A 144,179-nucleotide genomic window follows, 5' to 3' on the forward strand; every position below is an offset into this window, starting at 1 on the left:
TAATTTAGCCTTTAGGGGTAGTCTGTCGCTCTCCATGCTTTCTAGGTGTTCGTTGCATTTCATTCTATAATCTGGAATTTTATCATTTAGATTAAAAAATTTTAGTGTTTCTCTAATATATTGATTCCTTAGTCTTCTATTGGGATGCCTTTAACTCGTCTCATAAATTTCAATTCTTGTGTCTGAATATGGCTTTCCTCATTTTTGCTTCTCTAATGACCGAGGTCTCGCTTCCATGGGCCATGTGTGGACAGCAACTGCTTGTTAGAGTTTAACGTATCTTCCCTGGTTTTGTTTTTAAGGTTTTAGCCAATTGTTCTACATACCCCGATGAATTTACTAAGCTTCATTTCTATATCTTTGCTATAGCCGTAAGTCTCCTCATATTCTAGTTAACTTAAGTGGTTTACTTGCCCTAAAATGTTTTTATATACCACTATTTTTGTCCTACTGTGTTCTTTCCCCATGAAGACCATTATCTTATTTTTTTCGGTTGAGATCTGAATTTCAAATATCAGAATAAAGACTCTGAGGAACGTCCACTGCAAATAGGCGAATGAACCAGACCTCGAAGAATTCAAGGTAGCCCTGCCAATAAACTCCACCCCCATTCCAAGAAGACATGAGCCGTGTGACCTCTGCTCAGTGCAAGGCATTCGGTGGCTGTACGTTATGTAGTCAACGAGAGAGTATGAAATGCGAGATATCCAGAGTCTGTAAATAACAACAACATATCGGCTAAGGGAGATAACCCCGAAAGAAAGTTCTGGTCCTCCTACAAAGGAGGTTCAGCAGATGGCTTCTACCCAGCTGTCGGAAAGCACGCACTACTCCCATTACTCCAAGGAGCCTCGGAAACAGGTAAACGACAATTCTATGAAAAATGCGAAACTAAAATGGGTCATCGGGTATATCAAAGTACAGGTTGCAGCACCTAAAACGCAACGTTAAAGTTCCAGTGCGTGCGCGATCGTCAGTAATAATGGAAAACGAGAAACGCTGTCCAAACAGTCACGCACGAACTAAGCATTTCCTCTGATGTACCGGCACTGCACGGAACTTCAACAACAGCCAGTGAACTTGTCGAAATCAGTTGAGAAAGAGGCCTCGTTGTGTGAATCCGGATTAGTGTGAATGTGTGCTAATGCCATATTCGTTATAGGAGCATGTTGCTATTGTTGGTGCGTTCATTCGCACTGGATCTTTTGTGAAAACAAAGAAGTTGTTTCAGGAGAAACTTCTAGGACGTTCCGTGCCAACAAAAAGCACCATACAGGAATTGACTGAAAAATGGCGGCGTACAGGATCAGTTCATAATGCTCCCAGGAACAGACCGCCATCAGTCTGGACACCTGAAATAAAGAGGCAGATGCAGGAGTTAATGACAAGAAGTCGTCGTAAGTCTACCAGAAGACTGAATCAATAGGTTCATGCGAGTGAGAGAATTTGCAGACGTGTTTTAAGGGTGCTGAAGTTAAACCGCACCGGATAACTGTTGTGCAAGAACTGAAGGAGCCTGACATGCAGAAGTGAATGCATTTCTATTCATGACTGTTGAGAAAGGTTTCCCGTGGTGTCTTGGACCCACTAAGGATCATCATGAGTGACGAGGCGTGGTTCCACCTGTATAGGTGCATAAATTCCCAAAACAGTCGGTAATGGTAGACAGAAAATCCACACGCGGTCCATCCGGCACCATTGCATCGCGGAAAGGTTGGTGTGTGGTGTGCCATTTCCGCCCATATTCTTCGAGACGGCAGTGAACAGTGACATGTATCTAGGAAGCCTGGAGGAGATTTATTTAAACTTTACCGACTTTACGGACCGGTTTTACGTGCTGCAGTCGTAGCAAACTGGAATATCAGAAGAATTTCCCAAAAAAGGACGTAACTAGAAAATATACTAAAAGACATGAGTGTTGACACTGTAGCAGTCACGAAACTAGTAGAAATGAAAGGTAATAAATATGTAGGCGTTCTATAGAGGATTCGAACTAACCGAAAGAACAAGCAAAGATGTGGCATTACTCCACGTAAGACATGCGAAGTAAGCACAGTCACAGTAAGAATGAAACTGAAAAGATATTTGTAGGTTCAGCACTTCCCCCCGACTTTTGGAACTTCGATTGTAAATCATCGTGGAAAATTACTCTCCGACTTCTGAGTCTGCCGATTTAAATTTGCAGCAGTTCCTTGACGGTCAGCGCTGTGAGAATACGCTGCGCCCCTCTTAGTATAATTCAGTTTCTCCAATTAATCCTGTTTGGTAAACGTCCTTCAGGCTTAAGGCAATATTCTGAGATGAGATGCTCAAGTGATTTGCAAGAATGCCTAAATTTCCCCACTATTCTCCCTAGTAGCCGAAATTTGCCACTTGCCTTACCTATATTTGTGCGTATGGGATCATTCCATTTCATATTCATACAAATTGTTTGGTATTTGTATGTGCTGGCTGATTCTTAATGTGAAGAGCGGGTGAAGTATTACAGATATGAAATATAATATATAACGTGACAAGATTTCACCTCTGTATTTAACCTCAACATTTCACAGCAACTATTGCGGCATAGGCCTATTAAAATATGAGTGTGTCACCTCTCCAAAATATTAAATTCTTTGATAGACACTTTTCTCACGGAAGAGTAAAATGACTTTAGACCATGATGATTATGTATGAATCGCGTTTTCTCTGCGAATCAGATAATAGGAAAGTATAGAGAATTTGATCTCCCAACGTACATAACTATCGTGGCTTATGAAAACGCCTTCGACGGCGTAGTGACATCTAGGTTACGAGAAATTTTTGGGGAGTATGGTATACCTTGGAATTAATAAGGTCAGTTGAGAGATTGTGTGCTAATGACAATAACAATAACCATCGACTCAACCATTAGCACAGGAAAGATAAGGATCACACAGTGGTGCCCTTTATGGCCCACACTATTTAATATATACATAGCAATTCCTAGCTACCAAGATACTCAATATTTAACTCACTTTTTTCATTTATTTGTTTATTTATTTATTTGCTGATGACCAAGTTATCCTGTCGGTTATGTAAGACAACACACGAAGTGCTGTTGTCTTACATAACCGACAGGATAACTTGGTGCTGTTCGGTCCTCACATGTCGGTGCAAAACAATACAATTCAGCTATAACCTCAAAGAATCTTTTGTAGAAAAGAATATCTTCGAACTAAGCTCATAATCGAAAGTAGCGTTTTAGAACAAGTCCATATACACTCCTGGAAATGGAAAAAAGAACACATTGACACCGGTGTGTCAGACCCACCATACTTGCTCCGGACACTGCGAGAGGGCTGTACAAGCAATGATCACACGCACGGCACAGCGGACACACCAGGAACCGCGGTGTTGGCCGTCGAATGGCGCTAGCTGCGCAGCATTTGTGCACCGCCGCCGTCAGTGTCAGCCAGTTTGCCGTGGTATAGGAGCTCCATCGCAGTCTTTAACACTGGTAGCATGCCGCGACAGCGTGGACGTGAACCGTATGTGCAGTTGACGGACTTTGAGCGAGGGCGTATAGTGGGCATGCGGGAGGCCGGGTGGACGTACCGCCGAATTGCTCAACACGTGGGGCGTGAGGTCTCCACAGTACATCGATGTTGTCGCCAGTGGTCGGCGGAAGGTGCACGTGCCCGTCGACCTGGGACCGGACCGCAGCGACGCACGGATGCACGCCAAGACCGTAGGATCCTACGCAGTGCCGTAGGGGACCGCACCGCCACTTCCCAGCAAATTAGGGACACTGTTGCTCCTGGGGTATCGGCGAGGACCATTCGCAACCGTCTCCATGAAGCTGGGCTACGGTCCCGCACACCGTTAGGCCATCTTCCGCTCACGCCCCAACATCGTGCAGCCCGCCTCCAGTGGTGTCGCGACAGGCGTGAATGGTGGGACGAATGGAGACGTGTCGTCTTCAGCGATGAGAGTCGCTTCTGCCTTGGTGCCAATGATGGTCGTATGCGTGTTTGGCGCCGTGCAGGTGAGCGCCACAATCAGGACTGCATACGACCGAGGCACACAGGGCCAACACCCGGCATCATGGTGTGGGGAGCGATCTCCTACACTGACGGTACACCACTGGTGATCGTCGAGGGGACACTGAATAGTGCACGGTACATCCAAACCGTCATCGAACCCATCGTTCTACCATTCCTAGACCGGCAAGGGAACTTGCTGTTCAAACAGGACAATGCACGTCCGCATGTATCCCGTGCCACCCAACGTGCTCTAGAAGGTGTAAGTCAACTACCCTGGCCAGCAAGATCTCCGGATCTGTCCCCCATTGAGCATGTATGGGGCTGGATGAAGCGTCGTCTCACGCGGTCTGCACGTCCAGCACGAACACTGGTCCAACTGAGACGCCAGGTGGAAATGGCATGGCAAGCCGTTCCACAGGACTACATCTAGCATCTCTACGATCGTCTCCATGGGAGAATAGCAGCCTGCATTGCTGCGAAAGGTGGATATACACTGTACTAGTGCCGACATTGTGCATGCTCTGTTGCCTGTGTCTATGTGCCTGTGGTTCTGTCAGTGTGATCATGTGATGTATCTGACCCAAGGAATGTGTCAATAAAGTTTCTCCTTCCTGGGACAATGAACTCACGGTGTTCTTATTTCAATTTCCAGGAGTGTATTCAGCTGCCTGGGTTATGATGTATCTTACGCTTATGGTAGTGGTACTGAAAAGAAACTACAAACATTACACCTGTTTCTTGAAGTTTACAGTTTAAGATAGAAGTGGAGAAAGATAGCTGTCTTCCGTTTCTAGATGTCTTAGTTATTTAGAAAGGAAAGGATCACTAGGGCAATCTCTTCACCGTAAGCTCACACATAAGGATCTGCATCTGCCAGCGACTAGCTGTCACCACCTTTCGCAAACTCTGGGCGTCGTTCGTACGCTGGTGTACTGGGCACAATACGTGTCTGATAGAGACGGCCTTGCAGAGGAGGTAGAAATGGCGCTGAGCACTATGGGGCTTAACATCTGAGGTCGTCAGTCCCCTAGAACTACTTAAACCTAACTAACCTAAGGACATCACACACATTCATGCCCGAGGCAGGATTCGAACCTGCGGCCGTAGCGGTCGCGCGGTTGCAGGTAGAACATCAACAGCCTGTGTATAATGACAATGGATATTCTTCACGTCAAATTACGGCAGCTGTAATGAGGAGTAAACGTGACCATTCACAAGAAAAATAAGAGGATAAGCAGTTTAAGCCCAAGATGTTTCTCACATGCATGGGCAACATTTCATCTCAATTATGCAGAATCATTAAGAAACATCACGTTAAACTAATCTTCAGGTCACCTACAAAACCAGTGTGCTTCTCGGCTCGGCAGACGATGGTCTGGGTTTTTCGGAGGGCTACAGCCTACAGAACAGCAAATCAGTGTTACAGAGCCTGCGTTGTTCAGACCTCGTGCACAGCTCATGAAAGGTGCGTGAAACATGACCGCCACAGCTGCCTTGTGCAGCCCAGTAAGTCAGCCATAGCCGGACATTCTATCCCCACAGGATAGAGCGCGGATTATTTTGCTACAAAAGTTTTGGCCACGACCAGATCCTTCTGGAATGTATGGAAATACCTTTGGCGGGATGTAATGAAACGTTCTCAGAAAGATTGAGAACATCCCAAATCTAGAGATGACACGATCGAATGTAAACGTAGTTCAAAATCGTTCTGAGATAGCTTTTCAGTTGTATTTTGTTTAAGAACAAATGCTGGAGAAATAGTATCTGCTACTGTACTGCGTTTCTTGGCACACCTACTGACTGCAAACTAGGCAGGAAGTGTATTCATTCTTAGTTGTACATTTCATTCTGATTACATATTTGATGAGATCCATACAGCTCTTATTTATTGCCGGCCGGGGTGGCAGAGCGGTTCTAGGCGCTACAGTCTGGAACCGCGCGACCGCTACGGTCGGAGGTTCGAATCCTGCCTCGGGCATGGATGTTTGTGATGTCCTTAGGTTAGTTAGGTTTAAGTAGTTGTAAGTTCTAGGGGACTGATGACCTCAGAGGTTAAGTCCCATAGTGCTCAGAGCCATTTTTTAGCCATTTTAATCATTTGAACCAACAACAGTATGGGTACATGTATTCCACTGACAGATGTAGCAGAACGATTTTAGTTTGTAATTCTTGACTCGGTCGTTTCCGGACCAGGGTCCCTTACCTCAAATTGATAAATTTACCCTTGTACATCATCAATAAAAGTTAGTAACATCTCAGCATCATTCCGCGTAATGGTAAACAGAGCAAAAAATGGTTCAATTCGGAAGTCGTATGTTGCTTTTAATAACACAAAAATGTATGACTTTTCCTGATCGACATCAAAATCTGTCCGCTCAGGCCTCGGAAGGCCCAACGGTACCTCCCGACTGCCGTGTGATGCTCAGCCGACTGGCGGCATGGTATTTTAGGGCATGTGCTCTTGCATGTGTGTGTCATAGTACACTACTGGCCATTAAAATTGCTACACCATGAAGATCACGTGCTACAGACGCGAAATTTAACCGACAGGAAGAAGATGCTGTCATATGCAAATCATTATCCTTTCAGAGCATTCACACAAGGTTGGCGCCGGTGGCGACACCTACAAAGTGCTGACATGAGGAAAGTTTCCAACCGATTTCTCATACACAAACAGAAGTTGACCGGCGTTGCCTGGTGAAAGTTGTTGTGATGCCTCGTGTAAGGAGGACAAATGCGCACCATCACGTTTCCGACTTTGATAAAAGTCGAGTTGTAACCTATCGTGCTTGCGGTTTATCGTATCGCGGCATTGCTGCTCGCGTTCGTCGAGATCCAATGACTGTTAGCAGAATATGGAAGCGGTGGGTTCAGGAGGGTAATACGGAACGCCGTGCTCATGCTGTATCCCAACGGCCTCGTATCACTAGCAGTCGACAGGCATCTTATCCGCATGGCTGTAATGGATCGTGCAGCCACGTCTCGATCCCTGAGTCAACAGATGGGGACGTATGCAAGACAACCATCTGCACGAACAGTTCGACGACGTTTGCAGCAGCATGGCCTATCACCTCGGAGACCATGGCTGCGGTTACCCTTGACGCTGCATCACAGACAGGAGCGCCTGCGATGGTGTACTCAACGATTAACCTGGGTGCACGAATGGCAAAACGTCATTTTTTCGGATGAATCCAGGTTCTATGTACAGCATCACTATGGTCGCATCCATGTTTGACGACATCGCGGCGAACCGACATTGGAAGCGTGTATTCGTCATCGCCATACTGGCGTATCACCCGGCGTGATGGTATGGGGTGCCATTGGTTACACGTCTCGGTCACCTCTTGTTCGCATTGACGGCACTTTGAACAGTGGACGTTACATTTCAGATGTATTACGACCGGTGGCTCTACCCTTCATTCGATCCCTGCGAAACCCTACATTTCAGCAGGATAATGCATGACCGCATCGCATGTTGCAGGTACTTTACGGGCCTTTCTGTATACAGAAAATGTTCGACTGCTGCCCTGACCATCACATTCTCCAGATCTCTCACCAATTGAAAACGTCTGATCAATGGTGCCCGAGCAACTGGCTCGTCACAATACGCCAGTCACTTATCTTGATGAGCTGTGGTATCGTGTTGAAGCTGCATGGGCAGCTGTACCTGTACACTCCATCCAAGCTCTGTTTGACTCAATGCCCAGGCGTATCAAGGCCGTTATTACGGCCAGAGGTGGTTGTTCTGGGTACTAATTTCTCAGGATCTATCCACCCAAATTGCGTGAAAATGTAATCACATGTCAGTTCTAGTATAATATATTTGTCCAATGAATACCCGTTTATCATCTGCATTTCTTCTTGGTGTAGCAATTTTAATTGCCAGTAGTGTAGTTTTATTACCAGGAGCGGTGATCGCGCATCACTGCCTTCTCAGCTCGGCATACCAGAGACGCCAGTTCAGTATTATCTCCTGATCAGCGTGCGTCCATTGTACGCTGCGCTATGTTACCTGCCACTGCAGCACAAGAATATTACATGAAGATGGTAACGCACTCGAATGGCGGTATGATTTGGCTGGACTGATTAAAAATTTGTTTTGGTAGTCCTCATGCCTGACTGCAGCAAACTTCTTATCCATTTAGAATTCGTGTCAGGAAGTCTGAAGACTGGTTAAGATAGACAGACACCCAAAAGGCAGCACCCAGCGCCATAGTTTCGTAACAGTGCCTTCCAAAGGGGCTAGGAAAGTGGATGGATAGAAAATATAATATGGAAGATTCGACAGGGACAGCAAGATATGTAAGTGGCAGCCTGAACTTTGATTTTCAATCGTGGGATTCCCTACACTCTTTGCTTTGATCTTTTCCTGCTTGTCACACAGTTTCGGGGTTAGATACAGTTACAGGGTTCGGTAAGGGACCGACGGCCGAACCGTTAACTCCAGTAACATGCACACAGTACAGTTTACTCGCTGTAGACTGAATCTCACCGTGTTTGTTGGATTTGCCATAAAAAATAGCATTTTGCCGACAGTGCAGAGAGTGTGCCTGGACCAGGCATGGGAAACAATCGGTATCCTGAAAACTTCGGTACCGTCTTACTACATGGTTCGTTAAGGTAGGTTTAAGCCGTGATACGCTGCTGATAAAGTAGAACAAGAATAATAAGTCGTAACGGAATTGCTTGGATAGGTTTTACTGTCTTCACAACATGCAGCGTTGTCTCACAGCAAAAGCGCCAGAATATCACACAGAGGCGAATTATTTGTTACAAGTGACGTCATCAGTTAAATTACTCAACGTCCCTCAGTAAGTAATGTTCATGATAGCCGCAGATCCACGCAATAGCTGACCAAGCGAAAGAAGTGACACAGAGGAAGATGTATCAGATGTTGGAAAGTAGGTACAAGTAAAGCAGTTAAAGGGATTTTCTCTATGTGGTCGGTAAAGAATTAAGGTGAAGTAAAGGGTTACCACATGACACAGGTGGAGTTGAGACAGCGCCCATATTTCGGGAAGGATTGTTGTACAGCACAGGTGGGGCTGATATAGTGCATGTAGCTGGGAAATCATGAGATTATTGTACAGGAGAGTTGAGTCCGGAAGAGCGTCTGTAGGTGGTTCAGTGGTATCGGAAATCTCTTGAAGTGAGACCACTGGATAAATCTCTCAGAACGAGAGTAATTATAAAATAATTAATAAAGAATGAAAAGAGAAATAAGCTATCGAAGTTCAGATAAATTCCCGAGCCACGGTGTCTTGAAAACGTAATGACATCGAGTTTACAATGGATCTCCTACTGTTACATATAAATTTTTCCGAATTGATAAGACATAAGAGTATGGACCAAAAGGACACTAGCTAAACAGTGAAGTTCACGCAGGCCGGTATCGCCAGAAAGTAGAGCAGTGCATGTATTATTCTGTTTGCATGTCAGTTGTCTTCGACCTAGGTTGAGATTATTATCCTTGTTAGTCGTTAACAACAGATAGTAGCATAAACTTGTAGAAGATAATATGAGGAAGGGTAGAAAAAAGCAAATCAGATAATACTGCAAGTTAGCCGTCCTGATACGTGCTCCCTCCCACGCGCTGGAACCAAAAGGTGCTCCCCAATAAGAACTAATTTGACAACATCAAAGTGAACCACTTACTACGTCTTTTGTGTAGGGTCAAGTGTTACTGAAGATGGACAGAAAATTTGCATAATGGAAAGGACAAATTATGTCGTGAATTGAGGTGGAAATGTGAAGTTAAATAACTGCAAATAGAACAGTATCTGTGTTTCATCAAACTTCTAAGGGCAAATTTTCTTCGTGGAAGAGAGGAAATGTAAAGGAAAGAAGTTAAACAGGAATTGGAATCAGCAACGGACAGTCAGGACGGTAACTGGGCCGGGCCACACACCAGAGTAGCCAGGACTGGTCACCGACCCTCGAGCTGGGTGGCCTTCTGCCACATCCTTCTCACAGCAATCCATGTGGATAAACCAGGCCAGTGATCAGGAACAATTGCACGTCCACACACTGCCAATTATGACAACCAGTTATTGTATTCTTTCCAGAAGATAATTCGATGTAACACAGAAGCATTGTGCCTATTGCAAATTCAGCGAGGTGTAGCAGCATTTAAGCCCCTCTGTGCCAGCAAGTCAGCATTCGACAAGCTGCGTAAATACGTGACGACCCGTCTCCATCAACCAGAACTGCGAGCATAGATACTGCCAGAGCCAGACCAAGGAATGAGGGACCTCAGTCTGTCTGCCCAGCCCAGGCAGTCGATACTCTGTTCTCTGCTCGCCCCGGCTCTTCAGCGTTGGTCCAGACTTCAACTCTTGGCGACACTATTCGCGTGACACTGGGACACCAAGAGGTTCTGCAACACCAGTTGACCTGCAAACTTCCACGCGTAGCAGAAAACCGCAAGCCACGCTTGTCCACCGCTGCCCTCTCATGTAGGCATACCGGAGATGCCAGCTCGGTGCTGTCTCCCGAGCGTCGCGTGTCCAATAGAAGCCGCGCTATCTTACCTGTCGCTACAGCGCCAGAACAGTACGTGAAGATGGGGACCCATTCGAATGACTGTGTGAGCTGGTTGACTTTATTAAAGGCTTGATGTGTTTATCCTCATGCCTGTCTGCAACCAGTTACGTTGTGGAGTCCAAGATGTACAGGTTAGTAAAAGAGTAATAAATAAGTTGTTGCATCCACACCAAGAGGCCCTTCTGCTGATGCACGTCCATTTCTTCTTTAGCAGAGAACCATGCCTACATCCAGCGAAAATTTTCTCTCATAACATTAGCAAGGTTTTTTGTCCTGTCCTCTCTCAATGCATCTGTAACCAAATAAACCAGCACTAATCGCCATCTTCCTCTTAATTTTTCTTCCGTTTCATTCGCCATCTGCATAATAATTGTAAATCCGCTATTCTTTTAATTCCTTGACCTGAAAAAAGACTATGACCACACATGGCTCTCCAGCTACTCTTCAAACTCCAGGCCTGTTGACTTACAGTTATTTATGTCCGCCTTATTCCAGCCTTATTTAATAAGCCATCACTGTTAGCAGTACCAATTCCCTTATCCTTTATCCTGCATCAGGTATTTGCCAAAGCTCTGACCATTCCTGTATATCCTTTATGTTGCTGACAGCACGTTCCTAGCCCTCTACTCCACCCTCCAGAAATTCTGACGCTCTCTGTCTGTCAGTTTACGTCTTGGAGCAACCAGAGCCTGTCAACATTAATCCTTCCAAAACCCAGGCAGTAACTATTGGACGACCAACTACTGCCTGAACGTAGTATTTTCATCCTTACGCCATCCTCCACACCTCCAAAGCTTTAATCGGACCGATCGTCTCGACATTGGCCCACCATCATTCTATGAGCCCTGTCCAAATCGTCGAACTCCATGCATTTCGCCTTGTTTACCGAATCCGCTTACCCTCTCCTTCTTTATTCTTTTTCTTTTATTCTTGGTTCAGCAGCCTTTTGACTGTTTTGATGCGGCCCGCCACGAATTCCTCTCGTGTGCCAACCCCTTTATTTCAGAGTAGCTCTTGTAACCTACGTCCCCAATTATTTGCTGCATGCATTCCAATCTCTGTCTAAAGCTCCCTCTAGTACCATGGAAGTCGTTCCCTGATGTCTTAACAGATGTCCTATCATCCTGTCTCTTCTCTTTGTCAGTTTTTTTCAAATATTCCATTCTCTCCGATTCTGCGCAGAAACTCCTCATTCCTTGCGTTATTAGTCCACCTAGTTTTCAACATTCGTCTGTAGCAACTCATCTCAAATGCTTCGATTTTCCTCTGTCCCGGTTTTCCCACAGTCCGTGTTTCACTACCATACAGTGCTGTGCTCCAAACTTACTTTCTCAGAAATGTCTTCCACAGATTACAGCCTACGTTTGATACAAGTAGACTTCTCTTGGCCAGGAATGCCCTTTTTGTCAGTGCTAATCTCCTTTCGATGTCCCCCTTGCTCCGTCCGTCATTGGTTATTTTTCTGCCTAGATAGCACAATTGCTTAACTCCATCTACTTCGTAACCATCAATCCTGATGTTAAGTTTCTCGCAGTTTTCATTTCTGTTACTTCTCATAACATTCGTCCTTCTTTGATTTACTCTCAAACCATATTTTGTACCCGTAAGACTGTTCATTTCCACTCACCAGATCATGTAATTCTTCTTCACTTTCATTCAGGACAGCATGCCATCAGCGAATCGTATCACTGATCAACTTTCACCTTGAATTTTAATGCCACTCTTGAACCTTTCTTTTATTTCCATCATTGCTTTTTCGATGTGCAGATTGAACAGCAGGGTGAAAGACTACATCCCTGTCTTACACCCTTTCTAATCCGAGCACTTCGTTCTTGGTCGCCCACTCTTATTATTCCCTCTTGGCTCTTGTGCATGTTCTATATTACCCGTCTCTTCCTATAGCTTAGCCCTACTTTTCTCAGAATTTCGCACATGTCGCGCCACTTTACATTGTCCAACGCTTTTTCCAGGCCAAAAAATCCAATGAATGTGACTTTTTTTAGTTTTGCCTTCATTATCAACCACAACGTCAGAATTGCCTCTCTGATGCCTTTACCTTTCTTAAAGCCAAAATGACAGTGATCTTATACATCCTCAATTTTCTTTTCCATCCTTCTGGATATCTTTCTTGTCAGCAACTTGGATGCATGAGCTGTGAAAGTGATGGTGCGATAATTCTCGCACTTGTGAGCTCTTGCAGTCTTCGGAATTGTGTGAATGATATTTTTCCGAAAGTCAGATGGTATGTCGCCAGACTCAAACGTTCTTCACACAAACGTGAATAGTCGTTTTGTTGCCACTCCCCGCAATGATTTTAGAATTTTACAAATCTTTGATGTAGTGCAGCGCTGCCAGTAATGGTATCTTCTTCAGAACAATAACGTTTGCCCCTCAAAATAAATTAATTTTTGTTCTGAAGAAGGAATCATTATTGGAATCGAAACCTAGGTAAACTAATAAAATTTTACCTTGCAACTGAAGGCTGAATTTCTTAATTTCTGATTTTAGAAATTCTGATGGACTGATGATCTTAAATCCTCCAAAACCCTCTTAAATTCTGATTCTAATACTGGATCCCATATCTCTTCTAAATCGACTCCTGTTTCTTTTTCTATCACATCAGACAAATCTTCCCTCGCATAGAGGCCTTCAATGTACTGTATCCACCTGTCCGCTCTCTCCCCCGCATTCAATAGAGGAATTCCCGTCACACTGTTAATGTACACTCTTGCTTTTAATTTCACCGAGGGATGTTATTCCTATATGCTGAGTCAGTCCTTTCGACAATCATTTCTTTTCCGATTTCTTCACATTTTTCATGCAACAATTTCGTCTTAGCTTCTCTACACTTGTATTTATTTCATTTCTCAGTGATTTGTATCACTGTATTCCTAAATTACTCTGAACATTTTTGTACGTCCTTCTTTCATCGATCAACTGAATTATTTCTTCTGTTACATGTGGTTTCTTCGCAGTTACCTTCTTTGTATCTATGTTTTTCTTTCCAAGTTCTGTGACTGCCCTTCTGAGATGTCCATTCCTCATCTGTATTGCCTAGTGAGCTATTCCTTATAGCTGCATCTATAACCTTAGAGAACTTGAAGGGTATCTCTTCATTCCTTAGTACTTCCGTATTCTGCTTCTTTGCGTTTTGATTCTTCCAGGCTAATCTCTTAAACTTCAGCCTACTCTTCATCACCACTACATTGTGGTCTAAGCCTATATCTGCTCTTGTGTACGCCTTAGAATCCAGTACCTGATTTCGGAATCTAACTGAAATCTTTCCATATGACCCGGCCTTTTCCAAGTATACCTCCACCTTTTGTGATTCTTGAACAGAGTATTTGCTGTTATTAGCTGAAATTTATTATAGAACTCAGTTAGTCTTCATCCTCTCCCATTCCTTGTCCCAAGCCCATATTCTCCTGTAATCTTTTCTTCTACTACAACTGCATTCCTGCCCCCTCCCGTACCAGCTCATATCTATTCCCCCCATCCTACACTTCCCGTAAACTGAGTTGCGATAAACCCCATTGCCCTCCCCCCCCCCCCCCCCCCAATTAGTTATCCTGGTGCACTCTCGCGTTTATAAGAGACACATTCCAACGAGTCACATTTTAGCCAGTCTACAATACCGCACTCTCCATATCCTCTCCCAGAGAAGTTTCAAGACTCTCATTCCTTAATAATTAAATCCGTCTAGCGCCTGCATCTTCTATCACATTTAACCGGCTCCTCACTATCCCTTTCCGGATTCAGGGCTCCCGGCTCCTCTTGCTCTCCACTTCTTTCCTTATCTTGATTATGATGTGGTCCCCATCCCAGCCATCAGCTCTCTGAATTCCATGCTTACCTACCACATTACACCTTTGCCCATAACCACCTCACCTCAACCATATATCTACAAAATGGTTCAAATGGCTCTGAGCACTATGGGACTTAACATCTGTGGTCATCAGTCCCCTAGAAATTAGAACTACTTAAACCTAACTAACCTAAGGACATCACATACATCCATGCCCGAGGCAGGATTCGAACCTGCGACCGTAGCAGTCGCGCAGTTCCGGACTGAGCGCCTGAACCGCTAGACCACCGCGGCCGGCACATATCTACACTACTGTATAAATACAAGTAGCTGTTTAACGTTGCTGTAATAATAGATAGAAAGTGTATGTTTCCGGCAAACACACACTTTTTTAAAGGGAACAGTGCTTATTGACATTAACAAACTAAACGTAGGATAAATAAGAATGCCTGTGGTGTTTGTAGCAATATTTTAGCGCGAGTCGTTTATGAGATATAGTATTATGAAAAGTTTCCACACCAACTCTTGTTTCTGGCATTCAACACGTGTACTTGTTAGGTGCGATATTGTTATGTTTGCTTACAGAGTGCTTGGGTTTTCTTTGAGTGCATTGCAGCTACTGTGTGACAGTCCAAGCAGCAGATGGTAAGTGGACGATGGGACTTACCAATGCAGAAAAATCCGGGATGTTCCTGGTGAACGGAGAGTGTAGGAAGAATGAAGTTCGTTCTTCCACAGTGTATGTAGCAAGATGTCCCAATAGACGTCAACCATCTCGGCAGTTATTTATCATTCAACCATTTAATGCAATGTTACAATGTTACATGAGGAAACAAGTAACGACAAAAGAGAGGGAAATTAATTTTCTTGCTGCTGTTGCAGTTGATCCGCAAGAGTATTCGCACGAGAAAGTGGCATGAGTCAGGCAAATGTACTACGCTTCCTCCATCGATAAGGGTTCCATCTCTATCGCATGTCTCTCCATCAAGAGCTGCATGGAAACTACTATAAGAATCGTGTTAACTTCTATACTTGGACAGTAAGTCAGGATACTCCAGTTGTATCATATATCTCGTTTAGTGATAAAGCCGCATTTTTCAATTACGACCAGGTTAACCGCCAGCACATGCACCGTTCGTCTGTAGGCAACCTCTGTTGGCTTCTTCAGTGTCAACGTGTGGCGTGGTGTAGTGAATCATCAATAAGTTTCCTTTAATCAATAAGTCTCCTTTAATAGACTAAATTAAAGGAAACGTATTGTATATACGGCTCACTGTTTTATTCGCGACAATATCGCAGCTTGGGGAGTGAACCATCAGTTCATAGGCCGTGTTACTTAGAAAGAACACTTCACGCACACAAGTATTGCAGACTCCTAGGAGACTATCTTCCACGGATGCTATAAGACGTTCCTCTGCAGACTAGACAAACCTGTGGCACTAGCGTGATGGTTGCCGGTCCATAGAGCACGAAGCATACAGCACGTTTTCACAAATTGTTTCCAAATCATTGGATTGGACGCAGAGGACCTGTACCTTGGCTGGCTCGTTCCCCGGATTTGACGCCTGTAGACACTTTTCTGCTGGAAAAGCTCAAAGACGATGCCTACGAGGACACCTAATGCTATGCAACTATGTATTACTGCAGTCTCTCAGACATCTCCGCTGAAATGCTGGCGCCGGCCGGGGTGGCAGAGTGGTTCTAGGCGCTATAGTCTGGAACAGCGCGACCCCTACAGTCGCAGGTTAGAGTCCTGCCTCGGGCATGGATGTGTGTGATGTCCTTAGGTTAGTTAGGTTTAAGTAGTTCTAAGTTATAGGGGACTGATGACCTCAGATATTAAGTCCCATAGTGCTTAGAGCCATTTGAACCATTTGAAATGCTGACATGTGCGCAGCGGTGTTCCGTACCAGACTGGAAGCCTATATTACCGCTGCGGATGGTCATTTTGAAAACTGACTGTGAAAGTCAATTGACTAGCTGCTCTATCAGAATACATATAACCGGTGTATGCACTTCTGCTGTTCTTTAGTGTGTGCTACCACAGGTATTTAACATGTGTCGTTGTGACAATTTTTCAAAATCCAGTAACACGTAAACGACTCGCACTAGAATCCTACAGCAAACACCACTGCCATTCAAATTTATCCCACTTTTTAGTTTTTTAATGTCAAAAGGCGTTGTTCCATTTTAAAAAGTGTATATTTCCACAAAAAGTACGCTTTCTGAGTGTTATTACAATCTGTTGATTGGCTATCAATACGAGCCCCTGACTATCAACCCATTCTGCAGGAACCGAACATCAACAGCATTTTTCAAGGTTTAGCTGATTTACCGAAGACATGGGCTGCAAATTGGGAAATCGATTGAGGTAAGCGCGTTTGACAAAGGGCAGAATACTATTACGCAGGGCTTGTGAATGAGTATCTCGAAAACTGTGAAGCTGGTCGAATGTTCGCGTGCTACAATCGTGAGCATCTACGGCGGGAGGTAGAAGGGCAGGCAAACTACCACAAGTTATAAAGCCACATTTACCAATTACAGCCAGGTAAACCGCTGAAACACTATTTGTCTGTTGATAATCCCCGTTGGCTTCGTCACGAGGAACGTCAGTGTCCATGGAGTGTCAACCTTCAGTTCATGGGCCCATGTTTCCGAACCCCACTTTCTTCACAGAACGTAGGGCTCAGAGGCTTGTTTGCTCGGTAAAGTAGGACAGATGGTGATCTGTGGCATCTCTGCAGCAAGAGAGCAATGCTGGTGTACTCAGAAGTGTTTCGGAGTACACCGTTCATCGTACGTTGTTGAATATGGAGCTTATAATGCGCCAAAAATTTGTCTCATGTTAAATCAGCGTTACTACGGTAGTAGATATCGGCTCACCTTATTATCACAATTTGCTGTTATAGGAAATGAGGGAGTAATGAGTTGTTTGGAAAGTGCTCTTATATGTACTTTCCAGTAAAAGTCAGCGAGTTTAGTATGCACGAATGACTGCTGAGATGCGGCTTGCGGCAAAGATAACAGCTACGGCGCAGCTGGCCACCGCAAGACTCCAATGACAGCCGCAAACAAAAATCAACTATTGTTAAAAGGGAGAATCAGAGTGCTATGTTTGTTCATTGTAAACAGTCCTTTGTTTGTCCCATGAGAAATACAGTTAGCTGTTGTTGGTTGATAGCCGAACTAAGATCAGCCCGAATTGGGGTTACTGTGTTTCAAATGTACCTAAAATATAACGAGGCGACTAAGGTTACACTAAAAACTACTCTGCAGATTTCTCACTATGCCCTGAGACGGCAAGCTCTTAAACAGCAATAAATTTCTCTACTTAAGCGGGTATGTCTACAGTTACATGTTAATAGAAGCAGCTGTCGTTTTGACATTTATTATGTAGCAATCAGTTACACCATCGTCAGGCCTTAACTGATGCCGACACCATCTGGACAGTGGCCAACATCTATGAACTGGCTTCGGTAGAATACGGAGAAACTCGATGTCGTATCTGCAACCATCAACTACCAACTTGTTGCAATACAGTGAAAAAACACCAGAACGGCGGCTACAAGTGTTTCATTACATAAGTATCAGACAAACTGTTTCCCCCATATATATTCTTTCTCCTTATTCATAATTTTGAACAAAATTGTATACACAGCAATGTGCTGTTTTGTTTTCTTCCTCCTAATTGTTTTTGATAAAATAGGAAAGTTGTATTTATAGCTCACCACTAAGGAATCTGAAACGTTCGGAACTTCGTAGTCCTCTCGATTTGTAGATCAAAATTACGTTAAAACAGTCACTGAAGCTACTACCTTAGTGACCCAGCAGATGGAGAGGTCTCTCTCATACACCTTACACCAATGCCCCCATCACAAACGATACAATCAATCATTTTAAGCGACTTCAGTTCTCATAGTTTTGTCTGCAATAGCAATAAAGGCTGAAGGTCCGAGAAAGGGAAGGTGATGGAGAGAGAGAAAGAGAGAGGGAGGGGGGGGGGGTGAGCGGGAGGAATTGGATATAGAAAGGGTAGAGAGGAGATGGACAGAGAGTGGGAGGGAATTTAGTATGTTCAATTTACCAATTATGAAACACTGCCTGGTTTGCTAGTCTACATAATAATATAAGTACTGCAAACAACCAACTCCCCTTCCCTCCTCCCATTACTCCTACTAAATGCACGTCCGTCCGTCAAGTGGTAGTGAAGTGAATTGCAGAGCAGTGTTTGTTGTAACTTTCTCAGAACTCGTTGCCGCTGTTTTAAATATTAGACAACGATTTTCCATGTAAAGTGACAAAAGTAATGGCACATCTCCCCATATCGTGTCGGAACTCCTTTTTGCATGGCATAGGGCACTAACTCGACGAGCATGAACTCAGCAAATCAACTGAAGTCCCCTGCAGAAATATTGAGCCATGCTGCCTGTATAGGCGTCCAGACTTGTGAAAGTTTTGCCGGTGTAGGATTTTGTGCACGAACTGCCACTTCAAATGTTTCCTTTAAATGATCGATGGGATTCATCTCGGGCAGTCTGGGTGGCCAAATCATTCGCTCTAACTGCCCGCAATATTCTGCCATCGTTGTTGGGGAACGTGAAGTCCATGAATGGCTGAAAATGGCGTCCAAGTAGCCGAACATAGCCATTACCAGTGGATGATCTGTTGTGAACCCAGTCCATTCCATGTAAACACAGCCCCTACCATTATGGAACCACCCCAGCTGGCACACTGCCTTCTTGACAACTTGGATCCATGGCTTTATAGGGACTACGCCACATTGGAACCCTACCATAAGCTGTTACCAACTGAAATATGGACTCATCGGACCAGACCACGGTTTTCCACTCATCTAAGGTCCAACTGATAAGGTCACGAGCACAGGAGATGTGCTACAGGCTGTGTCGTCCTGTTAGCAAAAGCACTCGCGTCGGTCGTCTGCTGCCATACCTCATTAACGTCAAATTTCGCCTCACTGTCCTAACGAATACGTTCTTCTTGCGTCTCACATCGAAGTCTGCGATTATTTCATGCACTGTTGCTTGTCTGTCAGCACTGACCACTACAAAAACACCGCTGCTTTCGGTCGTTAAGTGAAGGCCGTCGGCCGCTGCGTTGTCCGTCGTGAGACGTAATACCTGAAATTTTGTATTCTCGACACACACTCGACTCTGTGGGTTTCGGAACACTGCATTGCCTAACGATTTCCGAAAAGGAACGTCCAGTGCTTCCAGCTCCAAAAACCAGTCCGCGTTCACAGTATGTTCATTCACGTCGTGCGGCCATAATCACGTCGGAAACATTGTTACATCAATCGCCTGAGTGCAGATGACAGTTCCGCAAATGGACTGCCCTTTTATACCTTGTGTACTTGAAGCTACCGCCATCTGTACATGTGCAAGTCGCTATCCTATGTCTTTTGTCACCTTCTTAATATATTTTTAAAAACGTTGTACATTTCTTACTTTTAAAATATTTATTTCAGTCTTTGTAACTTTTTTGGTTGAAGAGCGGAGTATTGTTCCGCCGTCAGCCCACCCTTGCTCCTCTGGTATGACAGTAAAAGGAAAGAATCTGTTTTTCCCACCTCTCAGACGATTCAAGTTATTTCATTACGAATCTGGCGTGAATGTTTTGGCTCGTATTTGCAAAAATTTTGTTTATTAATTGCATATCGTCTTATATTGAGTGGGTTTTACAGGACGTCGCGATACAAGTTGATACACAGGGTAGAAGTTCATAAAAAACCACTTGAGTGGTGCTATGACGCACGTGATATCGATATTCTCGCGTGGGAATGCTTGTACGAAATAAGACCTGCCAACGAATCTCACTGGAAGATACAAGAATATGTTGTCCTATTATGAGTCCATTTGTTCGCGTGAAACACGATACATTGAACATGTACCTTCAGCAAGAAAATTCACCAACTCTCTGCTCCATAATACGAGGGCTATTCCGAAAGTAAGGTCCGATAGGTCGCGAAATGGAAACCACGGTAAAAATCAAAAATGTTTTATTTGCAACAGTTAGATACACCTTGCAGCTACTTATCTCCATAGTCGCCGACCCGACTTAGACGTGTATCGTAGCGTTGTACCAACTTTCCCATACCCTCGCTATACAAGGCAGCCGCCAGTGCTCTCCGCCAATTCTCTACGCTGGCCTACGGCTCGTTGTCTTGTGCCGAAATGTTGTCTTCATAACCAGCGGTTCATGTGACCTGAGCTGAAACTCAGAGGGAGACAATTACGGTCTGTATTGTGGGTAATCTCACATTTCCATTTGAAAACGATGCAGGAGCATCTTCATTGCCCCTGCAGAATGCGGCTGAGAATTGTCTTGAAGACGAAACAGCACGACAGTTATGTAATGTTAGCTGCATAGCTTCAGGGGAAATTTCTCACCAGGCCCCCGTACTTGGCGGCAGACACTATTTTCTAGACATCTTTACGCACTCATTGCGAGCTCAGAAATGAGAAGAGCGACGTGATGCTAACTGGGGTTATACTAGAGACACTACCCAACACATCTGTGCAAAGCTTTATCGGATTTTCATAGTCGTTTCCATTTCGTGACCGATCGGACCTTACTTTCGGAATAGCCCTCGTAGTAACAGAACAGTTTAAGGAACAGTCAGTAATCAGAGACTGAGGTCCCATCAATATGCTTATTAGTGTCATACCAGTGTTAAAAGGTGGTCGTCATCAGTCCTACACAACAGTAGTGAAAACTTGGTGTAACTGTATTGATTATTTAAATAATAAGCACTTCCGCAACGAATATACACTGACGGAAAAAATTACGCCACCAAGAAGGAGTTGTACGATATGAACGAAACATGGTAGGCGTGTTTTTACACGTGAAAGATGTTTATTCATATTTCACGCCACTCTGATTACACAAATCGAGTTTGCTTTACACATACGCTGTAGCGGTCGCGAGCGTTAGTTACTTTAGAGATCAGACGTGGTGAGTTTATTTTAGTCAAGAATGCCTTTAAGGTGATAAAGACACCATTATCAAGATCTCGCTGAGTTCAAACGAGGTTGTGTAACAGGGCTACGAGTACTTGGATGTTTCTTCCGCGATATTTCAGAAAGACTTGGCAGAAATGTAGGCACTCTACACGATTGCTGGCAGGACTGTCGAGGGCTGGACGCCAGGTGGCACTACCGAGAAGGAAGATCATTGTGTTGGGTTGTGGCTCTGGCGCATCGTACAGCATCTGCTGCATCTACAGCATCTGCAGCATTTTGCCCCACAGTGACACAGTGAACTGTTATAAATCGGTAACTTCAAGGACAACACCGAGACAGACGCCCTGCAACGTGCGTTCGACTGACCCCCAAACAAACAGCCTTTGGAACCTTCAGTTGTGTTCGACGAGAGGACATTGGAGGACGGGTTGGAGATCTGTTGTGTTTTATGATGAAAGATGGTTCTGCCTCGGTGCCAGTGATGGCCATGCGTTGGCTAGAGGGAGGCAGGCTGAGAGCCTGCAACCAACCTGTCTGCTTGCTAACCACGCTGGACCTACAACTTCAGTTGTGGTCTGGGGTGCGATTTCATATGACAGCAGGGGCACTCTAGTGATTATCCCACGAATCTTTACTGTTAGTTTGTAAGTCAATCTGGTGATTCGACCTGTTGTGCTGCCATTCATGAATAGCATTCCAGGGGATGTTATCCAGCAGGATAGTGCTCACCAACATAACCCTGTTGTAACCCAAGATGCTCTACGGAGTGTCGATATGTTGTCTTAGCCTTCCCGATCTCAAGATATCTCCAGTCGAGTACATATGGGACATCATCGGACGACAGCTACAGCGTCATCCACAAACAGCATTAACCGCTCCTGTATTGACCGTCGAACTGAAACAGGCAAGGAACTGCATCCTACAAACTGACATCCGGCATCTGCAAAATACAGTGCAGTCACGTTTGGATGCTTGCATTCAGCATCCTGTCGGTTACACCAGTTTTTGATGTACCAGCATTTCACATTTGCAATGGCTTATCTTGCGTTTATAATAACCTGTGGTCTTGCAGTGTTAATCACTTAATTATTATGTGAACTGAAGACAGAGGGGGCGAAAGGAAAGGAAATGGAAACGAATTATTGATGTCAGCTGCTTTGGCATTTTTTGCAGAAGCAGCGGTGGCTAATGAAAATGTGCACCGGACCAGGATCCAAACCCGGGATCTGCTCCATACCAGGCATTTGCGTTAACAAGTGCCCCATCGAAACACAGTGTTTATCGCAACTGCGCTGTCACTGGCGCCTCCCGGGCAACCCACATTCCCACCCAGCCACATCTATCCGGTGTCCACATCCATCTCCTCCATGCTCGCTAGTTTGAGATTGTACCTCTGCACTGAAGGTGATGAATTCATTGTCCATCGAGGCCAATCACTTACATGAATACGTGGTGTTCGTACTTTCGGACATTTTCATTCGTCATCGCTGATTCCGCATACAGTACCGATGCAGTTGACATCAATAGTTCCTTCCCTTTCCTTTCTTTTCTCCCACTCCACCTTCAATTTATGTAATGTGTACCACAGTTGCGGATTCCGCATGGTGTCTGTTCTTTCGGACATGTCCATAAGAACAGACATCACACATTCATATAATTAATTACCTAAACACGTTATCTAGTCAAATGTATTCCCGAAATTTCGTTACTCTACATTAATTATGCTTTTGGTGTTGCAATTTTTTTCCGTCGGTATATTATCAAAAACATCAAGTACTCGAACTTCCTTAACCGTACATTGGCTTCTAAGAGCAATTACGAAGTTCCAAATAAGGATAGTGATGGTCTACATTAGTATGAACGGCTTAAACAGTACCTGATTCGAGCCGCACTGCAATGCAGTACACTTTATTCGGAAACTTTTTTTTCCATGTTCATTGGCTGCTACAAAGAATCACTCTATTGATATGTCAGTCCGTGTGCTAAAACTGATCACAAATTATCGATGTCAGCAGGTAAACGTTTTACAGGCATAATAGCCGCCGACTGTGTTAAACCGAGCGATATTCATAACCTGGACGGTTGGTTGTCGTCATGAGACCGACATGAAACGTTTAATTAAAGAATTAAAAATTAGTCACCTTTCGTCGTTGGTACAATGGGCACAATGGGTACACAGTGAGAATCCTTTTTAATCATTTTACCTACGGTTTACACTAGAGCCGCCTACCACTGTTCTGTTCGTACTATTGTCAATCCTCAAATCGCTTCCCTGAGTACACTTTCATAGCACGTGTCGGAGCTACCGCGGCACTTTTAATTGCTATTGATGAAAATTTTACGGATCTAATTGTATGCTGTCTTCTGTAACGTTGAATGGAATGGCTTATCGATTGATCGAAATTGATTAACTAATCAGCCTGGGACATTGAATAATGCTTTAAATGAACTTGCAACCTTAAACTCATTTACATCACGCCTTTACGGTAGCGAGATGCAGGTCGGCCGCTCAGAGGAAGATTTAGTGGAACTATCGTCGTGCGTCAAACACAAGATTTTCGTTTATGTAACAGCTCCAGCTGCATCTATGTTCCGCAAGCCGACTTACAGTGATGAGCCACAACATTATGACCACTGGCCACCGCGAGGTTGTATGATGCCTGGTGGCGCTGAACGCACGTGACACGGTAAGCGAAGGATACGTGCGGATCAGAGATGAATGGGGAATCATTCTAGCTGCGAAACGTAGCGCAAAAGCGGAAATCCGCCGACTTAAGCTACTTTGACAAAAACCGATTATTGTGGCCCAGTGCCTGGGAGCGAGTATCTCGGAAACAGAGAAGCTGGTCAGCTGCTCTAATGCTACTGTCTTGAGCATCTCTGGAAAGTGTTAGAAGAACGGTGAAACCTCGAGTAGGCGACGAGAAGTTGAACGTCCACACATCATCACAGAACATAGTGATCATGGGCTTGCCTGCCTTCTAAAGCAGGATAGGCGGCGATCTGACGACAGGATAGAGTGCTGGAACAGGCACAAGTGTTTTGGAGCACGCTGTTCAGCACACAGTGTTCTCATTCTGACCCAACAACATCGTCAATTATGATTACAGTGGGCGTGAGACCATCGAGATTGTACCGCGGATCAGTGGAACCGATTCGCCTGGTCGGATGAATACCGTTTATTGTTAAACCAGGTCAATGGTTATGTCCAGAAAAGTTGTCACCCAGGCAAACACTGCTCGAAACATGTAGAGTGCCACGGACACAGGCCGGTGGGAGTAGTATTATGTTATGGGGGACATTCACCTGCACTTCCATGGTATCTGCGGTGGTAGCCGAAGGCACCATGACAGCTGTTGACTACGTGAACATTATTATGCTTGATCTCTTCCTCAACAGCGATGGTATCTTCCAGCAGTATAACAGTCCGTATCACAAGGCCAGAGTCGTGCTGCAATGGTTTAAGGATCATATAGTGAATTCACGTTGAAGTCTGGGCCATCAAGTTCGGCTTATCCAAATCCGACGAAACCCAACTGGGACGCTATCGGGCACCAGCTCCTTCCCCACAAACCAACCACCCGAAGTGTGTGACCTGTGCATAGGTATCTGGCGCCAAAAACCTCTGGAAACCGATCAAATACCTGTCTAATCCGTGGCACGCAGAAGCACTGCTAAACTGCGGTCCAGAGGTGGACCAAGACGCTTTTCAGTCGGTGGTCTTAATGTTTTGGCTCATCGGTGTATATGGCATCGCGAAGGGTAATCCGTGTATCAGTGTCACTTTCCCCGTTTCCAGTTCCAGACGTGAATGTTGCATGAGAAGAACTATTGTTGGTAAGCCTCGGTGTGAGATCGAATCACAATGATTTTATATTCATGGTCTCTTCGGAAATATACGTATCAGTAAGCGATATGTTAGTTGATTATTCTAGGAACACACACTTTCGAAAATTTAATGGTAATCCACACCATCATGCACAGTACCTCTCTTTTAGCGCCCGCCAATGGAGATGAATGAGCATCTCCGTGACGCGTTCGCGCTTTTAAACGAACTTGTGACGAAACACGCTGCTCCACTACGAGTCTTTCCTCGCTCAATCACTTGTGATAAGAGGCCCAGAATGAGGAGCAGTACTCAAGGAATCGTCGAACGATAGTGATCTGACAATTCTTCCCGTAATTCTCAGTTTGGCAACTACGTACTCTACGCTTAGTTTTATGGGTCGTTTCACTTTAATCACTTTACACATACACTGATGTGACAAAAGTCATGGGATTCCTTCTAACATCATTTCGGACTTCCTTATCCCCTCCGTAGTGCCGCAACTCTGCGTGTCATAGACTCAACAAGTCGCTGAAAGTACGCTGCAGAAATACTGATCCATGCTGCCTCTATATCTGTCCACAATTGCGAAAGTGACGGGTTTTGTGCAAGAAAACTGACCTCTAGTTCGACGGAATTCATTTCGGGCGATTTGGGTGACCAAATCATTCGCTCGAACTGTCCAGAATGTTCCTCAAGCCAATAGAAACAATTGTGGCCCGATGACATGGCTCACTGTCATCCATAAAAATTTCATCGTTTTTTGGAAGTAGCCGAACACAACTGAAGACTCAGCAACACAGTCGACACCATAATGGAGCCACCACCAGCTTGCACAGTAGCTTATTGACAACTTGTGTCCATGGCTTCATGGGGTCTGCACCACAGTCGAACCCTACCATCAGTTCTTACCAACTTGGGCATTGATCTGACCAAGCCACGGTTTTCCACTCGTCTAGGGTCCAGCCTATATGGTCACGAACCCAGGAGAGGCGCTACAGGCCATGTCGTGCTGTTAGCAAAGGCACTCGCGTTCGTCATCTGCTGCCATGGCCCATTAACGCCACATTTCGCCGCACTGTCCTAACGGATACGTTCGTCGTACATCTCACATTGATTTCTGCAGTTATTTCGCGTATTGTTGCTTGTCTGTTCTCGCTCGTTAAGTGAAGGTTCAAATGGTTCAAATGGCTCTGAGCACTATGGGACTCAACTGCTGAGGTCATCAGTCCCCTAGAACTTAGAACTACTTAAACCTAACTAACCTAAGGACACCACACACATCCATGCCCGAGGCAGGATTCGAACCTGCGACCGTAGCGGACGCGCGGTTCCAGACTGTAGCGCCTAGAACCGCTCGGCCACTCCGGCCGGCCTGTTAAGTGAAGGCCGTCGGCCACTGCGTTGTCCGTGGTGAGAGGTAATGCCCGAAATTTTGCATTCTCGTCACAGTCTTGACACTGTGGATTTCGGAATATTGAATTCCCTAACGATTTTCGTAGTGGACTGCCCATGCGTGTAGCTCCAACTACCATTCCGCGCTCAAAGACTGTCAATTTCCTTCGTGCAGCTATAATCGCGTCGGTAACCTTTTAACATGAATGAACTTTTTATATCTTGTGTACGCGATACTACCGTTAACTGTATATGTGCATATCGCCTTCCCCTGACTTCTGTTACCTAACTGCTTCGAATGACTGTTCGACATTCGTATTGAGGGTCAACTACCAATCCGTGGACCAATCGTTGATCCCCTGTAGTTCTAGTGTTATTATTTCTTCACGCACAACATCACCAACCCACATCTGAACGGTTGGGCTGCCGGGTTCATGTTTTGGCCCATCTTACATAATTTACATCAGACCATAACAATGAAGCATGTCCTTACGAGTCCACGTGCAGGCCACGATTTCTCCCGTTTCTTCTCTTTCAGACAACAACTGCACGCTGAGTGCCAACTGTTTTACAAAACCTTCTTCCTATTACGGGCTTCCATATAGAAATTGCATGAAATGAGGTGTCCCTCAGTAGGTACCCTCCGATTAAAAGTTTTGGCTGGTTTCGTTGTCTAGGGACTGGGATATGTGGTTGCCGCATTACAGGCCAAATACTGCTGAGTCTACAGTTTACGATAAGAATACACACATGAATCGAGTGGTTCAAATGGCTCTGAGCACTATGGGACTTAATATCTGAGGTCATCAGTCCCCTAGAACTTAGAACTACTTAAACCTAACTAACCTAAGGACATCACACACATCCATGCCCAAGGCAGGATTCGAACCTGCGACTGTAGCAGTTCCGGACTGAAGCGCCTAGAACCGCTCGGCCTCTGCGGGCGATTGAATCGAATGGTTGAAGGTTTCTATCACTCGTAAATTGCGAATTATAAAAGTAACATATAAATTTATAAATGTAAGATTGCAATTAAATAAAATCTGCAGGTACTACCTTAACGATGAGTACGATAGTAGAAGTACTTTTGAGAATGCGGTATATTTCTGCAAAATACTTATTGATGTCGATGATCCTGCAATTAAATAAAATATAAGTTGAATAACAGGGAAACAATAGATCCCTACAGCATGTAATTAGTTATGAACAACAACGCAGCTCATGAGATATTCACTTCTAAACGCACACTATATCTTCACTGTAGAAGCCACGGAAATCTCACAAGTGCACAAGTCGGCACTCCATAGTATTTATATCTGCCACGACCATGCAAAAACCCCTCCACACTCTCCAAGTCTCTGCCGCAACCGAGCGTCCGTCGCACCGTCATGTCCAGCACTCCCCGTGTCCTGTCCATACCCTCCAGAACTGCCGCACTGGCAGAACTACCTCGTGTCCTCTTCGGAAACGATGCTCCTCCCCAACCTCCATACGTCTCTCTTAGTAACGAGCGCTGTGATTGGCTAGAGCGCTCCCTCCATATCTCCAGCCCAACGTACACTCACAAACATATATAAGCACATACAAAATACTGGTTTTACATTTAAATACTTGAAATTAAATAAATATTCCTACGGCTGGACCATAAACACGCTGTAACACACGTTATTAAATACATAAAAAAATTAAATAAACAGATATCAAAGGACTAGCAACAAAAGATAGGCCAGTAGTCTAACGTCTCTGTGCTTTCTAAAACACAGTAAATATCTAAATACTTTCTTCATGAGTAGTATATATATACTATATAAACAAAGACATAGATGAATAAATATATTTATAAGCATGCTGCTACCGTTGTTTCGTGTAACTGTGGAGTACTTATGGCTTGACACGATCGATAGTAATCGGCCACTTTGACCTCCCAATAACTCATGTACTATTTAAGTTACATGACTGTAATTCATACCAATTTAGATTTCACTAATAGCTTTCTAAAGACACAGCGATCGACAAAATTGGATGAAGCGTTTATAATTTTGGAAAATTTGTTGCTGGGTGTTACATGTATAATTCAGTATCACTTACTAAACTTTAAACTAACAAAGATATTGAAAATCTGATTACATCATCAGAATCGTAGTGCAAATAATAGTAATGTACATGTTTCTCTTTGAGGTATCATGATTCATCCGGCTACTATTAATTTCTACACGAACTGTGAAATATCTGCCATTAAGGTTTCACAAAGTCCGCCATCTTTGGCACTCCTGGCGAGTCATCTCCATCAACACAGCATCACCATGGAATTCCCAGCGACGCGGCTGGACCGGCCGTTGTGCGGCATCATGCGGCTGCTAAGCTAACGTTCGGCACCAAGTGGTTGCTGCCGGGCCGCGACACGCCGAGAGGCCCCAGCTCGACCACGCCGAATTCAGGGCGCCACAATTCGCCCGTTACCTCACACAATTCAGTAAAATTTTCTTATTAATTCTCATTATATCATCCGTATTGACAGGATGTGCAGTTAATAATTCTAATTATACAGACCAACACACCTATTGGAAGATAAACCCGTGGACTTGCAGAACTAGCGCACTAGCCCTGTGTTACTGCAGTGCTGAATACGCGCGTTCGACACAGTACAATTCTAGCCATATCAGAAACATAAATATTGTGCTTAGTGAGACCAGTCGCATTAATACGCGTCGCTTAAGACCTACGTCCATAGATAAACTCCACCAGCTTGCTGGCATAGCCCCTTCTAAAATTACACACGGTATATCTGATAGATGCCAGAAAAGCAAAGCTATGATTATGGAAGCCCACACTTTATATGGCCATCACCCAGCACATTCTCGGCCGAAATCAAAGAAAAACTTCTTGATAGCTGCTTAAGCTCTTACACCACAACAAGCAAAGATCTAAAAGTGGCTGGAGAAACGTCAGCATTTGAAGAAATCGATGGTTTCGAAAGAGAGCTCCCTCCTGGTCATTCACAGAAGTGGACAACGTGGAAGGCTCTCAACAGACTACGCCCTAGTGTCACTAGATGCAATACCAACGTGCAGAAGTAAGGCCTTTCTGTGGAGTCAATTTTTTTGCAAGTGTGGTGTTCCGCACACTAACAATGATCTACAACAGTGTTCTTCACCTCCAGCCACATGCACCAGGAGAGACCTGATGTGGAAGACACCGAATGTATTCCTTTTGTCTATTATATACTTTGTACTTCTGGCGCAATAATAAACAAACTTGTTTCTACTATAGTATCAATTGGCACTGCCATAAAAACGACGAAGAGAGGTAGTTAAATAGAACTAGCTTTGGTGGTATGTAATGAAGCTGTGTGCCCAACAATGGCTTTCGTATACAGCGCTCTTGCAGTACCTCACATGGACCGACTCAGAGGTGCAACTTGTCACAAATTTCTCTTACTTCTTCCTACCTCTGTTTTGCCCTGACATGACACATAATATGCTGCTAGTGCTTCATCACACCTGTGTCAGTATCCTATACAAAGGGCATACTTTAGTTCTTTTTGCACTGACACTATTTCCCTTGTGACCCTAGGATTATTACTTCACCTGGAGAAAGTACGTGTGTAATGATGGTTTGCTCCAACACTAAAAAGCTGATATTTGAAATTTCCAATGAAAACGAAAAATTAATGTTTGATACACTAACATTTATTTATTTTAAATAACTTATGATGAGTCAATGAAACGTTACCAGGTATGTGACCCTGTCATACTGTTGTGAATTGAGAAATGTTTTGATCATTGCTGCGAAGGTAAATACACCATGCCAAAGAAGAGCACCTTCAATATTTGCCAATGTCACAACGTGATGCAAGTACATCAGCCTGACCAACATCACTTGCAGCATCACAACATGAGGATTCAGTCACATATTCGGAAAAATTTAATCGAAGCTTACAACGGCCAGGAAGCCTACGCCGTCACGTGATTCATGAAGCACTTTTTACTTAATTGTAATGCACAATTATATTTCTGCATAAGAATTCAGCAATGTTCCATCTTAGGACCAGTTTACGATTACATCGATACAGAACATAATTGCATTATTTTAAAGTAGTATATCATGGAAAAGGAAGATATTGGGATGTTGTGATACGTAAATTGTAGAACGAAAAGTAAACGCATAAATGTTTATCTTGTTATTGGAAATTTATGCTACATAAAATTCTGATTCGAATAAATGAGTGCACTTAATTGTCTTTAGATGAATGCCTGAAATACAACTGCAACAAAATTATACATTTCATAACTTAAAAAATTAAAGTTTTCAGCCGTTACTAAATTGTGTTATTCCGAACTTGGTGAAATAGTAATTTTATAGGGGTATGTGACCTGTATTAAGTTATTCACAATTTCAAATTAAGCACTCTCGGTCATTGGACTAACTTGTTGAGGGTTCACGATTTATTTAGGAGTTTTAAGTTATGAACGTGGTTTGTGACATGAATATTTCATATGCTTGTTAAGTATTTTGCATTTTGTGATTGACAAGACCAATCTTAGTAACTGAGTATTGCAAACTATGTATTTTATTCTGTTGTAATCGTAATTTTTCTGAACGACTTCACTATTGCAATACAGACTATCAATCTGTGTCAGTTTGTTAGTTTTTTCCATAAGAAACAAAACATTTATCCTCTAGCTAAACCCTCGTGCTTCGCAACGGAGATTAAAGAACGGCCTTTGCATTTCGTCGCTATTTAGGGTTTCGTACCTCAACCGGTAAAAACGGAATCCTTATAGTATCACTTCATTAATAAAATCTCTTTTCCTAGACGCAAATCAAATATAAATAATCCTATCGAAAGAAGCAAAGCTATTTGGTTAAGCTTTTAATGAACAAAATGACATCGGTAAATCCGTAAATCCTAGCTAAGTAAATTCAATGTTAGTTTGTATTCGTAAAGATAAGATTGCGGCGCTTCATTCTGTCACTGACTTAAACTTTCGAAAATACTTCTGAGGCAAAAAAACTAACAACACCATCTATTGGTTCTTTGGTGTGCTACGAAACCAACATCTATTAATCATTTGGTGAGAGTTCTGAAACTCCTTCTGCGTCCTGACGCCCTTGATCGGTGATGATTCTTCTGTCTATTAGGGACAGCCGAGAGTTAGCTAAGGTATTTTGGTGTGGCAGTAAGGTAGATGGGTGTCTTGCGGTAATAGATCTGCAAGACAGAGAGACAGAAACGATAGACATTCTATGATTATTACCTGAACTTAACCAGATTAGTTTTGATGCACAAGTCTACACCAGGAGGTGAAGTTTTTGTGATGGATGTGGATGGCAGTTGAGACTCTTGGAGCACGGGTGGAGTGAAAAGGAAGGTGTTGACATCGTCATTCTACACCTGACACAGATTTCTAGGGAATATGAGTTGTGTATACCTGTCCTTTGGCGACTCCTGTAGATGGATGGAGCAGACGGAATTAGGTATAGCTGAGGGTAACAGAAAAAGTGGTAGTGTGTCAGAAAGGAAGATATAAGGCAGACGTCATTTACTGTTTCCGACGGCCTTGCTGCATAGTAACACCAGTAGGGCAGACGTCATTTACTGTTTCCGACGGCCTTGCTGCATATTAACACCAGTTCCTGTCAGATCACGGAAGTTAAGCGCTGTGGGGCTTGGCTAGCACTTAGATGGGTCACCATCCGGGTCTGCCTAGTGCTGTTAGCAAGCAGGTGCACCCAGCCGAGGCCAATTGAAAAGTAGCGGCTCTGGTCACGAACACTGACAACGGCCGGGAGGGCTGGTGTGCTGCCCATATGCCACTCCATATCTGCATCCAGTGACGCCTACAGGCAGAGTATGACACAGGGGTACTTAGGCACCGCTGGACCCTAAGAGGTCTGTTCGGACGGAGAGTTTTAATTTACTGTTAGTTGGCAAGAAGATTGGAATTTCTTATCCGCCCAAAGACATTTTCAAGATCTACATATAAAACATAGAGGAGTGACTTTTGTTCATACTTTAGTTCCGCTCTGAGCAAGTTGTATTCGCCTTCCCAAGTTTGCCTTGCAGCTGGTTTGCGCGGCTGGCGGTAATAATAAGCCTTTACCGCCGCATGTGGTGAGGTCGTGAAACTCACGTTATTGATGTCCATAACGCGCACAAATGTGAGACCCGTGTGGAAGTATGAATGTGGTTTATATCTAGCCTGCCTCCGACGATTCTACCACGAAAAACAGATTCCCATTGGCGTCATAACGTTATCAATCATAGACACTGACAACACTCTCCTCACTAAGAAAGTGCAAACACAAGAGAGTGCGTTTATGGCATTGCTCAAAACGTGGTTGATTAAACAGCTATTAAGTAAAATGCAATTGATTTAAAAAAAGCTTAATGCAGGATTGCAGTTTTTGTCCTCTGGTGTTGAGCCAGATTATCGAAGAAGCTAGGAAGGGAATAAAAGGAAGGTTTAGAAGAGCAATTAACATTCAGGATAAAACGACGTTAATGATAAGATTTTCTGGTAATATTACTTCCCTCTGTGAAATTGGTAAAGCATTTCATGACCTTTTGAGTGGAATGAACAGTTTTACTGAGCACAGAACGTGAAAGTGAAAAGAATGAAGACAGAAATGAAAAGGATTAGCAGAAAAGAGGAGATGGACTTACATGAAAATTGGGGATAACGAAATAGACGAACTAAAGTAATTCTGCTAACCTGGAAGCAAATCAGCACAGCAAAAGAGGACATAAGTAACAGACTAGCATAGGCAAAGAGGATATTGCTCGCTAAAATAATCCTACTAGTATCGAACATGAACGCTAATCAGAGAAAGAAATTTCTGAGAATGTATGTTTGGAGCATAGCACTGTATGGTAATGAATTATGGACTGTGGGAAAACTGAAAAAGAAGAGAATCGAAGCATTCGCGATGTGCTGCACCCGAAGTATGTTTGATTTAAATGGACTGATGAGATAAGTAACTAGGTGTCATGCACAATCAAAACTGAAATAACTTACGTATTGCTAGCGGGTCCCGTAGAGGGCAAAAACTGTTGAGAAAGACAGAGATTATAACACAAACACAAATAACTGAGAGTTGCGAGCAGGTGGTGTGCGTCACAGAAGAGTAAGTCTTGGCATGCTACAATAAACCTGTCAGGAGACTGATGAAAAGACGAATTAAAAACAACACTTTCAACCACTTTTATATTTGATGCAGGACGTACTCCATTCCGGCACAGCCACCGTAACGTTGGTTTCGTCAGGTATTTTGACGCTAATTACTGTGGTGCTTAACTCTTCTGTATTTTCCTGTTTTCCTATGGTTAGACTGGCCAGGTTTCAAAGAGAAAAAACCGGTACACTTGTGTTTATACTTTCTACTTAGCTTCATTACTATACTTCTTTCTTTTTAGTTATCGTGATATTTTGAAATCAATAGTAGGCCTATGACGACGCAGCGGCTGAAAAATCCATAGCAAGGATGCATTTGTATTTCGTCAGGAAAGGAAAATTTAGATATATGACAGATAAAAATACTTATTTTCTTCAGAAATAAGAGAGACTGATATTCCTTTTTGTATTATTACGTCTTGGATGTATTTTCTACAATGTTTAGTGAATTACTATTTTAAATAGGTACAATTTTTAATCCTAAAAGCTATGTAATATTACTAATCAGTAATCAGATACAAATTATACATTTCATCCTAAGACTGATCTTTGCTACATTTATTAGAAGAATGAATTGATACTAGCAGTTACTTGTTAGAAAGAAGATAATCATAAAAGTCTGTGCAAAATAAATTGAAATGAGTTTTCACAATTATTGAGGCTATCTTCTGTCTTTAACGATTCATTAAATTAATCATTTTCGCTTGTGCATTTTCACCAAACACAACATTTTTCTGAGTTTAATATTAACGTTCATTGAATGCTAGCGGTAGTAACTTTGTCAGCACAGTTGATCACCGCCGAATTTCACTTTTAAGTGAGAACTGTTGTCAGTTATTGCAAAAAACGATAGACTTGAAGTTTTGTCACTGACTCAATCAAATCTGCCGACAATACACCTCCCTTTCGTTTGACTGCAGACTATCAGGGTAGGTGTCCATACACAGCGATCAATATTTTAAAAAAACGTCCAAATGAGTGTGAATTCCTAAGGGACCAAAATGCTGAGGTCATCGGTCCCTAGACTTACACACTACTTAAACTAACTTTGAACCGTGATTTATTTCAAAGAATATTCTTAAGACTTTATTTTATTTACTAGCGATTCATCAAGAACATTAACACATTTAATCACCCTATGTAAGCATGGAAGTAGTTGCCAGGGAGTAACTGATGAAATTATAACCAAGTTCCTTTTAACAAATGGGAATTTTATTCACTTGAATAGTGCCTAAAAGCATTTTTAAAAGAAACAGATTTTAAATTATAATCAGAAAGCACCCTCTAAATATCAGAGTTACAATTTATTCAGAGGCAGAAAGAAACAAGTTTTGATTGTATGAGCTTTTGGGCAGAGAACCTTGCCGCTCCCTTTTGACACAGCCATAGTTACGACCGCTCACAACAGCCTCTGAAAGGCTACACTGGTGCAAATCTGCAACACACCAGATAACTTTAAACTAAGAGTTTTAACAATTTACTCAAGCACACAAACTATGCAAAACACTAACAATTAAAATATTAACCTTGCCACTGAAGGTGCAATTTGATTTTAACTTCTAAGAAAAGTCTTACGGTGAAAGGGTGGCAACTTTATATACTAAAATGATCATTTAAATAAAATCCCATGAAATGCAGTCTTACATAAAATTCTACAAGGTTGGCCAAACAGTAGTTAAGATGCTCTACAGTACACAGATACCGCCTCTCAAGATCATAGGCAATAATATCAAAGTTTCCAAAGATCAAAACATATTTCAGGTATTAGGCTATTACACTTCAAGCAATACATTCGTTAACACACCATATCCGACAAACATGACAGAGGCGGCTACTAACGTACGGTAGATTGATAGGGAGATCACCGAACAACCCGAACCGCAGGTTGCTCTAACCCGCCCCTACTCCACAAGGGGAAAACGGACCACCCAATTTATAAACAACCACCTTCCTGGGGGTGTGCAAACGGAGAAGAATGGTGGGACGACCCCAAAGCAAAACGGCTGGTGACCTCACCAAGAAAACAAGTAGAATTTAACAAGAGTAAATCAAACAACATATCACCAATCACTTAACTTCTAATAAATTGCGATTTCTCAAGAAGACCTGAAGCAGCACCCCCAAAATCGCTCTCCCGAACCGTCCGCTGCCAGCCGCTTCAACGGACGCAGGAAGGCGCGCCGATCTCCCGTCTCACGGCGTCGCAGCTCGCACCGGCCAGACTGATGTCGTGGGTCGATTCACCACCACCTAGAGACAAGGCCGCGGCGCGAAATTCATAGCAGGTCGTGACGTCACTCCAAGCGGGCCTCCATGTTGTGTTTCGAAGCGTTTGTTTATCTACACTTTTCTTGGATCGAGTGGTATATTCGTGCTTAAAACTAGCGTTTACAGTGTTTACGTGTAGTGAAGCTACTGTGAACATGGTTTACAAATGTTGTGTGCCAAGGTGTCGTGGGAATTACGGAACTGGACCGAAAGTAATATTGTTTTCCTTTCCGAAAGATGCGAATCTGCGTTGGAAATGGCTTTCAGCGATTCATCGGAACAATTTCCTACCTACTGAGCACACGAAGGTATGTAAAAACTATATACCTAGTACAATTATTATTTTATTCTGGTGGAATATCTTGCATTTTGGATACATTTGACTAAAATTGTGAGCAAACGTTCGCAGTACATAGGCCTAGTATTCGTTTTCAAGTGGCTTTATTTTGATTTTGAAAACGAAATATAAATCTGTGGCTCGTGTTACTTTTTATTCGTGTTTAAATTTCTCTGCAGTTCGTATTTTGTCACGCATTACCGATGCGTTTTATTCTCTATTTGTGAGTGGGTGTTGTTTTTCACTCTCGCATTAGTTAGCATGAGTGCTAACGAGTATTGAAACTGCTGTTTTCATGTTTAAAAAGCGATCTCTCTGTATGAAGCATATCTGTGTTGTTTTTCTATGTGTTATTTTTTCCTGTTAGACATTCGCCAACCCACGACCAAATAATTATCTTTCAACCTAACCTAACTTCAGGTTACGATGCAGAATAGGTATCTTCACAAACAGATTTCAGTGGTGTTCTGTATGACTTGAGCCGCCTCATATAAAGATATTCTCGTTAATAACGCATCCAGTTACTTAATCTGTCCGGTATTTTAAATGTTTCAGATGGTTAATTGAAATGACAAGTGTCCTTTAGTTCATACAGTATAGCTTGGTACGGAATGTTTAGTTGATATCTTCTTAACATAGTTCCAGTTGGATGGTCATGACTGTCTTACTGAGGTGTGCCATTTATGTTGGCATCTGTTCAACATTATTTTGTGTTTGGCATGCGTTTGCTTTGGAGCTGTTTTTCTATCCAAACATGAAATTTGTGCTATATCAAGACCCTCATTCAGTGTTACCTGCAATGACACAGTTTTAATATGTGCTGGCATAAAAACGCCAACAGTGAAATATTATTCTGCAGCTGTTGATATCTCATATACCATGACAATGAAGAAACTGTAAAGTCAAAATTACAAAATAATTGCTATGCTAACATGCAGAATCCAACAGATTACTGAAATTTGGTGCCTTTTAATCCATAATAGGAACTTCACACTTATAGTTCCATAAATATCACAGTACTGTTGTAACACAAGCAGTTCACAGGTATATTCATCATATACTGATGCCTGGTGAGGTATGCTCCTAGTGCTTATAGTACTAATTAATAAAAGAATATTAAAATGGAATAAGTATGTTGTTGTAGAACATGGTATATTGCCGTTAGGCCTAAATAATTTGTGTACTTCCACTAAGGTGTGACCTGTCAAGCTGATATTGGTGGAAAATGAATGAGTATCCAGTGTTTTTTACTTTCACATACAGACACACATCTCTAGATCATGCTGTATATTGTACTGACTCACACTACTTTGTTGTAGGTTTGTGAACTTCACTTCACCGAATCTGACATCTGCCGGCATACGGAATGTTATGATGAAGTTGTGGTGTCACCGCCAGACACCACACTTGCTAGGTCGTAGCCTTTAAATCGGCCGCGGTCCATTAGTATACGTCGGACCCGCGTGTCGCCACTGTCAGTGATCGCAGACCGAGCGCCGCCACACGACAGGTCTAGAGAGACGTCCTTGCACTCGCCCCAGTTGTACAGCCGACTTTGCTAGCGATGCTACACTGACAAATACGCTCTCATTTGCCGAGACGATAGTTAGCATAGCCTTCAGCTACGTCATTTGCTACGACCTAGCAAGGCGCCATTACCAATTTATATTGAGCTTCTTATTACTGTACCGTCAGATCGATGTTCTACAGTTATGGATTAAAGTTAAGTATTACATCAACTACGTACTTTATTTGCTACTAAAAATTCCCTTAACTGTTCCAGACCTCGCGCCAGTCTGCGTGTAATTAAACGCGTGCATTTCGGCCTCCTCTAACAACACGGTGTTGGCTCTTCTGCCAACACTACAGAAGTGAAAGGCACAAAGCTTACTGTCATGCTTTCAAGACCAAGACTTAGAGAGGGTGCTGCCCCATCAGTGTTACCAGGCTGCCCAAGCTATTTGTCTACTCCATCCACCAACTCTCGAGAAAGAGCAGAGGAAAGGAAATCTAGATTGGACAATGAACATCTTCTACAAAAATTAAAGACATATAGTAACCAAAACAGAGTATGATTCGAGGAAGTCATTTTCTACTTTTGAAGCATTTCTGCAGTGCCTAGAAAGAGAAACCATTCCCAGAGAGTGGACCATTGTTAGGAGAAGTGACTGTGTCCTATTTCTATTGCTTACTGTATAACCGGCTCCATCTGTGTCTGTATCTGTTGTAGTGACAAATAATTTGCAGTTGTCTGCCTATCGAAGTAACACTGAGATAAGAAAGATAGGCAGTAGCAAAATATCAGACAAACTTTCAAATATGAATGATTTGTATACAGTATTAGACAAAGTGAAAGAATTAGTCAGTGCAAAAGAAAATTCATTAAAAAGCCAGTGCCTTCTTATACAGGACATTTTAAATGACATGTGCAGTTCTGTAGATGAAGAAAAACAGAAACAAATTCAATTCTTAAGTGAGCAAGTTAAGTTGCTATGTAGCTGTGAGGAAAACTATAGGTTTAATCCTCACTTTTCTGTATTTTGTTGTATCCTGCATTCTATCTCCCCTCATGCCTATAAATTTTAGAGGTCATCTGGCAATCTTATTCTTCCTCATCCAAGAACTTTACAGAAAATATGTTCCTCATGTTGTGTCGATTCCCTAAGGTCTCGACACAATGAGTGGCTAGGTGCACGCGAAACTAACGCAGACGGGCGTAAATTCTGAAACAGGAGACTGGATGAAAACTATAAAGAAAAGAAGAGAGATTTTAATATACTTAACTTTAATGTAGTCTTGTTCTTGTTGAAATACATCTCTTGCATAGTAGTAAGCAATTAGCAATGATACACATGGCGCCTTGCTAGGTAGTAGCGATGGACTAGCTGAAGGCTATTTAATCTGTCTCTCGGCAAATGAGAGGATGACTTGATACGTCAGGTCGCAAGCTATGTCGTCCGTACAACTGGGGCGAGGTCAAGTCCGTGTCTTGTGACCTGCCCTGTGGTGGCGCTACGTTTGCGAATACACAGTGGCGACACGCGGGTCCGACATGTACTACAGGACCGCGGCCGATTTAAGTTACCACCTAGCAAGTGTGGTGTCTAGCGGTGACACCACACCTCATATACTAATGGTCCTCATAATGAACAAAATGATGATAGTATGCTCCTGTATATTAAGGAAAGATTTAAATCTTTGCAGGAAAGTGATTGTACCATTTCTTTAATGATGGATGAAATTCATATTAAACCTTATTTTGATTACAAGGGAGGAAACATTGTGGGGGCAGCATTTGATAGTGACAAGGCTGCTACTACAGCATATGTCTTTATGATACAATCACTGCTGTCTTCTTTTAAAGAAGCAGTGCATGTCCTTCCAGTGAGAAACCTTGTAGCTGAACAGTTATTTTTGTATGTGAAGAAAATATTATGTGGCCTTTATGACATTGGTTTCAAAGTTATTTGTGTAGTTAGTGACAACAATGCTATAAATAGGAAATCTATGGCACTTTTTAGCTCACCTCCAAAACTCAGTATAGTTTACCCACATCCAGCTAATCCAACTCAGCCACTATTTTTTATAATTGATTCTGTCCACATCCTTAAGTGTATACGTAATAATTGGGTTAATCAAAAGGACCCTCAAGTTTTGCTCAAATACCCACAATTTGATGGAAGCAGTGATCATTGTCAGGTGTTATTGGCATCTTTTGAAGCATTCGGGCAGCTTCATAAGATTGAATGTAATGGTCTATTTAAGCACTCTTATGCCCTTTCTTTGAAGTCTCTTTATCCATCTTCACTTGAGAAACAGAATGTGAGCCTTGTTTTGCAGGTATTTAATGAATACACAGCTGAAGCCGTTTCAACTGTAGGGGAACAGAAAAACTTGTTACATTACCAGACAACTGCAGAATTTATTAAAATTATACTTACATGGTGGAAAATTGTAAATGTTAAGACAGTTCACAAAGGTGTTCGATTAAATGATCTGTTCCAGTTCCCTCTGTCTTTAGGTAATAATGATGACAAATTGGCTTTTTTGGAAAAGTTTCTTGTGTGGCTCGATAAGTGGAAGGACTTAGGCCTGAAAAATAATACCCTTTCAAAAGAAACCCGTATAGCTCTGACACACACAACCTATGGTTTGATTGAGATGGCAAGGTACTGTACTAAAGAGCTTGGTTTCACTTTTTTTTTTGCCTGGAAAAATTCAAACTGATTCTCTGGAAGCAAGGTTTAGCAGTTACCGATCAATGGCTGTCTCTCAGTATCTCAAACCTGCGAGACAGATTTTTGAAGTGGGGGCGAAGACGAGGAAGCAGAACATGTTACCACTCATGTTGAATTAAAGTACTTTTGGTAAACTGCCTGTTGCAGAAGAGTTCATCTTTAATTGTAATGATGACACAAAAGAGACTATACAAACAGACTCTGAGTTTATGGTTGACATTATGTATTCGGAGGAAGATTTCAGGCAGCCAGAAACATACCTTCCAATATTAACATATTTAGCAGGGTATTGTGTTCGCAGTGTACTGAAGAAACAGTAGTGTGAGGTGTGCAGCAAATACCTTCTCTTAGACAAAGAAATGTGCCTGCATGGTGAACAACATCTTAGTTTAATCAAAAATTTGGAAAAGGGTGGTCAGTTTTTCCCTCAGCCTGATGTTGTGAATGTTGTTATTTACAATTACATTACTGTACAGAAATTAATATCTGCCCCTAATGAAAAAAAATTTTTGTCATCCAACAGTCAAAGGGTGCTTGTTCAAAATGTAATCATAAACGCTGTTCGGAAGAAAAGTTTCTTCTTAACAGACTTTGTTTGCAGTAATGGTCATTTCGCAGATAAAATACTGAAGTTGTTAGTCAAAGCATCCACCAACGCATTATTAAATAATTACATTAAGAAAAAGAATGACACCTTTACTGCTTCTTTTAAGAAACAGAAGCTTAGCACATTTTAATTTGCGTACAGTTTGCATGCTAGGACATTTATCAGGTGTCACAGGAAATTTCTATTATGTCTCACACATTCAGTTACACTGTATTTGGTCCACTGAAAGCAGAGGCAGGTTCCATAATCCATATTGGTGTAGTACCTTCAACTGAATGCACGCTAATAGTCATTTGGTCCATATAGCCTATAAGTTTTGGATAATTTGCTTCCAACAGTTTCAAATGTCAGAAGGTCACAACTGTTTCCGTGCAGACTATTCAGCTGAAGTAAATACTTTGTCCAGCACTAATGGTTAGTTTCAATCTCATCATTGTAAAATATTATCAGTTTGTGTACACATCCATCTTTGCCTTGATCCTGGCCTAAGATTGAAACTGGGTCAGTTTTTCCTAGTAAAGTTTTTATGTCTTTCAGCTATTCTGTGCAGAAATATTTACATCTTCCTTTCAATTTGTTGAGCCTGTGCTGCCCAACAAGAAGAAATCTGTTAAAGTAATTCTGTATTAAACCTCATATAGTTCATTATAACTATGTATGCAATTAGAGGCTATTATTTTGGCATGCAGATAGAATATTACAATACTACATAGGGAAAGCCAAAAATGGATTTCTCCCATTTTCCTGAATCAGAATGACACCAGGATATTTCCTAATGTAGTTACTTCTCATAACAGCTGTTCATCTAAATTTTGATACAAGCTGTCAATATTGTTGCATATGGGTAACAATTAGTTATTGCTTTGCCTTTATTATTTTACTGAGACATAGTTACATTCTAGTAGTTGCTTATTCCAATCACAGTTTGGAATAGTTTAATATCAAACACAGTAGTTGGTCTCCATTCCCAAATTTGCATCTCATCCAGACTGTGACCCTTAATTTGTTACTAATCTTATTGGTTTTTTGTAAAATAACTTTACTCATAAAACCCCTTGGCAGTGTGACGCTGTGTGTCAGACTTGGACCGCACATGTGTTTAATATGCTAGAAAATTTCATAACAGCACACACACTTTGGCACTGAGTGAAAAGTGTGTTCTTGAACTGTTTCTGCAAGTAGCTGTAGAATCTTGTGTTACAGAAAATCACTTCACAGCATTAAAATACAGATTTGGTGTTCCATACAGTCAGTTTAATTGAAACAGTTTATTCTAACAGGAATAATGTGAAAGGTGGTGTTTATATAGCAATTAAGGAAAAGTTCTTCCCACATATATACAGGTACAGTATCCTTACAAACATTAAGGAATGTCATGTTGCTGCATTTTATTTGAATGTCTAGGACATTATATCCTACACCATTCAGTTTAATTTGGAATCAGTGTAAAATTGTTACAGTTTTGATTTATGTTGTACATCTTTAGTTAATCCCAGAGTTAGTTCCTCTGATTTATTTTGTTTACACTTAAGTTCATTACAAGGAAATTGGCCTACTTCTAGCTTATGGCAGGGTTTTCAACAAATGTTGCATAGCTGTGCAGTAACAATATAAAAGAGTTCTTTCAGTTATGGATCAGGTATTCAACTGTAATGTGAGGTTGCTCTGATATGTCGTCGTACTCAGTATTAACCATTACTTATTAGTTTCCAATGACTAGCTACATCTTCACTTCGTTGAATGTCCTTCAGTAGTGCCTCATCCCAGTCACACCTTTATATCTTGGTGCATACATTCCAACAAATGTTTGTTGCTCTATTACTCTGTCTGAGTTAATACATTTGTCAGCAACATAATTTATTGTTAGTCACAGTTATTAAATTTTATAAACAATAAGACTGGTAATATAACCTGTTATACACGTCTGACATGTTTTGGAACTGTGTCATTTGTCACAAAACACAATATGTCAAATGTGTACAACTAATCAATCATTCTGAAAGTAGAAAAGGCTTGCTGCCTTTTAAGGTGGAAATCCTGATCTATTTCTGTAATGGAACCCATGTTGTGCCCTGGATTTTGTAACAGCGTTTTCAGGAACTAGATGTACATATGTCTGACTTAAATAAATTATTGTTCATTACTTCTAGTGTTTTATACACCCTACATTAACATAAACTATTAATAATTACATTATTTTAAGCATGCTGAATACTACTGTTCTCATGTTAAAGTAATTTGTCTACATATTACAAAGAATTTAACTTGCTGTAGTCACCAGCAGTGATTTCTGATCTATGCCTGGAGTTACTAAATTGCAAATGTGAATTGTAGTGTCCCTTGTTCTGAAGTTTAATACAATTCTTAGTATTGTATACAGCATTCCCTTTTTTTTTACAGGATAGCTTGATTCCCTTAATGAGTCACTGTCTCCTGCAGTCACGTAGGTAGACACTTAATGAAATTATATTACGAAATACAGCTTCAAACAATGGAAGAAATTAATCTAGAAATAGGTTAAATTTATTATTGACGTTTTTAGCTTTACACATTGTCTCATTCCAACTGCTGCAAATGTCTGCTGAAGGTTTGTAGATTTTCACTGTTGACTTATATAAACGTCCTGTTGATAAAACTACTGTTGTTTGCAGAGCTTATAGCATGCATTTTGAACAGCTGACAGTTATGGTCAGGAATACATCTAAAATTTCACTTAAACATATGTTGCTAATTCTTTTATCTGCAGAGTATTGTCAATCAGGCTTGTAAAGTTCTTTGCAACTCTTGTGAGAAAGTCAACAACTGCACACGGCTCATTACATGCACAAAATCTGCCATATTTTTAAGGAAAGAAAATTTACATTACAATAACAACGAATAATTGTTTTTGTTTCTGAGAACAGGTGAGTTGAAAGTGATTGTTTGCTTGGGGAATGTACTGAGCTTTCCTGAAGGAGCTCTATAAACAGTTACACAATATTTATTTAGGATACTGAAGGCAGAGGAATTTATATTATACACTGTATTTGTGCAGAATTTTTCAAGTGAGTGCAAATAATAGTCGTCTGGTCCAGAAAGAATGTACTTTATCACAGCGCACTTTTCACAAATGTACCTTGTTTTATCATGTATATCGCAATATTATTTACATCCCGCACTCATACGTTTTCACCTATTGATAAGTCATAAGCAATTACATTACCGGTAAAAAAGAATTATAAACTATAGCTTCTGCTATATCGCGATTGATAAAGTTACGTATTTTAACCATACGGCAAAGTACTCTCCTCTTTGCGTGGTATCATTTGCCAACATCTCGTTTCGTTATCTCCAGCGGTTTACGAGATATGAGAGGCGTTATGAATATTTCATTCCCGCGCGTTGCGATCGGAAGTGAAGTTGCTGCAGATGCTCAATTTTTTCGAGATTGGCAGCAGATATTGATCCAAAGTTTTACGAAAATTTCAAAACCTCATCTGTATTTCATACTCAGCAATAGAATGTATAATATGCATCAAACACAAATTCATAGCGACCTCTATTTTTGATGGCAACGTTCTCAAATTTGATACTCATCTGTGAAGTACCACAATAGTTATGACCATTATCGAAATGATTGGTACTTCATCATGAAGCTGCTATATAAAGCTAAAAGTATTTCAGAAATTAATTATTTCTTACAGAACAGGTTCTGTAAAACCGTTTGACAAAGATTTGCAGGCTGTGCGTCTCGATTCTTTAAGCGCAGCGCCAAGCCAAGTCTGGCCCGCTTTGCGTGACGTCACAAGAGCGCCCCGCGGCCTTCTCTTTAGGTGGTGGTGGTCGACTCCTGTTGCTGTCGTGTCGACCGCGAAGTCACTACCTCTCGCTATACGCCGCGGCCCACTGGACTCACGTGGCGACCTCACATCCGCCGCCGCTCAAGACGGACAAGTCATCTTGTGTCTCACAAGGGGAAGGTCTCAGACACGGCCAACCTATTCGGCTCAAATTTGGCAGGACTCTAAGGTATTTTGGGTCAACACCCCCATAATTTGGAGAAAATCAACCATAAAGGTTATGACGAGCAATCGATTCAAAATTGGAGGGATCCATAGCTAATCGTATATAGAGCATTTTTCATCATCAGGTATAGAGTTCGCAAACGCAAACTTTTCCAGAAATATAGGAAAGAAACTTTTACAACTGCTGCTTCTATACCCACATGGTAAACGCTTTTCACCGACAGCGCCAATGGCGCAATGGCCAAGGTAACTGGCTGGGAATCGGGAAACCCTGGTTCGAATCTCGAAGAAACCGAGCGGATGTTATTATTTTCGTTTGTTTTTTTCCATATCTCAATTGATAGGGATAGGAGGGTCAATAAGATCAGTAAATCAATAAGGTATGATAATAATAAGGTAGCCAAACTAATTTCGCATCGCCGTGAGTTAGTAAAGTATTAAACTTTAAAGCCTTCTAACTCCGAGTGCTGCGAATTCCTCACGAGGAATCACAGATAGCCAACCAACCGCGCGACGCTTGTTTACGGCGAGGCACGGGACAGAATGCACGCGGGGAGAGTTACGTTGTCCCGGTTGCCTCTTCGTCATATCATAGTTGTGAACCTGGAAGAATGCTGGTGTCCAGCAGAAGCCTTATAAAAGTCAATCGGAAAGAGTTGTTTTCCATCATTAGGCTCCCGCGAACCTCACGGATACATGTAGCGATTTTTCCATCGTTAATGCGCCGAATGAAATACGTTTTGTGAATGAATACAGTTTTCTTCCGTAAGTAACGTATGACGAGTACTGTATGTAGTTTGTAGTAATTAGCTCGTCTGTTTATGCCGTAGTAACTAGTTACTGTTTGTTGTGTCATACCTTTCAGGTGCAAAATCTGAATAACGGAGGATGCACACCCTTCGACTGGCGCTGTAATATACAGGTTGATTCAAAAAGAATACCACAACTTTAAAAATGTGTATTTAATGAAAGAAACATAATATAACCTTCTGCTATACATCATTACAAAGAGTATTTAAAAATGTTTTTTTTCACTCAAAAACGAGTTCAGAGATGTTCAATATGGCCCCCTCCAGACACTCGAGCAATATCAACCCGATACTCCAACTCGTTCCACACTCTCTGTAGCATATCAGGCTAACACTTTGGATAGCTGCTGTTATTTCTCGTTTCAAATCATCAATGGTGGCTGGGAGAGGTGGCCGAAACACCATATCCTTAACATACCCCCATAAGAAAAAATCACAGGGGGTAAGATCAGGGCTTCTTGGAGGCCAGTGATGAAGTGCTCTGTCACGGGCTGCCTGGCGGCCGATCCATCGCCTCCGGTAGTTGACGTTCAGGTAGTTACGGACATAAGTGCCAATGTGGAGGCGCTCCATCCTGCTGAAATATGAATTGTTGTGCTTCTTGTTCGAGCTGAGGGAACAGCCAATTCTCTAACATCTCCAGATACTGTAGTCCAGTTACAGCTTTCTGTTGAGCGGTCGCCATCTTAGCATCAACTGACGCTGACGCCTAGTCAACAGCGCCTCAAGCGAACAAATGTACAACTAAATGAAACTTTATAGCTCCCTTAATTCGCCGACAGATAGTGCTTAGCTCTGCCTTTTGTCGTTGCAGAGTTTTAAATTCCTAAAGTTGTGGTATTCTTTTTGAATCACCCTGTACAGTTGAGAGCCTGTCACAGTCGATGGCAAGCGGGAAGTTACGGACGCTGTGTTCTGGTTTGCAAAAGTGTTGCAAGACAGATGCATTATCAATGCACTACCACAAACAGGCAGTTCTGTTTCTCGGCGTTCCAGATTGATAGGAGCGGCTATCGTAGAGAGATTTTTGGAGCTGACGAACGAAACGACTTTTTTTGATACTGAAGTACTATACCTTGAAGACGAAGCAGAAGGTGATTCAGTGGAAGATATCCCGACTAGTGATTCGCAAAATGGTTATAACACTTTGGAAATCTCTACGTCACTGGGAATATGTGCTTCATCTGTTCCCGATGAGTATTACGAACCGGTTACTAAACGATTGAACTACGGCGCTATACCCCTTGAAGTAAAAGTAAAGGCGGTAGCGCTAGCCAGGAATCATCCAAACTGGAACTTACAAACACTGCAAAATAATGGAGCAACAACAGCCCTGAAAAGGAATAAAGACTTGAAATTGTGGGAAAGTGATGTCGTTAAAGGAGGGACAAGGTACGACAAATACCAGGCGATAAATAAGTGGACATACGCCCGATTTGTCGATTCTCGTTGTCGTAACGAGAATGTAACAACAAGAATATTTCAGGAATGGGCTGCAGGTGCAGCGCTTCAATGTACGGCCGACAAGGATTTTACGTTTGGTGCATCATTATCTTGGGCAAGAAATTTCAAATCGGAGTAAAAAATTCGTCAACGGCACGTCACTAAATACGTCTCTCATAAGGAGGTACAAAAATAAAAGATACACAGAAAGTGGCGGCTCTTTCCAGCACGCAAACGGCATAAGGGAGAAAAACGAACCCTTGTCACAGTTGGTAGTAAAAACAAACTAACACATTTGTACACGGCGCCGTTACAGCCTCTGGAAAAGTGTTGTCTAAGGTTTTCCCGTGTTTACTAGAAAAGAATGTTACATTTGGCCCACGGGTTATAGAAGAGGTCAATCGTTTAACCGACTCGTTGAAAAATGTTTGCATTACCTGCTCCAAATCCGGGAAATTGACGAATGCGATTTACAGAACATTTCTTGAGAATTTTTTAAAACCATACGTTTCTGATAAGTTTTGTCTAATATTGGATTCCTGGAGTGGACAAATTAATAGTACAATATATGACACAATGTTTATAGACGCCGAGGGTCAGCCGACGTGCGCGGTAAAAGTAATGCCGCCAAACTGCACACCTGTGTGCCAGCCGTGTGATGTTTATTTCTATCATCAGGTTAAAAACTTTATTTCCAGGCTTCAGAATTGCAGTGTGCTTCTGGAAACCCAGCGGGAATTGCATAACCGCACGGATGCAGTAACTATTCACAGCATAATTCATAACCAACTTTCAGCACCGATTTTTCAGGCAATGATATCGTATGCGTGGTACGCATCAAAATTAGTACCCGAAAAAGACATATTTTTAAATGTAAACCAAGTTTGTTTTCCGCCGACTCTTCGGAAGGAACAGTATACCTGCCGAAAGATTGCATTCATTAGATGTTCTTTGTGCCGTGAGTATATTTGTTTCGAATGTTTATGACAAGTACCATCCATCTAGTTGTTCGAAGAAAAGTGAGGACACGTAACAGTGACTGGAAGAGCCATTGTAAAGTGATCTGGAGTAACATTTTAGTTGTTTACTATCCCAAGAGGTTTGAGAAATTTATTTGCCTACCTTATTATTATCATTCCTTATTGATTTACTTACCTTATTAACCCTCCTATCCCTATCAATTGAGATATGGAAAAATGCAAACGAAAAGTAGAATATCCGCTTTGTTTCTTCGAGATTCGAACCCGGGTTCTCCGATTCCCAGCCAGCTACCTTGGCCGTTGCGCTATTTTTTTTAATCTCATTTTTTTCTATATTGTTCTTTGAATGTGTTCGAGACGGACGTCCAATGACACCCGTTCAGGTTCTTTGTTGGTCCGTTCACTCATTTTTTATTACAGTGGGTAGCTAACCCTCTGACCGAGCACGCTGAACTACCGTGCCGGCGCTATCGATACTGTCGGCGAAAAGCCTTTACCACGTGGGTACAGAAGCGGAAGTTGTAAAAGTTTCTTACTTCGATTTCTGGAAAAGTATGAGTTTTCGGACCCCACACCTGATGATGAAAAATGCTCTATTTACAATTATCTATCGATGTCGCCAATTTTGAGTCGATTGCTCGTCATAACATTTAGGGGCGCGTTTTCTCAAAAACGCGGGGATGTTGACCCAAAATATCTTAGATTCCTTCGTTTTAGATTGTACACAAGCGACCTGCCGAATTTGAGCCGAATCGGTTGGCCGTGTCTGAGGCCTTCCCCTTGTCAGTGCGCGACCGACCAACCGATCGATCCAACAGCCAATGAGCATTGCCTGAGCAAACTCGAGCAGACTGGCGGCCTAACGCGCAGACTCAGATGCAGGAACTAAGCCCCGACCGGGCGACTGCTCGCTGATTTCTCTTACCGGCGGAGTGGAAAGACTCTCATTTTGCCTGATTTAAAGGTTGATCCGAACGACAGACACACAGTAACTGCCTAACAAATGCGGACGAGAGACAGATTAGCAAGCTGGGGATGAAAGACTGACCCAGACTGACCCCCTGGCGAGCTCATAGCGCCCCTTAAATGCACGTGAAGAGGCAACCTTTCCCCTTTCCCACCAGAAGGAGACACCAAAGCTGCGATTGCCACAGCGGCGCCACCGCCAGAAACGGAGGGCGACTGCTTCACACTATTCGCTGCGGCGCGCTCTTCAAAACAGCAATTTTTACTACGGCTCAAACTAAAACTGTATTATGCTAAGAACAACACACACACCTACGCCCGAGGGAGGACTCGAACCTCCGGCGGGTCTGGCCGCCCAATCCGTGACATAGCGCCCTAAACCGCGCGGCCACTCCGCGCTGCAAACAGTATTCAATAAGCACTGGTAATTCACGCTGCATCGCTCAAAGTCTTCATAAAATTCATGTGCCTGCAGTCCATTAGCATGAATGGTTTTTAAGTGATGCTCAATTATACCTGCTTTGGTTTTGGCTTTATTTGTCTCGAGAGCCATCAAGTGGAAGGTCGGAAAGTTAGTGGCCGGGATAGGTAATAACCGCTTTTCTTTTCAACGTATCTCTTATTCTTTCTTTACGTATAAAGCGAGTTAAACCAAATGCGGCATATATTGTCAAAATATATATTTCTATAACAATCTACTTATAGGAAATTTGTTTTTCACAAATATTTAATCAAATTAGAAATATTATTGCACGCATTTTGTTTCTCGATTAAAGAGCGGGACAGTTATGTGTCCCGAATGATTTTCTCGGGACGCCGAGACATTTATGTGAAAACCGGGACTGTACCACCAAAACCAGGACGTCTGGTCAGCTTATCATTGTTACACTTCCAGATTCGAGTGTAGAACATCGTAAGCTACGCGTTCCGTGAGTAGCGTTGCTTCAATGGAATCTGGCCTTCGTGTGACGTCAGAGGCGACGCTAAAGGCGCCGTGAAATGGAAGCGGCGGCCGCGGCCAACAGGGCGCTGATGGGCCGCCGTCCGCCAAATCCCGGCGCAGATCCGCAGGGCGGGCCGTTTGGCGCACGCTCTGAGCGGAGCCCGCGATTCCTCGCGTAATCCTCGCTCCCCGCCCCACGATTGCTACCCTACACAGCTAGCTGCCGCGCCTCTGTAGCCTATCAGCGGCCCAGTGCTGAAGCCGACAACAAAGCAGTGGAGAGGTAAGCTGCACCTCCATGTTTCATTCTGTGACATTTCTTGGAGAGAAATACACTATCTACTCAACAGTATCTGGGCACCCCTCCGTAATGTGGAATTGATCACTATATAAAAAGGAGGCGGGAAGTATGTGTAGTTAGTAGAGAAACAGTGCAAGCAGAATGGGTCGGTCAGTGAAGCTGAGTGCCTGAAAGGGAGGACAAGTCACTATCTCACTTATTTTCGTATTCAAACCTTTTCTTTAATGTTATTGCCGGCCGCGGTGGTCTAGCGGTTCTAGGCGCTCAGTCCGGAACCGCGGGACTGCTACGGTCGCAGGTTCGAATCCTGCCTCGGGCATGGATGTTTGTGATGTTCTTAGGTTAGTTAGGTTTAAGTAGTTCTAAGTTCTAGGGGACTGATGACCACAGATGTTAAGTCCCATAGTGCTCAGAGCCATTTGAACCATTTTTTTTAATGTTATTACACCTCAGACATCATTTTCTTTGAGAAAATAAGAAGTTATCAACATGAGCAAGCGCTGATTGGAGCATATACTGGGTGATCAAAAGGTCAGCATAAATTTGAAAACCGAATAAATCACGGAATAAAGTAGATAGAGAGGTACAAATTGACACACATGCTTGGAATGAAATGGGATTTTATTAGAACCAAAAAAATACAAAAGTTCAAAAAATGTCCGACAGGTGGCGCTTCATCTGATCAGAATAGCAACAATTAGCATAACAAAGTAAGACAAAGCTAAGATGATGCTCTTTACAGGAAATGCTCAATATGTCCACTATCATTCCTCAACAATAGCTGTAGTCGAGGAATAATGTTGTGAACAGCACTGTAAAGCATGTCCGGAGTTTGATGAGGCATTGGCGTCGGATGTTGTCTTTCAACATCCCTAAAGATGTCGGTCGATCGCGATACACTTGCGACTTCAGGTAACCCCAAAGCCAATAATCGCACGGACTGAGGTCTAGGGACCTGGGAGGCCAAGCATGACGAAAGTGGCGGCTGAGCACACGATCATCACCAAACGACGCGCGCAAGATATCTTTCACGTGTCTAGCAATATGGGGTGGAGCGCCATCCTGCATAAACAGCGTACGTTCCAGCAGGTGTTTATCAGCCAGTCTTGGGATGATGCGATTCTGTAACATATCGGCGTACCTCTCACCCGTCACGGTAGCAGTTATTTTGCTGTCCAGCGCCATCTGTCGGACTTTTTTCTTTTTCTAACAAAACCCCATGTCATTCCAAGCATGTGCGTCAATTTTTACCTCTATATCTACATTCTACCGTGGTTTATTAAGTTTTCAAATTTATTCTGACTTTTTGATCACCCGGTACATTGTTAATGCATGCGGGATCTTATCTTCGAATAGTATTTTCCGGAGTTGAGAACAAGCAGGCAGTTTGTTTATTGAACAGTAAATCTTGCAGTGGACATCCGGGGCTTGGAAGCCACGTGCAGCTGTTACGGAGAAGAACATCTTAAAGCGCTTACGAGGGACAGAAGCTGGAAAAAAGAATTACTCGGCAGACAAAGCTTTCCACTAAAGAGGCGGAAAACAACCTACCTGGATCTACCTGTTAGGCGTTTCTGGCCACGGCAGGGAGAGGGGCGCAGGAGAGAAAGTATGTCGCCTGGTCGAAATGTTTCGACAGTGTCGTAAACGCCAATTGTGTACAGAGCTGGCATCCATAAAGATCCACGTGTTTCCATACTCTCTGGAACGGACGCTATAGACGAAGCCATCAGGCGGTGTCGTCCCTTTGCCGACCGAGTTTCTTGGGAAGCCTCGGGCCTTCGGAAGAATTTTAGAATCGAACGCAATATTTATGTCAGCTCTGAAATGGTCTACATTGCGACACCAAAGCACTTCTCTTAGTTTAGCCGAGGCCCCTGGTCGGACATGCTGTAACGCTCAGCCTGTCAAGATGATGAACCCTGTGATAAATTTGTTGTTCTGTTTAGGCCTTAACAAAAACCTTCAAAAAATGCTTCCTAAAGTAGCCGCGAGAAACATAATTCGGGACCGTAATGTCTTTTCCCCTCTGCACGGAAATTTACGAATAAGGATTGGCTGCTTCTCCAGAAGGGAAAGACATATAATTAACTATGGTTAAGATTGGTCGGGGAGGTTAAGCAGATGAACTTAAGGGCAGACGTGGCGCTCACGGAGTCTTGTGACTGGCAGGAAACCTGTGTGGGGGCTATTGTATTGGTAGACTTTTCGAGTTTACGGTATTTGGATGGAAAGGAGACAAGGGGGGAAATTCTTCTTCTGCTTCAGACTCGAGCCCTCAGAGAAAATTCTGGTCTTGACTGTTGTTATGAGTGGGCTGTACATTAGACACTCATGCTGAGCTTCACTCTGCACTGGCACTTCTCTTGAACCTGTGGTGAAGTCTAAGCTGCACCAACAGTTTGGGTCTCAATCGTCTCGGACAACTCTCTGTGCAGAGGACAATCTTATTCATATCAGGTCTGCCACCTTGACCTTTGATGTGCGCCGCCATACAAGTGAGTCCGATTGGCCCATGGTATGACGAGCGAACGGGAATCTGCCGAGATTTCAGGAATCCGGTAGAGAGTAAATGCGATCCTTCTGACAGATCGAAAGCCCGCGACTTTGCATATTTGGATTCTTAACTGTAGAAGGGTGCCAAGTGTCAAATCATGAAAAATGTGATGATTGGTTTGAAAGGTGCAGGATACCGAGGAGGATTACGTATAAAAAGTGCTATGTCCACCGAGAATTCCAAGTGGTTACATTTGCCACCGCTAGATGGCAATGGTGCTAAGTTGCCTGCTGATTTCATAAGAATGGTGCAATGTGCCATTCAGTTGTGTTTGTTTCACTTTCCTGCATATCAATCGATATGCAGGAGGTTATGTTTGCGCCCACACTAACGCACTCCCAGATGTTTTATCGCCTCCAGTTATCTTATTACAACATGGCAGCATCTGTAGGTGACACCCTTCAGTCTTATACGTGCATGTGGCATCAGAGTATCGTCGATAGGGGTGGAAATGAAATCTCGTCATGCGTTCTGAAAATGTTAAACACCGGGATAACAACGAAGAAAAACCTTATTGTTTGGAGTGACAAATGTGCTGCACAAAACAAGAATTGAATGACGGTATTTCTTTTTCTGGTGGCAAATGGTTTGTTCACGGGAATAGAACACCTGTTTCTTATTAGTGGTCAGAGCTTCCTCACCTGCGATTCTGAGACTGCCTTGATAAAAAGAAGGAAGTCAGTAACGAAGCCATTTATACCCAGCGACCTACGCAAAACGGTTGAGGAAGCAAAGGTTGTTAGACCTTTCAAAATAACATCTATGAATACTTCCGATTCTTTTAATGGTCAAGCTGTGGCAGACGAGATACTCTGCATTAAAAAGGTGAACATTACAAAAGCTGTGTGCTTCACATATGATTCAACAGATGTAACTCATGTAGCAATAAGAGAATGTTACACCGACGCGGAAAGGATCCATAAGGTGAATGTGCTCAAAAAAGGGAAACATGCAAGAAACATTCACTCTGCAACCTTTGAATCTGTTTCCTCAACCCATTCAATAACAGATGAAAAGAAGAAAGATTTAAAGGCTACGATACCTTACCTAGAAAAGAATGAGCATAAAGAATATTATATGTAGATCTGTGGAGAGTGACTAACGACATCGTACCTCGATAATTTGATGGCACTTAGCACCTTTCATAAATGTTTCTGCTTGAATTGCCTTCAGCACCAAAAAACTCCAACTGTGATGTTTGGAGAACATGGTTATGGATTAATAGCGGTTAATATAAATTAACTTAGTATTAAGAAAACACTCTTAATCGCGTTTTATATTTATTTAGTGCTGATAAACATAAAACGCGAATAAGACTGTTTTCTTAATACTAACTCCAACTGTGTCATGAAACCACCACAAATATATGATAATATACTCCTATTTGTAACATGGAAAAGTTTGAGGAATAAATAATTAAAACACTGCACTACAGACAGTTTTTTTGTAATAATTTCAGTTCATAAATTTGGCACTTTGCACCTTTCTACAATTAAGTATCCGTTTCATGACCGATTTCTGCCGATGCTTGCACTCTGACCGTCACCTGAGAGCGGGTTACGCGTCAAGAATGTCGTGTAGGATTGCTGCTTCGGCGTGTTAGACCAAACAGAATCACAGTCTCACTATTTCTTCCCAGATGCACCAAATTAGTGTAACTTCTGTGTAGAATAAATCCATCAAAGTGTAAGCGTTAGATAATTTCTTATTGCGTTATCCATGTTTTGAGCCAGGGGTAAGTATATTAAGTAAACTTCAGTCTTTGCCAAACAAATGCCACCCAGTGGAGTGATAATTATTTGTTGCTTCTGTTTGTGTTACCAGCCATCATGATACATTTCTCATCTCGCTTACGTTCTGTTGTTTGTCCTATTTTATGATTAATAAACTCTTTCCATTTTTATAAAAGATTACTCCCGTGTAGGTATATTAATCACCCATCATTAATTGAGTACAATAATGACAGGGTAAGCATTTTATTAATTTTTCTCAGCATTCTGATTGCAGTGATAACCTATAATGCAGGCTAACAATAAGAACCACTGTCAGAGAGCAGATTTAATTAGCAGACGCAAGGCCAGGTAGACAAGTGGAAGGCATACTGCGTATAACAGAGGAACAGTTTGGATATAAAACCTATCATAAAGCAGCGTCTTTGAGGTAACTGTGGACAGTAACATTCCTGAAATGGACTGGCCTACCCAGTGTTCCCTACTTGAACCCAACGGAAAACTTTTGGGACGAGTTATAACTTCGATTTCGCTCCAGACTCCAGCATCAAACATCGGTACTTCCTCTGGTTTCGGGTCTCGAGGAAGAATTGGTTGACAGTCACCGATAGATATTCAGACACCTAACGGAAAGCGTCCCAGCAGAATTCAAGCAGCTATAAACACGAAGTATAGACGCGCCTAATACCAGTCTCTGCTGATAGCTATCCGGATACTTTTGATGAGATACTGCATGCAGTGAAAACAGTAACGGCAAATCAGAATGAGTCATGTACACATTCAAGAACCGACCGTTTTCACGCATACAGCGTAGTTGCTGCGGACACCATTTGCTTGTACCACGTAGCAGATTGTGCTCATAAAGTACTCTGTTGTGAGCCGTGCATCTAGTTTGCGTGCCTGCGTCCATACAGTTCCGCACAGTCGTTTAATGAACAAAGTATGAGCATATGGACTATCAGACCAATTCTGTGATTGGATTGAAGAGTTCCTAGAAAACAGAACGCAGCACGTTATTCTCAATGGAGAGAAGTCTTCCGAAGTAAGAGTGATTTCAGGTGTGATGCAGGGGAGTGTTGTAGCACCGTTGCTAATCACAATATATATAAATGACCTTGTGGATAACATCGGAAGTTCACTGAGGCTTTTTGCGGATGATGCTGTAAAAATATCGAGAAGTTGTAACAATGGAAAATAGTACTCAAATGCAGGAGGATCTGCAACGAATTGACGCATGGAGCAGGGAATGGCAATTGAATCTCAAGGTAGACAAGTGTAATGTGCTGCGAACACACAGAAAGAAATATCCTTTATCATTTAGCTATAATATAGCAGGTGAGCAACTGGAAGCAGTTAATTCCATAAATTATCTCAGAGTAGGCATTAGGAGCGATTTAAAATGGAATGACCATATAAAATTAATCGTCGGTAAAGCAGATGCCAGATTGAGATTCATTGGAAGAAGCCTAAGGAAATGCAGTCCGAAAACAAAGGAAGTAGGTTACAGTACATTTGCTCGCCCACTGCTTGAATACTGCTCACTGGTGTGGGATCCGTACCAGATTGGGTTGATAGAAGAAATAGAGAAGAGCCAACGGAGAGCAGCGGGCTTCGTTACAAGATCATTTAGTATTCGCGAGCCGGCCGCGGTGGTCTAGCGGTTCTGGCGCTGCAGTCCGGAACCGCGGGACTGCTACGGTCGCAGGTTCGAATCCTGCCTCGGGCATGGGTGTGTGTGATGTCCTTAGGTTAGTTAGGTTTAAGTAGTTCTAAGTTCTAGGGGACTTATGACCTAAGATGTTGAGTCCCATAGTGCTCAGAGCCATTTGAACCATTTTTAAGTATTCGCGAAAGCGTTACGGAGATGATAGATAAACTCCAGTGGATAGATAAACTCCAGTGGAAGACTGCAAGAGAGACGCTCAGTAGCTCGGTACGGGCTTTTGTTGAAGTTTGGAGAACATACCTTCACCGAGGAGTCAAGCAGTATATAGTTCCCTCCTACGTGTATCTCGCGAAGAGACCATGACGATAAAATCAGAGAGATTAGAGCCCACACAGAGGAATACCAACAATCTTTCTTTCCACGAACAATACGGGACTGGAATAGAAGGGAGAACCGATAGAGGTACTCAAGGTACCCTCGGCCACACTCCGTCAGGTGGCTTGCGGAGTATCGATGTAGATGTAGATGTAGATCTGCAATGCAACGTCTCTCAAGAGTTTTTGTGATGACCAGACAGAAAAAGAATTGTATCTCGTATTACAGTCCCTCTCGGCACTTTGTGATGAAGTAGCTACCTTTTCTTTATCAGTGTACTCTGCGCCCGGTCCTGAGCATCATATGATGCCGACAGGCAGCCGCGCCACCCTCTGTCAATGGCTTCATTCTGGTGCACTTCTGAGGGACACGAGGGCAGCTCACCACTCTCGCAGCTGCTGTCGGCTTTCGTCACGTGGAAGTGGCTACTTCCTACTCAAGCAGCTTCGCAGCTGGCATCACGAGGCTGAATACACCCCATTCCAATCCTCCCATAAGAAAGAATGAGGTGGCAGTACAGGGACCTGAAGATGGGCCCTTTGCGTAGCAATCAGACAAGGTGGTTGCACGCCTATGGAGCAGAGCAACCTTTTGTTATTGGACGTAAGCTTTACGATTCTGCGACGTTAAAAACATTATTTCCTTTTTCAATATAAAATGAAATTTTAGTAGTTTCAACGGAACATGTTTGCCAATTATCTGTGTCAATGTGGACCCGGGAATACACGGATAAAAGCCCACTACGTTAGTCACACTTTACACGCCGGAAACTGATAATTTATTTCCAAAAGTACGCTTAAAACAACCTGTATTTGGAATCGCTTGACTTTAGTTCAGCTTCACAAAAAACTGTCGAGTTTTTCTGTTATTCTTTCTCAATCATTTTTTTTCTTGACGACGGTTTGGGGCGTTACAGTAAACCAATGTATGTGTGGAGTGTGTGTGTATGACAGTATATTCTAAACGAAATTTTTGTTCTAACAGAATAGTTCGGGTATCAACTGAATCGGACTGTAATTTTGTTAAATTAATGGAATAGTTCATAGGCAGATTCTAAGTGGTTTATTTTAATACAAAGCAGGCATGATCCAACACAGCTTTTTAGAACATCCTTCAATTTAACGTTCCCTTTTATACAATAAATCAGAGCCGTTTCTTGAATCCTCGCGGTTTGATACAGCTACAAATAAATGGAAACGAGACAACATCAGAAAACAGAGAACTTTTATTACAGCATCCAATAGCTATTATCGTTCTCGTTTCGGGTGGTGTCATCAAGAAGTGATTTGCAATCTGAAACGTCTCAGCACGTCTCTTTCACGGTTTGTTGGCGTCCAATAACAACAAATGGTTCAAATGACTCTGAGCACTATGGGACTTAACATCTATGGTCATCAGTCCCCTAGAACTTAGAACTACTTAAACCTAACTAACCTAAGGACATCACACAACACCCAGTCATCACGAGGCAGAGAAAATCCCTGACCATGCCGGGAATCGAACTCGGGAACCCGGGGGCGGGAAGCGAGAACGCTACCGCACGACCACGAGCTGCGGACCAATAACAACAGTTTCCTTGAAGTTTGCTGGGATATTAAAACTGAGTGCCGGACCGAAACTCGCGAAAGGCATATGTTCCGAGTTCGAGTACGGGTCTCGCACATAGTTTTAATCTGCCAGGAAATTGATATCAGTGCACACTTCGCTGCAGAGTGAAAATTTCATTTCAGGGACAGTCCATTTGTTAAACCTTTATTTATAGCCCATCATCAGAATATGAGATCCAGAGGATCGTGTCACGCGACGAGACTGAAATCGTGTGATACGATAAGCTGTATTAAATTCTTTTAACTGCTGTCCTGATGTTAGGCTACGCCCAAAATGCGTCAATAAATAAAGTTTGAGGACTGTTGTTATTAGTGAACAAAAGAGACGCAAAAGACGCGCTCATTATTGACATATTGGTCACAGTCCTCTGCATGACTTCATGTCGCAGCGTAAAACGAAACGGGAGGTCTCGGTCCAAGATGTGGAGTTAGAACAATCAGTGTAAGTTCTCGGAGTGTTCCAGGCTATCGCCTCGGCCACAGTGGCTACGACTGACAATCAATGAAAGCTCGCTGGCGAGTAAACCGCGGCCGATCGGCACGCAGGCCATCGGTCGCGTGTCTGCCGGCCGTAGAGCGCACACACGTGCTGTGCGTGCGGCGTGCTTTGTCGATCGACGGGCGTCCCCGCCGTGGCTCGAGGAAAGGAAACGAAACGAAACGGCTGCGTGCACCTATAAACTAGCGTTACTGGCGGTCTTTAGCACGCCATCGAGCCGGCTGCGGTGGCCAGCCGGCGCTGTTCCGCACTCGGGGCCCGCTTCTTTACGGCGCTGTTGGGTGTTTCATTTGTAACGCAGCGCCTGTGGGCTGGAGAGTGTTCCCAGGAAAGCGAACCCGCGTAACACGCGCCTCCGTTGCCGCATTATCCCGCAGCCGTAAACTCGCCGGCGCAAAGCCTACCCTCTGCCTGCTAACCGGTAGCCGCCTGCTCAATACTGGGCATCCGGCAGTAGTTACGCAAGAAAACACTCTTCTTTTTCTTGGCCAGTTTTTGTTTAACAAATGCGGAATTTGTTGTGGGACATTATGGAATGTCCACATTTCAGCCCCCACAGTTTCATGACGAGCCGATAGCTGGCAGCGCAGTACGTAACCTTCAAAAAGGCGTCTTCATGGAGGAGCGTTCCAAACAGAGAGCTGTCATTTAGTATCTTTTGGCCGAAAACCGGAGCATCTCAGATATTCAAGCGCTTTCACAATGTCTGCGAAGTGAACAAAAGAATGGCGAGTCACTATTCTATTTGATGTCCTCCACCATGGTGCAGCCATCATCTCTGAATTGCGATGTGCTGCCCTCAGGACACTGAAGAAACGATTTCAGCGTGTTCGTCACCACAAAAATGCAAACCAATTTCTCCTCCTCCATGACAACGCAAGCTCACGTAATTCTGCGCGCCCGAGAGGAGCTCGTATAACTTTATAGGACTGTTCGTCCTGGTCCACCCTACAGCCCGGATCTCGCATCTTCCGACTTCCATCTCTTTGGCGAAATGAAGGATACACTCCGCGGGAAGCAGTATGTACGGGGATGATGTAGGGGTTAGTGATGCAGCAAGACGTTGACTGCGACGTCATCCAGTAGAGTGGTACCTTGCGGGTATGCAGGGCAGCCCAGTAAAGTGGCATAAGGCCTTCACATCGGACGCAGACTATGTTGAAAAACTGTGTTTTGTAGCCAAAAGAGTGGGGAATACTCGTAATACGATGTACACTCCTGGAAATGGAAAAAAGAACACATTGACACCGGTGTGTCAGACCCACCATACTTGCTCCGGACACTGCGAGAGGGCTGTACAAGCAATGATCACACGCACGGCACAGCGGACACACCAGGAACCGCGGTGTTGGTCGTCGAATGGCGCTAGCTGCGCAGCATTTGTGCACCGCCGCCGTCAGTGTCAGCCAGTTTGCCGTGGCATACGGAGCTCCATCGCAGTCTTTAACACTGGTAGCATGCCGCGACAGCGTGGACGTGAACCGTATGTGCAGTTGACGGACTTTGAGCGAGGGCGTATAGTGGGCATGCGGGAGGCCGGGTGGACGGACCGCCGAATTGCTCAACACGTGGGGCGTGAGGTCTCCACAGTACATCGATGTTGTCGCCAGTGGTCGGCGGAAGGTGCACGTGCCCGTCGACCTGGGAGCGGACCGCAGCGACGCACGGATGCACGCCAAGACCGTAGGATACTACGCAGTGCCGTAGAGGACCGCACCGCCACTTCCCAGCAAATTAGGGACACTGTTGCTCCTGGGGTATCGGCGAGGACCATTCGCAACCGTCTCCATGAAGCTGGGCTACGGTCCCGCACACCGTTAGGCCGTCTTCCGCTCACGCCCCAACATCGTGCAGCCCGCCTCCAGTGGTGTCGCGACAGGCGTGAATGGAGAGACGAATGGAGACGTGTCGTCTTCAGCGATGAGAGTCGCTTCTGCCTTGGTGCCAATGATGGTCGTATGCGTGTTTGGCGCCGTGCAGGTGAGCGCCACAATCAGGACTGCATACGACCGAGGCACACAGGGCCAACACCCGGCATCATGGTGTGGGGAGCGATCTCCTACACTGGCCGTACACCACTGGTGATCGTCGAGGGGACACTGAATAGTGCACGGTACATCCAAACCGTCATCGAACCCATCGTTCTACCGTTCCTAGACCGGCAAGGGAACTTGCTGTTCCAACAGGACAATGCACGTCCGCATGTATCCCGTGCCACCCAACGTGCTCTAGAAGGTGTAAGTCAACTACCCTGGCCAGCAAGATCTCCGGATCTGTCCCCCATTGAGCATGTTTGGGACTGGATGAAGCGTCGTCTCACGCGGTCTGCACGTCCAGCACGAACGCTGGTCCAACTGAGGCGCCAGGTGGAAATGGCATGGCAAGCCGTTCCACAGGACTACATCCAGCATCTCTACGATCGTCTCCAGGGGAGAATAGCAGCCTGCATTGCTGCGAAAGGTGCATATACACTGTACTAGTGCCGACATTGTGCATGCTCTGTTGCCTGTGTCTATGTGCCTGTGGTTCTGTCAGTATGATCATGTGATGTATCTGACCCCAGGAATGTGTCAATAAAGTTTCCCCTTCCTGGGACAATGAATTCACGGTGTTCTTATTTCAATTTCCAGGAGTGTATTAGAATCCTGAATAAGACCAACCAGCTTTCAGAAAAAAAATGTCTTGTATTATTTACTGAACACCCCTCGTACATGTACACCAAACATTTCTACCTACCCCTGAACGAGCCAAAATCCGTAGAAGACAATGCAATTTTTCACCTTAGTTTTGTACGATCACATTCATTTACTTCACAAGATCAGCTGATTTAGACATCGTGCTGTTTTCCAATACTTACTCATATTCCCGTAATTTTAGTCAATCATTGTAGAAGTGTACAGTATGCCTCTGTCATTAAAATGTTTAACAGCCGTTGTAGACTCTAGCGAAGACAACGTTCCGTACTCGTCAGCGATTTAAATACCACTACTATTGCAATGGAACATGAACGTAAACATAAAAACTTGTGACATATTACATGTAACATTGCTTTCCACTGGTTGACTCAGTACTATTCACTTCACAATAAACAGCAGTTCAAAAATATACAGAGAACGGTCACCTTGGTGTGTAGACTGTACGGAGCTATCTTCTGCCCCGTAGTCTTCTTTAAACTGTGTGTACTATATCGTTTTAGGTTTCATATCACTCTAATTTTATTTAAGAAGTTCACCAAGTTCCAACTTGGTAACTTACATTGCTAAAACTGTTTATACCGCACTTATTCGTGGAAGTTTCTCAAGTTCCTATCGGGTTTGAGCGCTGTTCGTAATTTATGAGTACTATTTTTGTTGGTTATGTATAATTTATTCGGTACTCATGATTACAGTAAGTACAGTTTTACTATATGGGCGTTGTTGTATAAATTATATTTATACATTCTTTTATAGAACTAACCTGAGTTATCATAACTTAAAATCAAGCTACATGCTTTGGCACATTTTCTCTTGGCTCTGATTCGAATTATACCTAACTCCATGTCTGGCTGTTGGTTGCTAATCTCCAACTCCTTAACCCTAGGACAGTAAAAGAAGAAAAACTTACACTGCTACTAAACCATCGTAAATTTTACCACTCCTGTTTCATTTAAATGAAGCCATAATTCATAGGCCGTCTATTAGTTAATTGCAATTATTAAATCTCCAAGGTACGTTACACAACAAATTAAGTACAAAATGTCCTGTTTTATGCCCCATTACAGCTGTCATTTTTCCAGGGGTTTAGTAGTGTAGGGTTAAGCAGACAACCGTTATTTATGAGAGTTCAAGTAGTCTTACTCTGATTTACGTAAAAGTTATATTTTTGTTGTTGCTCATTTCTTGGTGTGATCTGATGCGTTTACTGTTGTTATCTGATGTGTTAACCAAATGTTTATTCATGCTTGATGTATTATTTTGGAACTTCTGTTAACTGAAATGTTTTTCTGTGTTTTAGTAGTACCTGAACTCATACTGTGCTTTATTGATTATTTATTCCTTTATTTATTATTTATTGCGCTCAGATTTTACTAACTGAAGTGCGCATTTAGTTCATAAGTTGTTCTAAGGTACCCACATTTTCTGACAGAAGCCTAACCGAAATTAATGAATAGTAACATTGCTGGTTTTCTACTGCACAGAAGCATTTGTATCCAGATTAAAGCTATTTTTTTAACCTGCCGGAGTAAACTATGGATAATTAATGAGTGAATATATAAGACAAGAGTGTCTTAAAGAATCACCTTTTCAAAAAAATTGCAGTTTTATTAAAGACAAAAAGAAAGTATAGAAGTTAATCCAGGAATTATTTTGCTGCAGTATGCAACTGTTGCCGATTTTCAAGAAATATTACGTAATTTAAAGCACAGCGAGGATAACTGTAGTTGAACTGAATACTATAAACTCATATGCTCGGTAATCAATGACCCTGGCGCGTGAACAAATCCATGCGTCACAAATGCGTTAATGAATTTTGCCTGTCTGATTGCAACACAGCTTGTGTTTCTATACTGAGGAAAAAAACAGAGCTTTAATATCTTTGAGTCAGATTCTGCGTACTTTGTCTTGAAATAATATAATACTACAGTGTTGATGATTAAACATCGCTGTAGCAAAAGGATTATTATTAAAAACAAAACTTCATATGTGAAAAAACTCGTCCTACTTATGACAACGGTGATACTGAATAATTTCTACACCGCTAAGTCTCTTAAAGCATTAAAACAAGCCACAGGCAGCGACAATCAGTATCATGTTTTTAGTACGCTTTGTGGTCAAGTATTCTCAGAAGAATAGTATCCATACGGAGTTGTCAGCTATTTATACTGACATTCATGCACGGTGTTTAGTTTGATCCATCGAATTGATGAAACATTTTCTGAACTTTATAAATAAATTTTAATACGTCCAGAGTGCTGAACGATTATCCGTTTATCCATAAATATTGTTAGAGTGCCAGCAACAGCGAATATATCGTGTCATCCGGACGAATTAACGCAAACATGTTCAACGTCAGAACAAAAAATTTGTGTTGCTTCGCTCGGTAAAAACCACACGTAGTTAGTGGAAACGTAATACATCCAGTCACTGAGCACATCAAAAAAATAAAATAAAAAGAAACGTCATCCAGAATTTCGCAGTCACGTATCAGCTATCAATTTAGAATTACAGTTTATTGACGGAAACGGAGAAAACATAATGTATTTGGTACTGAGACGTGTAGTAAAGCTCTTGGGAATACTGCAAAGGCAAATCGCTAGGACCATGCCGTTTTGGGTTTCACCTTTCGTTGATTCGTGGTTGTCAGGTCATTACCGGCAGCCTACTACGGTTCATAAGAGTCGAAGTTGTGGGACACACGTTTGTGTCCACTTTTCGAAGTACATCTGATTGATTTAAATAAAAGGTGAGAAATGTTAGAGAATAGATGCACTGAACTTTGAGTGCGATATTTCCACAATTTGAGAAAAACGACGCACCATGCCGCCTTTATGCAGATAAATAGTGTGATACGGATGTTTTTCATGTTTTCATTTACATGAATGTACGATGAACGTGTTTGTCACGGTACGTACTCATTGCGGAACTGTGAAGAGTTCCTCAGTATTATTGAACAACTTTTCATCAAATTATTTCGAAGAGACATTCGACCTGCTCCCTATTTGCAATTTAAGGTATTATTTTGCACATGAAGTAGCGCTAGAATTTTCCCATGCATATATTACAAACCCGAAAGTTTTAGCAGCTATGTCACGGACTTTTTGGCCACTATTGTGTTATGAAGAGGTCTCCGTTAACAGCAATATCTCTTTGTCTGCTCTATGGGGATATAACTTCACAGCGACGCACAACGATCACAGCGTTACGACTTTACAGTTTCGTACTGAGCACCTGTTATCAAACAAAGGGCAATGAATCTTTTTGTTTTGGAATACACGTATTGCAAGAATAAATATCAACAAACCATATTTTTGTCATGGAAACAAGGATAAAAGCAATATCCGTCGTTAGTAGCAGTTACAGCTATTATAAGTTAATAACGAAATACACTACTGGCCATTAAAATTGCTACACCAAGAAGAAATGCAGATGATAAACGGGTATTCATTGGACAAATATATTATACTAGAACTGACATGTGATTACATTTTCACGCAATTTGGGTGCATAGATCCTGAGAAATCAGTACCCAGAACAACCCCCTCTGACCGTAATAACGGCCTTGATACACCTGGGCATTGAGTCAAACAGAGCTTGGATGGCGTGTACAGGTACAGCTACCCATGCAGATTCAACACGATACCACAGTTCATCCAGAGTAGTGACTGGCGTATTGTGGCGAGCCAGTTACTCGGCCACCATTGACCAGACGTTTTTAATTGGTGAGATATCTGGAGAATGTGCTGGCCAAGGCAGCAGTCGAACATTTTCTGTATCCAGAAAGGCCCGTACAGGACCTGCAGCATGCGGTCGTGCATTATCCTGCTGAAATGTAGGGTTTCGCAGGGATCGACTGAAGGGTAGAGCCACGGGTCGTAACACATCTGAAATGTAACGTCCACTGTTCAAAGTGCCGTCAATGCGAACAAGAGGTGACCGAGACGTGTAACCAATGGCACCCCATACCATCACGCCGCGTGATACGCCAGTATGGCGATGACGAATACACACTTCGGAAGTGCGTTCAGTGCGATGTCACCATACACGGATGCGACCATCATGATACTGTAAACAGAACCTGGATTCATCCGAAAAAATGACGTTTTGTCCTTCGTGCACTCAGGTTCGTCGTTGAGTACACCATCGCAGGCGCTCCTGTTTGTGATTCAGCGTCAAGGGTAACCGCAGCCATTGTCTCCGAGCTGATAGGCCATGCTGCTGCAAACGTCGTCGAACTGTTCATGCAGATGGTTGTTGTCTTGAAAACGTCCCCATGTGTTGACTCAGGGATCGAGACGTGGCTGCACGATCCGTTACAGCCATGCGGATAAGATGCCTGTCATCTCGACTGCTAGTGATACGAGGCCGTTGGGATCCTGCACGGCGTTGCGTATTACCCTCCTGAAACCACCGATTCCATATTCTGCTAACAGTCATTGGATCTCGACCAACGCGAGCAGCAAATGTCGTGATGCGATAAACCGCAATTGCGATAGGCTACAATCCGACCTTTATCAAAATCGGAAACGTGATGGTACGCATTTCTCCTCCTTACACGAGGCATCACAACAACGTTTCACCAGGCAACGCCGGTCAACTGCTATTTGTGTATTAGAAATCGGTTGTAAACTTTCCTCATGTCAGCACGTTGTAGGTGTCGCCACCGGCGCCAACCTTGTGTGAATTCTCTGAAAAGCTAATCATTTGCATATCACAACATCTTCTTCCTGTCGGTTAAATTTCGCGTCTGTAGCACGTCATCTTCGTGGTGTAGCAATTTTAATGGCCAGTAGTGTATTTTGCTCAGGAGAGGTATCGATATGAATGTAAAGAACCAAACGAGGCTCTGTACTTCACAGTACAGTTGACGAAAAAGAGTGCTGGTGGTGGAAGAGATCTCCGTCGCCAATATATGGTAGGCAATGGGAGGAGAGGTGGCAGCCTAAGATTCCTGATTACCAAACGCTGTGCCAGAGCTCTGATTTTACACTGAAGCGCCAAAGAAACTGGTATCGATATGCGTATTCAGATACAGAGATTTGTAAAGAGGCAGATTACGGCGCTGCGGTCGGCAACGTCGATATAAGAGAACAAGTCCCTGGTGCAGTTGTAAGATCGGTTACTGCTGCTACAATGGCAGGGTACCAAGATTTAAGTGAGGTTGAACATCTACAGTCGGAGCACGAGCGATGGGACACAGCATCTCCGAGGTAGCGATGAAGTGGGGATTTTCCCGTACGACCATTTCAAGAATGTACCGTGAATATCAGGAATCTGGTAAAACATCATATCTCCGACATACCTGCGGCCGGAAAAAAATCCTGCAAGAACGACAACAATAACGACTGAAAAGCATCTTTCAACGTGACAGAAGTGCAATCCTTCCGCAAATTGCTGCACATTTCAATGCTGGGCCATCAACAAGTGTCAGAGTGAGAACCATTCAACGAAATATCATTGATATGGGCTTTCGGAGCCGAAGGCCCACTCATGTACCCTTGATAACAGCACGACACAAAGCTTTACGCCTCACCTGGGCCCGTAAACACCGACATTGGACTGTTGATGACTGGAAACACGTTTCCTGGTCGGAGGAGTATCGTTTCAAATTGCATCGAGCGGATAGACGTGTACGGGTATGGAGACAACCGGAAGAAGCAAGCTTTTACCATGTATGAGGTATAGAGGCGAGCGAGTGTGCCGGGACTTACCTCAGTTCACTGCTTAATGGGTAATAATAGACAACAGAATCCTACAAATATGTTGGGAAATGCAGATCATAAAATATCCATATGTTTTTCATAATGCATACAACAAAGCAAAGTAAGTGCTGTTAAGCAAATGGCTTCTTCAGTAAATTAATCCATACGACACTGGAGTCAAACAAAAGTAAAACTTGCAAAGGTTACTCAATCTTCTAAGTTAAAGTAATATCTCAAATAATAAAAGATATCGAAAACTAGCCAAAAAGTCAATGTTTAGGAACATAAAGGTAACTGGAATACATAAAAGCTAGGATTTATGAAAAAGGATAGCATTAATGCAAAGTTTGTGATTAAAGCTAAATTATGAAGTAAAATGACTCGTTTTCTCAGATATAACTTATTGCTAGTTGTCTTTCTGACATCACAATTATTAGAACTATTGCCAGAATAAAGACTGTAAAATGTGCTTAGTCCTCCCATACATGTAAGTTGAGAACAGAAGATTAGGCTATGTTGTCCGTTCCTCAGGGACATGGAGGCTGCATGAAAGTCTAACTTCAAGCTGTAGTGGAAACGGACGCAAGGACGACCCAAACTGCAATGAAACATTCCCTTCTCTTTTATAATAAAACAGAATGAAAAAGTAAATTCTCCTCCCATATTTATAATCATTTAGTGAAAAGTGTAGTAAGGATTGTGGTTAAAATTGTAAGTTCAAATATTCAAATGTGTGTGAAATCTTATGGGACTTAACTGCTAAGGTCATCAGTCCCAAAGCTTACACACTACTTAACCTAAATCATCCTAAGGACAAACACATATACCCATGCCCGAGGGAGGACTCGAACCTCCGCCTAGACCAGCCGCACAGTCCATGACTGCAGCGCCCTAGACCGCTCGGCTAATCCCGCGCGGCAAAAAAATTGTAAGTACTGTAAAGTGAAAAAATTCATGTGTGTTTCTTTTCAGGTAAAGATTGAAAAATTTATAAATTAAAAAATAACAATAATTTTGTAACTATTGAAAATTTTATTTAATGTTTCTACGTAAATTTTGTAAATGATTTTGTGAAAGTTTTTTATATTATATTTTCTATGTATATATAATCGTGATTAATTTATATGTGTAGTTGTAAGGAATTTTCTAAAAATCAATTTTATTTAAAAGAGGTAAACTAAATCATTACATCGCTTGTTTTTTGAGATATTTAATTTTGTTCAAAAATAGATTTTTTCACAAAAATAAATAGGGGGTGATGAAGCGAAACATGCGCTGTATCGTGTGTGAGATACAGAGGCGAACGAGTGAGCCAGTTGACTGCTAGTAGCGCCACGTCACCTTAACGCGTCTGCGCGTAGCGCACAAATATTACACCACAGTTAAGTATAAAATTTAAAGTCAAAATTTATGTTTAAAACATTGTTAAAATATATTTTAGTGTAATAATGTTTAAAATATCAAGTCTTTATGTATCTAGACTTAATAGTTTCCGTAAAAATGCAGTTTTAAGAAAAAAATAAGTGGCGTAAATGCGTGGTGCAAGTTTCAAAACCACAGAACGAAACTACGACCGGAAACCACGTTTTTAGGAAAAATGGAAGGCGCTAAATATTGGACTTAGAAACGTAAAAATTTGTTCCATGCGTCATTTCACCCTAAAAAATAATAATAACTGAGGGACCACGTTAATCTACCTGTTCTAGTTTTTGAGTAATTAAGTAAAAACCACTTTTGTAACTAAAATATACTCAATTGTAGTATATTAAGTACCTGTAATTTTAAGAGTAGAGAATTTTGGTTAAAGCAGATTATAAAACCTACCAAATAATAAAACTGTACCAAATTTTAGAGTTGTAGTATTTATAACATTCAATACAAGTTCTAGTAAAGGTATGGTTCAGAGGTAACGATCTACCGTTAGTTTCACTATAAATATTCTAGAAGGCAAAGTTTTTATTCAAGCGAGCTGAAACTTTTTCCGTGCTTTCAAACAACTTACCTGAATACATGTAAAAATTGAGGAAGTTTTGAATTGATTCATAACTATGATATTAGAGATTATGTGCCCGAGAAAGCAGTCGTTCTCAGGCTGCTGCCGTGTGCTAAAGCAGTAGACAACAGATGTTCCCTCTGCCGTCCGCCGCGGCACCTCGCAAATGCAGCCCGAGAGGCAGCGGGAAGGTTCACTTCTCACTCAGCCGCTGTAAGATCCACGTCTGTTAAACGTCGGATCGCGCTCTGCCTTGGACCACATCAGAGACGAACTGTGACGAATCGCGTATTTGCGGTAAAAACGGATAGTGAAATCGCGAGGACTGTACACCGTCCTGGATCACTTAGAATTCGCCAAGTTAACTGTTAGTGTGCCGTCCGTTAGAATTATAAATCCGCGTGGCAAGTGACAACTGTTATTCCCACTTTTATGGCGAGCACTAACTTGGAACATTAATGTTGAACATTAAATTGGGCGAAAGACAATCTGGTAGTAACGTACCGTAGAGGTCGCCTCTGAACTGCTAAATGTGCTGTTAGAATGGAAACATTTACTGTCAATTGAACATAGTGAATTTTCCAGTGTTGTGCGTGAGAAATTATACTCAACATATGTCTTAAGTGGAACCTTATACTTTCATTTAAAATCGTGGTCCTGATCCCGCTAAGTAGAAGGAGAATAGAAACTTTTCTTTCAGTGGGCTGGACCAGAATGTGGCCGTGCAAACTGGAAACTAAGGTCAGCGTGTTTCCCTTCGCTTTCTGGCTGACTACAAAATTAGTTGCTAGGCTCGCGTGAGAAAGACGGCGAACAGTACAATTAACAACGTCATTAACAGGAACATTATTAAACCTGCCGCGTCACAAACCTCATGAACCCATGGACCTTGCTTCTCAGCAGGGGATTGTTCAAGCTGGAGCGCGCTCTGTAATGATACGGGGTGCATGCAGTTGGAGTGATATGGAACCCATGATATGTCTAGATACGACTCTGACACGTGACACATACGTAAGAACCCTGTCGTATCGCTTGCATCCATTCATGTCCATTGTGCACTCCGCCGGACTTGGGCAATTCCAGCAGGAAAATGCGACATCCCACACGTCCATAATTGCTACAGAGTGGCTCCAGGAACACTCTTCCGAGTTTAAACGCTTCCGCTGGCCACCAAACTCCCCAGGCATTAATATTATTGAGCATATCTTGGATGCCTTGCAACGTGCTGTCCAGAAGAGATCTCCACCCCTTCGCACTCTTACGGATATATGGACAGCTCTGCAGGATTCATAGTGTCAGTTCCCTCCAGTAGACAGTAGTGGAGTCCATGCCACGTCGTGTTGCGGCACTTCTGCGCGCTCTAGGGGGCCCTACACGATGTTAGCCAGTGTACCAGTTTCTTTGGCTCTTCAGTGTAATTCCAGACTTCATTGCAGTTGAGGCAAAACAAGCGCTGTATCAGTGTAAGAGGAACAAAGGCGAGTGAGTGTGCCGGGGCTTAGCACAATTCACTACCACTAGCGCCACATCATCATAACGCGCCTGTGCTTAACATACAAAGGATTTCACCATAATCTAAGAGCAAAATTAAAAACTGAAATAACGTTTCCAAACTTCGTCATTCTGTGCTTAAGTATATTAATGTTAACATTGTGAAGTCCCAGGATGATCCAGTGAATATGATAGGCAAAATATAATATGATCTTAAGAAAAAAATTAGTGGCGCTGAATAATAAAACTAAAAAGCTAAAAACTGTTCAGAATATGCAAATGTATGTCATAATTAGAAGTTAAAAGTCTCAACTTGGTCAGAACAATATGTTGCTTAAAATTGGCGTTTTTACGAAAAACTGAAGCCGCTAAACATTAGCCTCAGAAAGCTGAAATTCATATGTAGCCTCAGTTTCATGTAAAACCATTAAATATGTGACACAAATAAGCTACCTACATTAGTTTTCAAGTTATTTACTGAAAACCAAATTTGGAACGAAAACGTCAGTACTCATTGCAGATTAGGTATAATTTATATTTGTAATAGAAATGTGTAATAACGGCACTCGATTACATTCATGCAGTAACACAGCTGTATCAAGTTTCAAGATTATATGGTTATAAGGAATCTTAAAGGGCCAGTTCACAGGTCATGTTCTACTGTCAGTTCCGTTCTAAAAATTCTAGCCGGCGAAGTTTAAACGCAGTCGAATTAAAACTTTTTTCAGTAACTAAGGCAAATTTAACTCTGTTTATATAAAAATTAAGAAGACTAAATTGTTAAACGACAGGGCAATCGCCGGCCGCGGTGGTCTCGCGGTTCTAGGCGCGCGGTCCGGAACCGTGCGACTGCTACGGTCGCAGGTTCGAATCCTGCCTCGGGCATGGCTGTGTGTGATGTCCTTAGGTTAGTTAGGTTTAAGTAGTTCTAAGTTCTAGGGGACTGATGACCACAGCAGTTGAGTCCCATAGTGCTCAGAGCCATTTGAACCATTTTTGACAGGGCAATCAATTAAAGCGTGTTCGAGAAATGGGCCATTTAGAAGCTGCTACCTGTTCCTTGGCCGTTTATAGATGTTCCATATGACGGTCCTCCGCGCCCCTGTACAAATACAGCCAGGGATCAGGTTTCACGGAAGTAAGAGTTTGTGTGCCGTCCACAACATTGACAAAAATCGCGTGGGTAGTAGCGGGATTATTTTCTACTTTTAAGTCGAGCAATTAACTTTTGGTGATTAGAAGAAGGATGATAGACCATTTTACTTCGAACTTCCCATAGAGGTTGCCTCTTAACTCTCAGTAGTGCTGTTTCCGATTAGGAAATTTTGGTATTACTGGGGAAATCATTATATTGTGTGAATGTGAACTTTTACAGAATATATCAATCAGTTAAACTCAAAACTTATAGTGATAGTTCCTGATTCTGCTGAGTAAATAGCAAGTTGAAACATTTTCTTTCAGTGAACTCAAAGAGTAACATAGGTGTGCAGACTGGAAAATGTTGTCAGTGTGTTCTCCATCGCTTCTGGCTGACCGCAAAAATGACGAAGGTAGGTGTAAAGCACGCACAGACAATTTAAGTGTCTTTTCATAACGACGTAGGCATTAACGACCGCTCGATTATTACCCGCCACCCCACACAGTGTTACAGGGAATGAAGCACGTGACACTGCTTATCCGTCCGTTGGACGGCGATGTGGAGCTTGGCGGCCCCGTTAGTGATATTCGACAGAAATGGACTACATGCTGGCAGCAGGATTCAGCCTGTTCCTTCTTCCGTCACCACACAACACGAACAGAACACTACACTACACTAAAATCCGTTACAGTCACCTACATTCAACAGATACACGTAAGACAACAGTTCGAAAACAGTGTGGAAATATGTCACTCTGTACGGAGGTATCGCTCAGCCAAGAACTCCGTTCGCCTTACTTAATTCATCAGAATTCAAAAGACAGTGTTTCTGATTGTGTTTCCCATACTGCAGTACATGATAGATGAAGGTAATGGGAAACTTATCCATTACACTATGTCTCTTGTTTAAACGGCAGACGTTTAAGCAAGCAACTGTCCATATTTTGGTAGCCGCTGATGACCGCGCAGTTGAGCGCCCCCAAACCAAACATATTTTGGTAGCTTTGTTCAGCTTCTGGACGTCATAGGAGCAAAAAGAAGTTCCATACCAGGTCTCTTCACAGGGGTAAAGCGCTAATAAGGTTGTTAACGATAGCAGCAAGTCACAGAAATTTAAAGCACAATATTTAGGTAGCCTCTTTGTTTTACTTTTTTTATATGCGGTATTCCAAGGGTGACAACCGGAAACTCACCGGATTTAAGGCCAATCAAGAATCTGTGGGACAACCTCGATAGGACTGTTAATCCCGTGGATCCTCAACCGATGAACCTGACGCAGCTGGCCACGGCACTCAAGTCTGATGATTCCACATCCCTGTAGGTAATTTCTAGAACGTTACTGACTCTGCACGTCTCACAGCAGTCCGTGCTTGAAAAGGAGATTTCAGGCTTCTGGCAGGTGGTCACACTAATGTGACTGTGCAGTTTAGAAACAGCGCGTTTAGTTTATCAAGAGCGAGATCCTCATGCAAATGGTTTTACCGTAGTAGTGGCAGTCAACAAGAGAAGTATTTGTTTTGCAAATAAAAAACGCTTTCTCTAGCTGCAATGTATTTTATTTCTCGCAGACACGTTTCACCTTTTTTCAGTTTATGGTATCATCAGTAGGACCTAAATTATTTCAGATTAGTTTTGATTTATGTTTTATTATCTAAAATTAACATATTGACAAAATGCGAAACGCGCCTGCGAGAAGTAAAATACAGTGCAGCAAGAGAAGGTGTTATTTATTTGCAAAGCAAATATTTCTGTGCTTGCTGCCAAAGATGGCCACGCAAACAAACTCGTTAACAAGAGTAATATTTTATATCACAGAGAGGTTCACTGACAAGTTGACGGCGGCATAAATTCTAGGGCGACGCTACCGACGTATCATTTCCTCCCATATAAAGTTCAGCACGTGGTCATGATAGAGAATACGGAGAAATACGAGCTCATGTGCAGTACGTGCACATTTCGTAAGTGAAACAGGAAAGAAAGGGGAGGGAGGGGTGGAACTAATGATATTACGAATAGGATACAAAGTACCCTTCACCACACACACCGCAATGTTGCTGGCGAAGTACAGAAGTAGATTGTACACTGTGCTTTTCATTCAGTCACTCCTAGTGAATCATCCAATTGATACAGCTTTATAACTGCAAAATTTTCCTTCAGACATTTGCGTGCCTGAGCAAGATGTCAACAGTTGTTTTGCATTTGGGAAGATGAAAATCCTTTCCGGCCTTTCTATGTTTTGTGTGGTTTTCCTGACTAACGGCAGTTATATCCTTCCTCATAATGTCATTTGCCAGCTTGGGCCCCTCAAAGCGAACTAGTTGTCGAAGAGACGTTTTACAAGTTTCGCTAGAAATAAGATCTTCTAGTTTTAGTGTCATCTGAACCTTATTGTGTGTTACAGCTAGGAATTAAATACAGATTGCAGGATGCGGTGTTTCATTTGAAATAGATGTTGCCGCTTATTCCAGCATTTATTAACTCATGAACATCGGACGTTTAGTGAACTCGGTGAAATACCACTATCTGGGACATTGTCACAGTTATTTAGTTATCTTTGGTATTGTTATTGCTCTGACGTACACTTCTAGTAAATATTCAGGTTTATTTCGCTACCGTGAGTAAAGAAAAGGGCTAATTCCTTGTACTTGCAAAACTTGGCAATTATTCAGTCGGAGAAGACTGTCTTTTAATAATTATATCCTCTCAGTTTCGGTGGTATCTGAGAATAATGTTTTCGGTAAACATACTTACTATTTTCAATCGTACGAACTGCTATTAATTTCAGATGTAAGGATCTGATTTTTTTAATGTTCTTGATATAAAATATACAGAATTTCCACTTTTTTTGTAAGAAATCTTCTCTGACCGAAGATTATTGTCTGTAAGATACATGGTCAATTCTTTCAGACTATATACAATATAGATGCCCTCTTTGTGAAACGGACTACTACTGCCTTTAACCAGCCCGTAAAAAATATTAAATATTTTCATTTAATCCGTAAACATTGAATTACAAGGATTTTGATTTCAATAATGTTTTAATTATTGCAATACAGGTTTATTCATAAGTATCTCCAGGGTTTCAGAGGCTGACTGCACGGAAACTACAAAAGACACAGAAAAATTACACGTATCAGTGGAGGACATCTCTTCAAGTTGTTAACTCACGCTACATGTGCTTAATAAGGGCACCTCTTGTGACACAGTAACCGTTAATATGTGCAGTTAGTTCCATAGATAAAACGAACGCTTCGTTTATCGAAAGGATGTGGAAAGAGTTACTTTTCAGAATATGTATGCATGATTAGTATTAGCATCAATGAACACATTTTTTAGTTCTGCTGAAGGAATTATATATAGAAACTAGTTTCTTTGCAGACTTCCAGTTTTTAAATAGAAGTTAGTCCATGGAACAGAAGGTGTAGCTCAGGAGAAATGACTTTAGATTAGATTTAAAACATGCCTTTCTTCTTCAAGAGGTACCTACATGACGAGGGCGAGTGAACGCCACATGTTATTCTTACTACTAGCTTTTCTGCAATCAATACTTTCTTTCTAAATGATGAATTACCCAGAATATTATTCCATAAGACATTACTAGGTGCAGATATGCAAAATACACAGCTCAACACAACTAGAGAATCTCCTTTTTAAAACGCCGTTATTGTCTCTTGTTGTGACGCAGTAATTTGAGATTTGACTCAAAGTTGCCTACAACCGCTCTCTGTAACGGTACAAATGAGTGGCGTCCTACGATCACACACGAGTTCGGCGACGCTTCGAACAACAAGTTGTTGACGCATTCGAAATAAAGGCCAGAGCTCAAATGTTCGTGTTAGGTGTTACGTGGATTAACAATGTCATATTGGAAGCAAAATTCAGCACAGTTTTACCCACACTTCCACAGTGATGTATCACAAGATGCCAAGGTCGTCACACCCGTTCCTACACATATTTCACCCCTTCTTTTGGCTCCCAGCATTGAAATCACGTGGTCTTCTTATCGATGACCGAGAAAAACACTGTCGCTCAGAATCGACACAAAAAGACCTGAGAGGATCTTCCAGAGGGCGTCAATGAATTCGTCCTTTTCCTTGGGGTTTTGATTCCACACATTTCGCGGTTCATGACAACATTCGACACTGCTGACACTCCCCCCCCCCCCCTCCCCCGAACAATTCAACCCTACTCTAAGGACAACGTGGACCAGCAGCCGCACAGAACGTAACCACAGGCCTTTGGAGATACATTTTTACAGTGTTCGTCAAAGGCGAGCGGGTGACACAGAATCTCTGACCTTTTTTCGCATATCTCGACACGTTGATGTCTGAAGCATCGCCGAACCCAAGGGTGAAGCCGCAGGTCGCCACGCTTTTGCTCCACTGCAGTGAAAGATTGAGCACACCTCTGAGCCAATTTTTAAAGTTCTGCGTCCCAATGGGAGGCAGGTACGGCGTATCGAATAAGTAATCGATTAACTGAGTGGGCTGGATGTAGAGGCTGTTTCATTTGTTTTCAGTGCTAGCAGTTATACGAAGAGCAAAAGCAGCTAACTTAATTGAGAATCTCAGTAATATGCTTTTCAAAGTTCAATTTTTCATCGATATGTGCACCTAAAGAGTTTGAGCATTCTCGGCCGAAGTGGCCGTGCGGTTAAAGGCGCTGCAGTCTGGAACCGCAAGACCGCTACGGTCGCAGGTTCGAATCCTGCCTCGGGCATGGATGTTTGTGATGTCCTTAGGTTAGTTAGGTTTAACTAGTTCTAAGTTCTAGGGGACTAATGACCTCAGCAGTTGAGTCCCATAGTGCTCAGAGCCATTTGAACCATTTGAGCATTCTACACTATTTACTGAGTCCTGCGTGCAATTCATAGAACTTGGTAGCACAGATCGCCTGGAAAGGGGCAACAGCAGACAGCTTTGCGAATCTGATTATTGGATTGGCACAAACTAAATCGATGCGACAACATGGATCGGATGATTTTTCTGCATCTTCTGGCACACCAACCCTCTAGTTGAACGACACGGCGCATATTGTGAATCGAAACTGGGAGAGATTAACCAATGACCTTTCCAGTGTGCCTTGTGGTTTAAACGTAGTCATCTCCTGAAAGCCTGGATGTTCTTAACAACGAGGCTCTTGACAATGTTAAAGCCATTTTCTTGCGGTCGATGGTTGTTGGATGAAACATCATGGCGACCTCTATTGCAAGGCACTGTATGAGCCACGATGTCGTCTTATCACTATAGCGTACACTCCACAACACATAAGAAACAAACAAAATTGTGTGACTATTTTGGAAATAAACCTAACACAAATTCAACGAGAAAAATTGTTTTTGATACACTACTACACACAAAAAAGCGAAGAACCCAGAAGACCTGGTCGGATGTCAATAAAAGTTCGCAACCACCATCACTAGGTATGTGAATGATTAGAGTTGCAATACTGTGTGACACATAGAATGACGACCAGAGCGCATTAATGTTTTTCGCTTTTAGTCCTGTTGGATGTTGCGTGATCATCGTTAAGGACACGAAGATGTCACGTGCTCATGTGAGATAACATTATCAGCAACTGACAGAGTTTGAGAGAGGCATTGTGGATCTCAGTTTGGATAGATGGTCGAATGAGCAACATCCAGAGTTGTAGGGCATTCAGATGTGACAGTGGCCCAACATTGGACTGCATCGGAACCCGAGGGCAAGCATATTCATCGTCCGGGTTCTGGCTGACCGCGTCTGAGCACCAGAAGGGAGGATCGCATTACTGTACACCAGGCACATCGTATCCCCTTCACATCTGCGCCTGCCATCCGAGAACAAATAATTGACTCCCTTCAACATTCTTTTTCATCTCGCACCATTGGTCGGAATTGGCAGTAGGCAGACAAAGGAGTAATAGTCCCATGCATACGCTACTGTTAACACCACAAAGTAAACGGTTGCGTTTGAAGCTATGATAGGGAAGCGTGGACTGCTGATAAATGATGTCTTGATGAATGGCGGTTGTGCACTAACCCGGCTGACTATCGTCGGCGAGTATGGCAACGACCTGGGGAGAGTTCTCATTCTTCCAATATTTAGCAGAGGCACAGCTGTGTTACCCGTAGCGTCATGGCCTGAGGAGCCATAAGGCATGACTTTACGTCACGGATTGTACTAACTAGGACCGCTGATGCTTTTAAAAATATCGGGAATCCAATATATCGATATTTAAAGAATATCGTCTTCCATGGATATATCGAAAAGGTATCGATATATAGACGGAAGAAATAAGGACGCACTGGGCTATAAAAATATAGGCTGCCCATTGAAAATATACTGCCGAGCAGCCTGGTTATCCCCATTAGAGCAAGAATTGAACGAGAAACGATACACTTTCACGCTTGGCGATAACCACTTTGCTAACAATGGTAACGACATGTAAGTGGCACAGTAACAGGTGTCCGAAGTGTCCGTCACACTTCATGTCGACTTCCCTCTTTTTTGAGTTCTGTCAATGCCGGCGACCTAGCAGTTGGAGTGTTGAAACTGCGCGGTGAAGCTAAACGTGAAACGTCCCGTTAAAACAATTATACATGACTGTGCTTAAACTGACACACAATATTTTTTTTAGCGCAACGCAATCTGACTTTCAATAATCCCTACAAAAGAATGGCCCTGACTAACATTAAACTATACCTTTCACAAATCACTTACCTCACAAAAATCTTCGTTACTCGAACTACTGCAATACAGCGAGCGCCACTACTGCCAGCTAAATAAAAGATTCAAGCTACGGAAGGCACTAACTACTGATAGGCATAGTCAGCAAATGAAAGATTTTGATAGACAACAAACAATGTATTTACCTCAATAGTGTTCAAAATTCATAATGCATATAGCAGTTCATGACATCCAGTCTTACAAATTTCAAAACTCCGCCATCTCTCTCCCCACATCCACCACTGCTGGCGGCTCACCTCCAACTGCGCAACGCTACGCGCTGTTAACATCCAGCTGCCCAACACTACAATGGCAGACAACAATGCAAACTAGCCACAGACTGCACACAGCACATCCAGTGATTTTCATACAGAGCGCTACGGGGCGTTACCATTAAAAAAACCTAAACAACCTACTTACAAACGTTGCAGTTTCTGGTGGTAGCGCCGAGTGTCGATTACGTCGTCTTTTCCCCTCACACGTCTCCAACCACAAAAAGACCAATCTTCCGATTAATATTTTTGTTCATCATTTTCAGCAACTGTTTGTAAGATTGTCTATGTAAAGAAATAACACACTAGTTCCGTTAAAAAAAATTTTATGCAGCTAGCGTGCTATTTCTTCACATCGGATTCCTTGTTATTCCCTTCACACCGGCACCCACTCAGTGCAATCGGATTTCTTCTTTGTGCCACCTATACTTGCCTCACACAGTCAAAGAGAAATACTGGTCGTGATGAAAGCCCAAAAAGTAGTAAGCTCTTTCAAACAGTGAACGTAAAATTATGTTCTAGTACAATTTCTAAAGAACAGTTTCAAATATTTACCGAAAACTGCGAAAAATATATATATAAAAGAAAAATATCAGCACTCGATGTTGCCATTTCGTTATATATCTATATTTCAAAAGGTTCAAATGGCTCTGAGCTCTATGGGACTTAACATCGGATATCATCAATCCCCTAGAAGTTAGAACTACTTAAATCGAACTAACGTAAGGACATCACACACATCCATGCCCGAGGCAGGATTCGAACCTGCGACCGCAACGGTCGCGCGGTTCCAGACTGAAGCGCCTAGAACCGTATCGATATTTCATCAGCAGCCCTAGTAGTGACTGAGAGAATTCTGTCGGCAAAATGGAGCGTCACGCGCATCCTACGTGCTCATGTGTTACCTCTCATGCGACGGTATCTGGTGCATTTTTCAGTGCTCCCCCCTCAAGGCACGTGTCTCTCTGCGTGTGTTGACGTACCCGTGTGGCCAACAAGATCATCAGATCTCTGCTCGATAGAACGTGTGTGGGACCGGCTCAGGTGTCAACTCCACCCCAGTGCCAGTATCCAGAATAGCAAGGACAAGTTACTACAACTGTGGTCCATATCGAATCAGGAGACATTACAACAGCTTCAAGACATCCTTCCCAACAGCATCCAAGCCATATCTCACTGATAAGTGAGCTCATACTGCCATGCTCTTTGTAAATTTGACTAGATTTCGTAATCAGTGATATAACAGCAGATACTCTTTCAACACATGAAGTTTTATTTCGTTTTCTCCTCCTCTTCTGCGTGCTTCGCTTTGATTACTTTCATAATCTTACAGTCGATCACCTATAATAACGTTTGACATGGCTTGAACAAAAGCCGAGATGTATTTCAAGCCAGGTGAATTCTGATCGGTACCTATCTGGACACTAAATGTTATTCTTCAATGCGATTTTCACTCTGCAGCGGAGTGTGCGCTGATATGAAACTTCCTGGCAGATTAAAATTGTGTGCCGGACCGAAACTCGAACTAGGGACCTTTGCCTTTCGCAGGCAGATTAAAACTGGGTAGCTCAGTTGGTAGAGCACCTGCCCGCGAAAGCAAAGGTCCTGAGTTCGAGTCTCGGTCCGACACACAGTTTTAATCTGCCAGGAAGTTTCAAATGTTATTCTTGTTGGTATCAGATACTGCAAATTCTGGTGGTCCTTCCCGTTTTGTAGATGAACTGTCAATTTAATATAAACATCAACAAAGTCTCAGACCGCCTGTTTAATTACCCTAGAGCACTTAAGGGGGGGGGGGGGGGGAGTTACATTGCTACTAAACCATGATAAATTTTACTACTCCAAGTGTTATTCAAAGGTAGTCATAATTTACAGTTATGGATTAGTTAATTACAATATTAGATTTTCAATGGCATGGTACATACCAATTGAAGTACAAAATGTCCTGTTTTATATCGTATAATGACAGATTTACTGCTCATAATGTTATTGGAGAAGAAATTATAATTCATGTTATGCACTAGGTACAAGTGTTATTATAATTATTAGAGCTCCAAGAATATTTTACATGCATAATGAGTAGAGCCTTGTGCATCAGACACTGTTATTGCGATCTAAGCAAGACCTGGCTCAGTGCTCTGCACAAATTACTCTTGAGCAGTGGTCACAAATATCATCATTCTTCATTTACTTCAAGGACAAAATGAATATATTTTTCTGCCTTGAGATGGTTATAGATTCTGCTGCTGCTAAGGTGAGGTTTCCCAAGCTTATCACCCATTATTTTTGTCTCAAAATCAAACTCAGGGTAATCCATATAGTGCAATTTCGGAGTAAAAGAGGATATTAGCCCTGAAGAGAGCCAACGTGATACCAACTAAAACACTTCTAACTTTGTCTGCTTGATATTTCACCTATGACGCGACACTTTGATAAATTGTAAGCAATGAAACCAATGCACCAACCACTAGAAAACAGGCTTACCATTACTAACAATTTGTAGTGTTATAGGAGTCCAGTCCTCGACTGCTACAGTTATCAGCAGATAGTCCGGCAGGAGGTGGTAGTGAGGACCTAGCTACTCTCGAGAGCTCCAACAAATCATCATTGACAGTATCATATTTATTAAGCAGCAATACAGGATTGCCTTCAAAAGCGCTGCACCACAGACGGGCTGGCAAAGCAGAGGCCTTTTCGGCAGAAGAGGGTCTGTATGTGCTGAACTTGCGGTTCCGCCAGTGCAGTGTCAGATGGCAGGGGTAACATCACAGGGCTGCAGTCAACCCTTGGTCGCTGGCGGCCTCCAGCTCTACATATCGATCTCTCCGCGACGTCGAAGATTTTCACTCAGGAGTCACGCCCCCAAATCCACCGGAAATACTCGCTGACTTGAAGGGGTCCGCTCTCAGAATCCAATTACTGGACAGGAGCTGACAGCATCAGTATCAGCCTCAGGAATGGGATGAGTAGCAGCAGTGGCTCTCCCTATAGAAGGCTGATGACGTTGGTCAAGCCTCCAGCACGCGTGCAGGACTATGGTGGTCTCTGCGTCCCCTCAACGTTGCCTCGGATATTGGCACTGCAGGTGACAGCAGCAGCTGCCCTCCAGATGGACCTGTGGCTCCGTAGACGATGAAGTAGAGAAACGCCAAGGGTGGATCTCCGTAGCCTTCCCTCTGGCTGGATAGTTGCAACTGACACAAGGGCTGAGACTACCGGGCAGCCAGCAACCCACACAGACATTTGTTTTATGCTGGTACTTCCCGGCGGTGGGAATGGCGATACATCAAATGTCCTGATATCCCCTCGGTGTCAGCTTTCCTAGTGACTTCAGATTTTCGCAGCTGCACCTTTCAAAGGCTGTTTTCTGTTGGCTCAGCACCTCAGTACTTACTGCTGTGTTGTACCTAGGCCTCATTACGAGACTCTGCTTTGTCGCTGGAGTGACGGTATCTCTCGGTTTCCATTATGTCATTATGTTTCGCTTGCATATTTGGGCACTCGGTCGTTCCCCCGTGCTGCAATAGCTTCAGCGTCCGCTGCAACTCGCTCAGCGTTTCCCCCTGCAGGCAGTCTACTGGTTATCTACACGGACGGTTCCGCTTCTGGGAGCTGTGGTAGAACTTCGATGAATTTTTGGTGTCCGCTGGGCATACTTTCCCGGAATCAGGCAATAAGTAATTCAGCCATTAGAACGATGATGTTTGCCAGGAAGGTACTAAAGAGCACGTGGCTCTCATGTCTTTTGATTGGAAGGAATCCCGGAGAGATACCAACTGCAAACGTAAATTTTACAAGAGTTTAGTAATGTAGGATTAACCACCCACAGAACAGGCGACGCCGCAGCAAACAGACTTTCGCAAAAGCAAGCCGCGTCTCTTTGCCGGCTCCTCGCCCTGCTGCGATGCGAAACGAATAAACATGGCCCTCCACACCAGGAGCGTCTCAACCGCGAGCCTTATTCGAAATTTCCCGTGAGTGCGACGCCACGCCACGCTCGCTGCTCGCCTTTATTTACGGGGCGCGCCCCTCCCGGCCGCACGGGTCATTACATTATGAAAGAGGCAATATCTGCGCCGTAAACGGCCCGCGGCCGCCATCCCTCTTGTTCTTCCCATCCCCACCCCCCGCCCACCCCCTCCTCGCCTTCCCTGCGAGCCGTTCCAGCGTTCCGGCGGCCTCTGGGGCTGCCGATACACACCAACATATGGCCCGCTGCCTGCACTAAGGAACAAACCTCATTGTATTTCTCGCAGCTTCTGTTGTTCCCCTGGTCCCCTAGCAAGCATTCGGATGTCGTCCACTGCATTTCGTATAAAACACTGCATGTTGTGTTTCACAAGTAGTAAAGTGATACGTGTTGCATGTTAAGTACTACTTCATTAGCATAGAAGGCGCATCGTGTGAGTCAGGGACATTCTTGTAGACTCTGGCATAATTATAAAATGATAAAGTGTTCAAAACCAACATAGCTCAATAAAAAGATATAAATCGATGATACTAACATTCGAGCACCATTAAAAATGCACATCAAAATAATGTTCATAAGCAAAATATTCGTTAATTATACAACCAACCCCAGAAAAAGACCGTTCCTTGCAGCTAGCAAGCAGTACAATAATATAAAGAAGGTCTCACAGAACATAACGTTCTGTGTTCTTGGTACAAATTCTCGTTCCAATGATTATTACTTACCTTTGTGTTTTAAAAATCTGAATAAACATACTCACAGAGCGTGCAATAAGTGTGCCTAAACATTCAGGTTATAGCGTTCAGGTCTGACAACAGTAACCACCAGCAACCACCCCAACTGTGTACCGACTGCTGCGCCGGCCGTTGTGGCCGAGTGGTTCTAGGCGCTTCAGTCTGGAACCGCTAGACTGCTGCGGTAGCAGGTTCGAATTCTGCCTCGGCCATGGATGTGTGTGATGTGCTTAGGGTAGTTAGGTTTAAGTAGTTCTAAGTTCGAGGGGACTGATAACCTCAGATGTTAAGTCCCATAGTTCTCAGAGCCATTTGAACCATTTGAACCGAGTGCTGCAGTGCAGGCGGTACAGATCGCGAGATGCTGAAACATCGTAGGTCTGCCCATTAATCAGTGCGTTCTTGGAGTATACTGATAAAATAATAGTTCCACATTCTTCCTACAGATGAAAATATGGCGCTGTAAGCAGTCATAATAAAACGTTTCCTGTTTTGATGTCAGTATACTGTTTGTCGCTTGGCAATACGTGTTGATTTCTTTTGTGAAGTGGTAGCTGGTGTAAAACGTTAAGAAGGTTGAAGTTTTCGGTGCAAAACGCAATGGCCATTGAGAAGAAAGACCGGGCACTGAAGATAAAGTTGTTTTATCGTAACGGCAGCAGTATCAGTGCTGCATTTTGGTAATATCGTCGACAGAAACAGCTGTAAAGAGACCCAAGTGGTGCAGTAGGGAGAGGATTGAAGTTGCTGTACCTGTAGGCAACGGTACAGCACAAGCCTCGGATTCTGCTCCAGAGGTCGAGCTGTGTCACAGGAATTGTCTGCCCCTTAGTCAACGGTTCAAAAGATTTTCAAGGGCATTTTACAATGGTATCCCTACAGGACTCAGAATGTGCATCAGATGAAGCCCCAAGTTATGCTACAACGGCATGACTTCACCCTTCATGTTTTCATATTCATGGAAATGGATGACATGTAGCCGGGGAATATTCTTTGGATGGACGAGGCACACTTTACTCTGCATCGTATCGTGAATGCACAGAACTCTAACATATGTGTTTCTCATGTTGTACAGGAACATCCACTGAACTCATCTTGTGTGACTGTGTGGTGTGGTTTCACAAGATCCTCCATTCTCGGTCCGTTTTTCTTCGAAGAGATGGTATCTCGCAATACTTTTAGGTGCACAGTAATGTCTGCCCGTTATGACCTTCTTGTGCAACAAGTAATTCCAGCTTTACAAGAATGTAACTTTGTTCAGACCACTATTTTCATGCAAGACTTGGCGATACCACTTGTTGCTTGTCGGGTGGATGATTTGCTTCGGGAAACCTTCGGCAACGGCAGCATCATCTCTTGGTAATTTCAAGGTGTGTGGCCTTCCAGATCCCCCGACCTAAACCAGTGTGACTTCTGGTTGTGGCGATATCTGGAAAGTCGTGTCCATCAGGGATGTAGCCGGACTCTTTCTGATCTGTAGGGCAACATACGACGACATGACCCTCTTATTACACTAGGTATGTTGCAAGCAACTGTCGACTACGCCATGTTACAGATGCAACATGTTGCAGATTTGGGTGACAATACTGAACAGTGTTACAATTTGTAACCCTATCCTAATAGTGTGCCAGAACTACGGTTATCATGTAATTGTTGGTTCCGCACCTTTTCCTGCACCATTCCACATTCTGATTGCTTACATCGCCATATTTTACCTGGCTGCAGAAAGTGGAACTATTATTTCTTTCAACATACTCCGTTAGCGCACAGATTAATGGACATACCTAATATGTTTCAGCATCCTGTGATATACACAGCGCGCATTGCAGCACCCGGAACACTATCAGTTCAATTACAGCCCGCTGGTATGTCGAGCAGTTGCCTCGAAGAAATGAAGCATGAACCGGTGGTAGACTCGGAAGCCGTACGCTATGGGTCAAAAGTTACCTGACACCATATGTAATGAGAAATTGACCACTAGATGCTACGAGAGGTGGACCCGCCAGCATGAATGGAGGTGGGGAGCACTACGTTATCAGCAGAGAAGTAGTAATAGCACAGTGGGTCGGAAGAGCTAAGTGACTTTTAATTTGGATAATCTGTTGGATGTCACTTGAGTAACTAATCCGGATGGGCATTTCAAACTTCTAAACCTGCCCAAGTCGACTGTTGGTGGAGCGATTTTGAAGTGGAAACGCGAAGGGGCAACCACAGCTAAACCAAGACCACGCACACATTGGCTTGAAAACGTTTTTTACCTTTATCTTTGAATTTTTTTATTTTCTTTGTTGGTTTAAAGATTTTATTTATCTCATTGACTGACAGACATGGTCCGCCGAACATTGCGGAGGTGGTTGTAAAAAATCGAATGAAATCATCGGAAGCAATCACTCATGAATTCCAAAGTGCTACTACCAGTCCATCTTGCACAGTGATTGTGCGCAGAGAGTTAAAAAAATAGAGTACAAAGATAAACCACACATTTCTGAGTCCATACTAACCGACGCTTCAGATAGTGTAAAGAGCGAAACCACTGGACGCTGGATGATTGGAAGCGAGTGATTTAGAGTGATGAGTCACGTTAGACTCTGTGACAATAGGATGCGAGGAATTTATTTTGGAGAATGATTGGAGAACATTCCCTGTCATAACGCAGCATCGGTGAGGCGATGGTTTGTTACCAATATCATTCCTTAAACGGACTGGCCTGTCCAGAGTCCCGACCTCAGAATAAGAACTGGCTGCCATTCCTCCACAGACATTCGGAAAGCAGAGCTCAAGAAGAATGACAGTTGTTACATTAATGTCCACTAATACTGCAATGTTGTTACCGTATGAGAAGCGGCGGTTTTGTATGTGGTATTGGACACAGGTAACGCTTTTCCTGAGTGCATGTGTAAATTAGACTCTCTGTATTCAAAAGTACACTACTGGCCATTAAAACTGCTACACCAGGAAGAAATGCAGATGATAAACGGGTATTCATTGGACAAATATATTATACTAGAACTGACATGTGATTACATTTTCACGCAATTTGGGTGCATAGATCCAGAGAAATCAGTACCCAGAACAACCACCTCTGGCCGTAATAACGGCCTTGATACGCCTGGGCATTGAGTCAAACAGACCTTAGATGGCGTGTTCAGATACAGATGCCCATGCAGCTTCAACACGATACCACAGTTCATCAAGAATAGTGACTGGCGTATTGTGACGAGCCAGTTGCTCGGCCACTATTGACAAGACGTTTTCAATTGGTGAGAGATCTGGAGAATGTGCTGGCCAGGGCAACAGTCGAACATTTTCTGTATCCAGAAAGGCTCGTACAGGACCTGCAACATGTGGTCGTGCATTATCCTGCTGAAATGTAGGGTTTCGCATTGATAGAATGAAGGGTAGAGCCACGAGTCGTAACAGATCTGAAATGTAACGTCCACTGTTCAAAGTGCCGTCAATGCGAACAAGAGGTGACTGAGACTTGTAATCAATGGCACCCCATACCATCACGCCGGGTGATACGCCAGTATCGCGATGACGAATACACGCTTCCAATGTGCGTTCACCGCGATGTCGCCAAACACGGATGCGACCATCACGATGCTGTAAACATAACCTGGATTCATCCGAAAATATGACGTTTTGCCATTCGTGCACCCAGGTTCGTCGTTGAGTACACCTTCGCAGGCTCCTGTCTGTGATGCAGCGTCAAGGGTAGCCACAGCCATGGTCTCCGAGCGGATAGTCCATGCTGCTGCAAACGTCGTCGAACTGTTCGTGCAGATGGTTGCTGTCTTGCAAACGTCCCCATCTATTGACTCAGGGATCGAGACGTAGCTGCACGATCCGTTACAGCCATGCGGATAAGATGCCTGCCATCTCGACTGCTAGTGTTACGAGGCCGTTGGGATACTGCACGGCGTTGCGTATTACCCTCCTGAACCCACCGATTCCATATTCTGCTAACAGTCATCGGATATCGACCAACGCGAGCAGCAGTGTCGCGATACGATAAATTGCAATCGCGGTAGCTTACAATCCGTGAAACGTGATGGTACGCATTTCTCCTCCTTACACGAGGCATCACAACAACGTTTCACCAGGCAACGCCGGTCAACTGCTGTTTGTGTATGAGAAATAGGTTGGAAACTTTCCTCATGTCAGCACGTTGTAGGTGTCGGCACCGGCGCCAACGTTGTGTGAATGCTCTGAAAAGCTAATCATTTGCATATCACAGCGTCTTCTTCCTGTCGGTTAAATTTCGGGTCTGTAGCACGTTATCTTCGTGGTGTAGCAATTTTAATAGCCACTAGTGTATATGTTGTTGTCAAGTAGTCAGTGCACGTGAGAGACAGACTATGGCGTCGTGCTTTCGCAGTAGTAGACGTGTACTTGTGTGGAGGTGTGTTTTCGGAATGCTGTTGCTGTAACTTGCAATATGTTGAAGAAGATAATATCCAGCCGCTTCCTTTGCATAAAGCGAGAACATTTTTAGTTTTGTTTGGTAAATTTTCGTAACTGTCATTGTTTAAAAAATTAGTAATGTTGTTTCAATATCGGTGCGCACAAGACAGCATGCGCTATCTAATGTTTTCCAAAACGCTGTGCAAGGAAAACGGAATTCGTTTGGAGCCTGTACCTTGGGTACTGTCTGTGACAGAAAGGTAGGGTCAAGTGTACTGTACATCCCTTTGGCAAGGGGCCATTTGTATACCCAACAGAAGAGAAGCTGCAGGCCGTGGTGGCCAAGCGGTTAAAGGCGCTACAGTCTGGAACCGCGCGACCGCTGCGGTCGCAGGTTCGAATCCTGCCTCAGGCATGGATGTGTGTGATGTCCTTAGGTTAGTTAGGTTTAATTAGTTCTAAGTTCTAGGCGACTGATGACCTTAGAAGTGAAGTCCCATAGTGCTCAGAGCCATAGAAGAGAAGCTGAGAAAGCAGAGGATTTTGCACAGTCGTTTTAAACGTAGTCTCTGCCCCGCTGACAAACAGAAACTATGCGAAATGAAAGCAGTTGTCAAAAGGTCAATGAGAGATTCTTTTAACGAATTTGAAAGCACTATTTTATCTGCAGATTCTAAAAATAACCCCAAAAAATTTTGGTCGTGCCTATAATCTATGAACGCTACAAATAATTCAATACCTTCTCTTGCAGACAGTGCGGCTAATGTAACGGATGATGATAAACAGAAGGCCGAAATTCTAAACCTAGATTTCAAAAACTCGTTTACGGTAGAGGACTGCAGCGCCATTCCGCATTTCAGTTATCGAACAAACGTAAGGATGGCTGACATAGTGTTTAGTGTATCTGGGATTGTAAAACAGTTAACATCGTTAGACGCCAGGAAGGCATCTGGCCCAGACGGTATCCCCGTAAGATTTTAGGCTGACTATGCTACAAATATAGCACCATTCTCATCCATCATCTATCGAAGATCATTGGAACAGCGGAAAGTTACACGGGATTGGAAGAAGGCCCAGGTCATAGCAATCTATAAAAAAGGTACAAAATCTGATGCACATAATTACCGATCAATTTCACTGACATCGATTTGTTGTAGAATCATGGAACATATTTTGTGTTCAACATAATGACCTTTCTAGACTCTGAGAAGCTCATCTTCAGAAACCCGCACGGTTTTGGGAAACAGGGGTCATGCGAGACACAGCTGAAAGTCTTTGTGCATGATATACAACAGGCTCTAGATACAGGCCCCTAGGTTGATGCCATATTCCTCGACTTTCGAAAGGCGTTCGACTCAGTTCCTCACTGTCACTTGCTCCCAAAAAGTGTGTGCTTACGGTCTATCCGATGACATATGCGGTTGGATAGAAAGTTTTCTAACAGATAGAGAGCAGTATGTCGTCCTGAATGGGGACACTTCAACAGAAACAAGCGTAACATCAGGTGTGCCCCAGGGCGGCGTAATAGGTCCGCTGCTTTTTACGATTTACATAAACGATCTGGTTGATAGTATTGACAGCGACATTAGACCGTTTGCCGATGATTCTGTAGTCTACAGGAAAGCAGTATCACACGAAAGTTGTGAACAAATCAATGAGGATTTGCAGAAAATAATTCGTGATGTAATGACTGGCAGTTATCTCTCAATATTAGTAAGTGTAACCTGTTGCTTGTAACAAAACGAAAATCCCCATTAATGTACGAGTACAAAATAAATGATCATTCTTTGGAAGCGGTAACATCCGTCAAGTATCTGGGCGTGATATCTGGGCGTGACTAATCGAAATGATCTCAAATAGAACGATCAGATCACACAAGTAACGGGTAAGGCGAACTCTAGATTGCGGTTTATTGGTAGATTCCTGAAGCGATACAGCTACAACCAGCTGTTTCAGGGGTCTTTTCTAAGTACATCTCTACTTCCTTTTTATCTAGTTGAAATTTATTGCGGAACTCTTCCTCCCTTCTCATTCCGATTACCAAGCCCATATTTTCCCGTAACTCTTAGTTCTACTCCTTTCCCTAAAAGCGCATTCCCATCCCCCCATGACTGATAGATTGTCATCTTCCTTTACGTACTGAATTACCCGTTCAATATTATCATATACTTTCTGTATCTCTTCACCTGAACTATTATTGGCGTTGGTTTGCTGTCGATTCTGATAATGAACGCCTTATTGCTGAACTGTTCACAGTAACTCATTATCTGCTCTTACTTCCTACTCTCAAGGAATCCTACAACCATTAGAGAGTTTTTTATTGCACTTGTTGTTTTCCTATCTTTGTCTAGCCTCGAATCCTTTTCTTCTTTAAATTTCACTTCACTGACCACCATTACATCTACATAGGACATTTTCTTTTCGTATTTTCTAGCTTCCCTACAACATTCAAACTTCTGATATTCCACGCTCCCGCTCCTAGTTCAGTACCCTTTCATTAGTTATTCATTCGCTTTCTCACCTTTACCTCCACATTGGCAGTCCTCTCCCGGAGATCCGAAAAGGTGGCTAGTCAGGAATATTTTGCCAATGGAGAGATCATCATGACATTCTTTCAGTTAAGGGCCACATGTCCTATGGATGCACATTGTATCTCTTTACTGTAGCTGTTTCCATTGCCTCCTGCATCCTTATGCCATTGATCACTGCTGATTCTTCCGCCTTTAATGGGCAGTTTCCCACTCTCTGTCCGCTCCTCCATTCTCTTTGACATGGCCTTGGCAGAACGAGTGTGTCCTCTTAAGCGAGAAGCCTTCAGCCACCACTGCTGATAATTTTTATTCAAAATATAAGCAGTACGTGGGTTTATTTCAGTAAGAGAATTTTATACCTCTCACGTATTCCAGAAACTGAGCCTAAAGTTGAAAGAATCTTTGTAACACCAAAGTGCAGATGTGTAACGGTACAGCACTCGAAACGAGACATGCGTCTTTCGCAGCTAGCAGTTTTCTGCCGCAATAAGAATTCAGAATGGTGCATTACTACCGGGACTTGCAAATCAATACAACCTTTCAGGAATGCGTCTATGGGCCACGATATATTAATTAATATGAATAATGTAGAAGTAAGAAAACAAATTTAGGTAGTACTTGCTCTCTACGGAGCTATTATTTCGTAATGCGTCGTCTCTTAGATTAATATAGCTGCAGACAATTAATGCTGAAAGACTGACGTCCACAGTCTCTGTAAGCATTTTACGTAAAGTTGCCTCACCTTCTAATTGGAGACGAAACTAAAATCTACTTGTCCCATTGCTTCTCTGCTTAAGACCATTAGTGAAACTTTATTTTCAGTAACAAGCTGCTTCGTTGTGTTGATATGCATGAAAAAGTAATGTATTTTGCATATTTACATCCGTAGCCATCTGGCAGGAAAACTTTCTGGCATAATATAGCTCAAGCTCATAAAATATTTTTCGCGCAAAGGAGGTGTGTCGCTATTACGCAGATTCCACAGGGCGAGCGGAAACTCAACCGACAAACTTTCAGAGGTCGTTCAGGGATACCTTTCAGTATTTTTGTGTAAGGGAAACAAGGTCTTTGGCGGGTCGAAATAATAATGTAATTTTTATTTACTCGGGTTGTTACAGCCGTCACAACAGTGAAGACGTCTGTAATACGCAATAACGAAGACGTACAACACACAACACTGAGGACAGCAACACACTGAACTGTGATCCTTTCGCAGATTTCAATGCTGGAACATCAACAAATGTCAGCGTACGAATCATTCAACGAAACATCATCGATATGGGCTTTCGGAGATGAATGGCCACTCGCGTACCCTTTGATGACTGCACGACACAAAGCTTTACGCTACGCCTGGCCCATCAACACCGACATTGGACTATTGATGACTGGAAACATGTTGCCTAGTCGGACGAGTCTCGTTTGAAATTGTATCGAGCGGATGGACATGTACTGGTATGGAGACAACTTCATGAACCCATGGACCCCGCATCTCAGTAGGGGACTCTAAAAGCTGGTGGAGGCTCTGTAATGGTGCGGTGCGTGTGCAGTTGGACTGATATAAGACCCCTGATTCGTCTAGATACGTATCTGACAGGTGACACGTACGTAAGCATCCTGTCTGTTCACCCATCCACTCATGTCCATTGTGCATTCCGACGGACTTGGGTAATTCCAGAAGGACAATGCGAAGCACCACACGTCCAAAGTTGCTACAGAGTGACTCCAGGAACGCTTTTCTGCGTTTAAACACTTCCGCTGGCTACAAAACTCCCCACCCCAGACACGAACATTATAGAGCCTATCTGGGATGCCTTGGAACGTGCTGTTCAGATGAGATCTCCACCGCCTCGTACTCTTACGGATTCATGGTGTCAGTTGCCTCCAGCACTACTTCAAACATTAGTCGTGTCCATGCCACGTCGTGTTGCAGCACTTTTGCGTGCACGCGTGGGCCCTACACGGTATTAGGTTGGTGTATTAATTTCTTTCACTCTTTTGTATATGAGGAGCACATCGGGCAGCTCTTCGCCAGTCAACCTATCCATACAGCCGTGTATCACTGTTAACGTACTAGTAACACTGCCGACAGAACAAACTCAAGACAGAAGCAAGCAATACTAAGGCATTGTTGGAGGCGAAGAATTAAATGGGTATTGGAGTTGTCTACAGCTGGTACCGTGAGCGACTGGATACAAGACACAACGCATACTGTTGACATTTGCACTGTTGTCCGCTATTTTCAGTGCAATACAGATACAAAGGTAATTGGGGCAAGGAACCAAACGAAATGCAATAACTGTGTAACAAGCCGCCGGACTCCATGGGTCTCTTATACGGAAATAAACAGAAGGTAACCCTGAGCAATCTCGGAAAGTTCGGCGGTGAAAGTCTCGTTCACCCTGTATTATGGATATTCCGAACAAATTTGTATACTGGTTCTATCGGTTGCACAGTGGGTAAGGGTGAATAGGTAAGGAAACCATATACGTATTTATTCTTCACGTTGTACAATCGTACACCATGTCACTTCTCATAAAATCTGATAACGCTGGAGGACTAAACTGTCAGTGACTATTCGACTATTGGACCAACTTGGCAGTACTAGGGAGTCCAGAATGCTTCTTTCATTCCACAGGAGTGTTCTCGCTCAAACGGAACTTCCCGCGAGACTACAGCTGTTGGGCGTTCTCATACCACTCGTGAGTTGTGCTCTTGCCAGGTATGGCTAACGCTACAATTTTATCCGCCAGTTTACCTCTTGTAGCGCAAACTTCTCAGAACCTTCTCGTTAGGGCAGCCAGAGAGACAGGCTGAGTGAGGATCGTGAGACGTGTTTCGATTAACTCGGTTGACAATCAAGTTGTCCGCCATAGGAAAGTTTGAATTCGAGTCTTGAAGACATTTTTTTTCGTCATCCTGACTGATTTGATAAGGCCTGCTACCAATTCCTCCCCCGCACCAACATCTTCAACTTAGAGTACCACTTCCATTTGACGTCCTCAGTTATTTGCTGCATATATTCCAGCCTATGTCTTCCCTTAAAGTTTTAGGCCACTACAGCTTCCTCATGTACCATGGAACTTACTCCTTGTTTTCTTGACATGCATCATATACTCATGTCACTTCAACCTGTCAGTGTTTTCCACATGTTCCTCTCCTTGGCGACTGTGCAGAGAATTTCATTCCTTATCAGTTCATGTATTTCCAACATTCTTCTATAGCGTCACGTGTGAGAATTTATTTTCGTATTTACTGCAGTTGATATTTAAGTTCCGTACAACGCTGTGCTTCAAACGCATGTTCTCAGCAATAGTTTCCCCACATTCTAACCAATGTTTGATTATAGTAGACTTGTTTCCTCCAACTTTGATGTTAAGTTTATCATTAAACTCATTTTTGATACTCCTCATTACTTTCACCTTTCTTCGGTCTACTCTCCGTCCTTAGTGTATGCACATTAAATAGCTCATTCCATTCAAAACGCACTGCAGTTCTTCTCAGCTTACACTGAAGATAGCAGTGTCATGAGCGAACCTTATCATTGATATTCGTTCACACTGAATTTTAGTCTCACTCCTGAAACTTGCAGCCGGCCGGTGAGGCCGAGCGGTTCTAGGCGCTTCAGTCTGGAACCGTGCGACCTAACTGCCTTGGGCATGGAAGTGTGTGATGTCCTTAGGTTAGTTAGGTTTAAGTAGTTCTAAGCTCTAGAGGACTGATGACCTCAGATGTTAAGTCCCATAGTGCTCAGAGACATTTTTGAAACTTGCCTTTATTTCCATCATTGCTTCTTCAATATGTAGACTGAATAGTGGTGTTAAAACAGTATATCCCGGTCTTATACTCATTCTAATCCGAGAACTTCATTCTTAGTCTTCCATTCTTATTTTTATCTCGTTGCTCTTGTACATATTGTATGTTATCCGTCTTTCCCTATAGTTTATACCAATTTCTTTGAGAATCTTAGATTGTTGAACGCTTTATCTAAGTCTACGAACCTCATGAGAATGTCTTCATCTTTTTAAGTCTTGCTTCCATTATCAAACACAACGTTAGAACTGCCTCCCTAATGCCTTTACCTACTCTAAAACCAAACTAATAATCATTACAGAGCCTCAATTTTCTTTGACATTCTCCTGTTTATTATTCTCACCAGCAATTTGAATGCATGAGTTGGTAAGCTAACTGTGGTACTTGTCACCCTTATGTGCGCATGCTATATTCGTGAGTGTTTGTCTGATGGTATGTCTCCAGGATCACAGATTACACTTTTAAAATGAGGCCATTTCAGTATTATAATGTGTACATATAAGGTATCATTGCATTAACGCCATAATCCGAATGGCGCAGTCATTTAAAGTGATGTCAGGTTGAGAAAACTTTTAACTCCATAGTCCTCGCGACATCAATGCTATGAGCGCGCTTGTGTGTGTGTGTGTGTGTGTGTGTGTGTGTGTGTGTGTGTGTGTGTGTGTGTTCGTCACAAGCAAGTTGACTCAATGGTATATCAGCCACAAATTAAAAATTATTTTAGCATGAATAGTAGATTACTTACTGCAGCATCAACGTCCTAGATCATATATCAAAGGAAAGTAATCATGTGCGAAGCTCTGGGACACATTTGTTTAAGAGGCAGCAGGCATATGTTGGACAGGACACTTTGGTAAACCACACAGCTATTATTATCCACTGTTTTCGTAAGATAAAGCTATTCCTGAAAGATTGTATAATAACTGTCGTAAAATGCAATTAGCATCAAATTATTCTCCATAAAAGATTTATGTGGTCCACAAACCGCTAAATCATTCATCTAAACGGCCAGCACTTCACTGCAGTGGAATTTTCGACATCGTCAAAACATCTGTGCAAATACTTCTTTGGTATACGTTTTCCCATAAACAGTTCAAGGTGGTTAAATAAGTGATAGTTTGCTAGATGTCTCCAGAGTATACGGACGTGGAACTGTTTCATATTTCAAGACACACATGTTATCTTCTTTTCTTTTCGTATGTAATTCCGTTTTATTATGAACGTATCCTGACGCCATATGTTGGCACACTTGTATCGCAACGTTTGATACGTTTGGTATATTTCGTTCCATTTACTACTAAGGATGATAGTTCTGTCGCCAACTTATACTCAAAAAATGAATACTTGCAGCATGACGCCACCAGGCACGGTTATGAACCTCAAATGAACACTTCTTCGGCTCGTTTAGACTTTGTGCGTCGTTGAGGTAACAGCAAACGAAAGTTTATGTCCCTGCAGGCTAGACATCATTTCTATTTATAGGCTTCGCGTGTTGTACCATCCGGAAACGTCTATCGACATGACCGTCTACAGTCTTGCTTGTAGTGTGAAATGAGCGAAAAAGGGAACTCATTAAAGGATTAAAAGACAATTGAACCAGTACAAAAGCACGAACACGTAATTTACATAAGCGGAACGAATCCAACCACGTCATCACGTCACGTCACAAAGGCCATGATCTTGACAGTTTGTGGACCTGGTCCGTTGTTAAACTGATTTATTGGGGAATGTAGCTGAAATTCAAACTGCAAAGTACATTCTTGTGCTCGTGAGCAAAATTTTGTCCTGATTTTTTAAAGTAATTACTCTGTGCTGAGTAACTGTAATCACCAATAACAGTAGCAGCTGCTGTAGTTTTAAGATGTTGATTTTGGAGTAGCACACAAGCACTGCCGTCGCATTAAAGCATTGCAAGTATCAAGACAATGATTCTTGCTGCGCTGGACTGAACAGTTAATTTATAACTAGTAACGAACTTTAAACAAAATTTTAGTTCACATGGTGCCATGCTGTTTGTCTTAAAGTCTGGCGGCACAAATATATTTTAAAAATGTATAACTAACCTACGTTTTGACTAATCCAAATACATCTGCTTAAACTGTCTTATCAGGCACTTGAAACTGGCGATAATGTCGAAACTGTGCAGTAGGGAAAAAGTCAAAATAAAAGTGAAGTATAATACAAGCTACAACACCAAATGTGGCAGATACGTTATACGGTCCTCACAGGGAACTTGTTTCTCAAAATGAAGCACTCCAAACATGGTTCCTACGTGGTTGGTGCATGCTCAGAAATGAACTGTTACATCACACGGAACATGCCTCTCATCCTGATTTGAATCCACTGTTGTCGGCTTTGTCTGGCTTGCAAACCACAGAGTTTAAGACAATGGGCGCTCGTACAACATTTACGATAGCTGTGTTAGCCGAAAATGAACAATTCACGTTGCACTTCTCTTGTTCTCGCTTGGTATTCTAGGTCCAATGTTTAACGTGCTGCGGGTATTTAAAAATTTGCTTTGGTAGTCCTTTGGAATCATTAACTCCGACCTAATGCATTTAAAGCAGGATGTCGTTTACTGTCATTTTAGTACAGCGACTCGGACGATAAACGTGTTTTCGGGAGATTCTCAATGTACCGGTATGTAACTTATAATACGAACATTACCAAATAAAGGCCTCAACTGCAAGCGAAGTTCCCTCCCGCCGGATGTTAGAGTCCTCCCTCGGGCAGGGATGTGTGTGTTGTTCTAAGCACAAGTTAGTTTAAGTAGTGTGTAAGTCTAGGGACTGATGATCAAAGCAGTTTGGTCCATTAGGAATTGCCGGCCGCGGTGGTCTAGCGGTTCTGGCGCTGCAGTCCGGAACCGCGGGACTGCTACGGTCGCAGGTTCGAATCCTGCCTCGGGCATGGGTGTGTGTGATGTCCTTAGGTTAGTTAGGTTTAAGTAGTTCTAAGTTCTAGGGGACTTATGACCTAAGATGTTGAGTCCCATAGTGCTCAGAGCCATTTTTCCATTAGGAATTCACACACATTTGATTTTGCAAAGGAAGTTATCCAGTATGGCTTTTCCTAGATTCGGCTTGTGACGTAGAAAAGATCTTACATCTAGTTGGCTGCGTTTTTCTCCACGAATCAAAAATCTGGCCCGATTCTGCCTTTCACTTTTTGAGATGTTTCGCAACCTGTAATTCCACGTTTTGACGTCACAGCTCTCTTCCACCTCGAGGACCGCGTTCTCCTGCATGACCCGTACAAGAACTATTTCTTCGGCAGTTTTGATTCTGAAAAATATCCATTTAGATGGATTACTTGGATGAACCGCGTATCTCTGTTGATCATTAACGTTATTACATTAAATATATTCGCAACTGCGAATACGGACAACTATTAGCTGTAGAATGGAGTGACAATAATGAAAATTTGTGCCAGACCGGGACTCGAACCTGGATTTCGTCCTTATCGCGAGCGGTCGCCTTACCATTTGGCTACCCGTGCACGACTCACGGCCAGACTCAAACTTTCATACGTCGTCAACGGTGCGTCTACAACCTGTACTCGTACATCCATATTTCCTACAAGTGAGACTTTTACTCGGAAGTCGGTTGCCCGGTATCGGCTGTTAAATATTATATTGCAGTGTCTGAGTTATTCTGAACTACGATACAAAGTTCCTTTGAACCTTACATCTTAATTCAGAGCAACACAGGCACTGCAACGTCCTATTAACGGTATTACGTCACAATGTAGTCACCAGTTTCTGTGGATATTGTCAGCCAACGCCACAGTTTCGAGGGTTCGCGTAGCAGATCCAGTAAATGAAAGACACGTCAGATCTCAAATGGAGGCGATACTATCTTTCTCCGCTTGTCCATTTGCTAAAGTCGCAAATTCATTATTGTTCGCGTGGTTCAATGTCAACAATCTAACGCCTGATCAGGAAGTGCTAGAAACAACGGTGTGTCATTCTTCATGTAGTGTTTAGGAAACGTATGACTTTTCCATATTCCTTGTAGAGTCTGTTTTTAATTGTAAACTCGCGAGAATCCTATAACGAGTAGGATATTTGACTGATGTTAATATCAAGCAACGCTAACGTCAGAGAGTTTTATTCAGCTCAGTTTCATGTACTTCATCTTCATCTGGTGACGTCCGAAATGTCAGTCCTACACCGCAGTTCGAACTTTCATACGTAATTTCAAAGCAAATCTCCACACTACCGTAAGTAAATATTTACCTCCTCCTGCAGGTAAACATACATATGTGTACGCTTGCATATAATCACACGTACATCCATGCATATGCATGTATTAGGTAACTCAAGTAAATAAACAACAGCTTATACAATGTTGTGGGAAAGAGCATCTCTCTAAAGCCATATTTTTCTAAATACAAAAGTTACTATACTATACATTCGAAATCAACATACACCGTAGTTTCGATTATACGTTTACACTTCTCCACGGTATGGCTTGGTGAAGTGACGCTGAGTGACGCAGAGTAAGGTCATGTAGGAACGCCTCCTGACATTTTTTATGCATCGGAATTACGCAAGTTCTTTGGCATGTAACATTTTCTTGACTGCTGGAAAATTCAGCGCTAACAATTTTAGTAATAAGCTTTTCCATGGCTAAACTTATGTTATACTAGCGCCTTCCAATAGACTTCGTGGTGGTGGTTGTGGTTAGTGTTTAACGTCCCGTCGACAACGAGGTCATTAGAGACGGAGCGCAAGCTCAGGTTAGGGAAGGATTGGAAAGGAAATCGGCCGTGCCCTTTCAAAGGAACCATCCCGGCATTTGCCTGAAACGATTTAGGGAAATCACGGAAAACCTAAATCAGGATGGCTGGAGACGGGATTGAACCGTCGTCCTCCCGAATGCGAGTCCAGTGTGCTAACCACTGCGCCACCTCGCTCGGTTCCAATAGACTTCGTTATGTACTTTTGTCGAGCAATTCCTGTGAACTAAACACACTCGTGAGGAATGGCGCAGCTTATCTCTGAATGCTTCCTGTCTGTTATGGTAATCCATTTCGAATTAGGTTACCCATGGTGAAGAATAGTACTGAAGAACCGGCCAGATAAGATTTTTCCACTTTGCACAGTTAGAGTTAGTCCTATGAGAAGTAGAAGAAACCCAGGAACATACTACACACACAGCAGGGTAATGCCTAGTAAAATTATCTCGATTGCTTAAGGGGGGTAGGACGTCAAACTGGCCGACTTGGAGCAGGAGAGGCACCACAGGACATTTTAATTTCCACTGTCTATACTTTTACAAATAAATTCATAAAACTTTGTCAGCATGACCAGGAAGGGTTAGGCATTCACGCTTATTGCAGTGGAAGGTCAAATATATAACAAAATATTTTTTTTTTACATGTGAAATGTCATCATTTTTTCACTTACTATTGGCTGCATTCGTTGCTATAGGTACACTTTTCTTCGTAAGTAAGGGAGATTCTTCGATGAATTTTGCACAACATACAAACCATACCTACAGGTGTATGAAACTCTAGAATTTTCCAAATCTATTAAAAACTGTGCTAAAAATTGAGATAATTAACCATAAAATTTGAGTTTTTTCTAAAGATGAAGTTTAAAATGTAGCAGCTCATTCATTTTTTCAGTAATTAAATAAATTCTAGAGTTTCATACACCTGTAAGTATGTTTTGTATGCTGTGCAAAATTCATCGAAGAATCTCTATTACTTGTGAAGAAAAGTGTACCTATAGCAACAAATGCAGCCAATAGTAAGTGAAAAAATGATGAAATTTCACACGTAAAAAAATTGCTATGAGTGTGAATCCTGAATCCTTCCTGGTCATGTTGACAAAGTTTGATGAGTTTATTTGTTAAATTATAGAGAGTGGAAATTAAAGTGTCGTGTGATGCCTCTCCTGCTCCAAGTCGGCCCGTTTGACGTCCTACCCCCCCCCCCTCCCCCTTAATAGACTTATTTAATTATAATGTCATTTCGGTTGCTGCCGTCATTAGATAAAAAATTCGAACTTGTAAAGTAAGGCCCAATGTCAGTATAAACAAAACATATGCATAAATAAATGAACATCAGCTTACACAATGTTCTGAGAAAGCACCCCTTCAAAAGCCACGATTTTTTTAACTATCCTTGGAGACTGGTAGGGATTTATGAGGCATATAACATTTTTCGAAGACAACACCGACCGTTCTGAGCTTATTCTGTGTAGCGACAGAAATTAGATTATCTTTTACACATTCCAGAATTATGTCGATTACGCAGTGGGCTTTTTATGCTGAGACAGTACAGATTCACCAGAATGGAGATTCAGGATGACAGTAACTGACATTAGTACATCATGACGTTCACAAGCTATTTCTACACTTGGCTTCACATTTGTAAGTTTTCGTAGTTGCTTAGCTTTCGACCTGTTAGCTGTTTGATTAAGTTACACTTTCAGTTGAGATAATTGTTTCAGAATATATAGGTGACTCGAAGCTTGTTGGGGAAACTGTAAACGCATATTCCGTCGCGTCGAAACGATTGGAAATTCTGCGTAGCAAATTCAAGTTCATCCAACTGAAGGGGTTTTCATACTTACCTTTTCTTTCGGACTCCGACTACCATCAACACCTCCTCCTCCCTCTCATTTGGAGTATCACACTTATTTTTCAGTACAACGGAAAACCAGTCAGAGCCGCAAATTTCACTTTTTGTATTTAAGTGGTGACTAGTTTGGGCCCGCGACTCAATTTCAAATCATCCAAAGAATCAAAATGTTGTTGTTGCTGTTGTCCTCAGTCCTGAGACTGGTTTGATGCAGCTCTCCATGCTGCTCTATCCTGTGTAAGCTTCTTCATCTCCCAGTACTTACTGCAACCTACATCCTTGTGAATCTGCTTAGTGTATTCATCTCTTGGTTTCCCTCTACCATTTTTACCCTCCACGCTGCCCTCCAATGCTAAATTTGTGATCCCTTGATGCCTCAGAACATGTCCTACCAATCGGTCCCTTCTTCTTGTCAAGTTGTGCCACAAACTCCTCTTCTCCCCAATTCTATTCAATACCTCCTCATTAGTTATGTGCTCTACCCATCTAATCTTCAGCATTCTTCTGTAACACCACATTTCGAAAGCTTCTATTCTCCTCTTGTCCAAACTATTATCGTCCATGTTTCACTTCCATGCATGGCTACACTCCATACAAATACTTTCAGAAATGACTTCCTGACACTTAAATCTATACTCAATGTAAACAAATTTCTCTTCTTCAGAAACGCTTTCCTTGCCATTGCCAGTCTACATTTTATATCCTCTCTACTTCGACCATCATCAGTTATTTTGCTCCCCAAATAGCAAAACTCCTTTACTACTTTAAGCGTCACATTTCCTAATCTGATTCCCTCAGCATCACCCCACTTAATTCGACTACATTCCATTATCCTCGATTTGCTTTTGTTGATGTTCATCTTATATCCTCCTTTCAAGACACTGCCCATTCCGTTCAACTGCTCTTCCAAGTCCTTTGCTGTCTCTGACAGAATTACGGTATTTTCAAAAACACAAAAACCGTATCGATAGTCCGCAGCTCGTGGTCGTGCGGTAGCGTTCTCGCTTCCCACGCCCGGGCTCCCGGGTTCGATTCCCAGCGGGGTCAGGGATTTTCTCTGCCTCGTGATGACTGGGTGTTGTGTGATGTCCTTAGGTTAGTTAGGTTTGAGTAGTTCTAGGTTCTAGGGGACTGATGACCATAGATGTTAAGTCCCATAGTGCTCAGAGCCATTTGAAGCATTTTTGAACCTTATCGAAAATAAAAATGTATTACCAAGCGCAGATGAACTTTTACAGTGCATACAGAGTTACTCGACCCTGACATTAATAAAAAGTTTAACATCGCTTCCAGACATGTTTGCAGTTTAAGAATCATCCAGGAACAGTTTTATTTTTTTAAATCCTGCTACATCTTTATAACCACGTTTTGTAAGTACAACGAATAATTTCATAATGTGATTCTTATATCACTTCTACTGCTTTCAGTCATCGCCATGCCAATACACTAGTTCCCAAAATTTTAGAAAAGGTTTGCTTAAGCGGTTTCGTAAGTGACTGAATGTAAATAATATAATGTCCACATCACAGAATTTGTTATGAGTTGCTCTGTTGATAAAGGTATTTAATTTTTACAGCGTTAACGTACTTAATCCGTTAGATAACATATACAAACTGCTGATTTTTGTGTGGATAGTCAGTGGCATTTGAGTGCGTAAATCAACATTCTTTAATGAATATTATATTACAGCTTTACTGCTGCTAGTTGATCGAAGGCATAATTAAGTCCTCTTCCGACTAGATACTGCTTTACATACTTTGGCTGTTTATCTTTCACCAACGGGTTGGTTCCCGAGAAAAATATACAAGTAGCCTTCAAAGGCACTTTTGGCTGTCAACAGTGTGTATTAATCCGGACCTTTTCCAGTAATATAAGTTCGTAGGCTTTCACAGCCTGTGTCATTTGGGATAAAATAATTTTGGATATTGGGTGGCGTCATTGTAACTACTAAAAGAACAAAATGACAACATTTCGACTGAACCGGCCCGAAGAGGACCGCAGCAAGTTGGTTGAAATGTCGACAATTTAGCAGTTTTAGTAGTTACAACGATACAGCCCAACACTTAAAATTATTTTATCCTTCTCCAATGAGTTTTCAACGAGCGTAAAAAAATTTATTTATAAAGTGCTGTTTCAGAGAAACCAGAGGAAATTATTGGTGACCAATTTATTCTAACTTATCGACGACTTCTTGCCAGAACCACATTTGTATGTATTATTTATGGTACATAATGTAAATTCTGTTTAAGATTCCACTTCTGACCTCCTTACATGCTGTAGTGTACATGCAAATTAGTTAACTAAATATGGCAGATAACTAAAGAGAAGGCACTGAATTGCAATGGGCAGAAAGCTTGACCGAAACAAGGAATCGCTTACCAAACATCTTCCTTTCGGAGGAATCGCTTTACAAACATCCGGAGGCATCAATAACTCATCAGGTTCATAATGTAAGGACGGTGTGTGTGTGTGTGTGTGTGTGTGTGTGGAGCGACGGGGAAACTAAGGCTTGACCGCAGTAAACATGTTCAAAAGGATGTAGGCTGCTGCAGTTTTGCGGAGATGAAAAGGATGGCCAGCTTAGCGTGAACAGTTGCATAAAACAAGTCTTCGAACTGAAGATCACTTTAAAAACTTACGCAAGAGGGTAATTTCAGTAATGCTCTGCGGAAAAAAGGTTAAATGAGCTCATTTTTATTCTTGTGGGAAATGTTTATTCTTATATTGTTATTTATTATTAAACGTTTCCTGTCCACAAATAGTATAAATCTGTTGAATGAACAACGTATCTAACCTGCTTTAATCTCATCTGAGAAAAGGCACGACCCTTACACTGATACCGACGTTTTTGACTAAAAGTCACTGTTCTCTCCTCCGCATTTGTCTTCAGCGACACTGCCGCACACTTTAGCTGCTGTTGGGACGGTGGCAAGGCAAACAGACGCACTTTGTCCCTTGTATGCTTTTTGTTTGTTTTCTTTTTCCTCCTTGCTGCGGTATGAGCAAACACCGCACAGGGAGCAGGGCATAAATTTGTGTTAAGGTGGGCGGCCGGGCCGCTGGAGCGGGCTCCAGAGTGCTCGCTGCTTTGTGATCCTCCAGGGGGCAGGCCACTTAACACCCTAATCTGCGCGCCTTCTGCTGTGTGCGGCGGACCGGCGCCTGCGACCACCGCTGCAGGGCAAGCACACTGCAGCCTCGTTACTGCTGCACCTCATTACGCCCACCAGCCTGTTACTGCTACCACCACTGATGCTGCGTGTTGAAAACCTAGCGAAGGTAGAGGTCCCGCTAACTTCCTTGGTTCACATCTCGTAACTTCACACAAGTTGTCTCACGTGACAGAACAACACTACAGTCCTAGTTACAACATTCTTTTCCGTCTGTAGTAATCCTCCACCGACTACTCCATGTCGGATCAATGACTGTTCCAAAATGACTTCAACAATGGAAGTTACGATAAATGAACACTAACATTTAGGGATTGAATGTATTTTTTTAATACTGGACGCAGAGGCCAATAAAGATTCACAATGAAGCCAAATGGAAATCTTCACGGAATCTGAGAACCTTTAAAAATCGTTTAACTCGTCTACAAGAGTCAAGAGCGGATAATACGTCTGGAAGAGAGCTGCTTCGTTTTGAAAATGGTTTTAAGGCAAGGATACAGTCTTTACCCCTACTGTTCACCCTACTCATCGAAGAAGCAATGATGGAAATAAAAGTTAAAGAGTGGGATAAAATTCCGGGTGAAAGGATTCGCTGCCAACATTGCTATCCTCAGTGAAAGTGAGAATAAATACACGAGCTGCTGAATGGAATAAATAGTCTAATAAGTTCAGAATAAGGATTGAGAGAAAACCAAAGAAAGAGGACAGTAATGAAGAGAAGCAGAAATGGGATTAACGATTAACTTTACTTCAGAATTCGGACCCACGAAGTAGTCGCAGTAAAGCAGTTGTCCTACCTTGGAAGCAGATGGCGGTCGAAGCAAAGGCGACATAAAGAGAAGACTAGCACAGAGAAAGAGGACATTCCTAGCCAAAAGGTCTATTATTATCAAATATTGATCTTAATTTGGGTAAGAAATAACTGAAAATGTACATACATGGAACTGAAGCATGGAGGCTGGTAAAATTTGAAAAGACGAGAGTCGATGCGTTTCAGATTCATTGTTGTATAAATGTGTTATAAATTAGGCTGACTGATAAAAACGATGTTCTCTGTAGAATGGACAAGGAAAGCAATTTATTGAAACTGACTAGAAGAAGCGGCAGGATGACAGGATACGCACTAAAACATTAATAAATTCAGTTGTGCGAGAGAGTTATAGTCTGAGAAAACTGTAGTAAATAGTGGAGGATGTTAGGTGTACACTCAGACGAAGGCACGGGGGAGCAAGTCGTCACAGGCCGCATAAAACAAGTCACATGACTATTGAACCATCAAAACCAAAAATCTGTGCCTTACGAGGAATGTGTTGGCTTACTCATATAGAAATGTACGCTCTCGGAATTGAACAAATAAATATCACAATGTTTAAATAACTTGTACGAATGGAGCCGGGTGATTCCTTAGGCAACCGCCGATATGTCGACAGGTGACCACCCTGTTAGCATTCAAGGCACAAATGCAAAGAGTGTTCACTGTGCAAGGAAATCTTAAACGTTGGCTAAAGGAAATTTAGTTCACTCTCTTTGCGTTTGTGTCTTGAAATTGACAGGATCGAAATATCGGGGGTTGTAGAAGGCGTAACCGGCCTCCATTAGCAAGTTATTAGACGAAACGCGCTATTCTTCTAGGATACTACCTTTTAAGGGTTCCAGACTGGCATAATACTCCATTATCGGCCGAAAAAGGTTAAACTGCACTTCCTGAGGATTCTTCCAATGATTATCAGGCTGGCATCTGCCGCTCCTGCAGTTAGTTTTATGTAGTCGTTCCGTAAATTGTTCCGTGCGCAATATCAAATGGATGTGACTGTTTCCGGCGACTCTTCGGCAATCGTACAGCCGAAGAATAACGGGTCTTTCTCCACACTGAAATTAAGGATCGTATGTCTGTTCCCGACACGGACGCGCGACCTCATATTGCAATCGAGTATGCAGTTTACGATTCTTTGCCAAATGGTTACTTGTTCTTTTGTGGCGGCCTTCGTAGCGACAACACTTCGCTGTAGAAACGGCCTACGAAGTCACCGCCACACTTTTAATAGCGGGCCGACCGGTCCGCTGGAACAGTGAACAGAAAGATGAAAACCCAAACACTCGGATTAAATGAAAGTCGGTACTTATCTTTATTAACGACGATACAGAACACAGTGGTGAACATGGTCTACAGAAATCTGTCTAGTTCGAGTCGGAGCGGCTTGGTCAGCGTCGGCTGACGACAAACAACAACTCTGCTGCGATGAACACACAACTGACTAGCAAGTACACAATTCGGTGGCGAGTCTACAAATGAGCGGCGAATCCAGAACTGTGCTAGCGCTCGCAACTCCAGCGCTTAAGAAGCCAGAAGCCAGCGGTGGCGCGCGCAGACTTGCGGCGATTTCCTGTCTCGCTGGCGCTGCTTATGCGGACGGCGTCCGGACTTTGATGCTGCCAACCTTTTGGCAGCGGGCTCGGGTGGCATTACTGGCTAGGATATAACATGTTCACATCAGCGAAACAGCACAATTTTCTCTGTAACTACACAGTAACACAGCTCAATATAAAGTACTAGGACAGCGGTCAACTCTAACAATGCTTCTCTACGAGACATTCTTCCCATTTAGTCATATATTTTACTCTCTCTTTCAGCAGCTTGATATTGTTTGACCGTATATCGTGTACCAGCCATCAGCAGCCATCCAATTTCATGTGAAATAATAATGAATGCCTCTCTGACAGGAAATAACGAATCCAGTGGCATACCTGAGATGATATTCCATAAGCACACAATTTGATTACAAGCCGCATGTGAGGCACGGTGTCAAAAGCCGTCTGAAAATCTATAGATACGGAATCAAATTTAGATCCTTTGTCCGATAGCACTCAACACTTCGTGTGACTAAAGAGATAGTTGTGTCTCACAAAACGATGTTTTCTAAATCCGTGTTGATTGCGTGACAATAGACCGTTCTCTTCGAAGTAATTCATAATGTTCGAACACAATATATGTTCCAAAATCCTGCTGCATACCGACATTAATGATATGGGCCTGTAATTTAGTAGATTACTCCTGTTGTCTTTCTTAAAAACTGGTGTGACCTCTGTAGCTTCCCAGTCTTTGTGAAAGGACCTTTCGTCCAGCGAGTGGTTGTATGTGGTTGTTAAGTATGGAGCTATGCATCAGCATACTCTGAAAGGAACCTAATCGGTATGCATTTCGGACCAGAAGACTTGCTTTTATTAAGTGATTTAAGCTGCTTCACTACTCCGAGGACATCTACTTCAATTTAATTTTGGCAGCTGTTCTTGATTAGAATTCCGAAATATTTTTTCATCTTCTTTGTGTTATCGTACACCGACGTTTTTGCAGGTCGAGAAACTCCAACAATTCAAAACTGTCATGTAGTAAACAACATGCATGCTTACAATATTTCCAAACAAATATAAGATTCAGACTGAGACTTTCTAGCAAACAGAAATCAGTATGTTTTCCTTACTATTACGTTTTTAGTTCTTGAGCTGCTAGTGGACATGAAAGGTATTGCATGAACCTCTAACAAGGGGATCGTCCAGTCCAACATTCCGAAATCCTCATTAAAATTTTTATGCAGGAAGAATACAAGTCAGAAACGCACTATCAAAATTTTAGCTGCTAAAACCCAGTCCAAGTATTTTTTAAAAATTGTAAATGTCACTAGTTTTTCCTGGCATGAAGAACCACTGATGACAGCGATTTGTACAGCCCTTCCTGCATTGTGCTTGACCGGTCGTGACAAGAGAGCACAGCACCCCGTAGTGAAACAGAAAATATGAAGCACCTAAATCATACAAAAGATGTTGCGGATGACGTGATCGGGGTTGTAGGGTACGGCTGGGTAGAAGAAGGTGGCTGTTTTTGGCAATCTTCCTCTTTATTGTTGCTTCCTCCAATACATTTTCCGGAAGCTCAGCCCCACCGCTCGTGTCGTGGTGGAGACGTGCTGATGCACGCAGTCCGGGGAACGCGACGCCGTGCTCGGTCAGCGGCTGTGCAGGCGGTAGGAGGTTAGCGGCATGAGGCCTGGCCCAGCGCGCCTCCTGCAGATGCGGCAGCTCGTGACGACGCCGGGAGTCGTCGGTGCAGCAACGGGCAACGCCCTCTGCTGGCCGATCCTCGGGGACAGCGTCACTGATGTCGACGGCGTAAGAGCGACCGAACGCCCAATCGGTCGAACCGATGCCGACGCCCACCTCTGATGCCCTTAAATAGTGCAGACCGCTGCTGAATCCGCCGGTTACGCGGCGCCGTGTTTATTAGAACGTTCTCGATGAGTTGGCTAACGCAACCGCGCCACAGGCGGCCCATGCATGCGTAATTCTGCTAATGCTGCGTTGTGGCCGTTGATGGCTGGCGTGCACGTACACACATACCGGCGCTCGTTGCAAAACTGTGTCACCTGCATAACGCGCCAGCCAGCCTTTGTACGCCGCCTGCCGTGACGCTGGCGCATCGCGCACTGAAACACACTATATCACAATTTCGCACCATATTTCCTAAAAATAACCCCTTGTACAACAGCTAAATTATTGCATATGTAATTATTACGAAGGTGACAAGCAGACGAGCGAGGAAAACAAATCAAGGCAGTGTTTAATGTTACATGACAGACGAATTCCATCAGTTGTGACTTTAATTTATTGAAATGAAATATCTGATACATACGCATCGTTTTATAACAGTTCCCGTAGTGCAGTCCTTAGAATAATTTTTGAATAATTTATACTTTAATAATAATGAAACAGTTCCTTGTTTATTCTCCCAAGTCCTCACAATATATCGGAACGTCAGCTGAGTGACGAAAACGAATTTTTTCCTTACACCAGGCATACTTGACAAAGAAAAATTAATGCTTTCAGGCACACCAGAGTAGTTACTAGTTTTATTTAGACAGAATTACAGTGGAGTAAGAAATTGTCCTGGCCTTCGCTCTACTTATTGTATTGCATATTGAGCATATGTACAGCAATTCGTAAAATGTGTCGATGCAAACTGATAAACCACGAATGACAAATATAAGAATACTGTACTCCTGATAAACCTCAAATGAGAAGGAGCTATCACAAATTACGTTGTCTGACAATTTCCTTAAAAATTATTTCCACAGTCGAAAAAAAATCTTTATCGAGAGTCACATTGGCTGTTCCAGGTGTAATGTGAATTATATCAACAGTCTTTTCGTCATCCTCCTGAAAGACAGAGTTATCATTATGTTAAGGTCAAGAGTCGAACAAAAGCAATGAATTAATTTCTGCAGCTGGTTCGAAACAGTTCGAATGAAATTTTGAAAATTATTTCCACCTGTTTTCCAGATTTTGGTAGGTTGATTATAAGATTTCTTTCACTTTTATTGCTTTTGGTCCTAAAGTGCATTGAGGTCCCTGAAGACAGATAAAAAGTTGCGGAAACGGTAATCCACTCTTACTTATCACCGTCTATGTTGTATATGAGTGTGTCATAGCATTAATCGATTGCACAACAGACTATCTTTCTTCGGCTCGAAATGATAAACTCTGGTTTGCTAGCAGTTCTTTGACAAAACTTGACTGATCGGCGTTAGACACAGCGGATGTGGGGACAAAAACAAGCTTCATCTTCGCGTCAGCTACAAATTATTGGCATCTCCTCTACACTTCTGCTGAAGTAAACATTGTTTTGCGACTTCCTATACTGTATGATATCTTGAAGGTGCTTAGTCTAGTTGAAGAAGAAATTAGCAATGTTCATCTTAAATGTGATCCTGAGGTCTGTCTCATAGATCTCCATCGGCAATGGTGCAGTGCCCCTCACGAGCTGCTCTACATTGTTCGTAGCTCAATAAAACTGATGTATTCAACTATTGTACAAGTTATTTATTCAAGCGTAGGGGTTTTTGTTGGTTATTAATGGGGGTAACGAAACTTTGTGGTTACCCTGTACAGTATATTTTTCGGATTTCTTTTTCACAGTTTTGTGAGTTTCATTTTGAAACCTTACTTTAGATGTCCATCAGCTGTTTATTTTTATTCACATTGCCACCGGTTTCGATCAGTAGAGCATTATCAAGCCGAAGCAAAGTATGTATTTGCACTTCGGGTCTTTCTGCCATTTATGTAGTTCACTGTCAGATTTTATTACACAAAACGTGGTATGCACACTGCTTAACATTAAGCTTTCAACACAATGACTATTAATTCAGTTTCATCACCATTTTAACACTTATGCTACTGGGAAAGCGACTGGTGATCATTATAGATATTAAATGAGAGACAAATTTGAGTGAAAACTATCTGCGGACAATTTTTGCGGAGAAACTAGCAACTAAAACTGATATTGGCTTTACATATCACGATCACCCGAGTCTTGTTACTTGTTTACCGGCGCGCCTCCAACAAAGGATATGCGGCTGCTACAGCTCTGGTAGGAGTGTACAATTCTTCATCAGTCGGAGGAACTATGAATTAGGCACTTTTCAACGTTTTTTAATACTTGCAGTGCGTCTTAGCAGCTATAATTTTGACATGGCCTTTCTTTTGCTATATTCTTCCTGTATAAAAAAAATTCAGTACATGTTTCGACAAGTCAGGTAGGACCATTCCCTGATAAGTTTGAAACAAAACGGCTAAATGCCATAAAAGCAATACACACTGTTACCGATACTTAAACTGATTTATTTCAGCCAGTGTGTGAAGTACATTCACTGATTCATTGGTTAAAGAAATTCTGAGGACAAAAAGCCGGAGAAGAAGTTTTGACACTATCTGGGGCGTTCCTAATTAAAATACCTCCGTGGTTAGTTAATGAACAGAGAAAATTTGCATGGAAATTACACGCAATAATAGGTACAAGAACTACCAACAGACTCCAGCTGTAACTCTGGAAAGTGACGCTGTGAAGCCGATGGCACATTGCGGATAAGAACTGTGGGTGAATTCTTTCTTCCCGATTGTTCAGGAATGGTTAAAAATGTGTATTTTTCCATTACTCCGGGCATGATACTCTGTTTATAGGAAATTATAGCAATTCATAGCCCATAGATACAATCAAATTCTAGCAACGGAGAAGCAGGGAATCGAGAACGACCGCCGCTACCACTGAATTAAACCTTGTATACTGGATACCTTCAACTGTATGAAGTGTTACATATGACTGAAAAAATTCAAATGCATTAAATAAAACATGACCAGTTTCTCACAGTCTTTTTCTCCTTTCGCTCTATATTAAAGACTATGTTATTTAATTATATTGATGAATATGTCTTGTCTCAAGTACAGATCGAGTTAAGGAAAAACGTCAGCATTAAACCAGGAAAAAAGGTGTCAACAACGGATAGAGTCCGTTATAGCGCCTTTTTCGGATAATGCATGAACTACTCATCGATGCAGATGTAGCTCCACCTATAAGAAATGTATGAACTAAACGGGATTTGGTGTGGAAAGCTGTTCTGTAAAAGAAAAAATCCAATAAATTCGAGTTGTAGTGTGACATTTATGCTTAGTGTATGATTTACGGGGCTTTTCCGGAATATGTAGCAGTTATTGACATGATCAGATCTAAGAGCACAGCTCAAATTTCTGCCAGTAAAATGAACAGCACTGATGACGACACTCATTGGTGTCACACAATTATGACGATTGTTTTGGAATGTGGCGCGACTTCCGAGCTGGTAGCTAGGCTGGGACTTATAAGCACAGCTTAATTTATTTGCACATTCCACTCTATATCACGTCATACATAATTATGTTTCATTTGGACGCCATGTAGACTCCTACAGAAACTAAACGATTACGTTTACCGAAAGCAATTGTGACACTGGTCCCGCCATGTCTATATTTTTGTACCACCTGTACATGTTCATGTCTTAATTGATTTCTGATATCTGCTTAAGTTTTACCGGAGTTAAAACATAAATTATGTGTCGTACTTATGACAAGAATCCGTATACTTTAGTGGAGAAGGAGGACTTTTCTCGTATTGTGTACACTATACGAAATTGAATTTCATTTTACACCTCCTGGGAGTCATGTTATTGTGATATCAAGTTATTAAATCCTTTCACGGTCATTCTCGATTTTAAATATTTGGAAGATAAGTTATTGAGTGCCCCGTTCAATATAGATTATATTCTTGAATTTTGTGTGTCTCTCTGTAAGTGAAATATATAGTGATTACATCCTGGGAGGCAATACCGAACGAAAATCCGCTCGTCTTGTGATTAACTTAGCTGCCTGATTCAACGCCACACTTTGTCATACACAATCGGTCTCGAAACCGACAGAGCTGCTGCTGCCAGTGAATGCGCGTCAACCAGTTTTCGAATGAACGTCGTGGAGGGAACTGTATGCACTGGACATATCGAGTCGAGTACCTCCGAAAGATCACTGCTCAAGGCGGCATATAAAGTTACAGGCTTTCAGTGGGCCTAACAACCCAGAAACCGGGCAGTAGCCGACTAGAGGCGAGGAATGAAGTCCGATGATTTGCGAATTTGGTTCTTTTCAAATGATTTATCATGATTTGGGCCCACTCATTCAGGTTCCAGTAAATATGAACCACGATTTCTTTTATAACATTCTCGGTGACTAAGTGTTGCACTTTTATCAATACCTTTGCGAACAGTATGCTGCAGTTGCTGCCGTCTTCCAAGATCACGCTAGCCATGTTAACTGTGTTGCACGGATACGTTCCTGGTTTGAATAACTCTATGGCACCACGTCACATCTTGATTTGTCCAATAAATCACCCAATCACGTCTCGATTGGCCCGCTGAATGATCCTATATTAAACTCGAAGAAAATGTCTGAGACTCTTTGGAACAGAAGGTGAATCGTAGCAACCAACATCACCCCCCACTGACCCGATCGCGCCTCGGTTAGCCCACTAAATGAGCCGACTCTTTTTCTTGTTTGTCTGAGCAGGGCTCATACAGCCACCACCACACATACTCATGAGTTTTTAACACACTGAAGAGCACATTGGGGATTCCCCTGCTCTTGCGACAAACATAAGCATAAAAGCCGATAGGTTCTCAGGTTTTTCAAGCAAAGTAGTACGGTGATACATGTCCGCAAGCAACAATCGGTTGTGATAAAACGTTGTAGGAGGTGGCCTGCAGCTTTTTATCTGCTCATGCAGCAAAAAACACGTGATTCACATGGTCTACTTCATTACTATCGACTATCGCATATGGGGGTTGTGACCAGGCTGGGTAAATGTAAATGCTACCTGGAATAGCCATGGTCGAATGAGAGGCGCCCTGTAGCGTTTGTGAGTCTCCGGAGCATCGATTTTTCCCGTGGCAGAATTTAGGAATCAGCACTGGATTCACTTTCGCGAAATCTTCATTTTCGTATTTAGAGGTCTCTTGCCAATTTGTGTTCCACTTCTGCCTGATTGTTTCAAAGAGCTCTTTTAGGTGGTAATTCCATGTGTCCCCTCGCTCCGTCACAGATCGCTACTTTTTCTAGATTAACTATGTTTCATTGCCTTATACGACACAGTATGCTTCTGCTCAGCACATAGTAACTTCTTGATTCATATTTTGACCTCTAATATCAGCTTCATGGTGTCATGTACTACTGGATCTTTGGATCTTCCACTGTCCAGATGTCAACAGTTTTAGCGCTGAGCTGATGAGTGGATCCTCCACTGTCTAGATGTCAACAGTTCCAGCACTTTACGGCGTACTGAAGGGCTCGAAGAATAGCCAGAAGCTGGGCTCTTATAGTCATGAGTTCTTAATCACCCAACAGAAAATATCTGGGACCATTTGGGACAGCAGGTAAAACATAGCAGCACTTTTCCGTCCGTGGCCACGAGGGGAGAACATTTATTGATGTGCCACCAATAATGATGGACAACATTTTATTAATTCAGTGAACATGCAATACAGGAAAATAAGGAGTGAAGATTAAAATAGTCACTTCTAGACAACAAGAAATATGACTACACTGTATCCGCTAGCAAGACGGTTAAGTCAGTGAATCACTGAAGTAAGATTGTCTCATAGCATTCGTAACTGCCGATTCCCGCGAGGCAGGTGTCCTCGGCGAGCGATTGCAGCACCTGGTGACAGCTGAGCAGGTCGAGGACATAGGGCAAGCGGCGTCCAGCGAGGCCGTGCCCAGCCATTGGGCGGCGGCTGCGCGGTGATGGCGTAGCGGCTGGTGGAATGTAAGGCAGCAGACTCACGAGGCTGCGGTCAATAGCAGACGACAACTGCTCGGGGACGACGGCGAAGCAACTCGCGAGCGTCCTGCAGCCAGTCATTCCTAGCTGTGAATGGCGGCGCTACTCGTTTGGATGCTCGCGGAGACGGCTGATGCCGGAGCTCGCAGAATGACTCGTGTTGACACATGGAACGACTGGTTGGCTGTGATCCGCTACCTTCCCTTTCTGGATGCTCGCGGGGACGGCTGATGCCGGAGCTCGCAGAACGACTCTTGTTGGAACACATGGAACGACTGGTTGGCTGTGAACCGCTACCTTCTCTTTCTGGAGGTGAAGGGTGTGAGACAGTCTTTACCCCTGGGCACTTACTCCAACAGCAGTGTCTATTACTGTTTATTTATTTCTTCACTGTATTGGTGCGTCGTCTCGTGAGCGATAGACATGGACTGGTGACCGTACTATCTGTCAAGTAAGACCATGAGCCGCCTAAAACGGTCTCTGTCGTCATTTCATCCGTAGTATGACGCTCTACATCTGCTGGGGAGAGTTTAGATGATAGTCATGGTGCCTCATGCCTCGCACTACATACACCTGCCTTTTTGCACTCGGCAGTTACGCTACGAGACAGTCCTATATCAATGATTAAACCTCGACTTCGACTGAACCTTTTTACCAGTAGATAGATGTGGCCTTATTTCTTGTTGTCTAAAAATGACTATTTTATTCTCGACATCAAGCAGTGACTCCTTATTTTCCTGTGTTTTCCTGTGCGCTTGAGGGGTCAGACACGAGCGGAAAAGAGTGTGGCGCCAGAGCCGACCATCGGGGTCGAGTGGATAGAGTGCGCTAAGTCGTTGCTGCACCTTCCGGTTTAACATCACGAAGGCGCTTTTTTCTGGTCAGCATAGGGTCAAGGTTGACGCCAACGTTCTTTAGGTCATCGCTCCATTGTATATACTCACCGAATAGCTGTAGTTGCGGCATCACTGGACGTCTCTTGGCGAACAGCACAGTTCGGCCCTTGGTATCATTGAAGCCGATCCTCCCCTTTGCTGCCAAGTCCTCTAGGTCTGAACATGCCCATTGCAAGCGTCGGTGTAAGCTGGCCGCCTGTGGGCCGGCCGGTTGGTTAAGTACACGTTCGACGGAAGCATACAGGAATAGTTCACAGTTGGCACGCGACCAGAGTAGGATATAGGCTCTCGATTGTGGCGCCACCTGGAGTGATACTGGCGCCACGGTATTGTGCGGTGTAAGTATGGTTTATTTACCGGCCGCGGTCGTGGAGTCTCGTGTGTTCTGCGGCCGCGTTGTGGCGAGGCAGCCGCCGAAAGGCAATATGTGTTGCGGTACAGCCTAATTGTGCAGGGGTGCCGTACTGCGATACTGCAAACACCTCCCCCCCCCCCTCCTCCCCACAACAACAAAAAAAATTAGTAAATATGCCTGATCTAAGCATTAATGAGTGTTTAAACCGTAAATGGCATACCTGAAAATTAGACTCTCTTACTCGTTGAACTGAGACTACCAAAGCTGGAGGTGGTGTTACAGGGTATTAGTGTGATGTCTTCTAGGATACTAGTTTTCTTTCGGTGTGCTTAATAGGAGCAAACAGTGGTCAGAATATGTGAAGTCGGTTATAGAGCTGAAAATATGAGCTCAAACAGGAATGAACATCAAACCAGTTGAAAGATTGCTAACTAAAAAAATGGAAACGAAAATCGATAAGCTGCAAAGCCGGAGCCACTTGCTGTTCCTCGTTGAGATTGCATTGCCGTATACTAACTCCGGCTTGTGGCCGCAGTAGTTATCGTACGAGCCGCCGGGCGCCGGCGCTCCCAATAAAGCGACCGCTTTATCGGAGGGGGCGAGATCAGGTAGGGCGTGGCGGTCTGTACAGCCAGGCAGCGCATCGCGAGATATGATGGTCCGCCCCGAGCTGCAGTAGATAGCGAGGCGCGGCGCAGAGAAATGGAATGGCCGGGGTAGGGGTGGGGGCATGGGCCGCTCTGACGGTGTAACGGCCGCTGTACTGGCCGGCGCCGCTCCGCACTTGGCGTCGATTTTTAGTGCCTCTCCTAAGTCTTTTCCTATACGCCTCTCCAGGCCTTCTGGGAAATCTTCTGCACCATCACATACGGGCGGGGATAACTTTTTACGCCTCACTTTTAGTCCGAATACTGAAGAGCTACACATAAAGTACCGGCTACACTATCCTCGAATGAACGATCTCCTCTTCTTGCAAAGGTTGCCAACCCTGTATAAAAAGAGTCCCGAGTACGCCGGACAATATAATTTCAAAGTAGCAGGGATGCGATGTTGTTGAATACTGAAAATCTGTGTAGCTGTAAGTCATATTACTGGCGTAAAACGTAGATGCCTACCATACTGTTGTAAGGGAAAATAATCCAAATTGATCCTCTTAAGGAGAACGTCGCCTTTATGCACAAACAGAAAAGTACATAACATAAAAGCTATGCTGGGTCACATAGTTCAAAATTATCACTAAATTGGTAAAGTCGACTTTTCGGCTGCTATTCCCGTGGTGTTCCTCTGGGTCTATCAATCAACTGATGTATGAAGTTGTCGAGGATTGACTTGTACACTGCTTGACAAAAAAGGCGAGGCACCCTGAAGACATGGGTGGATGTCAATGTAATGTAACCCGAGCTCCATCCCACTATCAGTTCTTGAGTGTAGGCAGCAGAATTATCACAGTTACAATACCTTAGCAATCACTTTTTCAACAACACAATGAGCGGCCAGAACTGACAATCCATTTGGGCCACTGGGGTACACACTAATTGCAGAGATACAAGGCTGAAAGATATACCTAAAAGCGTTCTAAAACTATTATCATTCACGCCTTCCGACACAAACGGATTTCAATCCGGTAATAACGGACAACTGCGTTATCACTGAAATACAGTTTCCGTGGAGTGCAATGCCTACCACTGCGGCATATCAGAAGTGGTAAATATCAGCAACAGCTTCCTTCAACTCACAACTGTCATGAGGGCCACCAGCGTCAACCTGCAGTTTCGCTAATCAACACAGAAGCTGCTGAGCAGCTACACCAACCATGCCGACAACTGTCTGGCAAATCTGTGCAGCACCTAAAACCACTGGTAACTTTAAGCAACAAACTGCTGCAATGCTAACGAACACACTGTCTGCCCAGCTCACCTATCCAGCACTTAAAAGCATACGAAAAAATAATCAACAACTACAACACCTCAAACGAATTCAACACCTGCCCACATGATCTCTACAGCACCTTAAAACCACTGGTAAATTTGCTACAAATGGTTGGCTAGCTGATCTGTGCAGCACTTAAAACCACATGAAAATTTAATCACAACGCCAACAACCCAAACGAATTTAGTAACCGACCAGATGATCCTTGCGACAACTAAAACCGCAATAACATTTGAATTAGAGATAACCGTCAACGAATTACCTCCAAGGAACGGAAAAGCCGTAGAACAACCTCGAGCTGGCCAGTCCACCGAAGCACTCTCGCCAACAACAACCTTCCGCCTCCGTGCAGCCGCCGGATCTCCACACGGTCCCCCTGCCCTACGAAACAGGGCATTGCCTGGTTCCCCTGCGCGCGACGGATCGAACCAGAGGAGTCTATCAAACTAAGCCTGTAGCCGACCTGAGCCGGAAGGCGAGACATACGCTCGCTGTAAGAGCCCTACGGCGCTGTAACTCCGTACACGTACACACCGTTGACGGGTATTAGAGATGCAATTCCTCTGTGACAAGTACAACGACCACCAGAGTGCATTAGTGCTGTTCGAGTTCACTGTTGTTACTTGGCCCGTTAGTGTACATAAGGGGCGTGAGCAGTGTCAGATGTTGAATGATAACTAGGAACAGCAGGATTTTAGAACATATATTGTGTTCGAACATTATGAATTACCTCGAAGAAAACGGTCTATTGACACACAGTCAATATGGGTTTAGAAAACATAATTCCTGTGAAACACAACTAGCTCTTTATTCACATGAAGTGTTCAGTGCTATTGACAAGGGATTTCAGATCGATTCCGTGTTCTGGATTTCCGGGAGGCTTTTGACACTGTAGCACACGAGCGGCTCGTAGTGAAACTGCGTGCTTATGGAATATCGTCTCAGTTATGTGACTGGATTTGTGATTTCCTGTCAGAGAGGTCACAGTTCGTAGAAACTGACGGAAACACATCGAGTAAAACAGAAGTGATTTCTGGCGTTCCCCAAGTTAGTGTTATAGGCCCTTTGCCGTTCCTTATATAAACGATTTTGAAGAAAATCTGAGCAGCCGTCTTCGGTTGTTTGCAGATGACGCTCTCGTTTATCGACTAATAAAATCATCAGAAAACCAAAACAAACTGCAAAACGATTTATAAAAGATATCTGAATGGTGCGAAAAGTGGCAGTTGACCCTAAATAAGGAAAAGTGTGAGGTCATCCACATGAGTGCTAAAAGGAACTCGTTAAACTTCGGTTACACAATAAATCAGACTAATCTAAAAGCCATAAATTCAACTAAATACCTAGATATTACAATTACGAACAACTTAAATTGGAAGGAACGCACAGAAAATGTTGTGGGGGAGGCTAACCAAAGACTGTGTTTTATTGGCAGGACACTTAGAAAATGTAACAAACCTACTAAGGAGACTGCCTACAATACGCTTGTCCGTCCTCTTTTATAATACTGCTGCGCGGTGTGGGATCCTTACCAGATAGGACTGGCAGAGTACATCGAAAAAGTTCAAAGAAAGGCAGCACGTTTTGTATTACAGCGAAATATGGGAGAGAGTGTCACAGAAATGATACAGGATTTGGGCTGGACATCATTAAAAGAAAAGGCGCTTTTCGTTGCGACGGAATCTTCTCACTTAATTCCAATCACCAACTTTCTCCTCCGAATGCGAAAATATTTTGTTGAGACCGAGATACATAGGGAGGAACGATCACCATGATAAAATACGGGAAATCAGAGCTCGTACGGAAAATATAGGTGTTCATTCTTCCCCCGCGCTATACGAGATTGGAATAATAGAGAATTGTGAAGGTGGTTCGATGAACCCTCTGCCAGGCACTTGAATGTGATTTGCAGATTTTCCATGTAGATGTAGATGTAAATGAACAAAATGGATTTGTCACGTACACGCATGTGACAGCGTTATCAGCGCCTGACAGTTATTTTAGCATAGGACAGAGTTTGAAGTGGGTTTCATCCTGAGACTATTTGGTCGGGTGGTCGAATCGTGCAGTATCGAGATTTATGAGGTGTTGGGACCTACGGTGGCCTGATGTTGAACTGCACGGGGACGTGAAGGCAGGCATGCTCGTCGTCAAAGTTCCAGTTGATCACATCTGACACCACAAGGAAGGAGCGCCATAGAGTGCGTCAAACATATCGTAACCTCATCTGCGTCTGCCATCCGAGAACAAGTAATGCGTTCCCTGTTGGATTCTGTGTCACCCCGCGCCATTGCTCGGAGAATAGCATAAGCCGAAGTAGGGAATTACCGTCCCATGCGTAAGCTGGCGTTAATACCGAAACACAGACGGTTGCGTTTAGAGTAGTGCCTCGACTGGGAAACGTGGACTGCTGGTGAATGGCATCGCAGTGGTGCAGCGACTGAATCGCAGTTCTACACTACTCAAAATGACCACTGTCAACGAGTACAGCGACGACCTAGGGAGGGGAACTTTCTTCTAATGGTTCATAGAGGCACAACGGTGTTACTTCTGGCGTCATGGAGTGGGGAGCCATCAGGATACGGCTGGTAGAGACTGAAGGAAATATGACGATACAACGGTACATCGCGGACATTCGGCGTCCTCCTGTGTTACCTCTCATGCGACAGTACCATGGTGCTATTTTGTAACACGAGAATGCACGTCCGTGATGACTGGGTGTTGTGTGATGTTCTTAGGTTCGTTAGGTTTAAGTAGTTCTAAGTTCTAGGGGACTGATGACCATCGATGTTAAGTCCCATAGTGCTCAGAGCCATTTTTGAATGCACGTCCATACATGGCAAGTCTCTGTATGAAGTGCCTGCGTTATGTCGATATACTCTCGTGGCCAGCAGGATCCCTAGATCTGTTCCCAATAGAAGATGTGTGGGACCAGCCAGCATCCATGATATCAAGGACCAATAACATCAGTTGTGGGCCGCCTAAACTCAGGAGAGAATACAATGGATTCATGACACCATTTCCAATCGAATCAGTGCATTCATCCCAGGCCATAGTTTGTGCAAGGTGATACAGATCAATGGGCTCATACTACCAAGTTCCTTGCAAATTTGACGCGATATCGTAATTACTGAAATAACATCACATAACCTTTCAACCCGTAAAATCTCAACTCGTATTCTCCTCCCATTCTGTGTGTTTCATTTTTTCATCAGGCAGTGCATTTCGTCATGACCCCCGGCCATGGGCAAGTGATCGCATCACAGTTTTAACAACTGCTCGTTTGATAGGTTTCCTCTCATGTAAGTAATGAAGGTCTTCTGTTCCTTACTGCTCCATTCCTCACGAGCGATGACTAGCATTTTTTACAAAATTGTTTCACTGAGGAAGATCGTACTGCAGATCCTCGTTTCAATCTTCGCACGAAAATCAGACATCGAAAGAAAACACCACAGGATACAAAAATCAAATAAAAGTGCTCAACGCGCGAAAGATTACTTAACCTGCTGGGATTCCTACACGATACTACATAGCACATACAAGCGAAAGAACTTGCCCCTCTTCTAACAGAAGTACATCGTAGTTCGCTGAACTAGTGAAGCCGTCCTAGTGATTACAAATATGCCCAGATCACTCCCATTTTCAAGAAGGGTCGTTCAACCAACGCATACAACTATATAGTTGTATCACTGATATCAGTCTGTTTCAAAGATTTAGAACACGTTTTACACTCGCTTATCACTACCTTTCTGGCGACGGAAAATATCTTTAGGAATCAACCGCGATTTCGCAAGCAACGATCGTGTGAAACCCAGACACTCCAGACACAAGGTAGTATATATAGGGGCGCAGGTTGACGCTGTAGTCCTTGACTTGCAGTAGGCTTTCGATACCATTCCGCACAGTCGAATAGTGAACAAAATACCATCATGCGAATTAGACTAGCTGTATGACTGAACTGAAGAGATCGTTTCAAACATAACCTAGTATGTCGTTCTTAACGGAAATAGCCGGCCGCAGTGGCCGAGCGGTTCTAGGCGCTACAGTCTGGAAGCGCGCGACCACTACGGTCGCAGGTTCGAATCCTGCCTCGGGCATGGATGTGCGTGACGTCCTTAGGTTGGTTAGGTTTAAGTAGTTCTTAGTTCCAGGGGACTGATGACCATAACGGTTAAGTCCCATAGTGCACAGAGCCATTTTTAACGGAAATAAATCTGCAGATGTAAAATTAGGACGTACTCTAAGGGTGTTTTGGACCATCTGTTCACAGCATTTTTAAATGACCTGGTAATTAAACTTGAAAGCTCCAAGAGGAAGTTCATGAATGATACTGTTGTGCATAGAGAAGTCACAGTGCTAGAAAATGGTAGCGAAATGCAGGACAATCTGCAGAGGATAGATGCATGGTGCATATATCGGCAGTTGACCTTCAGTATAAATAAATGTATTCCGCATAAATAGGTAGAAAGGACCATTATTTTAGGATTACAAGATTGCACAAATCAGTCACATCTGCACTGAAGAGCCAAAGAAACTGGTACACCTGCCTCATATCGTGTGAGGTTGCCGCGAGCACGCAGAAGTGCCGCAGCTCGACGTGGCATGGACTCGACTAATGTTTGAAGTAGTGATGGAGGGAGTTGACATCATGAATCCGTATGAATACGAGGAGGTAGAGGTCTCTTCTGAAAAGGACATTGCAAAGCGTCCCAGATATACTCAATAATGTTCATGTCTGGGGAGTTTGGTGGCCAGCGGAAGTGTTTAAACTAATTCAGGACGTGCAGGGAGTCGCATTGTCCTCCTGGAATTGCCCAAGTCCTTCGGAATGCACAACGGACATATGGATGCAGGTGATCTGACGGAATGCTTATGCACGTGTCACCTGTCAGAGTCGGACCTAGACGTATCAGGGGTCCCATATCACTCCAACTGCACGCGCCACACCATTACGGAGCCTCTGCCAGCTTGAACAGTCCCCTACTCACATGCTGGGTCCATAGCTTCATGACGTTGCCTCCAAACCCGTACAAGTCCATCCGCTCGATACACTTTGAAATGAAACTCGTACGACCAGGCAACATGTTTCCAGTAATCAACAGTCCAACGTCGGTGTTGACGGGCCCAGGCGAGGCGTAAAGCTTTGTGTCGTGCTCTCATCAAGGACACGAATGGGCCTTCGGCTCCGAATGCCCATATCGATGGTGTTTCGTTGAATGGTTCGCACGCTGGCACTTGTTGATGGCCCAGCATTGAAATCTGCAGCAATTTGCGGACAGGCTACACTTCTATCACGTTGAATGATTCTCTTCGGCCATCATTGGTTCCGTTCTTGCAGGATCTTTCTCCGGACGCAGCGATGTCGGAGAAAGATGTTTTACCGGGTTCCTGATATTCACGGTGCACTCGTGAAATGGTCGTACGGGAAAATCCCCACTTCATCGCTACCCCGGAGATGCTGAGTCCCATCGCTCGTGCGCCGACTATAACACCACATTCAAACTCACTTAAATCTTGATGAGATGCCGTTGTAACAGCAGTAACCGATCTAACAACTGCAATAGACACTTGTCTTATACAGGCATTGCCAACCGCAGCGCCGTATTCTGCCTGTTTACATATCTCTGTATTTGAATACGCATGCCTATACCGGTTACTTTGGCGCTTCAGCGTATAAAGTATCTCGTATTATGCGTACGGAGCTATTTAAAACCAAACTAAATCGCATAAGAAAGGTAGACGCTAGATAGATCCATTGGAGGAATTCTCAACAAATCTAATACATCCACGGTGGAGGTTGCTTAGCAACCCTATCTCAACCGGTACTCAATTATTGCACATTAGTCTCGATTCCCAGTACATAGCATGCGTAAAGGGATACAGAGAAGAGTAGCACGTTTCGTCACAGGTTCTTGTAGTGAGCTGAAAGGGTCACGGAGACATCCAACTAACTCCAGTGGAAGACGCTGCCAGAGAGGTGTTGTGCATCACGGTATGTTTGCCGTTCTCAAAGCGCGTCATTCGCGACTCAAACAGGAAACAGGGCAAGCAACAATGGTATATAATATAGCGTCTGACACACACTGTAAGGGTGCTTGTGGAGCATTAATGCTTATTTAAATGTACACTCCTGGAAATTGAAATAAGAACACCGTGAATTCATTGTCCCAGGAAGGAGAAACTTTATTGACACATTCCTGGGGTCAGATACATCACATGATCACACTGACAGAACCACAGGCACACAGACACAGGCAACAGAGCATGCACAATGTCGGCACTAGTACAGTGTATATCCACCTTTCGCAGGAATGCAGGCTGCTATTCTCCCATGGAGACGATCGTAGAGATGCTGGATGTAGTCCTGTGGAACGGCTTGCCATGCCATTTCCACCTGGCGCCTCAGTTGGACCAGCGTTCGTGCTGGACGTGCAGACCGCGTGAGACGACGCTTCATCCAGTCCCAAACATGCTCAATGGGGGACAGATCCGGAGATCTTGCTGGCCAGGGTAGTTGACTTACACCTTCTAGAGCACGTTGGATGGCACGGGATACATGCGGACATGCGTTGTCCTGTTGGAACAGCAAGTTCCCTTGCCGGTCTAGGAATGGTAGAACGATGGGTTCGATGACGGTTTGGATGTACCGTGCACTATTCAGTGTCCCCTCGACGATCACCAGTGGTGTACGGCCAGTGTAGGAGATCGCTCCCCACACCATGATTCCGGGTGTTGGCCCTGTGTGCCTCGGTCGTATGCAGTCCTGATTGTGGCGCTCACCTGCACGGCGCCAAACACGCATACGACCATCATTGGCACCAAGGCAGAAGCGACTCTCATCGCTGAAGACGAGACGTCTCCATTCGTCCCTCCATTCACGCCTGTCGCGACACCACTGGAGGCGGGCTGCACGATGTTGGGGCGTGAGCGGAAGACGGCCTAACGGTGTGCGGGACCGTAGCCCAGCTTCATGGAGACGGTTGCGAATGGTCCTCGCCGATACCCCAGGAGCAACAGTGTCCCTAATTTGCTGGGAAGTGGCGGTGCGGTCCCCTACGGCACTGCGTAGGATCCTACGGTCTTGGCGTGCATCCGTGCGTCGCTGCGGTCCGGTCCCAGGTCGACGGGCACGTGCACCTTCCGCCGACCACTGGCGACAACATCGATGTACTGTGGAGACCTCACGCCCCACGTGTTGAGCAATTCGGCGGTACGTCCACCCGGCCTCCCGCATGCCCACTATACGCCCTCGCTCAAAGTCCGTCAACTGCACATACGGTTCACGTCCACGCTGTCGCGGCATGCTACCAGTGTTAAAGACTGCGATGGAGCTCCGTATGCCACGGCAAACTGGCTGACAGTGACGGCGGCGGTGCACAAATGCTGCGCAGCTAGCGCCATTCGACGGCCAACACCGCGGTTCCTGGTGTGTCCGCTGTGCCGTGCGTGTGATCATTGCTTGTACAGCCCTCTCGCAGTGTCCGGAGCAAGTATGGTGGGTCTGACACACCGGTGTCAATGTGTTCTTTTTTCCATTTCCAGGAGTGTAGATCGACGAATGAAGTGATGAATGGTGTGAGCGGTATTTATCTCATGCGGAACATTGGACTCATAGCGGTTGTCTTAGCCTGTAACACTAGCTTCTCAGGTACTCAGTGAGATCTTGGGTATACTATTCTATAGTCACAACACTCACGCCCTCCTTGCCCCCTACTTCATGATCTGAAGACCGTTTTTCAAGAAATCCCTGTTCATTCATTTTAATATGATCCTGTCAGAGATGTTAGGACTGGGTAACAGTATTCCACTGCAATGACTGTCACCAAGACGGTATAAATTTTTCGAGTATGACGGATTTCACGCTGTGGAAAATGATGACACTCTCTGTCCAGGCCGATTCATTTCTCCTAAACTCAACACTTTATAATTTATATAAAAGTTGAGGTAAGCACCAGTCGGACAGCTGATTCAAAAAGTCTCTCCGATATCATGGATAATCACTTGTGTCATGATACATTGAGGCTGCAGAAACTACTCTATGTTCAGCAAGCTTATAAGCGAGACTTAGAATAAGAATATCACAAGCATGCTGCTTTTCGTACAATAGTAACTGAACACTCGCTTCATTGAGAAATAACTGAATGTATCGTTATTACTTATGTCTGCAGGCTATTGTAACCGTTTTTATTGAAGGGTTACCTTGTAGATTGTTAGGCCGTGTCATGTTCCACTTTAAATTTCTTCTTCAAAAGTCGACGTTTCGAAACCTCCGTTGGGATCTAAGGGAAGGAGCCCGAAATCTGAATATGTCTCATCCATGTAATAAATATGTCTGCCCTTAGACATTTGGAAATGTCGGAGAATCAACACTATTTAGCGATTACCAGAAGGTCCAGTTCCATGGCCGAGATCAAAAGGGACTCATTGACCGTGCATCAGCTAAATAGCGACTGTTCGTGGAAGCTTATTCTTTAACTGATATACTGGATCGTAATATTTTAGCCTTGGTGTTGCTTTGCAAACTCATACATCAATGTGTTGCTTGAGGCTTTCCCGACGGACATGTTGCATGTATGGTTCTCGGGCGAGACGTCGGATGTTATAGTGAAAACTCCACAATATTTCGTCAGCACAACTGGCCGATATCTTCAGGTGCGACGAACACACTGCTAAGGCAGCACCAGGGCCCCCTATTTATGCCAGTTTTAGGCAGGAAGTGCGCATGCGTGGAGGCGCCAAATTCGATGGCCAATAGCGACGATATCAACTGATAGCTGGAAGGACAGTAACGCCACCTACAGGATGAAGGACCAAATACTTCGGCGCACGCGCGGAGGCTGCCGCCGCTGCTCTGCACTGCCATCGACAGCCCCAGCGACCTCTGTCGGAAGCCGCAAGGGCGGAGGCTGCCGCTGTTACTCTGCGCTGCCATCGGCCGCCCCAGCCACCTCTGTCGGAAGCCGCAAGCAAAACTGCGCGTCCACGTAGGCGCCTTGATTATCCTCCCGTTGTCAACAGAATATTTATGTTGCTGGCGAATCGTCGTCCGTCTTATGACCAATAGTATTCCTCTCTGCTCGAAGCGACTTCAATATGGCCAGTGCAGGATCCCATGCTGAACTAAGCTGAAAGCCCGTGTCTCTGTTTACAAGATTCGTCGAGCTACGTATTTCCACTGCTTCCTTAATAACACTGTCCCAGTACGAACTCGTCGATGCGAGAATTTTTGTATGTTGATAATTCATAGAATGTCCTGTACTGAGACAATGCTCGGCCACTGCAGACTTTTCTGGTTGCTCCAGACGAGTGTGGCGTCGGTGTTCAGTGCATCTCTCTTCCACAGTGCGACAAGTTTATCCGATGTACGACATGCCGCAGCTACAAGGAATCTCGTAAACACCGGGTCTTCTTAGGCCAAGGCTGTCCTTAGATGAGCCCAAGAGAGCTCTGAGTTTTGCTGGCGGACGAAAAACACATTTAACTTTATGCCTCTTCAATAGTCTTCCTATTTTTGAAGAGACACCGCCGATGTATGGCAAGATGACCATTCCCCTTTGTTCTTCGCCTTCTTCCACTTCCTCACGTTGGGTAACCCGCTTTGGTTGTAAGGCACGGCGAATCTCCCGTTCGGAATATCCATTTTGTTGGAAAATGGTACGCAGATGGAGTAGCTCATTGGATAAGCTGTCTGAGTCTGATATGGCTCGTGCTCTGTGGACCAACGTCCTCAGTATGCCACTTCGTTGCGAAGGATGGTGACAGCTGGTGGCCTGTAAGTATAAGTCCGTGTGCGTTGGTTTACGGTACACTGCGTGACCTAATGTGCCATCTTCTTTTCTCCGAACCAACACGTCCAGGAATGGAAGTTCGCCGTTTTTCTCCATCTCCATCGTGAACTTGATGTTGGGATGAAGCGAGTTAAGATTCTCAAGAAAAACATTCAGCGATGCAATGCCGTGAGGCCAGATAACAAAGGTGTCGTCCACATATCGCCAAAAACACGTAGGTTTCAAATCCGACGTCTGGAGCGCTCTGTCCTCGAAGTCTTCCATGAAAAGATTAGCCACAATGGGTGACAGGGGACTACCCATTGCGACGCCGTCAGTCTGTTCAAAGTATTGTTCATTAAATAAAAAGTATGTCGAGGTGAGCACATGTTGGAATAAGTCTAAAAATTCATCATACATCAATGTTGGCCTATTAAAACACCAGTGTGAGGATTTAAATATATGTACTGTGAATACGAACTATAGGCACACGTCCTGAAATGTGTGGATTTTAGTATGAATAGACCAAGACGGTCATGTTTTCTATTAACGGTATATCATTCCACAGTCAGTTACTTGTGATTTCATGTGCTGTAAATTGTCACATGGATGCAATTTTTGATGCATGCATGACTGTTTTTTCCAAGCGACGGCGAGTGTAATTATACTTGTTTCTTTTGTTGTAGAGTTCTGAGATTTTATTTGACGTATTAAGTTAAACTGACAAGGTACCTGTGTGGGCCAGTGGATTTTGTGCCAGATGCTGTTCCTGAATATGTTGTACGCGTCAGGCGCTACTGGTAAGCCGCTGGTATTGTATACAATTTGCTGAGAAAGAATTTACCTTTGCCATCTGCTAAATGTTTGCTAGTATAAGAAGTGATTTTAAATTTAAAATTTGGTGCCTAGGTTATGTTTTGATTTTAATGGTCCAGTAACAAACTGCTGTGAGAATTATTTTAACGCGTTGGTTGTGTTTAAATTGGCAAGTATTGTAGGTTTAGCAAAACTTGGTCGGGTTTAATTAAAGTAATTGCTCTTGGTTTAGCAAAACTTGGCCGGGTTTAGTTAAAGTAATTGTTCTTGGTTTAGCAAAACTTGGCCGGGTTTAGTTAAAGTAATTGTTCTTGAATATTACGTAGGGTCTCATATCAACCGTTATTCAAGTAAATTCAGATAAATCAGTAATATGTGTTGATATCCTTTGCTTGCCGTAAATTTTCAAGGACTTTTTGCCGTATTCAAATCTTTTAACTAAATAAATTATCTTTCCCTGTAAAGACCTATGTCCGCCACCCGCGTTTAAATTGCTTGAGTAACTAGTGTTCTTTTTGTTTTGGGTAAATAAGATTTTCAGAGCCTTTGGCTGTTGTTCAAAACCCCTTGTTTTATAACTCACTGAATGTGTAAAAGCTGTAATTCTCTGTTTAAATTGTACCTTTATAGTAGTGTTTTTATTAGTGTTGAATTTTAAAGACAAGCATCCGTTGCCGACTTGAATACTATAATCATCAGTCTACATTGTTTGGTTTTGTGCTCAAAGTGACAACGTTTGTTCTATGTGGAATTGGCATTAGTAAATAAAATTGTTTAATCTTACTTGATGAGTCCGGCCCGGTGGCTTTCCACACCCGGAGCCTTGTATATCACCTATTTGTACCATTGATCTGGTAGTACATTTCTGAAACCTACCACTTATGAAAATCCCAAACCTCTGTACATCTACCCTTCAGCACATGTAACTGCCCATCAATTGCGGCTGAACATAAACGAGTGAAATTGAGGAGGAACTGGAGAAAATATAATGGTCTTTTGTTGGTCTGAGTGAAGTGCGTCGTAAAGGGAACGGAGTGTGACACTTAACTCGGAAACATTTCGTTCCACTCAGGAGAACCAGACGAAATAAATGTTTTGGGGTTCCTAATAGATAAAAGCATAACCGATAACGCATCAATAATAGTAGAAACATCAAATAGGATTGCACGGGTTGTTATAAAAATATCAAAGAGATACAAATTACAAATTGTGCAACTACAAGCTCCTACTTCAGGCTATTAAAACGGGGATGATAAGCATTTTATGAGGAGGTAAAAGACCACTGTCACTTTAAACTGATAACTGGGAATTTAAATACCAAGTCTGGTATTAAAAAAATTAGGTGTTTCTGTACGTTGCCATGGAATCGATGAAAGAAATGAAGAAGCGAGAGCTTTATTCAGTTTTTTGAAGTGAATAATTTATTCATCACGAACACACTTTTTAAGAAACATCATAAAGAAAATGGACATGGGGAAGAGAAAATCACGAGACTCTGAACGAAATAGATTTTATTATTCCAAAACAAAGCAAAATAATCAAAGATGTTTCGATATTCAAACCAATTTAATATCGGTGGCGACCAGAGACTCGTAATTGTGACAGTGGTCATAAATATCCAAAACGAAAGAAGAAAAACTAATATCAACAAAAAAACTATCAACATGGTTAAATTAACTGAGAAATACAGAGAATTTCTGAGGAGTCTTCGGATGAGATTACCACAGTCAATAAAAGAAAAACTAGTTGAAATATTAAAGTAAACTGCGAAGGAAATAGGGGGGATCAATCAATGTTCTAAACAACCAGAGATGTTAGCAGCCGAAACCAGGGTGTTACTGTCAAAGACACGAGAGAGGAAAGGTGACTGGCAAGAAAGAAATGATAGAACTAACAGCAATAATCGGCGCATAACAGATAATGAAGAAATTCCAGAACGTTTAAGAGATTCCTACAACAAACTATGTGAAAAAAATCGTGAACCAATAAGAAAACCAAATGCAGATAAAAATGATGAAGTCCCAGAAATCCTCCCAAAAGAAATAAAGAAATATATAAATCAAATACAAAATTGTGAAGCAAAGGATCATGATAGTCTGATGATTGAAATACTTTAGCTTATTGATGAAGAAACAGAAAAACATTTGGCTTAAATTTTTACTGCTTGCATGCAAAAAGACATAATTTCGGGCTAATAGAATAAAGCGAAGATAATCCTTCTAGACAAAAGAGGTTCACGATTTGAAGAATTACTGTCCATCAGTTTACTCTCTGTTATCTCGTACAAAGTTTTCACTCTCATCAGGCTATTGTGGAAAACGCACAACTCAGTCGCATTCCGCAATTGTAATTGCACAATTCACACCTTGCGTCAAGTAATTAGTCGAGCTGTTCAATATGAAATGCCACTATGCATAGCTTTTATATACTCTGAAAAGGTTTTGTCAACCACACTTTTGCTAAAAAGACACTGACCGAACAATGTGTGGATAATACGTACATAAACATATTATGTAACATCTATGATACCTCTGTGGCTCCTGCCAGAATAGGAAAACACCGAATGGGATTTCCCATCGGCAGAAAGTAAAGCGGAGTGATACTATAGCTCAATTACTATTTGAAGCAGTCCTTGAGACAACTATGCACAAAATTGATTGGAAAGAAAGGGGAATTAGAACAAGTGGATAAAGGACTCATAAACTTGAGATTTTCAGGTGACGTATTAGTTCTAGCCAACAATGTGACAGAACTGCAGTCCTTTATAAAGGACTTAACTCACAGTTGCGAAAAAGTTGTCCTTAAGAAAAATCTGTCCAAAACAAATACTATGCACAACTAGCGGATAACTGAAGACTAATAATATTGAACAATTGCATAAAAAATTTAAACGGGTAAGTTCACCTGGGACAGCTAACTGATCTCCAAGGAGAATCGAAACGTGCAATTTTTTGTCGAATCAAAATAGGCTGGAGGGCTTATGGAAGAAACACAACCGTTTTTAAATCAAATATGCCAACAAAATTTAAAAATATTGTTTTCTAACAGTATGTTCAACACTTACAAACATATGATTGTAAATCGTGGATTTTAAATGAGTTTTTGGAAAGAAAACTAATGTTCAGAAAAAAAAACAGAACACTTTGAACGACTATGGATGGGACGTTCATATTCACAGGACATGTACATTAGTATGTTATGCAGAAATGATTAGCACTTCAGTCACCTCGGTAAAGCATGTGTCCTGTTGCCTAGTAGGCACAGTGTCCGTTGTCGTCCCTAATAATTTGTTCAATGCGCCTATCAGGGGCGAATGATCATCCATGCTGCACTCACCCGTTTCCAAAGTTCATACGTGGAGGTTGGCATTGGGTCACGGAGCGGCACCCACCGTTTCGCTACATTCCACACATTTCGATTGGCGACACGTTGGTGATCTAAAGGGCCAGGGCAAAAGGTTGACATCCTGTAACACCAATAAGGCACATGTTTGTACAGCAACATGCAGTCGTGCATTGTCTTGCTGGAAATTGGCGTTGGGAGTGTTGTGCAGAAAGGGCATGGCTACGGGTCACAGGATGTCATTCACTTGGGTTACACTGGTCACAGTGCCCTGGAGATGTACCAACTGTGATTTGTGGTTGTACCCAACAGCACCCTACACCATAAGGCCTTGAGTTGATGCTGTATGTCTTGTGCGGATGCAGTCACTTTGATGCCGCTCCCTATGTCTGCGGCGAACCAAAAGTGCGGCCCTCATTTTCAAACAAATAGAATCTAGATTCGTCAGAAAACACTATCTGATGCCATTCCTGTCCCAGTGATGTCGTTTTAAACACCATTGCCGTCTATTGCGTTTCTGCACATTCTTCAAAGGTAAGAGGAGAAGAGGACGATGAGCGCGTAACCAAGGCCGTAATAAACGACGACGGACTGTCGCCCCTAATGGTCTGCAACGTCTTACACTGTTCCACTGTTACGCCAGAGCCGAGGAGGACGCAGATCTGTCCTTCAATGTCATTCGGATGGGATGTCGAGTTTTTCGGGGGATTGTCTAGGTGATACGACCTCACCCTTCTCGTCGTGTTCTTCGGCCTTCCGTGAACCATTCACTATACACCTGTTGCACTGCCGAAACACTTCGTCCCACACGAGCAGCAATTCCCCGAATGGATGCATAACATTTCCTCACGCCAATAACTCGCCATCTTTCAGATTCAATAATTTGATGGCACAGTACGCTCATACGTCTGCGACGCAACCTGCACGTCTGCTCAAGTCATACTGATCCGTTACTTTCGGTTTATTAGCAACAAAGAGAGCCGCAGGCACATTTACCTCTAGGTGGTGTTGCGCCGCGATATCGATGTTGACCTTAAAACCGCGGGGCGACATTGTTCAAATCCTAATTACGTATGCAGCACATACTAATGTACATATCCTGATAATATGAACCTCTTGTCTGTAATCATTGAAGGTGTTCCGTTATTCTTCTGAACATGATAGCACTAACTGCTCAGAGGCAAAAGAGCGCTAACAGGAGGTCAGGATGTTGTGCAAAGTGGAAATGATCTAAACTGGAAGTGGGCAGGACATATCGCACAAAGAAATTACGGAATATTGACAAAGGAAGTACTAGAGACGTTTGCCTTAAGAATAATTTCAGGCACTAGGGAAATGAGCACAACAAAAACTGCATATTTTGGCCTTTTTCGCCAACTTATGATCTATGGTATAATATTTTGGGGAAATCAACCAATAGCAAAAAAAGTGTTCCATGCACAGAAGCGAGCAATAAGAATTATTTGTGGAGTACAGCCTAGGCACTCGTGCAGGGATCTGTTTAGAGCTCTACAAATCCTTACAACACCTGCCCAATATATTTTTTCCCTGATGTGCTTTGTTTTAAAAAAAAAACAACTTATTCAAAATCAATAGCTCATACCACAGTTATAACACCCAAAGAAAACTTGATATCCATTATGAGCTAAAAACGAAAAGCATGGTCCAGAAGTGGGTTTTATACAGTGGCACCAAGATTTTTAATGCCCTCCTAACGCACATTAAAGAACTGGTTGGAAACATGCCAAAGTTTAAAGAAAATCTGAAGCAGTTCCTTTTAGATTAATCGTGTTACAGTATTGATGAATTTCTTAGCAAAAATGCATAGAATCTCTTTTTTGTGCTTAAACCTTACTGTGTGACCTCTACAATTGATTAGTCATACTCTGTAGTACAGTGTAACTTAATACAATACCCATATTTATGTATGTCTGTGTATGACGCCTGTATAACTTAAGAGCAATACCCAATATTTATGTATGACTGTATATTCTTTCAGATGTCCTGTATCTTAACTATTGTCAAGGGTATATGCTAAACTTCACAGTTTTTTTAAATCTAATGATAAGATCAATGTATCCGTGCACAAAACAATAATCTGTAAAAAAAACCTTGACTCGTTCTATATCCAGGGATATGTTCCCATATTGATCTATGGAACACGAAATAAATAAATATGTGGTGTCTGTTCTTTCTGTCTGGTACGAATTTTCATCTGTTATCATTCTTTCGATGCCCAATGCCGCTAATGTCATTGAAAGCCTTTAAAATTGAAGAAATCTCAAGAAAAGGAAATACAGTTAAAAATTTACAGAAGAAAGGAAGCCAAACATGAATTAATGAAGAGGTTTTGGGAAGAAAAGAAAAGAGTGAAACGAGTTGAAGCTCTGGTTTCCTCAGGTTCACACGCTCTCCTAAATTTGTGGTGGTTATACGTAAAAATGCATTTGTGAGAAAATTATGAACACCTAATGAGATCGGTGCAACTGAGCAGCCTCAGTCGATGGAGACCTTAATAGAATCGCGGCGTTGTTCTCGGCAGAAGGGTTGAGATCAGTTTGGGGTCAGGTAACAGCGTTAGCTCCGCCATATAAGCGGAACATTAGCCCGCCCTGCTCGGAATGTGCTTCCCGGGAGGATGCGATGCGCCCCCCTCCCCCTTCTTAATGCCATAAATTGGAGCCCTCGCCCTGCAGGCATCATTACGCGCCTAAGCCGCGATCATCCTCTTATTATACTAAATGAGTGTGGCGCCTTTGTGCCCGCCTTATCGCGGCGAGGTGTTGGAATGTAATATGTTTGCGGATTGCAGTGCTAAGCCCCACAGCCGGCAGCGCGAGGAGGCGCGCCAAGATTAAAGGAGCCACCAGTAATCCGGCCAATCCTGCGCGCGCACTTGTTACCGCCTCTCCTGTCCGGCGCACCTTGTTTCTCATGTAACTCCCGAAAATAAAACCCCCCTCCACGCGCAGTGAGATTAAATTTTCTCTCTTCTCGTTTACTGCGCAAAGGGTGCCGCGACCTCGCCGTTCTGATGAAAGCCTCCGGAACCCCTTGCGAATTTCGCACTGGCTCTCGTACACTTCCTTAGCGGTGTGAAGACCTTCTTAAACTTATAATGGAACTTTACCTAGGCAATCATTGGGTACTTTAGTTGACGATACAACCGCAAATCAAACAATACATCATCTATCCCTGTTCCATTTCGTAACCTTGGTAATGCACATTTTTTCGATGTGTAATTCTTGGCTAAAATTCATGTGTGGGGGCAAATATTTTTCATGGCATGTTATGTACTATCTTCTGTTTTAAAAATCTTTAAAGAAGCATCTGATTATTCAAACTTAAGAAAATGTAATTATATCTCGATGTATTTACCATGTGAGCTGTCATTGTAAACATATCTTTGGCTTACGTTTACTCATTTCCATTATACCCAAGTGGAATATATTGTCAATGTATCAAGAATTGTGGGAAAATTATATAGTGATCACTTGAAAGTGAAAAATACAAATAGAATTCACTTTAATCTGGTGTTTCTTTTTGAAGAAGTAACATTTACCTGTTTATACTATTGCCGGCAGGAGTGGCCGTGCGGTTCTAGGCGCTTCAGTCCGGTACCGCGAGACCGCTATGGTCGCAGGTTCGAATCCAGCCACGGGCATGGATGTGTGTGATGTCCTTAGGTTAGTTAGGTTTAAATAGTTCTACGTTCTAGGGGACTGATGACCTCAGAAGTTAAGTCCCATAGTGATCAGAGCTATTTGAGCCATTTGTTTATATTTTTTGAGAGAGCACCTAATTGGCATTATTCGTGACTTTGTTTAAAGAAGGAGATTAACACTTTGTGATTAAACACTTATAAGGTCCAGGCAACCTCTTGGCGAGATCATACCTCGATTAAAACACAGAACAACGAGCTACAACAGCAATAACAACAACAACAGCAACTGCAGCGTCGTACAAAAAGATGAATGCCGGAATTGTTATTTATGAAAATCAGGCAACGAATAGTCTCAACGAAATTTGTTCAAGGGTCCTTGTCGTTCAAATAACTGAAACGATTCTTTCTTTCTTTCTTTCTTTTGCTTGTGCCTTTGTCCCGCAATGACGCAGGGTCGGCATGGTTAATCGGATTTGGCACCCCGCCACCCCGTACGCCATTGGACGGAATTAGGGTACCCAACTGTCTGTGTCTAGTGTAATCCATGGAATAGTGCGAATTTGTTCAGATGTCTGCGAGCCGTGTAACTGAGACGGGGCGTGGGTACCAGCCCAGTATTCACCTAGTGGGATGTGGAATACCCCCTAAAAGCCACATCCAAGCTGGCCGTCACACCGGTCTCCGTTGTTAAGCCGCTGGGCGGATACGATCTGGGGCCAGTGCGCCTACCCGAGTCCAGGAGGCAGCGCATTAGCGCTCTCGGGTAACCTGGCGGGGTAAATAACTGAAACGATTCTATATCAGGTAAATTCTCTTCGACAGAATTGCATCAAACTATATTTCGTCAGTCATACATATTTCTATTATAAGCAGTGAATATTTGAACCAAAAAATGGTTCAAATGGCTCTGAGCCCTATGGGACTTAACATCTGTGGTCATCAGTCCCCTAGAACTTAGAACTAATTAAACCTAACCAACCTAAGGACATCACACACATCCATGCCCGAGGCAGGATTCGAACCTGCGACCGGAGCAGTCACGCGGTTCCGGACTGAGCGCTTAGAACCGCTAGACCACTGCGGCCGGCATATTTGAACCTACCCATAGCATATGTTATCTCTCACCTTTGGCGCAATGGTGATGTGCCTTGTGATTTTATACTTATCTGTAGTTAATGTTTTGTTTTGTTTCCTGTTACATGTCTGGACTCGTGGAGCACACTGACATCCCCGCACAACAGTACAATATCACGCTGCTGGACGATGTAAAACAAAGTGGTGCACCCAGTGATAATAAGGAGAAGGGTTGCAGCACTTATTTTGGCTCATTTAGCGGCTTGCTATCCTCTTGTGGCGCGGTGATTTCAGCGTGCATGATCACTGCAGAGACGTGTACTCGTATGTAGAACTATGAAACTAACGACTTAGCTTCAGACTTTCGGAAAAATGCGATCCACACAATTAGGAAGATAGCATGGTCAGATTGTAACGCCGGAAATGCATATCCTCCTATTTCCATCTCTTGTACTATAATTTTTTTTCCTTAATTTGATACCTGAAGATATGAGATTTTTGTGCCTTTATATATTGTAATTGTTTTACTATCTGTATGTATATACAATATTTATGCATTTATGTCGATGTATAATTGGTTAGTTTTCTAGATACTATTTGTATTTTTACGCTGGGCCTTGCCTAGGGAAAACTATCCTATCGAACGATTACATCGATAGGTCGTGTGGAGAACCAAAGTGTTTAGGATCTTTGGTAGTGTTAACTCTGCCGCGTGGAGCGCGGGCAGAGCAGAGTCTGGCTGGAGTAGGGCGGTGGAGCAGGTGTGTTGTGTGACGCTCCCGCGAGTTGCCGCGCTTTCGGGGTTTGGCAGCATGTAATTGCGCTCGACTTGCTATGATAATTTCTCACAAGGTGTCGCGGACGGGAAGCATTAGCTGGCGCACATCAAGAGCCCGTTTCGCCTGGTGACCGTGTCGAGAAGAAGGTGCGCCAACATCCAGCTTCTGCAACAGCGACGGCCGACAATGGGTGACTGTCGCCACCTCCCCGATCGACGACTTCAAACCTTCAATCAACCAACAAGGAAGACTAAAAGCACGTAAAGTTTTACAACTGAATGGCAGACCTCAGCTTTTCAAACTATTCCATTAGCAAAATACAGCAACTTAGCATGAACCTTTGTTGCTCATTGTCCCAATTGCATTACCAAGCAGTGTCCCTTCCTTTTCCGAAATGAACTCGAGTGTCTTTGAAATTCAAACGCCAGCATTAAAGTAATATCATTCGATTTCACTGCTTTAATTTCAAAGTTCAGTTGAGGTATTCATAGCAGGCGCTAATATTTAGTTTACACAAGCATAAATTAAGAGTGCGAGTTTTGTTACCATATTTTAGCTTACCTGTGACTGCAGCTCAGCTTGGTATGTACTAAATTTTACTATTGTTAATTGTTCAGAATCATTTAATTCAAGTTCAAAGTAAATCTCTTATTTCTAAATTGCGTAGATCCAAGTAGCTTTTGAAATGATTGTTGAGGTAGCCCAAGACTAATCTTATTTTATTGAATTTCGTAGTGCTTCAGAAACAAAGTTCACTATTAATTTCAGTCACTAAATTAACTTTGAATTTTCCGCTTTTACTAATTCTTTTGCTAAATTAAGTCAGAGTGTAGCGAAATTTATTACTTCTGACAAACATTCAGTTTTCACACAACACATGTCAACCATCAGTTGCCACGCTTTTAGTGCTAATTATATGTGCATTAATCTTTCATTTTCAGTTATTATAGTAGTTGTCCATAGGACTGGCGACCGTAATTTTTCCCAAATCTCAAATATCTAATTAACGCCAATTAATTGTTAACATAACGACCGCACATTTACTTTCTTTATTAATTTTACCCTTTTCTCAAAATTAATTTTCACCAATTTCATTTGTATTTTTCCTTTCATTTAGATGTAACCCTGTCCTCCCTCTTTACCGACAAGTTAACTTCAGTGACGATTGCTTTTCCCAAATTTCCATTAGGTGCACGCTGTTTAATTTTTCACTGTCATTAAGGACGATAAGTGCGGTTACAAGATACGTGTGAGAGCGATCGCGCAATCGGCTTAGCAGCTCATGTATCCACCACATTGTCGGCATACTGTCGGTTGGAACAGCGACCAATTCACTCCAGATATAATATATGTTTTAGTCTATAGCCAAATTTTATACTTTTGTCTACCGGCTAACGGTTTCGGTACACAGTAAAATCCTCAGGGCATCAAAGGAGTATGTTACCCACCTACATGGAAAGCGAGCGTGACGATTGCGTGCCAGGCGATGACCTGAGGGTGGTACTGTGTATCGCAACATGTAGACAGCACGTAAAATAAAAAATTGCAACTATAGACTGAAACATATTATTTAATGCAACCAAGCTGATGACAAGATTAATGTACAGAAGAAACCTGAAAATCTGTCAGATGACGATCAGTTTAGCTCTTTTTTTTTTTCATCAGTCTACTGATTGGTTTGCTGCGGCTCGCCACGAATTCCTTTCCTGTGCTAACCTCTTCATCTCAGAGTAGCACTTGCAACCTACGTCCTCAATTATTTGCTTGACGTATTCCAATCTCTGTCTTCCTCTACAGTTTTTGGTCTCTACAGCTCCCTCTAGTACCATGGAAGTCATTCCCTCATGTCTTAGCAGATGTCCTATCATCCTGTCCCTTCTCCTTATCAGTGTTTTCCACATATTCCTTTCCTCTCCGATTCTGCGTAGAACCTCCTCATTCCTTACCTTATCAGTCCACCTAATTTTCAACATTCGTCTATAGCACCACATCTCAAATGTTTCGATTCTCTTCTGTTCCGGTTTTCCCACAGTCCATGTTTCACTACCATACAATGCTGTACTCCAGACGTACATCCTCAGAAATTTCTTCCTCAAATTAAGGCCGGTATTTGATATTAGTAGACTTCTCTTGGCCAGAAATGCCTTTTTTGCCATAGCGAGTCTGCTTTTGATGTCCTCCTTGCTCCGTCCGTCATTGGTTATTTTACTGCCTAGGTAGCAGAATTCCTTAACTTCATTGACTTCGTGACCAACAAGCCTGATGTTAAGTTTCTCGCTGTTCTCGTTTCTACTACTTCTCATTACCTTCGTCTTTCTCCGATTTACTCTCAAACCATACTGTGTACTCATTAGACTGTTCATTCCATTCAGCAGATCATTTAATTCTTCTTCACTTTCACTCAGGATAGCAATGTCATCAGCGAATCGTATCATTGATATCCTTTCACCTAGTATTTTAATTCCACTCCGGAACCTTTCTTGTATTTCCATCATTGCTTCCTCGATGTACAGATTGAAGAGTAGGGGCGAAAGGCTACAGCCTTGTCTTACACACTTCTTAATACGAGCACTTCGTTCCTGATCGTCCACTCTTATTATTCCCTCTTGGTTGTTGTACATATTGTATATGACCCGTCTCTCCCTATAGCTTACCCCTACTTTTTTCAGAATCTCGAACAGCTTGCACCATTGTATATTGTCGAACGCTTTTTCCAGGTCGACAAATCCTATGAAAGTGTCTTGATTTTTCTTTAGCCTTGCTTCCATTATTAGCCGTAACGTCAGAATTGCCTCTCTCGTCCCTTTACTTTTCCTAAAGCCAAACTGATCGTCACCTAGCGCATTCTCAATTTTCTTTTCCATTCTTCTGTATATTATTCTTGTAAGCAGCTTCAGTGCATGAGCTGTTAAGCTGATTGTGCGATAATTCTCGCACTTGTCAGCTCTTGCCGTCTTCGGAATTGTGTGGATGATGCTTTTCCGAAAGTCAGATGGTATGTCGCCAGACTCATATATTCTACACACCAACGTAAACAGTCGTTTTGTTGCCACTTCCCCCAATGATTTTAGAAATTCTGATGGAATGTTATCTATCCCTTCTGCCTTATTTGACCGTAAGTCCTTCAAAGCTCTTTTAAATTCCGATTCTAATACTGGATCCCCTATCTCTTCTAAATCGACTCCTGTTTCTTCTTCTATCACATCAGACAAATCTTCACCCTCATAGAGGCTTTCAATGTATTCTTTCCACCTATCTGCTCTCTCCTCTGCATTTAACAGTGGAATTCCCGTTGCACTCTTAATGTTACCACCGTTGCTTTTAATGTCACCAAAGGTTGTTTTGACTTTCCTGTATGCTGAGTCTGTCCTTCCGACAATCATATATTTTTCGATGTCTTCACATTTTTCCTGCAGCCATTTCGTCTTAGCTTCTCTGCACTTCCTATTTATTTCATTCCTCAGCGACTTGTATTTCTGTATTCCTGATTTTCCCGGAACACGTTTGTACTTCCTCCTTTCATCGATCAACTGAAGTATTTCTTCTGTTACCCATGGTTTCTTCGCAGCTACCTTCTTTGTACCTATGTTTTCCTTCCCAACTTCTGTGATGGCCCTTTTTAGAGATGTCCATTCCTCTTCAACTGTACTGCCTACTGCGCTATTCCTTATTGCTGTATCTATAGCGTTAGAGGACTTCAAACATATCTCGTCATTCCTTAGTACTTCCGTATCCCACTTCTTTGCGTATTGATTCTTCCTGACTAATGTCTTGTACTTTAGCCTACTCGTCATCACTACTATATTGTGATCTGAGTCTATATCTGCTCCTGGGTACGCCTCACAATCCAGTATCTGATTTCTGAATCTCTGTCTGACCATGATGTAATCTAATTGAAATCTTCCCGTATCTCCCGGCCTTTTCCAAGTATACCTCCTCCTCTTGTGATTCTTGAACAGGGTATTCGCTATTACTAGTTGAAACTTGTTACAGAACTCAATTAGTCTTTCTCCTCTTTCATTCCTTGTCCCAAGGCCATATTCTCCTGTAACCTTTTCTTCTACTCCTTCCCCTACAACTGCATTCCAGTCGCCCATGACTATTAGATTTTCGTCCCCCTTTACATACTGCAATACCCTTTCAATATCCTCATACACTTTCTCTATCTGTTCATCTTCAGCTTGCGACGTCGGCATGTATACCTGAACTATCGTTGTCGGTGTTGGTCTGCTGTCGATTCTGATTAGAACAACCCGGTCACTGAACTGTTCACAGTAACACACCCTCTGCCCTACTTTCCTATTCATAACGAATCCTACACCTGTTATACCATTTTCTGCTTCTGTTGATATTACCCGCCCCGACTCGTAGAACGTTATCCTTTCGTTGATTATTCAATCTTTTTCTCGTGGTAACCTCCCCCTTGGCAGTCCCCTCCCAGAGATCCGAATGGGGGACTATTCCGGAATCTTTTGCCAATGGAGAGATCATCACGACACTTCTTCAATTACAGGCCACATGTACTGTGGATACACGTTACGTGTCTTTAATGCAGTGGTTTCCATTGCCTTCTGCATCCTCATGTCGTTGTTCATTGCTGATTCTTCCACCTTCCCACCCCTAGGACAAGAGAGTGCCCTGAACCTCTATCCGCTCCTCCGCCCTCTTTGACAAGACCGTTGGCAGAATGAGGCTGACTTCTTATGCCGGAAGTCTTCGGCCGCCAATGCTGATTATTTATCAAAATTTAGGCAGTGACAGGGATCGAACCCAGGACCGAAGACGTTTTGATTAAGAATCAAATACGCTACCCCTTTTTTTTTTTTTGTTTTTCTGCTTTTTTTTTATTTTTATTTTATTATATTTTTATACAAATGGATAAAAGGAAGGCCGTTCTTCTTCGGCTACATAAACATAATAATAGGAAGTCGTCCCGTTACGACAAAGGATGCTCCATACTATAGCCCGCTGCGAATTTTTCGATGACTGTCTTCTCGTTGCTGTGTTGTTTCCGTTGTTTGTTCAATCTCATTAAAAAAAAGGAACTGGGAAGAGGTGCTATGGTGATCTTCTCATGTCATCGATAATCCAGCTGCGAGGTGGATTATGGAATGCGCTCCAAAGAAAATTAGAAAAATATTGCCTATATTTAGGGTTCTTGACGATCGCACAATGTCGTTCGTTGAGGTAATACCAAAAATCGGGTACCGTCTTTTCGCCATTACCGAAGAGGTAGTGAACAGCGTGGCCGCTGATCCACGTCACAGAGTTCGTTTTTGCTCTTGGGAAATAAATCTGATCGGGGAAAAGAAGTGATCGGGTAGTTATCCTGTCGGGAGTCGTGCGTGTGAGAAAAGCCAATATCTGACGCACCAAATACCAAACGTCCTTTGCCGACCCGCATTCGAAACGATGTTCATCCGTGTCAATCACTTGGCATGTGGCACACAAGGGTGAATCAGCGAGGTGGATGTGATGTAGGCGGGACTGGCACAACTGTTTCCCATTAACAGTTACGTACCATGCAGATTGCACGTCAGTATCAAGGGTGGTGGCATTCACTGCCTGCCACACAGCGCGCCACTTTGTGTTGGGGTGTTTGCTTTCAATCACATTCGGCGTCCTGTTCATTTGCATGGCAGCATATACCGCCCTCGTCATCATCAAGCGTTTGGGTAGTAGTGCGGTGCGGATGTAGCTTAATTCAAGGAAGAACTGGCTAATGTAGAAGAAAGGTGCTGGGATGTCCGATATCATCACAGGGGGTGCGAGTGAGATTGGACGTAAGGCTTCCAGTAAGAGACTTGTGAGGCACGTCGGACTTCGTCGCCACAGTTGCAGGTGACAGCTGACGAACAGGGCCTTCGCTCTGTTCTGAACATGACAAAGGCCTAAACCCCCTCTGCTCCTCGGGAGGGTTAGGGACTCGTAACGAATCTTAAATAACATGCCCGTATTAACAAAGGATCCCAAAACCGCCAACATGCGGGGAGCCAGGGTAGGTGGTACGGGGAGTATCTGTGCAAAATGGGGGATACGTGACGCCAAATAGACGTTAGCATATCGTGTCCGTTGCAGGAGGTCTAGATGTCGCAGACGGTGGTCACTTATTCCTGCTCTCATCTGATTCAATAAACGCCTGTAGTTAAGGGCTGTTGAACGCTTCATGTCAGATGTGAAATCAATGCCAAGACAGCGGATTGTGTCACTGATTCTTAGCGGTGCGACACTCTCGTCGGGTAGGCCTCTGCCTATAGACAGGGCGTGTGATTTGTGGAGATTGAGATGGCTCCCCGATGCCGCGCCGTAGGTCGCCACCCACGCCAGTGCTGCACGAACTTCGTCATTATTGCGAAGAAGGAGTACCAGATCATCCGCATAGGCAGTGCAGCAAAAAGTGTGTCCACCAAGGGATATTCCAGTCAGGCGTTGTCGGAGGCCGCAGAGGAGTGGTTCCAAGACGAGGGCGTACAATATCGCCGAAAGAGGGCAGCCTTGTCGCACCGATCGCTGGATCTGTATCGGCGGCGTAAGACGGCCATTATATAACACCTTGGACGTCACGCCGCGTAGGAGACGCATCAGTACATTAACTATGACGTCCGGATATCCCATGTGTCGCAGTACCTCCATCAAAAATGTGTGGTCGACTCTGTCAAAGGCCTGGCTAAAGTCGAGTGAGGCCAAAACTCCTGGCAGTTGGCGAGCTGTGGCTAGCGCGATCATATCTCTATATCGGCACAATGCAGAGCGAATATTATGGTCACCACCTAACGATGCCTGGTCCTGCGACACAACACATCGTACTGATCGCTTTAGGCGTGCCGCCAGAAGCCGGGTGAAAATCTTCAAGTCACTGTTGAGTAAGGTCAAGGGCCGATAGTCACTGATCCTGGATCCGCTTCGTGGTTTGTGTATTGGCACAATCAGTCCTTCTAGGAAGGCCCCAGGTATCTGTGTCGTGGGAGACATAAGATCGCGGCAAATATCAGTCCATGCTGGTGCCAGCAATTGTTGATACGTCCGGTAAAATTCCAGAGGAAGGCCATCAGGTCCCGGGGACTTATGAGCAGCCCCAGCCTGTATTGCTTCAATAATTTCCTCT

The sequence above is a fragment of the Schistocerca nitens genome, chromosome 2, assembly GCF_023898315.1.
Source record: "Schistocerca nitens isolate TAMUIC-IGC-003100 chromosome 2, iqSchNite1.1, whole genome shotgun sequence".
Classification (NCBI taxonomy): Eukaryota; Metazoa; Arthropoda; class Insecta; order Orthoptera; family Acrididae; genus Schistocerca; species Schistocerca nitens.